Below are 139723 nucleotides of genomic sequence, written 5' to 3' on the forward strand. Positions count from 1 at the left end.
CCCTATGAAAAGCACGGACCAAATCGGCAGCATGAACATCAGAGGCAATCACCCAAGAATTATCCTCCTGACCATAACCCTTCCACTTGACCAAATACTGGAGTGTCCGTCTGGAAACACGAGAATCCAAGATCTTCTCCACAACATACTCCAATTCACCCTCCACCAGCACCGGAGCAGGAGGCTCAAGCGAAGGAACGACAGGTACCTCATACTTCCGCAACAACGACCGATGGAACACATTATGAATAGCAAACGATGCCGGGAGATCCAAACGAAACGACACAGGGTTAAGAATTTCCAAGATCCTATAGGGACCGATGAACCGAGGCTTGAACTTAGGAGAAGAGACCTTCATAGGAACAAAACGAGAAGACAACCACACCAAGTCCCCAACAAGAAGTCGAGGACCCACGCGGCGACGGCGATTAGCAAACTGCTGAGCCCTCTCCTGGGACAACTTCAAATTGTCCACCACATGACTCCAAATCCGATGCAACCTATCCACCACCATGTCCACTCCAGGACAATCAGAAGGCTCCACCTGACCAGAGGAAAAACGAGGATGAAACCCCGAATTACAAAAGAAAGGAGAAACCAAGGTAGCAGAACTAGCCCGATTATTAAGGGCAAACTCGGCAAGCGGCAAAAAGGAAACCCAGTCATCTTGATCAGCAGAAACAAAACACCTTAAATAAGTTTCTAAAGTCTGATTAGTTCGTTCCGTCTGGCCATTCGTCTGGGGATGGAATGCAGACGAAAAGGACAAATCAATGCCCATCTTAGCACAGAACGTCCGCCAAAATCTAGACACAAACTGGGATCCCCTGTCAGAAACAATGTTCTCCGGAATGCCATGCAAACGGACCACGTTTTGAAAAAACAGAGGGACCAACTCAGAGGAGGAAGGTAACTTAGGCAAGGGTACCAGATGAACCATCTTAGAAAAGCGGTCACACACAACCCATATGACGGACATTTTTTGAGAGACAGGGAGATCCGAAATAAAGTCCATGGAAATGTGCGTCCAAGGCCTCTTCGGGATAGGCAAAGGTAACAACAATCCACTGGCCCGAGAACAGCAAGGCTTAGCCCGAGCGCAAACTCCACAAGACTGCACGAAAGAACGCACATCCCTCGACAAGGAAGGCCACCAAAAAGACCTGGCCACCAAGTCTCTAGTACCAAATATTCCAGGATGACCTGCCAACACAGAAGAATGGACCTCGGAGATGACTCTACTGGTCCAATTATCCGGAACAAACAGTCTTTCCGGCGGACAACGATCAGGTTTATCTGCCTGAAACTCCTGCAAAGCACGTCGCAAGTCTGGGGAGACAGCCAACAAAATCACCCCATTCCTAAGGATACCAGTGGGCTCAGAATTTCCAGGGGAGTCAGGCACAAAACTCCTAGAAAGAGCATCCGCCTTCACATTCTTTGAACCTGGCAGGTATGAAACCACAAAATTGAAACGGGAGAAAAACAGTGACCAACGAGCCTGTCTAGGATTCAGAAGCTTGGCAGACTCAAGGTACATCAGATTTTTGTGATCAGTCAAGACCACCACACGATGTCTAGCACCCTCAAGCCAATGACGCCACTCCTCAAATGCCCACTTCATGGCCAAAAGCTCCCGATTACCAACATCATAATTCCGTTCAGCGGGCGAAAATTTTCTAGAAAAGAACGCACATGGCTTCATCACTGAGCCATCGGAGCTTCTCTGTGACAAAACCGCCCCCGCTCCGATCTCGGAAGCATCAACCTCAACCTGAAAAGGAAGCGACGTATCTGGCTGACGCAACACAGGAGTAGAAGAAAACCGGCGTTTAAGTTCCTGAAAGGCCTCCACAGCCGCAGGAGACCAATCAGTAACATCAGCACCCTTTTTAGTCAAATCCGTCAAAGGCTTAACAACACTAGAAAAATTAGTTATGAAGCGACGATAAAAAAGAACTTCTGTAGACTCTTAAGAGATGTAGGCTGCGTCCAGTCACAAATAGCCTGAACCTTGACGGGATCCATCTCAATAGTAGAAGGGGAAAAAATATACCCCAAAAAAGAAATCTTCTGGACTCCAAAGAGACATTTAGAACCCTTTACAAACAAAGAATTGGCCCACAGGACCTGAAACACCTTCCTGACCTGCTGAACATGAGACTCCCAGTCATCAGAAAAAAAACAAAACATCATCTAAATACACGATAATAAATTTATCCAGATATTCACGGAAAATATCGTGCATAAAAGACTGGAAGACAGAAGGAGCATTAGAAAGTCCAAAAGGCATCACCAAATACTCGAAATGGCCCTCAGGCGTATTAAATGCGGTTTTCCACTCATCACCCTGCCTTATCCGCACAAGATTATACGCACCCCGAAGATCAATCTTAGTGAACCATTTAGCCCCCTTAATGCGAGCGAACAAATCAGTCAACAATGGCAAAGGATACTGATATTTGACTGTTATCTTATTCAAAAGACGATAATCTATGCAAGGCCTCAAGGAACCATCTTTTTTGGCCACAAAAAAAAAACCTGCTCCCAAAGGGGACGAAGATGGACGGATATGTCCCTTTTCCAAGGACTCCTTAACATAATTCCGCATAGCAGTATGCTCTGGCACTGACAGATTGAACAAACGACCTTTAGGGAATTTACTGCCAGGAATCAAATCTATAGCACAATCGCAATCCCTGTGAGGAGGAAGCGAACTGAGCTTAGGCTCCTCAAAAACCTCCCGATAATCAGACAAAAATACCGGAACCTCAGAAGGAGTAGATGAAGCGATAGAAATCGGAGATGCATCATCATGAACCCCCTGACATCCCCAGCTTAACACAGACATTGTTTTCCAGTCCAGGACTGGGTTATGAGTTTGTAACCATGGCAGACCAAGCACTAAGACATCATGTAAATTATACAGTACCAGGAAGCGAATCACATCCTGATGAACGGGAGTCATACGCATGGTCACTTGTGTCCAGTACTGAGGTTTATTCATAGCCAAAGGTGTAGAGTCAATTCCCTTCAAAGGAATAGGAACTTCCAGAGGTTCCAGACTAAACCCACAGCGATTGGCAAATGACCAATCCATAAGACTCAGGGCAGCGCCTGAATCCACATAGGCATCGACGGAAATGGATGATAATGAACAAATCAGCGTCACAGACAGAATGAACTTAGACTGTAAAGTACCAATGGCAACAGACTTATCAACCTTTTTTGTGCGTTTAGAGCATGCTGATATAACATGAGCTGAATCACCACAATAAAAACACAATCCATTTTTCCGCCTATAATTTTGCCGTTCACTTCTGGACTGAATTCTATCACATTGCATTATCTCAGGTGCCTGTTCAGAAGACACCGCCAAATGGTGCACAGGTTTGCGCTCCCGTAAACGCCGATCAATCTGAATAGCCATAGTCATGGACTCATTCAGACCTGTAGGCGCCGGGAACCCCACCATAACATCTTTAATGGCCTCAGAAAGGCCATCTCTGAATTTTGCAGCCAGAGCGCACTCATTCCACTGAGTAAGCACCGACCATTTCCGAAATTTCTGACAATATATTTCTGCTTCATCTTGCCCCTGAGAGAGAGCCAATAAAGCTTTTTCAGCCTGAATCTCTAGGTTAGGTTCCTCATAGAGCAAACCCAATGCCAGAAAAAACGCATCCACATTGAGCAACGCAGGATCCCCTGGTGCCAATGCAAATGCCCAATTCTGAGGGTCACCCCGCAGGAAAGATATAACAATCTTGACCTGCTGAGCAGGGTCTCCAGAGGAGCGAGATTTCAAGGAAAGAAACAACTTGCAATTGTTCCTAAAATTCAGAAAACTAGATCTATCTCCAGAAAAAAACTCTGGGACAGGAATTCTAGGTTCAGACATAGGCGTATGTACAACAAAATCTTGTATATTTTGAACCTTAGCAGCAAGATTATTCAGGCTGGAAGCCAAACTCTGGACGTCCATGATAAACAGCTGAGGTCAGAGCCATTCAAGGATTAAGAGGAGGAAAGAAGCAGTCAAGCTGCAATTAAGGCTAGGCAGCAAACACTAAGGAGGGGAAAAAAAAAAAAAAAACTTCCTCAGACTACTTTTCCTCCTACTTCAGCCAAAACGATGACCAATTTTTTCTGGCCGGCTATACTGTCATGATCCCAATGGCAGGGGATCACAAAAGGACAAGCACAAAAACAAAACAAGCTCTAGGGTGATGGAACCTGAGCTGACCGCGATCCTGAACCTAAACACACAACTAGCAGTAGCCGGGGAACGTGCCTGTGATGATTCCTAGACGTCTCGCGCCAGCCGAAGGATTAACTTCCCCTATAAGAAGAAACACAGACCTCACTTGCCTCCAGAGAAACACCCCACAGAAATAGCAGCCCCCCACATGTAATAACGGTGAAATGAGAGGAAAGCACATACGTAGTTATGAAAATAGAATCAGCAAAAATGAGGCCCGCTAAAGCTAGATAGCAGAGGATACAAAAGTGAACTGCGCGGTCAGCGAAAAACCCTTCAAAAAACCATCCTGAAATTACTTGAACTCATGTGCCAACTCATGGAACATGAGGAGTAATTTCAGCCCACTAGAGCAACCACCAGCAAGGAATCACATATCTGCAAGCTGGACTAAGACAAAAGTTAAGCAAAACGTGGAACAGGAAAATCAAAACTTAGCTTGTCCTGAAGATAACAGACGCAGGGAGCAGAGGTAAAAAGACACGCTGATTACATTGATAGCCGGCGAGGAAATGACAAAAAAGCCAGGTTAAATAGGAAACTCCCATAACCTGATGGAACAGGTGGACACCAGAGACCGCAGAGAACACAAGTCACCCAGTACCATCAGTAACCACCAGAGGGAGCCCAAAAACAGAACTCACAACAGGTAATATGCCCCATACTGTGGCTTTACAAAGAAAAAAAATGTTTCCTTACCTGGCTGAGCTCCAGCAATGTCCTCACCTACGATTCGCCTGAGGCGCGCAGCGTTGTTCTGGCGTATGACAGTGACGTTATACGTTGGCGAAGTGAACGCTGACGTCAGCTGCCAGCCTGTGATAGGCTGGCAGCTGTTAACTGTTGCCGTGCGGGAGGAATCTCCTGCACGGCAACAGATTTTAACTGATCGTGCTTCGGAGGATGCGCGGTCAGTTACTGAAGAGGCAGGATCCTGCCGCTCGGGCCCTGTGAGCAGAACAGAGGGGGCCCGTTGCAGGGCCCCTCTGCTCATCGGGCCCCATACACCAGTAAGGGCAGTAATGCCCTGATGACGGCCCTGCACCTCTTACTATGATGTCTAGACCTGCCCGAACCAAAGATCTGCAGGAAACAGCATCTAAGGTTGACGGAGAATGCCAGTGAGAAGATCTGGAACAGCATGATCGTCTGCTACTCCTAGATATTTTAGATGGATGTCTAAGCCCAGGGAACAAGACCATGACTGAGATCTTGAAAAGGCACGTCTATGCCACCAGTGTGGTACATCATCACCTTGGTCCGCAGCCTGGACAACACTGGCAGGAGAGGGAAGCTCAGAGGCTTAAAAAAATTGTTTCACTGCCATGGCTTCCTCTCTATGTGGCTGGAGGGATGAAAGGTTCCTCCACAGAGGAGATACTAGGCTGATTTCCTACGCCTTCAGGTCTAAACAGTGATGGGGCAGCACTGAGGTCTAAGGACAACTCCGCACACATAAAATGGTGCCGGGAGAGGATGGTACAGAGCTAAAAATGCTGAGGAGAGCTCAGGAAAAGGCTGCGATGACACTTTCCTGCCATACACAGAGCGGTCAAACTGCCTAGTGGTGGAAGATGGGGCAATGGAACTAAAGGTACGTTTACAATTGGGTGTCAAGCTCATTCTCCCCGAAGGCCACATCTGCATTATAGTTGCCATGTAATTGTAAAGGCTCATGCAGACGTCTATGCATCACAGTGCGAGCACGGACTGAAATGCACGGACTGGTCAGACTCAGGGCCTATAAGAGAGCTGTCTCTGGATAGTAGGCCTATAAGAAAGCTGTGCCTGGGTAGTAGGGCTAAGAGCGCTGTCCCTGGGTAGTAGGGCTATAAGAGACCAGTCCCTGGGTAGTAGGGCTAAGAGAGCTGTCAGCTGTCCCTGGGTAGTAGGGCTAGGAGAGCTGTCCCAGGGTAGTAGGGCTAAGAGAGCTGTCCCTGGGTAGTAGGGCTAAGAGAGCTGTCCCTGGGTAGTAGGGCTAAGAGAGCTGTCCCTGGGTAGTAGGGCTAGGAGAGCTGTTCCTGGGTAGTAGGGCTAAGAGCGCTGTCCCTGTGTAGTAGGGCTAAGAGAGCTGTCCCTGGGTAGTAGGGCTAGGAGAGCTGTCCCTGGGTAGTAGGGCTAGGAGAGCTGTCCCTGGGTAGTAGGGCTAAGAGAGCTGTCCCTGGGTAGTAGGGCTAAGAGTGCTGGCCCTGGGTAGTAGGGCTAAGAGAGCTGTCCCTGGGTAGTAGGGCTAAGAGCGCTGTCCCTGGGTATTAGGGCTATAAGAGGCCTGTCCCTGGGTAGTAGGGCTAAGAGAGCTGTCCCTGGGTAGTAGGGCTAAGAGAGCTGTCCCTGGGTAGTAGGGCTAGGAGAGCTATCCCTGGGTAGTAGGGCTAAGAGCGCTGTCCCTGGGTAGTAGGGCTAAGAGCGCTGTCCCAAGGTAGTAGGGCTAAGAGCGCTGTCCCTGGGTAGTAGGGCTAAGAGAGCTGTCCCTGGGTAGTAGGGCTAGGAGAGCTGTCCCTGGGTAGTGGGGCTAAGAGCGCTGTCCCAAGGTAGTAGGGCTAAGAGCGCTGTCCCAAGGTAGTAGGACTAAGAGAGCTGTCCCAGGGTAGTAGGGCTATAAGAGCGCTGCCACTGTTTAGTAGGGCTAAGAGAGCTGTCCCAGGGTAGTGCAGCTGTGCCAGACCTCAGAGTCCAAGATGGTCTCTATGCCAAGTCCTGACTGGGTCTGCTCTGATTCAAAGATCAGAAGTGCTAGCTGACTGCATTCACTTGAATTCAATGGTGGTGGAGCCAGCACAGGGGGCGGGTGCCATCTTTAATTTTGAGCTCCAGCACACACTACACACTGCTAGGACCAGTTCTCCATACGGGGAGCCATCCCTTCTGTGTCCTGACCTTGCGGGCCACATAAAATGGCGTGGCATCCCACGAATCTTCAGTTTGGCACCTCTGATTTATGTGAACCGACTGACGGCACTATACTGGATCGCTCAGTGCACATAGGCTGCCATAGTTCTCGGCATCGCGAGTCTTGTTACACAGGACGATCCACTGATAAGAACGACGAGTTTTTCTGCCGCACTAAAAATCATTTTACCCAATGACAGAGCGCTTTGCTCCTCCTTTGGGTGATCAGAATCCTGTTTCTATTGCAAGATAATTGTGAAATAAGCATTTTTAACAAGCCTCGCTCACGATAATCTTGCAGTGTAAATGCCCCTTGAGTGTCTGTGGTAGGCAGGAGCACAGTGCTGACTGCCGGCCACCAACACTAACCTGCACTGCTGATGATGTGACCGGGAGGGCAGGAGCTGGGATGGGAGCACTGAGCCCAATCTCCAGGCAAGCGATGAAGCCTTCAACTTCTTCGGGTATGCATGCCCTCAGGGCCGCAAGGATCTCTTCAGGAGCCATGTACTGTTTGCGTTACATGTCACAGGTGCTGGAAAAGAGAAAACCAGGGGAAGAGGAACTTATTGAAAAGGAAAACCAAAACTTGTAAGTCAAAAGATGAACTGCTGAGGTGGACTACTTTGGTTCTGCCCACAGTGGGTACTAACCACTTCATAATCAAAGTAAAGGACAGAAAAAGAGCAAAGGGGCAGAAGGTAGCAGCATTGTGAAGAGGGGGGAATGCTAACCTAAATGTCTACTTCGGTCTAGTATTACTGCCTAAATTGGCTTGTGGTCCACCAATCCTGCCTTACATCAGTTCTCTAGTTCCTCCCAATGAAAGCCTTGGTGTAAAGCCTATGCACCACCATTTCAATGTTACTCAAGTTTTCCCTAGTGATAGATGGCTCCCACACCTCCATCACACCAGCAGTACCCCAGGGGGCCACCGGACAAATGCCACTGCTATATAGCTATGTTTTGCAAAATTCTACATCAAGTCTGCCAAAAACATGTGGAAAACGTGTTCTGGTATGACGAGACCAAGGGGGAACTTTTTCGCCATAATTTCAAAAGGTGCAAAGCCAACACTGCACACCTTCAAAAGAACACCATACCCACAGTGAAGCATGGTGAAAGCAGAATTATTTTAGGGTTGTTTTTTTGGTAGCTGGAACTGGGGCTTTAGTCAAGGTAGAGGGAATTATAGATAGTTACAAATATTAGTCAATTTTGCAACAAAATCTTCAGCCTTTGGCTAAAAAAAATTAAGATGAAGAGGAATTTCACCTTTCAGAATAGCTTTGCCAGATGAAGATCAGAGTTTTGAAAAGGCCCTGGCCGAGCCCAGACCTAAATCGAAGTGACAATCTGTGACCTGAAGAGGGCGCTGTACAGAGGAGATGCCCCCGCAATCTGACAGATGTGGAGCTACTGCAAGGAACAGCAGCAAAGACCGCCAATTCTTAATGTGCCATTTTGATAGACTACGACTCAAAAAATTTCAAAGGGGACTTCAACCAAGATTTATGCAACCACATTAATGTAGTTCTTTATTTTTCTTTTTTCCACCCAAAAAGATTTCAGTTTATTTATCAATGAATTTGTGCAGATTACGGGTGATATTAAAAGTGGAAAAAGTTGAGCATTGATGTGAATTTCGGAGCGATAACTGACTGCGGAATGAGTGTTCATCTTTAAGAACTTTTTTTCCGGACCATAAAGGGAGGCGGACTGGATAAGGAGAGAACTATGAAGAAACTCAATAAATAACAAGTGCTTCATCTGCAATCAGATGTGACTCAGGCGGCGCAGATTCTCGGCAGCTCAGTCGGTGACTCAGGCGCCATGATGTAGGATTCCGCAGTCTGTTATGGCTGAAGCCCTGATTATCCGCGGATGACTCAGTCATTTACAGCCTGCTGACTACAATATCCTCATGGCTGTGCAGAGGGAGCAGCATTCACTTACTCACTGGCGAGGGGGGCTAGGAACCATGTGCTTTAACTTAAAGGGGTTTTCTGGTTCTTTGTAAATAAAGCTTAATCATTGTAGAATAAAAAGTTCAGGAATTTTCTTGACCTTTTTTCTCACTCCCTTCTTAATTTCAAGATCTCTGCTTTCCAGAAGTGAATGGGAAAATACTTCTTTATTATTATTATTATTATTTATTTATATAGCACCATTGATTCCATGGTGCTGTACATGAGAAGGGGTTACATACAAATTACAGACATCACTTACAGTAAACAAACTAACAATGACAGACTGATACAGAGGGGCGAGGACCCTGCCCTTGCGGACGTACATTCTACAGGATGGTGGGGAAGGAGACAATAGGTTGAGGGTTGCTGCAGCTCCAGTGTGGGTGAGGCGGTATCTCCGGTAGTGATGAGGTTGGCACCCTAGCTGTAGACGTGATGGCACCCCTGCTGATAGTCGGTAGCCCTAGGGACCCTAATGCACCCTGAACATCCTACACACTATAATATACACAAAAAAACACACACATACAAAAACAATGAAAGGGAGTACGCAAGATATAAATATCTCGTAGGTATTGCTGTATGTTCCAGGAGGGATGCAGACAAGAGGTGTAGTCACATTAATACCCCAAGAAAGATGATATGGCCAGAGCATGCAATCACATTAATAGACATCTTTGGGGCTACAATTTAGACAAAGAAAATCTATGATCCATATCGCTAATACACAGTGCGTATAATATTTACATGGTCTAGAATATCACTAATGGAACGCCAATCAAATGGGTGCACAGTCAGATATCGCATGACAAGGTACTATTAGATAATTACGGTAGCTCCTTTCTGTTCACTTAATTCAAAAGTCTAATGCCCAATGTGATATCTTCTGTTTGCCCCTCCCCACAAAAAATGGGTGCATAACTGAACATAAATTCGCCATACAAAAATCCCTCACAATATAGGTATTAATCCACTCCTCTCCTAATTTCAGAAACCAGCACATAACTGGGTACATAATCCTGTATAAAAGACATGAGAAAGAAATTCCACACAGTCGTGGTACTTATCCGCCATTCTTAGCTCCCTCTTATCCCGACGCGTTTCCCCCTTAGGAAGTATAAGGCCGGGGTCACACAAGAGAGGAATACGGACGTATTCATAAAAACAACGCATTGCACACGGACCAATGATTCTCTATGGGGCAGCTCCCACCAGCCGTACATTTCTCTGCCATATTCAGGATCCGAGTGAAATCGCAGCGTTCTGCGTTTGTCACCGCATTGCGCAAAAAATTCCGCCAATGAAAGTCTATGGTGGCGAGAAAAATATGGATTACACACGGACTATGCATGTGACTTGCGAGAAATACGCAGCGGTGTTCTGTAGAAAAGCCGGTAAGGCTACGTTCAGATTAGCGTTTCCCGACGCTGCGTCGGGAAACGCAGCGGCGACGCACGCGTCATGCGCCCCTATGTTTAACATGGGGGACGCATGCGTTTTTCTTGTTGCGTTTTCCGACACGTGCGTTGTTTTTGACGCTAGCGTCGGACGCAAGAAAATGCAACAAGTTGCATTTTTCTTGCGTCCGATTTTCGTCAAAAAACGACGCACGCGTCGAAAAACGCAGCGTTTTTGCGTGCGTTTGCACGCGTTTTTGCGACGCAGCGGCGCGCAACGCTAGTGTGAACGTAGCCTAATTCAGTGCGGTGTACAGTAACATCACACTGATAGAATAGAGAAAATAAATGTCTACACGTAGTATAGGTATATATAGAAGAAAAATAGAGCAGCACAAAGAGAGTCCGGGTGCAGAGCCCCCCAGGCAAATACCAAACCTCAATATATAAATCCAGACAAATTGCAGGCAGCGCAGCGTCTACAGCGAAGAGGAGCTACCCAATCAGCCCAGAGGGCGACGCCCCGGTGCCACCAGGAACCCCTCTCAAGCAGTGAACTTTATAGCCAGAAGCAACAAAAAAAAGTACAGATGCAATAGTTCTTACAGCTGCGGGGTTTGGGGGGCTGTCCTGCTGTCCTTGAGGTCGGCGGTATAGGCTGTTTTCATTTGTATCTGGGTCTTTTGGAAGCAGATAGAGTTAAATACAATGGTGGGGCAGAAAGTCGTCCGCTCCCCCCTCCACCATTCACCTGTGCCGAGAGCTGTGAGATAGGGACTAAGACAGTAATTACTATTGTAATTAGCGACACCACACTTGAGGGGGGATCATACCTTGGGAAGGGCTGGAGGGTGCTATGGTGATATCATACTGTGTGGGGGCACTTTGGGGACATCCTATTGTGCGGGGGCATCATACTGTGTGGAGGATGCTGAAGAAGCATCATACTATGTGGGGACAATGTTAGGGCATTATATTGTGTGTGGTGTAGGGGCACTGGGACATTATACTATGGAAGGGCTGGGGTGCAATGGAGGCATCATATTATGTGTGTGTAGGACTATGGGAGCATCATAATGTGTGGGGGCATCATAATACCTGTGTGTGTGTGTGGGGGGGGGACTAGAACATCATTGTTTGGAGGGGAACTGTGTGAGGCATCATATTGTGTATGGGGACACTATACTGTGAGAGGGCTGGTGTGCTGAGAGGCATCTTACTATGTGCGTGTGGGACTAAGGGGGTATTATACTCTGTGGGGGCAACCTTGGGGCATCATACTGTGTGTGGGGGGGGGACAGGGGCATCATTTGGAGGGGATCTGTGGAGGCATCATATTGTAACATAGTAACATAGTTAGTAAGTAAGGCCGAAAAAAGACATTTGTCCATCCAGTTCAGCCTATATTCCATCATAATAAATCCCCAGATCTACGTCCTTCTACAGAACCTAATAATTGTATGATACAATATTGTTCTGCTCCAGGAAGACATCCAGGCCTCTCTTGACCCCCTCGACTGAGTTCGCCATCACCACCTCCTCAGGCAAGCAATTCCAGATTCTCACTGCCCTAACAGTAAAGAATCCTCTTCTATGTTGGTGGAAAAACCTTCTCTCCTCCAGACGCAAAGAATGCCCCCTTGTGCCCGTCACCTTCCTTGGTATAAACAGATCCTCAGCGAGATATTTGTATTGTCCCCTTATATACTTATACATGGTTATTAGATCGCCCCTCAGTCGTCTTTTTTCTAGACTAAATAATCCTAATTTCGCTAATCTATCTGGGTATTGTAGTTCTCCCATCCCCTTTATTAATTTTGTTGCCCTCCTTTGTACGCTCTCTAGTTCCATTATATCCTTCCTGAGCACCGGTGCCCAAAACTGGACACAGTACTCCATGTGCGGTCTAACTAGGGATTTGTACAGAGGCAGTATAATGCTCTCATCATGTGTATCCAGACCTCTTTTAATGCACCCCATGATCCTGTTTGCCTTGGCAGCTGCTGCCTGGCACTGGCTGCTCCAGGTAAGTTTATCATTAACTAGGATCCCCAAGTCCTTCTCCCTGTCAGATTTACCCAGTGGTTTCCCATTCAGTGTGTAATGGTGATATTGATTCCTTCTTCCCATGTGTATAACCTTACATTTATCATTGTTAAACCTCATCTGCCACCTTTCAGCCCAAGTTTCCAACTTATCCAGATCCATCTGTAGCAGAATACTATCTTCTCTTGTATTAACTGCTTTACATAGTTTTGTATCATCTGCAAATATCGATATTTTACTGTGTAAACCTTCTACCAGATCATTAATGAATATGTTGAAGAGAACAGGTCCCAATACTGACCCCTGCGGTACCCCACTGGTCACAGCGACCCAGTTAGAGACTATACCATTTATAACCACCCTCTGCTTTCTATCACTAAGCCAGTTACTAACCCATTTACACACATTTTCCCCCAGACCAAGCATTCTCATTTTGTATACCAACCTCTTGTGCGGCACGGTATCAAACGCTTTGGAAAAATCGAGATATACCACGTCCAATGACTCACCGTGGTCCAGCCTATAGCTTACCTCTTCATAAAAACTGATTAGATTGGTTTGACAGGAGCGATTTCTCATAAACCCATGCTGATATGGAGTTAAACAGTTATTCTCATTGAGATAATCCAGAATAACATCCCTCAGAAACCCTTCAAATATTTTACCAACAATAGAGGTTAGACTTACTGGCCTATAATTTCCAGGTTCACTTTTAGAGCCCTTTTTGAATATTGGCACCACATTTGCTATGCGCCAGTCCTGCGGAACAGACCCTGTCGCTATAGAGTCCCTAAAAATAAGAAATAATGGTTTATCTATTACATTACTTAGTTCTCTTAGTACTCGTGGGTGTATGCCATCCGGACCCGGAGATTTATCTATTTTAATCTTATTTAGCCGGTTTCGCACCTCTTCTTGGGTTAGATTGGTGACCCTTAATATAGGGTTTTCATTGTTTCTTGGGATTTCACCTAGCATTTCATTTTCCACCGTGAATACCGTGGAGAAGAAGGTGTTTAATATGTTAGCTTTTTCCTCGTCATCTACAACCATTCTTTCCTCACTATTTTTTAAGGGGCCTACATTTTCAGTTTTTATTCTTTTACTATTGATATAGTTGAAGAACAGTTTGGGATTAGTTTTACTCTCCTTAGCAATGTGCTTCTCTGTTTCCTTTTTGGCAGCTTTAATTAGTTTTTTAGATAAAGTATTTTTCTCCCTATAGTTTTTTAGAGCTTCAATGGTGCCATCCTGCTTTAGTAGTGCAAATGCTTTCTTTTTACTGTTAATTGCCTGTCTTACTTCTTCGTTTAGCCACATTGGGTTTTTCCTATTTCTAGTCCTTTTATTCCCACAAGGTATAAACCGCTTACACTGCCTATTTAGGATGTTCTTAAACATTTCCCATTTATTACCTGTATTCTCATTTCTGAGGATATTGTCCCAGTCTACCAGATTAAGGGCATCTCTAAGCTGGTCAAACTTTGCCTTCCTAAAGTTCAGTGTTTTTGTGACTCCCTGACAAGTCCCCCTAGTGAAAGACAGGTGAAACTGTACAATATTGTGGTCGCTATTTCCTAGATGCCCGACCACCTGCAGATTTGTTATTCTGTCAGGTCTATTAGATAGTATTAGGTCTAAAAGTGCTGCTCCTCTGGTTGGATTCTGCACCAATTGTGAAAGATAATTTTTCTTGGTTATTAGCAGAAACCTGTTGCCTTTATGGGTTTCACAGGTTTCTGTTTCCCAGTTAATATCCGGGTAGTTAAAGTCCCCCATAACCAGGACCTCATTATGGGTTGCAGCTTCATCTATCTGCTTTAGAAGTAGACTTTCCATGGTTTCTGTTATATTTGGGGGTTTGTAACAGACCCCAATGAGAATTTTGTTACCATTTTTCCCTCCATGAATTTCAACCCATATGGACTCGACATCCTCATTCCCTTCGCTAATATCCTCCCTTATTAGGGAATAATATTAATATTAAATTGTGTATGAGAGCACTATACTGTGAGAGGGCTGGCGTGCTGAGAGGCATCATACTATGTGCGTGTGGGACTAAGGGGGTATTATACTATGTGGGGGCACCGTGGGGGCATCATTCTGTGTGGGGAGCACTGGGGCATCGTTGTTTGGAGGGAAATTGAGGGGAAATCATATTGCGTATGGGGGAACCAAACTGAGAGTCTTGGCTTGCTGATAGGCATAATACTATGTGTGTGGGGGAATCATAATGTATGGGGGCATCATACTGTGTGGGGGACTATGGAGGCATCATACTGTGTTGGGGAAACTGGGGTATCATTGTTTGGAGGGGAACTGTGGGGGCATCATATTGCGTATGAGATCATCTTACTGTGAGAAGGGCACTTGGATGCATCCTGTGTAAGGGGGCAATGTAGAGGACAGCAATGTGTGTGAGGGACATCCATAAAAAGGATATTAAACTGTGTAGAAATACTAAGGCACGTCATTAGGGGCGCTAATTTTGTGTGGGTGCACAAAAAAGACTTGCAGGATTAGGGGTATGGTTTGGCTGTCATTAGGACTTGCCCCACGCTACAGAGGATATCCCTCTTTCTTGTCCTGCAGAGTTGGGAGGTATGGTTGTACTATACTCCAGAGCTGCATTCACAATTCTGCAGGCCTCAAAGCTAAAATCTCCCACAACTGCCTGCTTGTTCAGTGTCTGTACAGTGCTTGCTCTGGTGATGTATATTCTGGGACTTGTTGGTCTAAGTACCTGGCACTGTACAGACTTATGATATATGAAAACCTTATTGCCCCCATGCATTTCCCGCAGTCAGAGCATTCTGGAAGTTGTAGTTTTGCAGCAGCTGGAGAGCTACAGTTCATTGCCATAGCTCTTCAGTGTGAACGCCTGCGATCAGACACAGCGAACGACATCTACATCAGCCTTGCCTTGGCTTCTCCTGGTCTTCGTAGGTATCACATCGCATTTTCTCACCTCCGTGTCCCCGTCCTAAATCACTGCTGTATAGATACGCTCCCGCTCTGCTCACCACTAACCACCAACCTCAAGCCTAGGTGGCAACAAACACCCAGCGTGCCGCAAGCCGTGGGAACCTGCGGCAGCGTGGCAGTGCCAGGGAAGCAGGAATGTTCCACATGGTCTCACAAGGACGTTCATAGGAGCCCAACTCTACCAAAATAATCAACGCTAAACACTTGGGAAGCCCGAATCATGTACCAGACTATAATATATGCAGGGCTTTACAGCAGCCTCCTGACATTTCCACAACTTTCTAACATTCATACTCGAGTCTATATTACTCTTACAGGCTGAAAACCTGTCTTGTCCTAATCAAGCTCACAAAGCTGGAGAACATTAAAAAATCAAGCAGAAATCCATTGTCATCTTCCGCCGGGTGATGTAATCCTTACTGAAAGCCTGCAGAACATGACAGAAGAAAAAGCCCAACTATACTCCAGTCATAAGGAATAATGTTTCCCATCCACAGCTGCCATCACTCGATGTATGTGAACTGTGTGTAATGTCAGCGCTGAGGACCCCAGAATGTTTAACGATAAGTGATATAAAATATAAATTATATATAGAATATAACTACTATATAATACTGCCCCTATGTACAAGAATATAACTACTATAATACTACCCCCTATGTACAAGAATATAACTACTATAATACTGCCCCTATGTACAAGAATATAACTACTATATTAACGCACTATGTTCAAGAATATAACTACTATAATACTGCTCCTATGTGCAAGAATATAACTACTATAATACTGCTCCTATGTACAAGAATATAACTACTATAACACTGCCCCTATGTACAAGAATATAGCTACTATAATACTGCCCCTATGTACAAGAATATAACTACTATAATACTGCTCCTATGTACAATTATATAACTATTATAATACTGTCCCTATGTACAAGAATATAACTACTATAATACTGCCCGTATGTACAAGAATATAACTACTATAATACTGCTCCTATGTACAAGAATATAACTATTATAATACTGCTCCTATGTACAAGAATATAACTACTATAATACTGCCCCTATGTCCAAGAATATAGCTACTATAATACTGCCCCTATGTACAAGAATATAACTACTATATTACCGCACTATGTTCAAGAATATAACAACTATAATACTGCCCCTATGTACAAGAATATAACTACTATAATACTGCTCCTATGTACAATTATATAACTATTATAATACTGTCCCTATGTACAAGAATATAACTACTATAATACTGCTCCTATGTACAAGAATATAACTACTATAATACTGCTCCTATGTACAAGAATATAACTACTATAATACTGCCCCTATGTACAAGAATATAGCTACTATAATACTGCTCCTATGTACAAGAATATAACTATTATAATACTGTCCCTATGTACAAGAATATAACTACTATAATACTGCCCGTATGTACAAGAATATAACTACTATAATACTGCTCCTATGTACAAGAATATAACTACTATAATACTGCTCCCTATGTACAAGAATATAACTGCTATAATACTGTCCCTATATACAAGAATACAACTACTATAATACTGTTCCTATGTACAAGAATATAACTACTATAATACTGCTCCCTATGTACAAGAATATAACTACTATAATACTGCTCTCTATGTACAAGAATATAACTACTATAATACTGCCCCCTATGTACAGGAATATAACTACTATAATACTGCCCCCTATGTACAAGAATATAACTACTATAATACTGCTCCCTATGTACAAGAATATAACTACTATAATACTGCTCCTATGTACATGAATATAACTACTATAATACTGCTCCTATGTACAAGAATATAACTACTATAATACTGCTCCCTATGTACAAGAATATAACTACTATAATACTGCTCCCTATGTACAAGAATATAACTACTATAATACTGCTCCTATGTACAAGAATATAACTACTATAATACTGCTCCTATGTACAGGAATATAACTACTATAATACTGCCCCATGTACAAGAATATAACTACTATAATACTGCTCCCTATGTACAAGAATATAACTACTATAATACTGCTCCTATGTACAAGAATATAACTACTATAATACTGCTCCTATGTACAAGAATATAACTAACTAGATTGTGGCCCGATTCTAACGCATCGGGTATTCTAGAATATGCATGTCCCCGTAGTATATGGACAATGATGATTCCAGAATTCGCGGCAGACTGTGCCCGTCGCTGATTGGTCGAGGCAACCTTTATTACATCATCGTCGCCATGGCAACCATTATGACATCTACGTCGATACTGTGCCCGTCGCTGAATCAGAAACATGGGATTTCTACGTCCTTTATGACATCATCGTCGCTGTGTCCGTTGCTGATTGATTGGTCGAGGTCGCCAGGCCTCGACCAATCAGAGACGCGGGATGTCTACGTCCTTTATGACATCATCGTTGCTGTGCCCGTCGCTGATTGGTCGAGGCCGCCAGGCGGCCTCGACCAATCAGAGACGCGGGTTTCTACGTCGATACTGTACCCGTCACTGATTGATCGAGGCCTGGCGGCCTCGACCAATCAGAGACGCGGGATTTCCAGGACAGACAGACAGACAGACGGAAAAACCCTTAGACAATTATATATATAGATAATACTGCCTCTATGTACAAGAATATAACTACTATAATACTGCTCCTATGTACAAGAATATAACTACTATAATACTGCCCCTATGCACAAGAATATAACTGCTATAATACTGTCCCTATATACAAGAATACAACTACTATAATACTGTCGCTATATACAAGAATATAACTACTATAATACTGTTCCTATGTACAAGAATATAACTACTATAATACTGTCCCTATGTACAAGAATATAACTACTATAATACTGTTCCTATGTACAAGAATATAACTACTGTAATACTGCCCCTATGTACAAGAATATAACTACTATAATACTGCTCCTATGTACAAGAATATAGCTACTATAATACTGCCCCTATGTACAAGAATATAACTGCTATAATACTGTCCCTATATACAAGAATACAAGTACTATAATACTGTCCCTATATACAAGAATATAACTACTATAATACTGTTCCTATGTACAAGAATATAACTACTATAATACTGCCCCTATGTACAAGAATATAACTACTATAATACTGCTCCTATGTACAAGAATATAACTACTATAATACTGTCCCTATGTACAAGAATATAACTACTATATTACCGCAATATGTTCAAGAATATAACAACTATAATACTGCCCCTATGTACAAGAATATAACTACTATAATACTGCTCCTATGTACAATTATATAACTATTATAATACTGTCCCTATGTACAAGAATATAACTACTATAATACTGCTCCTCTGTACAAGAATATAACTACTATAATACTGCTCCTATGTACAAGAATATAACTACTATAATACTGCCCCTATGTACAAGAATATAGCTACTATAATACTGCTCCTATGTACAAGAATATAACTATTATAATACTGTCCCTATGTACAAGAATATAACTACTATAATACTGCCCGTATGTACAAGAATATAACTACTATAATACTGCTCCTATGTACAAGAATATAACTACTATAATACTGCTCCCTATGTACAAGAATATAACTGCTATAATACTGTCCCTATATACAAGAATACAACTACTATAATACTGTTCCTATGTACAAGAATATAACTACTATAATACTGCTCCCTATGTACAAGAATATAACTACTATAATACTGCTCTCTATGTACAAGAATATAACTACTATAATACTGCCCCCTATGTACAAGAATATAACTACTATAATACTGTTCCTATGTACAAGAATATAACTACTATAATACTGCCCCTATGTACAAGAATATAACTACTATAATACTGCTCCTATGTACAAGAATATAACTACTATAATACTGTCCCTATGTACAAGAATATAACTACTATAATACTGCTCCTATGTACAAGAATATAACTACTATAATACTGCTCCTATGTACAAGAATATAACTACTATAATACTGTCCCTATGTACAAGAATATAACTACTATAATACTGCTCCTATGCACAAGAATATAACTACTATAATACTGTCCCTATGTACAAGAATATAACTACTATAATACTGCCCCTATGTACAAGAATATAACTACTGTAATACTGTTCCTATGTACAAGAATATAACTACTGTAATACTGCCCCTATGTACAAGAATATAACTACTATAATACTGCTCCCTATGTACAATAATATAACTACTATAATACTGCTCCTATGTACAAGAATATAACTACTATAATACTGCTCCTATGTACAAGAATATAACTACTATAATACTGTCCCTATGTACAAGACTATAACTACTATAATACTGTTCCTATGTACAAGAATATAACTACTATAATACTGCTCCCTATGTACAAGAATATAACTACTATAAGGCCATGTTCACACAGTGCGTTTTTTACTGCGGAACCGCAGCGGTATCGCCGCTGCGGTTCCGCAGCAGTTTTCCATGCAGGGTACATAACAATGTAACCCTATGGAAAACAGTCACTGCTGTGCACATGGTCCGTAATTTCGTTTAAAAAGCCGCGCAGAATAGCTGCGGCAAAAAAGAAGGAGCATGTCACTTCTTTTTCCTGAACCGCAGCGGTTCTGCACCCATAGACCTCCATTGTGAGGTCAAAATCGCAGTAAAACCCGCAGATCAAAAATATATCTGCGGGTTTTACTGCGATTTGATGTGCAGAACCGCTGCAGCAGGAAGTGCGGGGGAGCGGGCGGAAGTGCGTGGGCGGAGTGTGGCTGCCCCCCCGTGCTCCGATCCCGCCCCCCCGTGCTCCGATGCCCCCCCCCCGTGCTCCGATGCCCCCTCCCAGTGCTCCGATGCCCCCCCGTGCCCTAATCTCCCCCCCTTATACTTACCCGGCGTCCCGGTGTCCGTCCGGCCGTCTTCTCCCTGGGCGCCGCCATCTTGCAAAATGGCGGGCGCATGCGCAGTGCGCCCGCCGAATCTGCCGGCCGGCAGATTCGCTCCAAAGTGCATTTTGATCACTGAGATATAACCTATCTCAGTGATCAAAATAAAAAAATAGTAAATGACACCCCCCCACTTTGTCACCCCCATTGGTAGGGACAATAAAAAAATTAAGAATTTTTTTTTTTTTTTCACTAAGGTTAGAATAGGGGTAGGGGTAGGGTTAGGGGTAGGGTTAGGGTTAGGGGTAGGGTTAGGGGTAGGGTTAGGGGTAGGGTTAGGGTTAGGGGTAGGGTTAGGGGTAGGGTTAGGGTTAGGGGTAGGGTTAGGGGTAGGGTTAGGGGTAGGGTTAGGGGTAGGGTTAGGGTATTTTCAGCCATTTTAGCCCTAAAAAGCTTCCTAGGAAACACACAGTCTCTGCATAGAAAACTGCATAAAAAAAGGATAAAAAAACGCATCAAAAAACGCATAAAAAAACGCATAAAAAAAGGACAAAAAAAGGACCAAAAAAAGGACCTGCGTTTTCTGCCAAGAGCTGCAGTTCTTAAAAAAAACTGTCCTGAAAAAAAAAGGATGGAAATCCTGAACGTGTGAACATACCCTAATACTGTCCCTATGTAGAAGAATATAACTACTGTAATACTGCCCCTATGTACAAGAATATAACTACTATAATACTGTTCCTATGTACAAGAATATAACTACTGTAATATTGCCCCTATGTACAAGAATATAACTACTATAATACTGCTCCTATGTACAAGAATATAACTACTATAATACTGTCCCTATGTACAAGAATATAACTACTATAATACTGCCCCCTATATACAAGACTATAACTACTATAATACTGCTCCTATATACAGGAATATAACTACTATAATACTGCTTCTATGTACAAGAATATAACTACTATAATACTGCTTCTATGTACAAGAATATAACGACTATAATACTGCCCCTACGTACAAGAATATAACTACTATAATACTGCCCCTATGTACAAGACTATAACTACTATAATACTGCTCCTATGTACAAGAATATAACTACTATAATACTGCTCCTATGTACAAGAATATAACGACTATAATACTGCCCCTACGTACAAGAATATAACTACTATAATACTGCCCCTATGTACAAGAATATAACTACTATAATACTGCTCCTATATACAAGAATATAACTAGTATAATACTGCCCCCTATGTACAAGAATATAACTACTATAATACTGCCCCTATGTACAAGAATATAACTGCTATAATACTGCCCCTATGTACAAGAATATAACTACTATAATACTGCTCCTATATACAAGAATATAACTAGTATAATACTGCCCCCTATGTACAAGAATATAACTACTATAATACTGCCCCTATGTACAAGAATATAACTACTATAATACTGCCCCTATGTACAAGAATATAACTACTGTAATACTGTTCCTATGTACAAAAATATAACTACTGTAATACTGCCCCTATGTACAAGAATATAACTACTATAATACTGCTCCTATGTACAAGAATATAACTACTATAATACTAATCCTATGTACAAGAATATAACTACTATAATACTGCTCCTATGTACAAGAATATAACTACTATAATACTGCTCCTATGTACAAGAATATAACTACTATAATACTGCTCCTATGTACAAGAATATAACTACTATAATACTGCTCCTATGTACAAGAATCTATATATATAATTGTCTAAGGGTTTTTCCGTCTGTCTGTCTGTCCTGGAAATCCCGCGTCTCTGATTGGTCGAGGCCGCCAGTCTGATTGACACTTCTATATTAATCAGTCCTCCTGACACTTCTGTATTGATCAGTCCTCCTGACACTTCTATATTGATCAGTCCTCCTGACACTTCTATATTGATCAGTCCTCCTGACACTTCTATATTAATCAGTCCTCCTGACATTCTATATTGATCAGTCCTCCTGACACTTCAATATTGATCAGTCCTCCTGACACTTCTATATTGATCAGTCCTCCTGACACTTCTATATTGATCAGTCCTCCTGACACTTCAATATTGATCAGTCCTCCTGACACTTCAATATTGATCAGTCCTCCTGACACTTCAATATTGATCAGTCCTCCTGACACTTCTATATTGATCAGTCCTCCTGACACTTCTATATTGATCAGTCCTCCTGACACTTCTATATTGATCAGTCCTCCTGACACTTCTATATTGATCAGTCCTCCTGATACCTCTATATTGATCAGTCCTCCTGATACCTCTATATTGATCAGTCCTCCTGACACTTCTATATTGATCAGTCCTCCTGACACTTCTATATTGATCAGTCCTCCTGACATTCTATATTGATCAGTCCTCCTGACACTTCTATATTGATCAGTCCTCCTGATATCTCTATATTGATCAGTCCTCCTGACACTTCTATATTGATCAGTCCTCCTGACACTTCTATATTGATCAGTCCTCCTGACACTTCTATATTGATCAGTCCTCCTGACACTTCAATATTGATCAGTCCTCCTGACACTTCAATATTGATCAGTCCTCCTGACACTTCTATATTGATCAGTCCTCCTGACACTTCTATATTGATCAGTCCTCCTGACACTTCAATATTGATCAGTCCTCCTGATACCTCTATATTGATCAGTCCTCCTGACATTCTATATTGATCAGTCCTCCTGACACTTCTATATTGATCAGTCCTCCTGACACCTCTATATTGATCAGTCCTCCTGACATTCTATATTGATCAGTCCTCCTGACACCTCTATATTGATCAGTCCTCCTGACACTTCTATATTGATCAGTCCTCCTGACACTTCTATATTGATCAGTCCTCCTGACACTTCTATATTGATCAGTCCTCCTGACACTTCTATATTGATCAGTCCTCCTGACACTTCTGTATTGATCAGTCCTCCTGACACTTCTATATTGATCAGTCCTCCTGACACTTCTATATTGATCAGTCCTCCTGACACTTCTGTATTGATCAGTCCTCCTGATACCTCTATATTGATCAGTCCTCCTGACACTTCTATATTGATCAGTCCTCCTGACACTTCAATATTGATCAGTCCTCCTGACACTTCTATATTGATCAGTCCTCCTGACACTTCTATATTGATCAGTCCTCCTGACACTTCTATATTGATCAGTCCTCCTGACACTTCTATATTGATCAGTCCTCCTGACACTTCTGTATTGATCAGTCCTCCTGATACCTCTATATTGATCAGTCCTCCTGACACTTCTATATTGATCAGTCCTCCTGACACTTCTATATTGATCATTCCTCCTGACACCTCTATATTGATCAGTCCTCCTGACTCTTCTATATTGATCAGTCCTCCTGACACTTCTATATTGATCAGTCCTCCTGACACCTCTATATTGATCAGTCCTCCTGACTCTTCTATATTGATCAGTCCTCCTGACACCTCTATATTGATCAGTCCTCCTGACACTTCTATATTGATCAGTCCTCCTGACACTTCTATATTGATCAGTCCTCCTGACACTTCTATATTGATCAGTCCTCCTGACATTCTATATTGATCAGTCCTCCTGACACTTCTATATTGATCAGTCCTCCTGACACCTCTATATTGATAAATCCTCCTGACACTTCTATATTGATCAGTCCTCCTGACACCTCTTTATTGATAAATCCTCCTGACACTTCTGTATTGATCAGTCCTCCTGATACCTCTATATTGATAAATCCTCCTGACACTTCTATATTGATCAGTCCTCCTGACACTTCTATATTGATCAGTCCTCCTGACACTTCTATATTGATCAGTCCTCCTGACATTCTATATTGATCAGTCCTCCTGACACTTCTATATTGATCAGTCCTCCTGACACCTCTATATTGATCAGTCCTCCTGACACTTCTATATTGATCAGTCCTCCTGATACTTCTATATTGATCGGTCCTCCTGACACTTCTATATTGATCGGTCCTCCTGATACCTCTATATTGATCAGTCCTCCTGACACTTCTATATTGATCAGTCCTCCTGACACTTCTATATTGATCAGTCCTCCTGACACTTCTATATTGATCAGTCCTCCTGACACTTCTATATTGATCAGTCCTCCTGACACTTCTATATTGATCAGTCCTCCTGATACTTCTATATTGATCAGTCCTCCTGACACTTCTATATTGATCAGTCCTCCTGATACCTCTATATTGATCAGTCCTCCTGACACTTCTATATTGATCAGTCCTCCTGACACTTCTATATTGATCAGTCCTCCTGACACTTCTATATTGATCAGTCCTCCTGACACTTCTATATTGATCAGTCCTCCTGACACTTCTATATTGATCAGTCCTCCTGACACTTCTATATTGATCAGTCCTCCTGACACTTCAATATTGATCTGTCCTCCTGACACTTCTAAATTGATCAGTCTTCCTGACATTCTATATTGATCAGTCCTCCTGACACTTCAATATTGATCAGTCCTCCTGACACTTCTATATTGATCAGTCCTCCTGACACTTCTGTATTGATCAGTCCTCCTGACACTTCTATATTGATCAGTCCTCCTGACACTTGTATATTGATCAGTCCTCCTGACATTCTATATTGATCAGTCCTCCTGACACTTCAATATTGATCAGTCCTCCTGACACTTCTATATTGATCAGTCCTCCTGACACTTCTATATTGATTAGTCTTCCTGACACTTCTATATTGATCAGTCCTCCTGACACTTGTATATTGATCAGTCCTCCTGACATTCTATATTGATCAGTCCTCCTGACACTTCAATATTGATCAGTCCTCCTGACACTTCTATATTGATCAGTCCTCCTGATACCTCTATATTGATCAGTCCTCCTGACATTCTATATTGATCAGTCCTCCTGACACTTCTATATTGATCAGTCCTCCTGACACCTCTATATTGATCAGTCCTCCTGACATTCTATATTGATCAGTCCTCCTGACACCTCTATATTGATCAGTCCTCCTGACATTCTATATTGATCAGTCCTCCTGACACTTCTATATTGATCAGTCCTCCTGACACTTCTATATTGATCAGTCCTCCTGACACTTCTGTATTGATCAGTCCTCCTGATACCTCTATATTGATCAGTCCTCCTGACACTTCTATATTGATCAGTCCTCCTGACACTTCTATATTGATCAGTCCTCCTGACACTTCTATATTGATCAGTCCTCCTGACACTTCTATATTGATCAGTCCTCCTGACACTTCTATATTGATCAGTCCTCCTGACACTTCTATATTGATCAGTCCTCCTGATACCTCTATATTGATCAGTCCTCCTGACACTTCTATATTGATCAGTCCTCCTGACACTTCTGTATTGATCAGTCCTCCTGACACCTCTATATTGATCAGTCCTCCTGACTCTTCTATATTGATCAGTCCTCCTGACACTTCTATATTGATCAGTCCTCCTGACACCTCTATATTGATCAGTCCTCCTGACTCTTCTATATTGATCAGTCCTCCTGACACCTCTATATTGATCAGTCCTCCTGACACTACTATATTGATCAGTCCTCCTGACACTTATATATTGATTAGTCCTCCTGACACTTCTATATTGATCAGTCCTCCTGACATTCTATATTGATCAGTCCTCCTGACACTTCTATATTGATCAGTCCTCCTGACACCTCTATATTGATAAATCCTCCTGACACTTCTATATTGATCAGTCCTCCTGACACCTCTTTATTGATAAATCCTCCTGACACTTCTGTATTGATCAGTCCTCCTGATACCTCTATATTGATAAATCCTCCTGACACTTCTATATTGATCAGTCCTCCTGACACTTCTATATTGATCAGTCCTCCTGACATTCTATATTGATCAGTCCTCCTGACACTTCTATATTGATCAGTCCTCCTGACACCTCTATATTGATCAGTCCTCCTGACACTTCTATATTGATCAGTCCTCCTGATACTTCTATATTGATCAGTCCTCCTGACACTTCTATATTGATCAGTCCTCCTGACACTTCTATATTGATCAGTCCTCCTGACACTTCTATATTGATCAGTCCTCCTGACACTTCTATATTGATCAGTCCTCCTGACACTTCTATATTGATCAGTCCTCCTGACACTTCTATATTGATCAGTCCTCCTGACACTTCTATATTGATCAGTCCTCCTGATACCTCTATATTGATCAGTCCTCCTGACACTTCTATATTGATCAGTCCTCCTGACACTTCTATATTGATCAGTCCTCCTGACACTTCTATATTGATCAGTCCTCCTGACACTTCTATATTGATCAGTCCTCCTGACACTTCTATATTGATCAGTCCTCCTGACACTTCTATATTGATCAGTCCTCCTGACACTTCTATATTGATCAGTCCTCCTGACACTTCTATATTGATCAGTCCTCCTGACACTTCAATATTGATCTGTCCTCCTGACACTTCTAAATTGATCAGTCCTCCTGACATTCTATATTGATCAGTCCTCCTGACACTTCAATATTGATCAGTCCTCCTGACACTTCTATATTGATCAGTCCTCCTGACACTTCTATATTGATCAGTCCTCCTGACATTCTATATTGATCAGTCCTCCTGACACTTCTATATTGATCAGTCCTCCTGATACCTCTATATTGATCAGTCCTCCTGACACTTCTATATTGATCAGTCCTCCTGACACTTTTATATTGATCAGTCCTCCTGACACTTCTGTATTGATCAGTCCTCCGGACACTTCAATATTGATCAGTCCTCCTGACACTTCAATATTGATCAGTCCTCCTGACACTTCTGTATTGATCAGTCCTCCTGATACCTCTATATTGATCAGTCCTCCTGACACTTCTATATTGATCAGTCCTCCTGATACCTCTATATTGATCAGTCCTCCTGACACTTCTATATTGATCAGTCCTCCTGACACTTCTACATTGATCAGTCCTCCTGACACTTCTATATTGATCAGTCCTCCTGACACTTCTATATTGATCAGTCCTCCTGACACTTCAATATTGATCAGTCCTCCTGACACTTCAATATTGATCAGTCCTCCTGACACTTCTATATTGATCAGTCCTCCTGACACTTCTATATTGATCAGTCCTCCTGACACTTCTATATTGATCAGTCCTCCTGACACTTCTATATTGATCAGTCCTCCTGATACCTCTATATTGATCAGTCCTCCTGATACCTCTATATTGATCAGTCCTCCTGACACTTCTATATTGATCAGTCCTCCTGACACTTCTATATTGATCAGTCCTCCTGACATTCTATATTGATCAGTCCTCCTGACACTTCTATATTGATCAGTCCTCCTGATATCTCTATATTGATCAGTCCTCCTGACACTTCTATATTGATCAGTCCTCCTGACACTTCTATATTGATCAGTCCTCCTGACACTTCTATATTGATCAGTCCTCCTGACACTTCTATATTGATCAGTCCTCTTGACACTTCAATATTGATCAGTCCTCCTGACACTTCTATATTGATCAGTCCTCCTGACACTTCTATATTGATCAGTCCTCCTGACACTTCTATATTGATCAGTCCTCCTGACACTTCTATATTGATCAGTCCTCCTGACACTTCAATATTGATCAGTCCTCCTGACACTTCTATATGGATCAGTCCTCCTGACACTTCTATATTGATCAGTCCTCCTTACACTTCTATATTGATCAGTCCTCCTGACACTTCTATATTGATCAGTCCTCCTGACACTTGACGATGATGTCATAAAGGACGTAGATATCCCGCGTCTCTGATTCAGCGACGGGCACAGTATCGACGTAGATGTCATAATGGTTGCCATGGCGACGATGATGTCATAAAGGTTGCCTTGACCAATCAGCGACGGGCACAGTCTGCCGCGAATTCTGGAATCATCATTGTCCATATACTACGGGGACATGCATATTCTAGAATACCCGATGCGTTAGAATCGGGCCACAATCTAGTAACTACTATAATACTGCCCCCTATATACAAGACTATAACTACTACTAGATTGTGGCTAACGCATCGGGTATTCTAGAATATGCATGTCCCCGTAGTATATGGACAATGATGATTCCAGAATTCGCGGCAGACTGTGCCCGTCGCTGATTGTTCGAGGCAACCTATGACATCATCGTCGCCATGGCAACCATTATGACATCTATGTCGATACTGTGCCCGTCGCTGAATCAGAAACGTGAGATGTCTACGTCCTTTATGACATCATCGTCGCTGTGCCCGTTGCTGATTGGTCGAGGCCTGGCGGCCTCGACCAATCAGACGCTGGATTTCTACGTCCTTTATGACATCATCATAGCTGTGCCCGTTGCTGATTGGTCGAGGCCTGGCGGCCTCGACCAATCAGAGACGCGGGATTTCTACGTCGATGCTGTGCCGGTCTCTGATTGGTCGAGGCCTGGCGGCCTCGACCAATCAGAGAGCCGGGATTTCCAGGACAGACAGACAGACGGAAAAACCCTTAGGCAATTATATATATAGATAATACTGCTCCCTATGTACAAGAATATAACTACTATAATACTGCTTCTATGTACAAGAATATAACTACTATAATACTGCCCCTATGTACAAGAATATAACTGCTATAATACAGCCCCTATGTACAAGAATATAACTACTATAATACTGCTTCTATGTACAAGAATATATCTACTATAATACTGCTCCTATGTACAAGAATATAACTGCTATAATACTGCTCCTATGTACAAGAATATAACTACTATAATACTGCTCCTATGTAGAAGACTATAACTACTATAACACTGCTCTTATGTAGAAAGATACAATTTCTCTAGTGCTCTTTGTATATCTCTGTGTGTTGTTATTCTGTGGTTTGTTGCTTTTCAATTGATGTATTGATCACATGATGACGCTTCTTCTCATCTTCATTTTTCTTTATCTCATTTGTGACTCCCAGTCCAGCTGTCCTCTATAAATCTCTATGTATCCAGGGTCCCCGAAATCCATCCTCGCCCCTCTCCATTCCACGCTGTGGGGCTTCTTAACACAATAATTTGCCAGCTGCTTCACTGTTTGTATTTATCTGTGCTCTGATGAAAAATGTTCCCTGGAGACCTGTGAACTGTGTAGGTTTAATAGTGACTTAGATACAAGACCTCAGCAGAAATTATCACATATGAGAGGCTTAGATACACAGCTCAGCAGTCAGTATAAAGTATGAGAGGCTTAGATACACAGCCAGGGCCGTTTTTGCCACTAGGCACTTGAGGGCACGTGCCTAGGGCGGGACGATGCGGGGGTCGGCACCTGAGCAAGTTTTTTTCATTTTTTTTTTAATTTAAGTACTGGGTCACCTCCCGACTGACCGCCCCCCAGCCCCCCCCTTCGGCTGCCCGCCCACCCGCCTGCTTGCCTGCCTCCCTCCCACCCTCCTTGAAGACGTCATACTCACCCTGCTCCAACGATGCCTGGTCAGCGCCTGCAGCTCGTCCTGAATGAGCAGTCACGTGGTACCGCTCATTAAGGTCATGAATATGGGCATATTCAAATGAGCGGTACCACGTGACCGCTCACGCAGGAAGAAGGTGCTGCTCCGGGAGTCAGGACAGAGGAGCTGGAGGGATGTTCGGCGCAGCTGCGCGGTGTGGGAAAGGTGAGTATGAGGGACGGGGGGGACAGGGGACAGGGGGATGAAGGAGGACGGGGAGCCAAGCCATGCAAGATGGGAGCGGGAGCAGGAGCAGGGGGGCTGAGAGATGAGCCATGCATACAGGGGGGGGGGAATATGAGCCATGCATATGGGATGGGAGGGAGATGAGCCATGCATACAGGAGGGGGGGATGGGGATATGAGCCATGCATATGGGATGGGAGGGAGATGAGCCATGCATACAGGAGGGGGGGGATGGGGATATGAGCCATGCATATGGGATGGGAGGGAGATGAGCCATGCATACAGGAGGGGGGGGATGGGGATATGAGCCATGCATATGGGATGGTATGGAGATGAGCCATGCATACAGGTAGGGGATATGAGCCATGCATATGGGATGGGAGGGAGAGGAGCCATGCATACAGGAGGGGGGATGGGGATATGAGCCATGCATATGGGATGGGATGGAGATCAGCCATGCATACAGGTAGGGGATATGAGCCATGCATATGGGATGGGAGGGAGATGAGCCATGCATACAGGAGGGGGGGAAATGAGCCATGCATACAGGAGGGGGGGAAATGAGCCATGCATACAGGATGGGGGGAGATGAGCCATGCATACAAGATGGGAGGGGGGCATTATACAGTATTGAGCATCATGTGCGGTCATTATACAGTACTAGATTGTGGCCCGATTCTAACGCATCGGGTATTCTAGAATATGCATGTCCCCGTAGTATATGGACAATGATGATTCCAGAATTCGCGGCAGACTGTGCCCGTCGCTGATTGGTCGAGGCAACCTTTATGACATCATCGTCGCCATGGCAACCATTATGACATCTACGTCGATACTGTGCCCGTCGCTGAATCAGAGACGCGGGATATCTAAGTCCTTTATGACATCATCGTCAAGTGTCAGGAGGACTGATCAATATAGAAGTGTCAGGAGGACTGATCAATATAGAAGTGTCAGGAGGACTGATCAATATAGAAGTGTCAGGAGGACTGATCAATATTGAAGTGTCAGGAGGACTGATCAATATAGAAGTGTCAGGAGGACTGATCAATATAGAAGTGTCAGGAGGACTGATCAATATAGAAGTGTCAGGAGGACTGATCAATATAGAAGTGTCAGGAGGACTGATCAATAAAGAAGTGTCAGGAGGACTGATCAATATAGAAGTGTCAGGAGGACTGATCAATATAGAAGTGTCAGGAGGACTGATCAATATAGAAGTGTCAGGAGGACTGATCAATATTGAAGTGTCAGGAGGACTGATCAATATAGAAGTGTCAGGAGGACTGATCAATATAGAAGTGTCAGGAGGACTGATCAATATAGAAGTGTCAGGAGGACTGATCAATATAGAAGTGTCAGGAGGACTGATCAATATTGAAGTGTCAGGAGGACTGATCAATATAGAAGTGTCAGGAGGACTGATCAATATAGAAGTGTCAGGAGGATTGATCAATATAGAGGTATCAGGAGGACTGATCAATATAGAGGTGTCAGGAGGACTGATCAATATAGAAGTGTCAGGAGGACTGATCAATATAGAAGTGTCAGGAGGACTGATCAATATAGAAGTGTCAGGAGGACTGATCAATATAGAAGTGTCAGGAGGACTGATCAATACAGAAGTGTCAGGAGGACTGATCAATATAGAATGTCAGGAGGACTGATCAATATAGAAGTGTCAGGAGGACTGATCAATATAGAAGTGTCAGGAGGACTGATCAATATAGAAGTGTCAGGAGGACTGATCAATATTGAAGTGTCAGGAGGACTGATCAATATAGAAGTGTCAGGAGGACTGATCAATATAGAAGTGTCAGGAGGACTGATCAATATTGAAGTGTCAGGAGGACTGATCAATATTGAAGTGTCAGGAGGACTGATCAATATAGAAGTGTCAGGAGGACTGATCAATATAGAAGTGTCAGGAGGACTGATCAATATAGAAGTGTCAGGAGGACTGATCAATATAGAGATATCAGGAGGACTGATCAATATAGAAGTGTCAGGAGGACTGATCAATATAGAATGTCAGGAGGACTGATCAATATAGAAGTGTCAGGAGGACTGATCAATATAGAGGTATCAGGAGGACTGATCAATATAGAGGTATCAGGAGGACTGATCAATATAGAAGTGTCAGGAGGACTGATCAATATAGAAGTGTCAGGAGGACTGATCAATATAGAAGTGTCAGGAGGACTGATCAATATAGAAGTGTCAGGAGGACTGATCAATATAGAGGTATCAGGAGGACTGATCAATACAGAAGTGTCAGGAGGACTGATCAATATAGAAGTGTCAGGAGGACTGATCAATATAGAAGTGTCAGGAGGACTGATCAATATTGAAGTGTCAGGAGGACTGATCAATATTGAAGTGTCAGGAGGACTGATCAATATAGAGGTGTCAGGAGGACTGATCAATATAGAAGTGTCAGGAGGAATGATCAATATAGAAGTGTCAGGAGGACTGATCAATATAGAAGTGTCAGGAGGACTGATCAATATAGAAGTGTCAGGAGGACTGATCAATATAGAATGTCAGGAGGACTGATCAATATAGAAGTGTCAGGAGGACTGATCAATATAGAAGTGTCAGGAGGACTGATCAATATAGAGGTGTCAGGAGGACTGATCAATATAGAAGTGTCAGGAGGAATGATCAATATAGAAGTGTCAGGAGGACTGATCAATATAGAAGTGTCAGGAGGACTGATCAATATAGAAGTGTCAGGAGGACTGATCAATATAGAGGTGTCAGGAGGACTGATCAATATTGAAGTGTCAGGAGGAATGATCAATATAGAAGTGTCAGGAGGAATGATCAATATAAAAGTGTCAGGAGGACTGATCAATATAGAAGTGTCAGGAGGACTGATCAATATAGAAGTGTCAGGAGGACTGATCAATATAGAAGTGTCAGGAGGACTGATCAATATAGAGGTGTCAGGAGGACTGATCAATATAGAAGTGTCAGGAGGAATGATCAATATAGAAGTGTCAGGAGGACTGATCAATATAGAAGTGTCAGGAGGACTGATCAATATAGAGGTGTCAGGAGGACTGATCAATATAGAAGTGTCAGGAGGACTGATCAATATAGAAGTGTCAGGAGGACTGATCAATATAGAAGTGTCAGGAGGACTGATCAATATAGAAGTGTCAGGAGGACTGATCAATATAGAGGTATCAGGAGGACTGATCAATATAGAGGTATCAGGAGGACTGATCAATATAGAAGTGTCAGGAGGACTGATCAATATAGAAGTGTCAGGAGGACTGATCAATATAGAAGTGTCAGGAGGACTGATCAATATAGAAGTGTCAGGAGGACTGATCAATATAGAGGTATCAGGAGGACTGATCAATACAGAAGTGTCAGGAGGACTGATCAATATAGAAGTGTCAGGAGGACTGATCAATATAGAAGTGTCAGGAGGACTGATCAATATTGAAGTGTCAGGAGGACTGATCAATATTGAAGTGTCAGGAGGACTGATCAATATAGAGGTGTCAGGAGGACTGATCAATATAGAAGTGTCAGGAGGAATGATCAATATAGAAGTGTCAGGAGGACTGATCAATATAGAAGTGTCAGGAGGACTGATCAATATAGAAGTGTCAGGAGGACTGATCAATATAGAATGTCAGGAGGACTGATCAATATAGAAGTGTCAGGAGGACTGATCAATATAGAAGTGTCAGGAGGACTGATCAATATAGAGGTGTCAGGAGGACTGATCAATATAGAAGTGTCAGGAGGAATGATCAATATAGAAGTGTCAGGAGGACTGATCAATATAGAAGTGTCAGGAGGACTGATCAATATAGAAGTGTCAGGAGGACTGATCAATATAGAGGTGTCAGGAGGACTGATCAATATTGAAGTGTCAGGAGGAATGATCAATATAGAAGTGTCAGGAGGAATGATCAATATAAAAGTGTCAGGAGGACTGATCAATATAGAAGTGTCAGGAGGACTGATCAATATAGAAGTGTCAGGAGGACTGATCAATATAGAAGTGTCAGGAGGACTGATCAATATAGAGGTGTCAGGAGGACTGATCAATATAGAAGTGTCAGGAGGAATGATCAATATAGAAGTGTCAGGAGGACTGATCAATATAGAAGTGTCAGGAGGACTGATCAATATAGAGGTGTCAGGAGGACTGATCAATATAGAAGTGTCAGGAGGACTGATCAATATAGAAGTGTCAGGAGGACTGATCAATATAGAAGTGTCAGGAGGACTGATCAATATAGAAGTGTCAGGAGGACTGATCAATATAGAGGTATCAGGAGGACTGATCAATATAGAGGTATCAGGAGGACTGATCAATATAGAAGTGTCAATCAGACTGGCGGCCTCGACCAGACAGTATAGTCTATGAGATGATTAGATACACGATTCAGTAGTCAGTATCACACAGGATAGGATTAGATACACAGCTCAGCAAACTTTATCACACAGGAGAGGATTAGATACACGGCTCAGTCAGTATCACACATGATAGGATTCGATACACGGCTCAGCAGATAGTATCACACAGGATGGGATTAGATACACAGCTCAGCAGCCAGTATCACACAGGATAGGATTAGATACACAGCTCAGCAGACAGTATCACACAGGATAGGATTAGATACACAGCTCAGCAGACAGTATCACACAGGATAGGATTATATACACAGCTCAGCAGACAGTATCACACAGGAGAGGATTAGATACACGGCTCAGCAGTCAGTATCACACAGGATAGGATTAGATACACAGCTCAGCAGACAGTATCACACAGGATAGGATTAGATACACAGCTCAGCAGCCAGTATCACACAGGATAGGATTAGATACACAGCTCAGCAGTCAGTATCACACAGGATAGGATTATATACACAGCTCAGCAGACAGTATCACACAGGAGAGGATTAGATACACGGCTCAGCAGTCAGTATCACACAGGATAGGATTAGATACACAGCTCAGCAGACAGTATCACACAGGATAGGATTAGATACACAGCTCAGCAGCCAGTATCACACAGGATAGGATTAGATACACAGCTCAGCAGACAGTATCACACAGGATGGGATTAGATACACAGCTCAGCAGCCAGTATCACACAGGATAGGATTATATACACAGCTCAGCAGACAGTATCACACAGGAGAGGATTAGATACACAGCTCAGCAGACAGTATCACACAGGAGAGGATTAGATACACGGCTCAGCAGACAGTATCACACAGGATAGGATTAGATACACGGCTGAGCAGATAGTATCACACAGGATAGGATTAGATACACAGCTCAGCAGATAGTATCACACAGGATAGGATTAGATACACAGCTCAGCAGATAGTATCACACAGGATAGGATTAGATACAAGGCTCAGCAGACAGTATCACACAGGATAGGATTAGATACACAGCTCAGCAGCCAGTATCACACAGGATAGGATTAGATACACAGCTCAGCAGACAGTATCACACAGGATAGGATTAGATACACAGCTCAGCAGATAGTATCACACAGGAGAGGATTAGATACACGGCTCAGCAGACAGTATAATGTATGAGAGGATTAGATACACAGCTCAGCAGTCTGGCCTGCATGCTGCCTCAGATGATGCGTCTCCTCTTTGCCCTCGGCTCTGCCGTCCTTCTCTTTCTAATTTATTCTCTTTCTGAACATTTCTGTCTAATCTGAATTTCGGTCAGCGAAGTTCTGATTGTCTCTAGACTAGGAACCCGACAGGAGGAAATCTCAAACCCGTCTCTTGTGGGTTTTTTGTACCATTTCTTGGAGACGTTTCTTCCTGTAAAAAGCTGAGTGACGACCAATCTGGCCCAGGTTACCGCTCCGGCGGGTTGTCAGCCGGCCTCTCTTGGGTCGTACATGAGAGATATCAGCTGCGGGGCCCGGTAATATCTGCCATAGAGACTCCCAAAGCACCTTGTGGCCCAGTGCTAGGCGAGTTTTCCTTCACAGTCATGTGCAAAAGTTTGTGATCCCCTGTCAAATTAAACATTCTGCTGAGGAAGTTCAGTGCGGGGACAAGCTCAAATGGAAGATTCTGCTGATGCTAAAGGAGAACACCTTCCTGAATCCGGAACATCTAAGTTACTTGCATTCTTGCATAAAATTGGGCCAGTGGCGTAACTAAAGTCTGATGGGCCCCGGGGCAAAATTTGGGCCTGGGACTCCACCTCCATATTCAGATGTGTGGGCCCTTGTAGCGTTCTAGATCCTATAATGACATGCATGTTCGCCCCCCATGTAATACTTTCACCCATTTTGGTGCCTTCCTGTAATAATATCCCCGTTCCGGACCACATGTAACAATGTACACCATCCTGGGACCCTTTTTGGTATAATGTCCCCTATCCTGGTATAATGTCCTCCATTCTGGGCTCCTTCCTGGTATAATGTCCCCCATCATGGCCCCTTCCTCTAATAATGTCCCCCATTCTGGGCCCCTTCATGGTATAATGTCACCCCATCATGGCTCCTTCCTCTAATGTCCCCCATTCTGGGCCCCTTCATGGTATAATGTCACCCCATCCTGGCCCCTTCCTACTATAATGTCCTCTATCCTGGTATAATGTCCCCCATTCTGGGCCCCTTCATGGTATAATGTCACCCCATCATGGCTCCTTCCTCTAATAATGTCCCCCATTCTGGGCCCCTTCATGGTATAATGTCACACCATCCTGGCTCCTTCCTATAATAATGTCCTCTATCCTAAGCCCCTTCTTGGTATAAAGTTCCCCATTCTAGGCTGGGACCTTTCCTACTATAATGTCCCCCATCCTGGTTCCCTTCCTGGTATAATGTCCCCAATCCTGGTCCCCTTCCTGCTATAATGTCTTTCCTCCTGGGACCCCTTCCTGGTATAATGTCCCCTCTTCCTGGACACCTTCCTGGTATAATGTCCCCTCTTCCTGGGCACCTTCCTGGTATAATGTCCCCTATCCTGGGACCCTTACTTGTATAATGTCCCCCATCCTGGACCTCTTCCTGCTATAATATCTCCCATCCTGGAACCCTTCCTGCTAGGTCCCCCATCCTGGTCCCCTTCCTGCTTTAATGTCTCTCATCCTGGGCACAATGCTTGAAAAAGGTCCACGGACCGAAACGTTGCAGATGGCAGAATAAACTTTGGAGCTGTCTTTTCACAATTGCTGTGGTGCTGTCCTTTTCTTCATGTGATCCTGGGCACAATGTCTCACATCCTGGGCACCTTCCTGGTATAATGTCCCCTCTTCCTGGGACCCTTCCTGCTATAATGTCCCTCATCCTGGACCCCTTCAAGCTATAATGTCTCTCATCCTTGGACTCCTTCCTGGTATAATGTCCCCTCTTCCTTGGCATCTTCCTGGTATAATGTCCCCTATCCTGGGACCCTAACTGGTATAATATCCCCAAACCTGGACCCCTTTGTGGAATAATGTCCCCCCATCCTGGACTTCTCCCTGCTATAATGTCCCGCATCCTGGACCCCTTCCTAGAATAATATTCCCCCTCCTGGTCCCCTTCCTACTATAATGTCTCCCATCATGGGACCTGTTGTGAGTTCTGTTTTTGGGCTCCCTCTGGTGGTTACTGATGGTACTGGGTGACTTGTCTTTCCTGGGTTTCTGGTGTCCACCTGTTCCATCAGCATATGGGAGTTTCCTATTTAACCTGGCTTTGCTGGCATTTCCTCGCCGGTTATCAATGTATCCAGTGTGTCTTGTTACCTCTGCTCCCTGCTCCTAGAACCTTCTGGACAAGCTAAGTTTGGATTTTCCTGTTTTGTGTTTTGCTTAATTTGGTTTTTAGTCCAGCCTGCAGATATGTGTTTCTCTGCTGCTGGTTGCTCTAGTGGGCTGAAATTGCTTTTCATGTACCATGAGTTGGCACATGAGTTCAAGTAATTTCAGGATGGTTTTTTGAAGGGTTTTTCGCTGGCCGCGCAGTTCACTTTTGTATCCTCTGCTATCTAGCTTTAGCGGGCCTCATTTTGCTGAAACTGTTTTCATACTACGTATGTGCTTTCCTCTCATTTCACCGTCATTATATGTGGGGGGCTGCTATTTGCTGTGGGGTATTTCTCTGGAGGCAAGAGAGGTCTGTGTTTCTTCTGATAGGGGAAGTTAGATCTTCGGCTGGAGCGAGACGTCTAGGATCATCGTAGGCACGTTCCCCGGCTACTTTTATTTGTGTGTTAGGTTCAGGGTCGCGGTCAGCTCAGGTTCCATCGCCCTAGAGCTTGTTTGTATCTGTGCTTGTCCTTTTTGTGATCCCCTGCCATTGGGATCATGACAGTATAACCGGCCCACAAAGTGTTAATTGTATTGGCTGAAGTAGGAGGATAAGTAGTCTGAGGAAGTTTTTTTTTTTTTTTCCCCTCAGAGTTTGCTGCCTAGCCTTATTGCAGCCTGGCTACTTCCTCCTCCTCTTAATCTTTGAATGGCTCTGATCTCAGCTGTTTATCATGGACGTCCAGAGTTTGGCTTCCAGCCTGAATAATCTTGCCACTAAGGTTCATCGGTCCCTATAGGATCTTGGAAATTCTTAACCCTGTGTCGTTTCGTTTGGATCTCCCGGCATCGTTTGCTATTCATAATGTGTTTCATCGGTCGTTGTTGCGGAAGTATGAGGTACCTGTTGTTCCTTCTCTTGAGCCTCCTGCTCCAGTGCTGGTGGAGGGAGAATTGGAGTATGTTGTGGAGAAGATCTTGGATTCTCGTGTTTCCAGACGGAAACTCCAGTATTTGGTCAAGTGGAAGGGTTATGGTCAGGAGGATAATTCTTGGGTGGTTGCCTCGGATGTTCATGCTGATGATTTGGTTCGCGCTTTTCATAGGGCTCATCCTGGTCGCCCTGGTGGTTCTCGTGAGGGTTCGGTGACCCCTCCTCAAGGGGGGGGGTACTGTTGTGAGTTCTGTTTTTGGGCTCCCTCTGGTGGTTACTGATGGTACTGGGTGACTTGTCTTTCCTGGGTTTCTGGGTTCCACCTGTTCCATCAGCATATGGGAGTTTCCTATTTAACCTGGCTTTGCTGGCATTTCCTCGCCGGTTATCAATGTATCCAGTGTGTCTTGTTACCTCTGCTCCCTGCTCCTAGAACCTTCTGGACAAGCTAAGTTTGGATTTTCCTGTTTTGTGTTTTGCTTAATTTGGTTTTTAGTCCAGCCTGCAGATATGTGTTTCTCTGCTGCTGGTTGCTCTAGTGGGCTGAAATTGCTTTTCATGTACCATGAGTTGGCACATGAGTTCAAGTAATTTCAGGATGGTTTTTTGAAGGGTTTTTCGCTGGCCGCGCAGTTCACTTTTGTATCCTCTGCTATCTAGCTTTAGCGGGCCTCATTTTGCTGAAACTGTTTTCATACTGCGTATGTGCTTTCCTCTCATTTCACCGTCATTATATGTGGGGGGCTGCTATTTGCTGTGGGGTATTTCTCTGGAGGCAAGAGAGGTCTGTGTTTCTTCTGATAGGGGAAGTTAGATCTTCGGCTGGAGCGAGACGTCTAGGATCATCGTAGGCACGTTCCCCGGCTACTTTTATTTGTGTGTTAGGTTCAGGGTCGCGGTCAGCTCAGGTTCCATCGCCCTAGAGCTTGTTTGTATCTGTGCTTGTCCTTTTTGTGATCCCCTGCCATTGGGATCATGACAGGGACCCCTTCTTGGTATAATGTCTCCTCTTCCTGGGCACCTTCCTGGTATAATGTTCCCTATGCTGGGATCCTTACTGGTATAATGTCCACCCCCATTCCTGGGACCCTTCCTGCTATAAAGTCCCCCATCCTGGACCCCTTCCTGGAATAATGGCCCCCCCATCCTGGACCCTTTCCTGATATAATATCTCCCATCCTGGGACCCTTCCTGCTGTCACCCATCCTGGGACCTTTCCTGGTATAATGTCCCCCCATCCTGGGCTCCTTCCTGGTATAATGTCCCCCTCATCCTGGGCCGCTTCCTGGTATAATGTCCCCCCTGTTATGATTTGGTAATTCAGTACCACAATGGACATAGAAGTCAGAGCACATACAGTGACCTGACTATAACCCAAAAACATAGAACGAGCTCTGAGACGTGGGAACTCTGCTGACCGCAATCCCTAATCCTCTCCAACCACACTAGAGGTAGCCGTGGATTGCGCCTAACGCTCCCTATGCAACTCGGCACAGCCTGAGAAACTAACTAGCCTGAAGATAGAAAATAAGCCTACCTTGCCTCAGAGAAATACCCCAAAGGAAAAGGCAGCCCCCACATATAATGACTGTGAGTTAAGATGAAAAGACAAACGTAGAGATGAAATAGATTTAGCAAAGTGAGGCCCGACTTTCTAAACAGAGGGAGGATAGGAAAGGTAACTTTGCGGTCAACACAAAACCCTACAAACAACCACGCAAAGGGGGCAAAAAGACCCTCCGTACCGAACTAACGGCACGGAGGTACACCCTCTGTGTCCCAGAGCTTCCAGCAAGCAAGAAAAAACAAATAAGCAAGCTGGACAGAAAAAAGCAGCAAACAAAATAACAAAAGCGGAACTTAGCTATGCAGAGCAGCAGGCCACAGGAACGATCCAGGAGGAAACAGATCCAATACTAGAACATTGACTGGAGGCCAGGATCAAAGCACTAGGTGGAGATAAATAGAGCAGCACCTAACGACTTCACCACATCACCTGAGGAAGGAAACTCAGAAGCCGCAGTACCACTCTCCTCCACCAACGGAAGCTCATAGAGAGAATCAGCCGAAGCACCACTTGTGACCACAGGAGGGAGCTCTGCCACAGAATTCACAACACCCCCCATCCTGGGCCCCTTCCTGTATAATGTCCCCCCCATCCTGGGCCCCTTCCTGGTATAATGTCCCCCCCATCCTGGGCCCCTTCCTGGCATAATGTTCCCCCATCCTGGGACCCTTCCAGTTATGTCCCCCTTCCTGGGACCCTTCCTGCTATGTCACCCATCCTGGGACCTTTCCTGTTATAATGTTCCCCCATTCTGGGCCCCTTCCTGGTATAATGTCCCCCCCATCCTGAGCCCCTTCCTGGTATAATGTCCCCCCCATCCTGGGCTCCATCCTGGTATAATGTCCCCCCCATCCTGGGCCCCTTCCTGGTATAATGTCCCCCCATCCTGGGCCCCTTCCTGATATAATGTTCCCCCATCCTGGGCCCCTTCCTGGTATAATGTTCCCCATCCTGGGACCCTTCCAGCTATGTCCCCCTTCCTGGGACCCTTCCAGCTATGTCACCCATCCTGGGACCTTTCCTGCTATAATGTTTCCCCATTCTGGGCCCTTCCTGGTATAATGTCCCCCTCATCCTGGGCCCCTTCCTGGTATAATGTCCCCACATCCTGGGCCCCTTCCTGGTATAATGTCCCCCCCAACCTGGGCCCCTTCCAGGTATAATGTCCCCCATCCTGGGCCCCTTCCTGGTATAATGTCCCCCTCATCCTGGGCCGCTTCCTGGTATAATGTCCCCCCATCCTGGGCCCCTTCCTGGTATAATGTCCCCCCAACCTGGGCCCCTTCCTGGTATAATGTCCCCCCATCCTGGGCCCCTTCCTGGCATAATATTCCCCCATCCTGGGACCCTTCCAGTTATGTCCCCCTTCCTGGGACCCTTCCTGCTATGTCACCCATCCTGGGACCTTTCCTGTTATAATGTTCCCCCATTCTGGGCCCCTTCCTGGTATAATGTCCCCCCATCCTGAGCCCCTTCCTGGTATAATGTTCCCCCCATCCTGGGCTCCATCCTGGTATAATGTCCCCCCCATCCTGGGCTCCTTCCTGGTATAATGTCCCCCCATCCTGGGCCCCCTCCTGATATAATGTTCCCCCATCCTGGGCCCCTTCCTGGTATAATGTTCCCCCATCCTGGGACCCTTCCAGCTATGTCACCCATCCTGGGACCTTTCCTGCTATAATGTTTCCCCATTCTGGGCCCTTCCTGGTATAATGTCCCCCTCATCCTGGGCCCCTTCCTGGTATAATGTCCCCCTCATCCTGAGCCCCTTCCTGGTATAATGTCCCCCCCATCCTGGGCCCCTTCCTGGTATAATGTCCCCCCCAACCTGGGCCCCTTCCTGGTATAATGTCCCCCCATCCTGGGCCCCTTCCTGATATAATGTTCCCCCATCCTGGTATAATGTTCCCCATTATGTAATAATGTTCCCTGTTCTGCGCCCTTTAGTTAATGTCTTCCATTCTAGGCAACTTCCAGTAATAATGTTTCATCCTGGCCCCTTCCAGTAATAATGCCCCCATCCTATAACAATGTCGCCCATACTGGGACCCTTCCTATTATAATGTCCCCCATCCTGGGCCCCTTCCTGCAATAATGTCCCCCATCCTGAGACCTCCTGCTATGTCACCCATCCTGGGACCTCCTGCTATGTCACCCATCCTGGGACATTTCCAGCTATAATGTCCCCCATCCTGGACCCCTTCCTGGTATAATGTTCCCCATTATGTAATAATCTTCCCCGTTTTGGGTCCTTTAGTTAATAATGTCTTCCATCCTGGCCCCTTCCAGTAATAATGCTCCCCATCCTATAACAATGTCGCCCATACTGGGACCCTTCCTATTATAATGTCCCCCATCCTGGGCCCTTTCCTGGTATAATATCCCCCATCTTGGTACAATGCTTCCCATCCTAGGCCCCTTATATTTTTCTCCAGATTATTCTTCCTTTTTCCCGACCCCACGACATGTGGCGTCCTCCTCTGTAGCCGGCACCTTCCCGCACTGGCCCAGTCGCTGTGGTACCCTCTAAGACCTCGATCGGTACCCCCTCTGCTGGGACCCTTCAGGTGCCTTTCATCAGCTACCAGACCTGGGACCCTATACCTCGTCTCTCCGCACCCACACAACTTTTATAGGAGGGACACGGTGAGTAGGGGCTTCTCCATACAGTAACTCAACGACGTACATAGTGGACGAGCATGGCCCATGGGGCCCTTTGTGAGACAGGGCCCATCCCCTTTCTTTACAGCACTCCCTTCTAAATATAATGTGCTGGTGAGGAAGACTGGGGATGGATAGGGGCGCACTGCTAGCAGATGGAATTATTCTATTGCTCCCTGTTATCAGCCATTTGAAAGGAGATGCTGAAAACTCCCTGCCTTCCACAATCTTCTCATGAAATGCTGCTTACTTTTGGGGGCACTGGCCCTTTAAAGTGTATAGATGTATATTTATGAGGTGTACTGGCCCGGAGGACAGCTGTGCGGAGGACGCTCCTCACTCACAGAGAAAACCTCCAGTCTGTTCCCTGCAGCTAAATTTACCTTGGATTTATCGCCATTCTCCTCGCAGAAATATGGAGTAAATCACATGTAGAGCGATGTGAAGAAGATGATGATGAGGATGATGATGAGGATGATGATGAGGATAATGAGGATGATGATGAGGATGATGATGATGATAATGAGGATGATGATGAGGATGATGATGATGATAATGAGGATGATGATGAGGATGATGATGATAATGAGGATGATGATGAGGATAATGAGGATGATGATGATGATGAGGATGATAATGAGGATGATGATGATGAGGATGATGATGATAATGAGGATGAGGATGAGGATAATGAGGATGATGATGATGATGATGATGTACCTTAGACCATTAGTGAACCGACAATGTGGGGAAGAATTATGTATACCCCTCCTCACATTTAAAGCGCCATGGAATAAATGGCGCTATAATAAATAATAATAATAATTAACTTTAGTGACCAATGCCAGGCGGTTTTGCCTGTATACCAGTAAGGTCACTGTATACCAGTAAAAGTCACCAGTAAGGTGAAATTTAGAATATTGGGGACAATTTTGGGCTGCGGTATAAAAGGAGGACATAGCTGAGGTAGAGCGAAGGCTTAGGGGCGATCTCATTACAATGTACCAATAAATCAGGGGACAGGACACAGATCTGCATAATTAGCTTTTTACACTTAATCCTGCAATAGTGACAAGGCGGCATCGTCTACATCTAGAGGAAAGAAGGATTCATCATAATCACAGACGCGGATTCTTTACTGTAAGAGCAGTGAGACTATGGAACTCTCTGCCGTATGATGTTGCAATGGTCGATTCACTACAAAGGTTCTAAAACGGCCTGGATCACTTTCCAGAAAAATAGAATATTACACTTCATGGGTACTAGATCCTGTTATGAGATGTGGATCCAGGGAGCAAGTCTGATTACTTGATGGAATCCGGAAGGAAATTTCTTTTCCTAATATGGATTTATTATTATTTTTATCCTCATAGGATTTTTGTCTTCTACTGGATTAACGTGTTAGGCTGTGTGCACACGTTCTGGATTTTTCTCGTTTTTTCGCTATAAAAGCATGATAAAAACGCTTAAAATACGCACACGTATGCATGCCATCATTTAGAATGCGTTCTGCAATTTTCGTGAATGTTCCTTAATTTTGCAGATTTTTTTTTGCGGATTTCCCACTATATTATTGCATCCCAGAACCTCCGGAATAAAACCCGCCAAAAATCCGCAAAAAAAGCGCAAAAAATGTGAGAAATACGCGGAAAAAAACGCAAAAAATCTGCATGTGGATTTCTTGCAGAAAATGTCCAGTTCTTTTTCTGCAAGAAATCCTAACGTGTGCACATAGCCTCAGGCTATTATTGAACTCGATGGACTTATGTATACCTTCAACGGCAAAAACTGTGAAGCTCTTATCTATATACATAATTGTCTAAGGGTCACTTCCGTCTGTCTGTCTGTCCTTCTGTCACGGTTATTCATTCGCTGATTGGTCTCGGCAGCTGCCTGTCATGGCTGCCGCGACCAATCAGCGACGGCCACAGTCCGATTAGTCCCTCCCCTACTCCCCTGCACTCACTGCCCGACGCCCGCTCTGTAATCCCCTCCACTCACCGCTCACACAGGGTTAATGGCAGCGGTAACGGCCCGCAGTGTAACGCACTCCGTTACCGCCGCTATTAACCCTGTGTGAACCCAACTATTTACTATTGATGCAGCATCAATAGTAAAAATATGTCATGTTAAAAATAATAAACAAAACAAAAAACCTGCTATACTCACCCTCCACCGCCTTTCTCGCTCCTCGCCACGCTCCCGGGACCGCTCCGTTGCAAGCGGCAGCTTCCGGTCCCGTCCCAGGGCTGGTGTGCGACAAGGACCTGCCGTGACGTCATGGTCATGTGACCGCGACGTCATCATAGGTCCTGCTCACACCAGCCCTGGGACGGGACCGGAAGCTGCCGCTTGCAATGGAGCAGTCCCGGGAGCGTGGCGAGGAGCGGGAAAGGCGGTGGAGGGTGAGTATAGCAGGACCTCAACGGGCCTTTGGAAGGTGAGTATATGTTTATTTATTTTTTTAAGTCTCTATACTACGTGGCTCTGTGCTGGGCAATATACTACATGGCTCTGCAATATACTATGTCGCTGGGCAATATACTACGTGGCTGGACAATATACTACGTCGCTGGCCAATATACTACGTGACTGGACAATATACTACGTCGCTGGCCAATATACTACGTCGCTGGCCAATATACTACGTGACTGGCCAATATACTACGTGACTGGACAATATACTACGTCGCTGGCCAATATACTACGTGGCTGGGCAATATACTATGTAGCTGGGCAATATACTACGTGACTGGGCAATATACTACGTGGCTGGGCAATATACTACGTGACTGGGCAATATACTACGTGACTGGGCAATATACTACGTGGCTGGGCAATATACTACGTGGCTGGGCAATATACTACGTGGCTGGACAATATACTACGTGACTGGGCAATATACTACGTGGCTGGGCAATATACTACGTGACTGGGCAATATACTACGTGGCTGGGCAATATACTACGTGGCTGGGCAATATACTATGTGGCTGGGCAATATACTATGTAGCTGGGCAATATACTACGTGACTGGGCAATATACTATGTGACTGGGCAATATACTATGTAGCTGGGCAATATACTACGTGACTGGACAATATACTACGTGACTGGGCAATATACTACGTGGCTGGGCAATATACTATGTAGCTGGACAATATACTACGTCGCTGGCCAATATACTACGTGACTGGACAATATACTACGTCGCTGGCCAATATACTACGTGGCTGGGCAATATACTATGTAGCTGGGCAATATACTACGTGACTGGGCAATATACTACGTGGCTGGGCAATATACTACGTGACTGGGCAATATACTACGTGACTGGGCAATATACTACGTGGCTGGGCAATATACTACGTGACTGGGCAATATACTACGTGACTGGGCAATATACTACGTGGCTGGACAATATACTACGTGACTGGGCAATATACTACGTGGCTGGGCAATATGCAACGTGACTGGACAAGATACTACGTGGCTGGGCAATATACTACGTGGACATGCATATTCTAGAATACCCGATGCATTAGAATCGGGCCACCATCTAGTATTATATTCTTCTACACAGGGGACAGTATTATAGTAGTTATATTCTTATACATAGGGGCAGTATTATAGTAGTTATATTCTTGTACATAGGAGCAGTATTATAGTAGTTATATTCCTGTACATAGGAGCAGTATTATAGTATATTCTTGTACATAGGAGCAGTATTATAGTATATTCTTGTACATAGGAGCAGTATTATAGTAGTTATATTCTTGTACATAGGGGCAGTATTATAGTAGTTATACTCTTGTACATAGGAGCAGTATTATAGTAGTTATATTCTTGTACATAGGAGCAGTATTATAGTAGTTACATTCTTGTACATAGGAGCAGTATTATAGTAGTTATATTCTTATACATTGGGGGCATTATTATGGTAGTTATATTCTTGTACATAGAGGCAGTATTATAGTAGTTATATTCTTGTACATAGGGACAGTATTATAGTAGTTATATTCTTGTAGTTAGGGGCAGTATTATAGTAGTTATATTCTTGTACATAAGGACAGTATTATAGTAGTTATATTCTTGTATATAGGAGCAGTATTATAGTAGTTATGTTCTTGTACATAGGGGCAGTATTATAGTAGTTATATTCTTGTACAAAGGAGCAGTATTATAGTAGTTATATTCTTGTACATAGGGGGCAGTATTATAGTAGTTATATTCCTGTACATAGGAGCAGTATTATTGTAGTTATATTCTTGTACATAGGAGCAGTATTATAGTAGTTACATTGTTGTACATAGGAGCAGTATTATAGTAGTTATATTCTTATACATTGGGGGCAGTATTATAGTAGTTATATTCTTGTACATAGGGACAGTATTATAGTAGTTATATTCTTGTAGTTAGGGGCAGTATTATAGTAGTTATAGTCTTGTATATAGGGGGCAGTATTATAGTAGTTATGTTCTTGTACATAGAGGCAGTATTATAGTAGTTATATTCTTGTACATAGGGGGCAGTATTATAGTAGTTATATTCTTGTACATAGGGGCAGTATTATAGTAGTTATATTCTTGTACATAGGGACAGTATTATAGTAGTTATATTCTTGTACATAGGAGGCAGTATTATAGTAGTTATATTCTTGTACATAGGGGCAGTATTATAGTAGTTATATTCTTGTACATAGGGGCAGTATTATAATAGTTATATTCTTGTACATAGGAGCAGTATTATAGTAGTTATATTCTTGTACATAGGGGCAGTATTATAGTAGTTATATTCTTGTACATAGGAGCAGTATTATAGTAGTTATAGTCTTGTATATAGGGGGCAGTATTATAGTAGTTATATTCTTGTACATAGAGGCAGTATTATAGTAGTTATATTCTTGTACATAGAGGCAGTATTATAGTAGTTATATTCTTGTACATAGGGCAGTATTATAGTAGTTATATTCTTGTACATAGGGGCAGTATTATAGTAGTTATATTCTTGCACATAGGGGCAGTATTATAGTAGTTATATTCTTGTATATAGGAGCAGTATTATAGTAGTTATATTCTTGTACATAGGGGCAGTATTATAGTAGTTATATTCTTGTATATAGGAGCAGTATTATAGTAGTTATATTCTTGTACATAGGGGCAGTATTATAGTAGTTATATTCTTGTACATAGGGGCAGTATTATAGTAGTTATATTCTTGTACATAGGAGCAGTATTATAGTAGTTATATTCTTGCACATAGGAGCAGTATTATAGTAGTTATATTCTTGCACATAGGAGCAGTATTATAGTAGTTATATTCTTGCACATAGGAGCAGTATTATAGTAGTTATATTCTTGCACATAGGAGCAGTATTATAGTAGTTATATTCTTGCACATAGGAGCAGTATTATAGTAGTTATATTCTTGCACATAGGAGCAGTATTATAGTAGTTATATTCTTGCACATAGGAGCAGTATTATAGTAGTTATATTCTTGTACATAGGAGCAGTATTATAGTAGTTATATTCTTGTACATAGGAGCAGTATTATAGTAGTTATATTCTTGTACATAGGGGCAGTATTATAGTAGTTAAATTCTTGCACATAGGGGCAGTATTATAGTAGTTATATTCTTGTACATAGGGGCAGTATTATAGTAGTTATATTCTTGTAGTTAGGGGCAGTATTATAGTATATACATTGTATTAGCTGTATTATTACCATATAGTGCACCATGTGTGGTCAGTCACATATTTGGGACATCACTGTGTGACTGTGGATTAGTCAATGATGAAGGCTCGGTGCCGGTGGCGTTATACTGAGGAGCGTTTTCTGAGCTGTGGTTTGCTAGTTGGGAAGGAGGAGTGATACATTGTGTCTTGTGGTGAAGAAGCTGCGGATTGGTTGCAGCTTGTGGTGGGTGTGGAGGATCGTGGAGCGGCTGTGGACACTGAGCAGTCGGGGTGAGCGGTGAGGACCGGCGGCGGTGGTGTATGGAGACAGTCGGTGCGGACGGAGCTGCTCCCGGGACCGTGTGTCGGGCTTTGCCGCCGCTGTGAGGAGAGCGGTGCGGGCCGGGTCGGAGGAGCTGGACACCTGGACAGGTGAAGTCACGTGACCTCCACAGCTTGTTACATTGTATCACTGAGCCCAGAATGGAGCGTTCTATCCGGGGAGCCGGCGGGTTCTATAGAGTGGCGGCCCTGTGTGCGGCTGTAGGGTGACCTGTGCTGGGAGAAGCCGCTGTATATGGTCTCTGGTGGTTTTATTGAGCAAGAATTATTTCCTTCCTGCGCTCTATATACTCTACAAACAGTGTATACTGTGTGACTGCGCATACTCTATATATAGCCTGTAGGGACTGTATATACTCCAGTATATACTGTGTGACTGCGCATACTCTATATATAGCCTGTAGGGACTGTATGTACTCCACAGTGTATACTGTGTGACTGCACATACTCTATATATAGCCTGTAGGGACTGTATATACTCCACAGTGTATACTGTGTGACTGCGCATACTCTATATATAGCCTGTAGGGACTGTATATACTCCAGTATATACTGTGTGACTGCGCATACTCTATATATAGCCTGTAGGGACTGTATGTACTCCACAGTGTATACTGTGTGACTGCACATACTCTATATATAGCCTGTAGGGACTGTATATACTCCACAGTGTATACTGTGTGACTGCGCATACTCTATATATAGCCTGTAGGGACTGTATGTACTCCACAGTGTATACTGTGTGACTGCGCATACTCTATATATAGCCTGTAGGGACTGTATATACTCCAGTGTATACTGTGTGACTGCGCATACTCTATATATATATATATATATAGCCTGTAGGGACTGTATATACTCCGCAGTGTATACTGTGTGACTGCGCATACTCTATATATATATAGCCTGTAGGGACTGTATATACTCCAGTGTATACTGTGTGACTGCCCATACTCTATATATGGCCAGTAGGGACTGTATATACTCCAGTATATACTGTGTGACTGCGCATACTCTATATATAGCCTGTAGGGACTGTATATACTGCACAGTGTATACTGTGTGACTGCCCATACTCTATATATAGCCTGTAGGGACTGTATATACTCCACAGTGTATACTGTGTGACTGCGCATACTCTATATATAGCCTGTAGGGACTGTATATACTCCACAGTGTATACTGTGTGACTGCGCATACTCTATATATAGCCTGTAGGGACTGTATATACTGCACAGTGTATACTGTGTGACTGCACATACTCTATATATAGCCAGTAGGGACTGTATATACTCCACAGTGTATACTGTGTGACTGCACATACTCTATATATAGCCTGTAGGGACTGTATATACTCCACAGTGTATACTGTGTGACTGCGCATACTCTATATATAGCCTGTAGGGACTGTATATACTCCACAGTGTATACTGTGTGACTGCACATACTCTATATATAGCCTGTAGGGACTGTATATACTCCACAGTGTATACTGTGTGACTGCACATACTCTATATATAGCCTGTAGGGACTGTATATACTGCACAGTGTATACTGTGTGACTGCCCATACTCTATATATAGCCTGTAGGGACTGTATATACTCCACAGTGTATACTGCGTGACTGCACATACTCTATATATAGCCTGTAGGGACTGTATATACTCCAGTATATACTGTGTGACTGCACATACTCTATATATAGCCTGTAGGGACTGTATATACTCAACAGTGTATACTGTGTGACTGCACATACTCTATATATAGCCTGTAGGGACTGTATATACTCCACAGTGTATACTGTGTGACTGCGCATACTCTATATATAGCCTGTAGGGACTGTATATACTCCACAGTGTATACTGTGTGACTGCACATACTCTATATATAGCCTGTAGGGACTGTATATACTCCACAGTGTATACTGTGTGACTGCACATACTCTATATATAGCCTGTAGGGACTGTATATACTGCACAGTGTATACTGTGTGACTGCCCATACTCTATATATAGCCTGTAGGGACTGTATATACTCCACAGTGTATACTGCGTGACTGCACATACTCTATATATAGCCTGTAGGGACTGTATATACTCCAGTATATACTGTGTGACTGCACATACTCTATATATAGCCTGTAGGGACTGTATATACTCAACAGTGTATACTGTGTGACTGCACATACTCTATATATAGCCTGTAGGGACTGTATATACTCCACAGTGTATACTGTGTGACTGCACATACTCTATATATAGCCTGTAGGGACTGTATATACTCCACGGTGTATACTGTGTGACTGCACATACTCTATATATAGCCAGTAGGGACTGTATATACTCCACAGTGTACAGTCATAGCCAAACGTTTTGAGAATGACACCTAAATTATATTTTCACATGATCTGCTGGCCTCTGGTTTTTATTAGTGTTTGTCTGATGTTTATATCACATACAGAAATATAATTGCAATCATATTATGAGTACCAATAGGTTATATTGACAGTTAGAATGAGTTAATGCAGCAAGTCAATATTTGCAGTGTTGACCCTTCTTCTTCAAGATCTCTGCAATTCTCCCTGGCATGCTCTCAATCAACTTCTGGACCAAATCCTGACTGATAGCAGTCCATTTTTGCATAATCAATGCTTGCATTTTGCCAGAATTTGTTGGTTTTTGTTTGTCCACCCGTCTCTTGATGATTGACCACAAGTTCTCAATGGGATTAAGATCTGGGGAGTTTCCAGGCCATGGACCCAAAATCTCTATGTTTTGTTCCATGAGCCATTTAGTGATCACCTTTGCTTTATGGCAAGGTGCTCCATCATGCTGGAAAAGGCATTGTTGGGCGCCAAACTGCTCTTGGACGGTTGGGAGAAGTTGCTCTTGGAGGACATTCTGGTACCATTCTTTATTCATGGCTGTGTTTTTAGGCAAGACTGTGAGTGAGCCGATTCCCTTGGCTGAGAAGCAACCCCACACATGAATGGTTTCAGGATGCATTACAGTTGGCATGAGACAAGACTGGTGGGAGCGCTCACCTCTTCTACTCCGAATAAGCTGTTTTCCAGATGTCCCAAACAATCGAAAAGGGGATTCATCAGAGAAAATGACTTTGCCCCAGTCCTCAGCAGTCCACTCCCTGTACCTTTTGCAGAATATCCGTCGGTCCCTGATGTTTTTTTCTGGAGAGAAGTGGCTTCTTTGCTGCCCTCCTTGAAACCAGGCCTTGCTCAAAGAGTCTCGGCCTCACAGTGCATGCAGAAGCACTCACACCAGCCTGCTGCCATTCCTGAGCAAGCTCGGCACTGCTGGTAGTCCGATCCCGCAGCTGAAACAGTTTTAAGATACGGTCCTGGCGCTTGCTGGTCTTTCCTGGGCGCGCTGGAGCCTTTTTGACAACAATGGAAGCTCTCTCCTTGAAGTTCTTGATGATGCGATAGATTGTTGACTGAGGTGCAATCTTTGTAGCTGCGATACTCTTCCCTGTTAGGCCATTTTTGTGCAGTGCAATGATGGCTGCACGTGTTTCTTTAGAGATAACCATGGTTAACTGAAGAGAGACAATGATACCAAGCACCAGCCTCCTTTTAAAGTGTCCAGTGATGTCATTCTTACTTAATCATGACTGATTGATCACCAGCCCTGTCCTCATCAACACCCACACCTGTGTTAAGGTACCGTCACACTTTAGCGACGCTGCAGCGATACCGACAACGATCCGGATCGCTGCAGCGTCGCTGTTTGGTCGCTGGAGAGCTGTCACACAGACCGCTCTCCAGCGACCAACGATCAGGGGAAAAACTTCGGCATCGTTGAAACTGTCTTCAACGATGCCGAAGTCCCCGGGTAACCAGGGTAAACATCGGGTTACTAAGCGCAGGGCCGCTGGGCTTCTCTGCTCTTACTGTGAGCACAGCGGCCGGAAAGCAGAGCGGTGACGTCACCGCTCTGCTTTCCGGCTGCCCGCCGCTCACAGCCAGAGCAGAGAAGCCCAGCGCCGGGGACAGACAGCGATAGGTAAGTATGTAGCGTTTGTTTTTTTTACTTTAACGATGGTAACCAGGGTAAACATCGGGTTACTAAGCGCGGCCCTGCGCTTAGTAACCCGATGTTTACCCTGGTTACCAGCGAAGACATCGCTGAATCGGCGTCACACACGCCGATTCAGCGATGTCAGCGGGACCTCAACGATCAAAAAATGGCCCAGGCCATTCCGACACGACCAGCGATCTCACAGCAGGGGCCTGATCGCTGGTACGTGTCACACATAGCGAGATCGCTACTGAGATCGCTGTTGCGTCACAAAACTTGTGACTCAGCAGCGATCTCGCTAGCGATCTCGCTATGTGTGACGGGGCCTTTAATGGATCAATCACTAAAAGGGTGTTAGCTGCTCCTTTTAAGGCAGGACCGCAATGATGTTGAAATGTGTTTTGGGGGTTAAAGTTCATTTTCTGGGCAAATATTGACTTTGCAAGTACAGTAATTGCTGTTAAGCTGATCACTCTGACATTCAGGAGTATATGCAAATTGCCATTAGAAAAAATGAAGCAGTAGACTTTGGAAAAATTAATATTTGTCTCATTCTCAAAACTTTTGGCCATGACTGTATACTGTGACTGCGCATACTCTATATATAGCTAGTAGGGACTGTATATACTGCACAGTGGACATGCTGTATGTATGAACTATAAGCTGTCTATACTGTGTGTCTGGTGGTCTATATACTTAAAGGGGCAATCCACTATTTGGGTAACCGGCTGGGGCTTACCTTGAAAATCTTCCCTCGTTTCCCACATTGGGGCTGTCCCAGTGATTCTGGTATTCTCATGACTTTATCATGTCATGTGACCACTGCAGCTAATCATCTGCTGCTGTTCATCAATATTCCGTCAGAATGGTCTTCCTTTCTAACCAGTATCGTCGCAGTGATGCCCGGTGCCCACCAGTAACATTGATCCGCTACATGAATTGATTGTATTGACCTCATTCCTAGACGCAGCTTTCTTCTGTTTAATGTCGATCTGGTTGGTTTCTTACATGAATGATCTCTGTACATAGAGAATCTGCTGGTATAGGGGGGGTGGGGACCACCGGAGAATCATCTCTTCCCTTGTGGCCAAATCCGATCCTGGATCTAATAAAATAGTGAAGGCTGCAGCTGCTGATTAGCTGCAGCGGTCACGTGACATAACGATGTCAAACGATCGCCGGGAGACCTGGAGCCGATACAATTGAACCAGCGCCTGTGTGTACGTGCGCAGCATTCAAGGGGCTTTCCAATTTGTGGACCATCCCTTTAGCAGAGCATGCCATCCCACAGCAGGATGGTATGGGAAAGAGGGGGTACACCGTGACCCTCTGCTCTGAAGCACTGACCTTCCTGCCCCATTCACCGTATTGATAAGCGATTGTTTCCTGTCCGGCTGACGTCAGATTTCTAAATATTAAACGGAGCAGACGTCTGAGCGAAGTTCTCACCTCCGCTGATCCTGCGCTGATACACCAGACCATTGACTCATAGCAGTTACACAACGTAGAATCCTTCCCTTTAAAGTGAATCTCTGTGATTATTTTTTATCATTGTATTGTTTTCAGATTCAAAGTCCAGCTTCTCCTTTTCTTAATAAATCTTTCTAGCTCCATTTTTCTTGCTTATTGCTCCAACTCCCCCCTACAGAACCAAAGATCAAAAGTATGAGATTCTGCAGCCACCACTAGAGGGCGCACACTGTGTACTAATATAATCCGTATACAGGCAGAGGTTTTATCCTTCACCTTTATCTTTGCAGAGGATTTGGAGCTTTGATCCGGTGTAGGTTAATCCTATTTTGCTTTCTAAGAGGAGTCGTCCACTACTGGCACTTTTTTTTTTTTTTTCTTCAACGCATGTATTTGAGGTTAAAAGTAATTTTTACAATTTGGTTTCAGTAAAAATGTTTTGCTTTTATAGGCTCTTTGTTTCTCTGCACATTCAATGTTGATGGTTAAATCAGCTCAGAGCATCTCGGTGGATAAGTTATGAACTTTCTCCTTTGATTATCAGAAGAAGCTCACTGACAGATTCTTTGTTAACTCGTTATGCCGCCAGTAATAGTACATTACGTGAGGTTATAGAAGGCCAACAGTGAAATGTGTTAATATATCCAATGCTGGGTGATAACTTCACTCCCATTGAGTCGATCAATAATTAATGAAGTGAATGAGGAAACCGTTCAGGCAGTGGAGTAAAAAACGACCTGTTTATTAGCAGAGTAATGGCAGACTGAGAGCTTTCAAGGCCTCTTAAGTCCCCAAGGCCATAAAAAAATGGCCACTCTGCATCTTAAGTGGTTATTACCCTGTGCTCTCCTTCACCAGATATCTGCTCTTGATAAATGAGAGCCTTAAAGGGATTCTCCAGACATGATCCTTAAATGTTCACATACCTTTATTAACATGAAAGCATTATGGTATGTACAGTCATGGCCAAAAGAGTTGGCACCCTTTAGTATTTCTCCCAGAAAATTATTGCAGTTACACATGTCTTGTTATACACATGATTAACAGAGGAGAAAAAAAAAAAAGGAAAATTGGACATAATTTTACATAAAACTCCAAAACTGGTAAGGACAAAATTGTTGGCTACTTTCCAAAACTGTGGGTCAACAACTTTGTTTCGAGCATGTGATGCTTGTACAAACTCACCCGTGGCAAGCAACAGGTGTGGACAATATGAAAATCACACCTGAAAGCAGATAAAAAGGGGAGAAGTTGACTCAAACTTCGCATTATATGTCTGTGTGTGCCACTAAGCAAAGAGAACAGAAAGAGAAGAGAACGGTCTGAGGACTTGAGAGCCAAAATTGTTGAAAGATATCAATAATCTCAAGGTTACAAGTCCATCTCCAGAGATCTTGATGTTCCTTTGTCTATGGTGCGCAACATAATCAAGAAGTTTACAACCCATGGCACTATAGCTAATCTCCCTGGACGTGGACGGCAGAGAAAAATTGATGAAAGGTTGTAATGCAGGATAGTTCAGACGTTGGATAAGCAATCCCAATCAAGGTCCAAAGAAATTCAAGCTTCCTGCAGGGTCAGGGTGCATCAGCGTTGGTGAGAACGATTCGGTGACTTTTGAATGAAATGCAACACTATGCCAAAATATTAGTGAGTTTGCCAAAAATCTTTCTGGGAAAGCGTCTTGTGTACAGATGAGACCAAGATAGAGCTTTTTGGTAAAGCACATCATTCTACTGTTTACTGAAAATGGATTGAGGCCTACAAAGAAAAGAACACAGTACCTACAATCAAATATGGTGGAGGCTGAAAGATGTTTTGATTCTTCAGGCACTGGGTTCCTTGACTGTGTGCAAAGCATCATGAAATCTGAAGATCGTCAAAGGATTTTGGGTGGTAATATAGTGCCCCGTGTCAGAAAGCTGGGTGTGTGTCGTAGGTCATGGGTCTTCCAGCAGGACAGTGACACCAAACATACTTCAGAAAGCCTTAGAAATGGATGGAAACAAAGCGCTGGAGGATTCTGAAGTGTCAGCAATGAGTCCGCATCTAAATCCCATTGATCACCTGTGGAGAGATCTTACAAAAGCTGTTGGGGGAAGACGAAATATGAGACCGGGAGCAGATTGTGATAGAAGAGTCGTCCAGGATCCCAGCTGAGAGGAGTCAGAAGCTTGTGGATGGTTAATTGCAGATATTTATTCCAAAGGGGGTGAACTAAATATTAAGTTGAGGGTGCCAACAATATTTTCCTACCCATTTTTTGGGTTTTCTGTGAAATTTTGTCCAATTTACCTTTTCTTCTGTTTTTTTTTTTTTTTTTTCCAATACACACAAAGGAACTAAACCTGTGAATAAAACTTGTGTAACAGCAATAATTTTCTGGGGAAAATACTTCTTCATTTTCTGGAACCATTTCAAGGGTGCCAACACTTTCGGCCATGACTGTGAGCCATTCAGGGCTTTTGGAAAGCTGAGTGGCGCTTCCTATGGGAGAGTTAATGACGGCCATATTGGTTGGCCCTTTCCTCACTTGGGAGTTCCCTGTACAGAATCTTCCTGGTTTATAAACATTTCCACAAACCAAACCACAGTGTCCCTTGGAGACTATACTGGGGTCCAGTAGGGGCGACGGTCACTCTTATGAGGGGTATCGTTGATGACAGGGCCGCTTTTCCTGTGCGCTGGCATGTAGATACCTGGCGGTTGCCGTGTGACGCCGGCTCAGACACCTTTTTTATAATCAGCTCAGCAGCTGATATATTTAGCACGACGGCTTGTTGTGAGGGGGAACAAAATGTTTCCTGTGACGCTCTATCTGTGGCGGCCATGTTAGGTGTCCTGAAGGAATTAACCCTGTTCTTGTTGGTTGCTATGGGCAACATGGTCCAGTGTTCTGCATTAAGGAAATACAAGATGGAGTCGTTGCCCCCGGCAACCAAGTGGAATGCTGCTTATTTGATATGGAATCTAGTTGCTATGGGCGATGCTCCATTTTTTTTTTTTTTTTGCCTTTTGATCAAAATGTGGTTGGACCCCCGATATATGTATATTTGCTTTGTAGCGTTTCCAGAGACTTCTGTGTGTGAACGGACAACAGGGAGTGGTTTATTTGTCGATCAGGCGACTATCGATCACCTGCGACCTGCACTCCTGTTTGTTCCTATCAAACGCCGACCTGTCACCTACTTGTATCCCAGGTGACAGGTCAAAGCGAGATGTTGTTTTCTCAGCTTCTGTTTGCTGTCGGTGAATAGGAACCTGTCCACACTTACATTGTGACAGCGGAATTTGGGAGTGGGGTGGAAATGGAGCGGTCATGGCAGCCGAGGGTCTGCTGGAGGCCGCCATGTCTGCCGTGTAAAATATTACTATGTGTTGGGAAAGGGAAATAATTAAAAATCCAAAAAAGAACGTTGGAAAAAAATAAAAATAATATATATATATATATATAATTATTCAATATAATATAATATGTGCTTGTATATGTGTACATCAGTGTTGGTAAGCCAAAACGAGGAATTTCTATGACTTTTCCTCTGATTCCCCACATCACCCTGCAGTCAGCCCTGTTCAGGAGACTTTAGCTGGTGTCTAGGGGTAATGTCTGCACCCCGGAATATTTCCAGAATTTTTAAAATATTGCAAATTTAAATAGATTTTTCCCAATATTTAAAGAATTCTAAAGTTTGACTCCGGGTTTCTACTTTCACATATGTCTCATCTGTCTGTCTGTCCTGTGACATTGTAGATTGTGAGCCCTCGCGGGCAGGGTCCTCTCTCCTCCTGTACCAGTTATGACTTGTATTGTTCAAGATTATTGTACCTGTTTTTATTATGTATACCCCTCCTTACATGTAAAGCGCCATGGAACAAATGGCGCTATAATAATAAATGTAATAATAATAATATATGGCTGGGACATAGTTGTTCCCCCTTATCATCGGTGCAGGGACCACATGTTTTGATTTATTTTAGCTATGTAGCAGAGCCGAGTTTGTCATTTGCTGCCTCTCCTAAGACTGTATATAATTTGCATTGTTACAGGTGGCTACGGCTAAGCCCACATTAACCTATTACACACTGATGTCTTATAGGGCCGGTAATCCCACTCTGCGCGGCGTCATACGAGGAGCTGCTGACATGTAGCAGAGCTGAATTTGCGACTGATCTGTTCTGGTTTGTTTTTTACCTGTTTTTCCGTAGGAAAACCACATATCTAGAACTGTGCCAAATGCTCTGCATCATCTACATGTAAATCTGCACTTTGTCAGATCTGGATATCGGGTGGAAGAACTGGGATTTTCCTGGACTTCCAGTAATTGCCCTGAAGAATGCCGCCGTTGTGCTACGCTGGCTGCTAACAGAGAACACCACATGGCCTCTCTGACAGATCTAAGTTTCCCCCATATAGGAGGTTTCTATAAATTGGTGTATAATATATCTGGTCTGCAACTTTATTTTTCCAATTTCACCAAGTTTCAAGCTCTCTGCATTCTGTCAGTGAATAGAAGCCTCCATATCTACATCCAGAGGCTGCCATAGTTCTCATCGCTGAGAGTTTATTAAACATCTGTCCGGTCCAGACCATCCTCTGCGAGCTAAACAGACCGGATGATACATTGTAGCACATCATCAATCCAGGAGATGCTTAGCTCACAGAGGATTTCCTGGACTGGATACAATTGTAACAAGCAATCAGCTGTGAGCAGACCGCATCTATACAGGAACGTTCCCAGTCACTGACAGCAAGCACAGGTTTTGATACTTTTCTATCAGTTGCTGACAATTATCTTAATAGGCTGCATTACATGCTGTAATTAGATTGCTATATAACTGGACAACCCCTTTAAGTGTGCACTGCTTGTGTATCGCTCTGCGCAGTCTGATGCTCTGGGGCTGTAACGTTCTGCATCATTTGACACTCTGGTGGAGTAATGCTCTGCAGGTTGCTGATACTCTGGTGGAGTAATGCTCTGCAGGTTGCTGATACTCTGGTGGAGTAATGCTCTGCAGGTTGCTGATACTCTGGTGGAGTAATGCTCTGCAGGTTGCTGATACTCTGTCCCTGTAATGCTCTGCAGACTGCTGGTGCTCTGTTCTATGAGATGCTCTGGTTGTGTAATGCTCTGCAGGTTGCTGATACTCTGGTGGAGTAATGCTCTGCAGGTTGCTGATACTCTGGTGGAGTAATGCTCTGCAGGTTGCTGATACTCTGGTGGAGTAATGCTCTGCAGGTTGCTGATACTCTGGTGGAGTAATGCTCTGCAGGTTGCTGATACTCTGGTGGAGTAATGCTCTGCAGGTTGCTGATACTCTGGTGGAGTAATGCTCTGCAGGTTGCTGATACTCTGGTGGAGTAATGCTCTGCAGACTGCTGGTGCTCTGTTCTATGAGATGCTCTGGTTGTGTAATGCTCTGCAGGTTGCTGATACTCTGGTGGAGTAATGCTCTGCAGGTTGCTGATACTCTGGTGGAGTAATGCTCTGCAGGTTGCTGATACTCTGTCCCTGTAATGCTCTGCAGACTGCTGGTGCTCTGTTCTATGAGATGCTCTGGTTGTGTAATGCTCTGCAGGTTGCTGATACTCTGGTGGAGTAATGCTCTGCAGACTACTGATGCTCTGTGCCTGTAATGCTCTGCACATTGCTGATACTCTGTCCCTGTAATGCTCTGCAGACTGCTGGTGCTCTGTTCTATGAGATGCTCTGGTTGTGTAATGCTCTGCAGGTTGCTGAAGCTTTGTGTAATGCTTTGGGCAGTCTCATGCTCTGGTGCAATGCTCTGCAGACTGCTGCTACTCTAGCGTAACGCTCTTGAGGCAGCTTATGCGCTGTCCTCTAGGATGCTCTGGTGGAGTAATGCTCTGCACAGACTTCTGATGCTCTGGTGGTGTAGTGCTCTGCACAAACTGCTGATCAGGTGGTGTAATGCTCTGTGCAGACTGTTGATGCTCTGGTGGAGTAACGCTCTGCACAGACTGCTGCTCTGGTGGAGTAACGCTCTGCAGACTGCCAATGCTTTGGTGGAGTAACGCTCTACAGACTGCCGATGCTTTGGTGGAGTAATGCTCTGCAGACTGCCGATGCTTTGGTGGAGTAATGCTCTGCAGTCTGCCAATGCATTGGTGGAGTAATGCTCTACAGACTGCCGATGCTTTGGTGGAGTAATGCTCTGCAGACTGCCGATGCTTTGGTGGAGTAATGCTCTGCAGACTGCCGATGCTTTGGTGGAGTAATGCTCTGCAGACTGCTGATGCTCTGGTGGAGTAATGCTCTGCAGACTGCCGATGCTTTGGTGGAGTAATGCTCTGCAGACTGCCGATGCTTTGGTGGAGTAATGCTCTGCAGACGGCCGATGCTCTGGTGGAGTAATGCTCTGCAGACTGTTGATGATCTGGTGGAGTAATGCTCTGCAGACTGATCTGGTGGAGTAATGCTCTGCAGACTGCCGATGCTTTGGTGGAGTAATGCTCTGCAGACTGCCAATGCTTTGGTGGAGTAACGCTCTGCAGTCTGCCGATGCTTTGGTGGAGTAATGCTCTGCAGTCTGCCAATGCATTGGTGGAGTAATGCTCTACAGACTGCCGATGCTTTGGTGGAGTAATGCTCTGCAGACTGCCGATGCTTTGGTGGAGTAATGCTCTGCAGACTGCCGATGCTTTGGTGGAGTAATGCTCTGCAGACTGCCGATGCTTTGGTGGAGTAATGCTCTGCAGACGGCCGATGCTCTGGTGGAGTAATGCTCTGCAGACTGTTGATGATCTGGTGGAGTAATGCTCTGCAGACTGATCTGGTGGAGTAATGCTCTGCAGACTGCCGATGCTCTGTCCTCTGGGATTAGGGAGCAGGTGATTTCGCTGCCGCTTGGTCACCTTTTTAGATGCAAATTGGTGTCTTCTGTGGCGTCTCCCCCACCCTCCATGTGCCATCTGGTGTCTCCTGGGCAGCAGCACAAAACGCTGACCTGCAGGCGATGCGTCCGCCTGGGGTCCCCGGGGGCCCTTCATCTTTACGGACATTCAGTGCTAAATATTTTATAAGCTGTAAATCGCCCCCGGCCTGGGTTATTAGACTTGTCCCGAATATCGTGTGGTGCCCGGGCACAGCCTGGTGTGAGCGCCGGTGTCGCCTCCAGATTCTCATCGGAATAAAGTCTGCAACCTCCTGAGTGCGGCCATGGCCTCCTCTCCATGAGATGGAAACCAATTACTCTTATGGAAGGGAATGGGGGGGCGGGGGGGTGCAATAAATGATGCCCCTCTTGTCTATAGGCTACATCTAGCATTGCACCTTATCACCTTCGAAGCAAATTCTTCAGCCATTTCAGAAATTACCCCTGGAAAATGGGGGGGGGGGGGGGGGCTCTATTTAGTCTAAAAATGCATCACCCTCTTAAAGGGGAAAGGGGTGGTCGAAGTCAGATCAGCCCTCCCCTTTGTGAATTTGCATTGAGGGGGTCTTCTTTCTCAGATCTGAGCCCACCTGTGAATATTCTGATATTGGGGTTCTCATGCCCCCCTTCTGCCTAGGGGGGGGGGGCGCTCCGATTAAAGTCAAGGGCACTTTACTGTTCAGGGTTTTTACGGTTTCTGGAGATCTAAAATATGTGATGAGAGAGAAATCCACTTCAGGAAACACTTTTTAGACTTTTTGGCTTTAGGCACAGCGACCTGTCCATCAAATGGAGTGAAGGGGTTAAAAGAGCACTCCAGGCAGAACTACTATTCCGGCTCGTGCGGCAAAATCCGCAGGTGTTATAGAATCTAAGCAGATTTCACACTTTGCCTACAAGGAATCGTGCAAAAAATAATTGACGAGTTGATTTAATTTACACGCGGCTGATGTCTGCAATCTGTGTGTAAACCCGGTGGAAACGCCGCTGTTCTCCTGAGTCCAACGGGGGTGGATCAATCATGCTTTGGGGTTGTGTTTCAGCCAATGGCATGGGGAACATTTCTCGGGTAGAGGGAAGAATGGATTCAATGACATTTCAACAAATTCTTGATGCAAACATAACACCATCTATAAAAAAAAAAAAAAAAAAAAAAAAAAGCTAAAGAGGAAGAAGATGGCTTCTTCAAATGGATAATGATCCTAAACTCGCGTCACAATTCACAATAGACCTCAAAAGGCGCAAGCTGAAGGTTTTCCAATGGCCCTCACAGTCCCCTGATCTGAACATCATTGAAAGTCTGTGGCTAGACCTCAAAATAGTAGAGGAAGCAAGACAAAGGAGTCGCACAGAACTGGAGGAATTCTCCAAGGAAGAATTAAGGAAAATGTCATCTGTAACTTTAGGCCTTTTAGAGATCATTTCATCCTCAACTTGCTTAACTGTTCACAATGACAGTAATTTTGACCAGGGGTGCCCAAACTTTTACATGCCACTGTATGCAGGAGACAGACTATGGGCACTTTGTAGGTCAATGTTAGTTTGAATTGGATACATTGAGAACTAGGGAAAAAATTAAGGGATTTGCAGAGGAGGAGAGAGGTGGATTAGTCCTAAAGCAGAGTTAAGGGCAGACTGGAGAGATGCGAGAGTGTTGGTGTGGCACCCCATGGGGTCCGGTTGCCACAGTGGCATTGCCTCCCTTACAGGGGGTGATGTCATGCCTGGAAGCAGAGAGGGATCCCCTTGGCAGGTAACACTAGCATGGAACACTTTTGTGACTCCAGACCAGAAGGGGGCGCTCTGAACCCAGTTCCAGGGTAGCTTCCCTATAAGTTCTGGTCTGGAGGCGGGGTTAGTTAGTCAGTCAGAGACAGTGAAGGAAGAGGAGGTAAGTGAGGAGAGCCTGGGAGTGGAGCTGCGACTGAGCTCACCCCAGGACTGAGCGTAAAAGACCGGACAGCGGAGTCCGTGGTTGTGTGGGAACTGCATGCCCAGCAACTGAATCCAGAGGACAAGAGATGGCAGGTCGCCTGGCACAACTGACACACGACGGCACAGCAGCAAACTAGAGCCTGGAGTCACCATGAGGAAGTGACACCTGGAAAAGGCTCGAGCTGCCTGCCATGCGGGTAGTGTTCCACTTAAGGGACTAACTCAGAGAGGGACCTGAATAGAGCATAAGGCATCAAGGACCTAGGGAGCAGCGCAAAGGTAAGGCCTCCAAACCCACCTGGCTAGGGGGACCCTGAAATGCTTCCAGGCTGCCCGGTCCTCCAAGATCACCTGTCATCATTGCCCCGGACTGCATCTGCAATTAAAGGTAAAGAAACTACAGTCATGGTGTCCTCTAATTATTCCAGCACCCAAACATCCACAACCCCTCATAGACTGTCCTGGTAGCCCTGGGACCCCCGCTCCGCCTATGGGGAGCAGAACCATCCCAGCTGCAACACCATCAGCCCCAGCCATATCCTTAAGCAACGTTGACCATTTATAGCCGAATTCCACAGGTGGCGTCACGAACAATTAACCTTTTCCCCTACAAACTTCATTTCCATCATCCATCCCTTTTATTTCATTGCACGCCCAGGGCCACGGACCAAGTCACTGCTGCCGTGACCAACCCTTTAAGAACCCCATGGCCCTAGCGGGCGTCGCATTAGCAGTGGAGGATATTGCAGTAATCGAGGTGGGAGATGATGAGGGCACTAACAGTTTAAGGTTCAAGGTTGAGGAAAGAAGGGATTCTGGAGCATTCTTGAGTTGGAGGCGGCAGGAGGTCGTAAAGGATTAGATATGCAGTTTGAAGGACAGGGCAGAGTCGAGGGTTACTCGAATGCCAAGAGTGTGCAAAGCAGTCATCAAAGCAAAAGGTGGCTACTTTGAAGAACCTAGAATATAAGACATAATTTCAGTTGTTTCACACTTTTTTGTTAAGTTGTTAATTCATAGTTTTGATGCCTTCAACGTGAATGTACAATTTTCATAGTTATGAGAATGCAGAAAAATATGTAAATGAGGTATGTCCTAACTTTTGGTCTGCACTGTATGTATGTGTGTGTGTGTATATATATATATATATATATATATATATATATATATATATATATATATATATATATATATATATATATATATATATATATATATATATATATATATATATAAATAATATTATTATTATTATTATATATTGTATTTTATTTTATATATATATATTTCTCTGATCGCCCATGACGGCACCACGGAGAGAGGGGATCCGCCCACCAAGGACAGGAAACCTACGGATAAAAAGGCGGTACCACTCTCCTGCATCAGTTGGTTTCCTGTCCTTGATGGGAGACCTACGGACTTACCAGTCGTCGTTGGAATTCCGGGGCCAACCAGTCCGATTCAGGCAGCTGGGGTCCCTCTGCCTCGGCTAGGGTGGTGATCCGAAGCGCCACCGCTGGGAGCCAGTGGGCCGACAGGGTGTGCGGGGGAGGTGACAAGGAGTTCGCGGTCACCTCCCCAGGTAAGATGCAGCAGCGGCAACATCCAGGGGGGTCCCTCTGTGGTTGCGGGAGGTGCGGCGTGGCCCTCCCCTAGCACGCGTCAGCCTGCACACTGCACGCCATCGGGTATGCAGAGCCACGCAGTAGGGTCTGCATAGGACCGGGGGTGCCGGTCAGCAGCGCCATATCTGCACTCCGGGCGGCCATCTTGTGAGTACGGCGCATGCCAGGAGTTGCGCTGGTCTCGAGGCGTCGGCGTTCGGCGCTCCTCGCCGTCGGCTGAGCGCTACTGCGCAGGCGTCGCCAAAAGATAGGTCGCTTGGGCGTTCCAAAGAAGCGTCTGCGCAGGCGCTCCTCGCCGTCGGTTAAGCGCTACTGCGCAGACGCCGGGGAAAGCGGCGGGAGCTTTAAAAATGGGGGATTTACTTCCTCTCAGCGGCTCTGCAGTTTATCAGCAAGAGCCTTAGGAGCTACTAAGCGTCGCAGCATCAGGCGCAGCCAGCGTTATTAGCAGCAGACCAGCAGCAGTATGAGCGACCCGGCGTCTCCCCTGCCTGGATCACCTCCACCTACAGCATCGCCTCAGCAGCAGCAAAAAAGGCGACAGCAGAAAAGTTACCAGGACACCGGCAAAGAACGCCAAAGGTCTCAACACAGCAAGGAGTCCAGCACGGCGTCGGGGAAAAAGCCAGAGGCTGAGAATCCCCAACCGGTATTTATGGGTCCTGGAGGTGGTAAGTTGATCTTCGTGAAAGTAGAGACAGTAAGATTATTATTTGTCTCTTTTAGGGGAGGAAAAGCGTAGGTAAAACAAAGCACAAAGCCTGTGCCATCTGTAAAGAGGATCTTCCACCCGCATGGGAAAAGCAGCTATGCAATTCCTGCATACAGCAAACAGTATCTGAAAGCCTGCCTGGGTTTGCAACAGATCTTAAAAACCTGATTAAAGAACAGGTGGAAGACACCTTTAGATCCCTTAAAAGGGGAAAAAAACGGAGAAGGACCAGACACAGGTCCCCGTCCCCAGTCTCTAAATCTGACAGCGATAGTGCGAGTTCAGCATCCTCCGACTCCTCCTCCTTATCCTCCTCATCCACTTCTTCCTCAGGAGGTCACAATTGTTTCCCGCTAGAGGACACTGATGGCCTCATAAAGGCAGTGAGGAGTACTATGGGAATAGTAGACCCCCACCCCAAAAAGTCAGCACAAGACATCATGTTTGGGGGATTAGAACAAAAAAAGAGGAGAGCTTTTCCGCTTAACGAAGCAATTGCAGCGTTAATTAAAAAGGAATGGAAAAAACCCATGAAAAAGACTCTCCTAACCCCGAAAAGGAAATACCCCTTCGAGGATGAATCCTGTTCCTTCTGGGAAAAAGCCCCCAAATTAGATGTAGCAATAGCCAAAGCATCAAAGAAATTCGCTCTCCCGTTTGAGGACATGGGGGTCCTAAAAGACCCTATGGACAAGAAGGCGGACGCCTTCCTCAAGGGCTCTTGGGAGTCAGCGGGAGGAGGCCTGAAACCAGCAGTGGCAGCAGCTTGCACATCCCGCTCCCTAATGATCTGGTTAAATCAACTAGAGGGTCAATTAAAAGGGAAAACCTCCCGAGACTCGATGCTGAAAACATTACCTGTAATAAGGGGAGCGGCGGCTTTTCTGGCTGACGCCTCAGCAGACTCTATCAGGTTAGCCGCCAGGTCAGCAGTGTTCGCCAATGCGGCCAGGCGTGCCCTCTGGCTTAAAAATTGGCCTGGCGATCTGCAAACAAAAACAAAACTATGTACTATCCCCTGCGAAGGGGAGTTTTTGTTCGGTTCCACATTAGATGACATCCTGGAAAAAGCCGGGGACAAGAAAAAGTCTTTTCCCTCCCTTGGTCTCCCCTCTTACCGGAAGCCCTTTCGGAACAAGAGGTTTTTCCGCAAGAACCCTGGGAGAGGCCAGGGAAAGTGGGAGGATAAGAGGAACAAAAACAAGGGGTTCATCTTTAACAAAAACCCCACTGATAACAAAAAACCTTCTCAATGAAGGTTCGCCCCAGGTGGGAGGGAGGTTATCTCTCTTTCTTCCAGCCTGGAAAAAGATTACCTCCAGTCAATGGATTCTGAACATTATAGAATCAGGCCTGAGGCTGACATTCAAAAGATGCCCCCGTCCCTCTTTTATGATGACATCCATAAGATCTTCGGCAGAAGAACAGCTGGCTCTGGAAAACGAGGTCATCGAGTTAGTAAAAAAGGGTGTACTCCTGGAGGTTCCCCCACAAGAAAGAGGGCAAGGGTACTATTCCCCTCTATTCCTGAGGAAGAAACCAGACGGTTCCTTCAGGACTATTATAAATCTAAAGAAACTAAACGATTACCTGGAGATTCAAGCATTCAAGATGGAAACGATAAAGTCATCTATCAAGATGTTGTTTCCCCAATGCTTCATGGTGGTCCTGGACTTAAAGGACGCATATTATCACGTCCCAATACACAAAGATCACCAGAGATTCCTCAGGATGGCAGTTCACATCAGGGGAGTCCTAAAACACTTCCAGTTTTCAGCTCTACCATTTGGTCTTGCCATAGCTCCGAGGATTTTCACAAAGCTGATAGCGGAGGTAATGGCTCACCTCAGAGAAGAAAATACCCTAATCGTTCCATATCTGGACGATTTCTTGGTGATAGGCTCCTCCCCGCAACATTGCGAGGATCAACTGGCAATAGTGATGCATTCTCTGAAGGAATTGGGCTGGCTAATAAACATGGGAAAGTCCAGACTAATGCCTTCTCAGGTCCAGGAGTACCTGGGTCTCACTCTAGATTCCAAAAAGATGGAATGTCGTCTCCCGGAGTACAAGATACAAAAACTAAAAAGTTTAGTATCGAGAACCCAATCTCTCCCCTCCATAACACTCCGTCAGGCCATGTCCCTCTTAGGCTCTATGACCTCTTGCATCCCTGCAGTCCAGTGGGCCCAATTACATTCAAGAGAACTTCAATGGCAGATATTATCGGAGCAAATCCATCTAGGAGGGCATTTAGACGGGCAGTTGACTTTATCTCCTCGCACCAATCACTCTCTAACATGGTGGAAATCGCAGGAAAATCTTTCCCAGGGAGTCCCGTGGGTAATTCAGATCTCGAAAGTCCTGACTACGGATGCAAGCCCTTCAGGGTGGGGGGCTCATCTGGGCGACCTAGTAACCCAGGGCACTTGGTCTCCATCCACAGTCAACAAATCCTCCAACATGAAGGAGCTCCTTGCAGTAAAATTTGCCCTTCAGGAATTCTTGGGGGTCCTTCACTCTCACCATGTAAGAGTAATGTCGGACAATCGGGTGGTAGTATCTTACCTAAATCACCAGGGGGGCACCCGTTCCAAAAATCTAATGGAGGTGACCAATTCAATCCTGCAAATAGCCGAGAGCAACCTCTTATCCCTAACAAGCTTACACATAAGGGGAGTGGACAACTACAAAGCAGACTTCCTCAGCCGGTCCAGTCTAAAACAGGGGGAATGGGAACTAAATCAGGCGATATTCACCCAGATCACAGAAAGATGGGGCGTTCCCAAATTAGATCTCTTTGCGAGTCATCTAAACAAAAAAGTAACCTCTTTTTGCTCCCTATCTCCCCTGGGGAACCCAGTAGCTGTGGACGCCTTCCTGATATCTTGGGGTCACCATCTGGTATATGCCTTCCCTCCTCTTATTCTGATTCCAGCGGTGCTGAGGAAGATTCGGGAGGACGGGGCGCTGGTCATCTTAATTGCCCCGTTCTGGCCGAAGAGGCCTTGGTTCTCATGGATGAGGAAGTTATCAATATCAGTCCCTTGGGTATTACCAGACCTCCAAGATCTGTTGTCACAGGGCCCAGTCTGTCATCCGCAGGTCAAGAACTTGCACTTGACAGCTTGGCTCTTGAAAGGAAATTACTAGAAAGCAGGGGGTTCTCTCCGGGCTTGATTTCAACTCTGTTACAAAGTAGGAAGCCTGTTACAACAAGACAGTATGGCAAGATATGGAAAAAGTTTCTGTCATCATCAGGTGCAAAAATAGGGAAAGAAATTCCCCTTAATTCCATATTAGAGTTCCTACAAAACGGGTTGGAGATGGGTTTAGCCACTAACACCCTAAAAGTTCACGTGGCAGCTTTGGGAGCCCTATTCAATTTTGATTTAGCCTCAAATAGGTGGGTCGTTAGATTCATCAGGGCGGCAGGAAGATCAAGGCCTCTTCCAGTAAAAGTTGTTCCTCAATGGGACTTAAACTTGGTCCTTAAAGCCCTGACTAATTCTCCATTTGAGCCATTACACGAATCTACAATAAAAAATCTATCCCTCAAAACAGCTCTATTAGTCGCCCTCACTTCGGCCCGTAGGGTTAGCGATTTACAGGCTCTCTCAGCTAACCCTCCCTACACACAATTCCTAGAGGATAGGGTCATTTTAAAAACAGACCCAGCATATCTCCCAAAAGTGGCTTCAAAATTTCACAGGTCTCAAGAGATATCTCTCCCCTCCTTCTGTCCCAATCCTAAAAATAAGGAGGAACAAACATTACATACACTAGATGTAAGAAGATGTCTCTTACACTACCTAGAAGTCACTAGAGAGAGTAGGGAGGATTCCTCTCTGTTTGTGTGTTTCCAGGGTCCCCGGAAGGGGAAAAAAGCATCTAAAGCCACCATAGCAAGATGGATCACGGACGCCATCAGCCTATCATACTCAGCAAGTGGGATGTCTGTTCCCGGGGAGATTAAGGCTCACTCAACAAGAGCAGTAGCGACTTCCTGGGCGGAGAAGGCCGGAGCTTCCATAGACCAGATATGTAGAGCTGCTACCTGGTCCTCACCATCCACATTCTATAGGCACTATAGATTGGACCTAATCTCCTCTTCAGACCTTACTTTTGGTAAAAGGGTTCTGGAGGCGGTTGTCCCTCCCTGAATGTACTATCTATGCAATTCTCTCCGTGGTGCCGTCATGGGCGATCAGAGAAAAATATAGTTCTTACCGATAACGGTATTTCTCTGAGCCCATGACGGCACCCGTACATTCCCTCCCTTCACTTATGGGTGCACACATCAAATTAGTGCCATAGTCTATTTATAGTCTTTAAACACGCGGTATCTCGTTATGATAAACAGTTAAAATTTAACAAATGTTTAGTAGTCTCCCATCGTTCTCTATGTAAAACAACTGATGCAGGAGAGTGGTACCGCCTTTTTATCCGTAGGTTTCCTGTCCTTGGTGGGCGGATCCCCTCTCTCCGTGGTGCCGTCATGGGCTCAGAGAAATACCGTTATCGGTAAGAACTATATTTTTTTTTTTCATTGTGCCCATTAATGAGAGGTTGTCCATAGCTGGTCAACTCCTTTTTAAAGCTCGATCCTTTAGATTTTACCCTTTAAAGGGTCCTCCACAGTGGATCATCCCTTCAATATAATATGCTGTGCTGATATTGGTTACTATAATGGTTGAATTTTCTCATCTAATCTTTCATTTGACACAGGAGCCGCTCTGCGATCTCAGAAAAATGTCTGACAATGGTATAGAGGTCAATGATAAACCTCCAGCCCCGCCCCTGAGGATCACCAGTACGTTTATTGGGGCCAATGCGAAGGACAATATAAACCATGGCTCGAGGCCTCTTCCCCCTAACCCAGAAAAGAAGAAGAAGGCGGACAGGCTTCTGAACATGTTACCCAGGACCGGAGATAAAAGTACAGTATTGCTCAAAACCTATAGACTGTGTAATAATTGTAGAGCGCCCCCTATGTGTATAAATGTAGAATTCATTATTGACCATTTATTAATTGGGACTTCTGAACTCTGATTTACCCAGAAACCCAGATTGGTCTTATTTCTTGAAGAAGAAAAAAAACATTTCACTATTTTAACACTTTACAGGCCATGTGAAGCCTTTATGGGAAGATTTAAAGGGATGAGCGTGGACGGCACTCATTATTTGCACCTTAAGTGCAAGCAACCACATAGAACGAAAGGAAAAAGAACAGGGAAAAAATTGATCATCTGAGAGAAGGCGGCCAATCAGATCACTGCTGCTGACAGTTTCTTAACCGCCCTGGAGTATTGGAATCTTTGTTTGCTTTGTCAATTACAAGTATTTGTTTTCTTATACCAAGTCGTGTTGTTTTTTTTTGTTTTATTTTTTCAGCCAGCAAAAAAAGGGATAAGGAGAGAGAGAAGGACAGGCCAGAGATCTCCCTGCCATCGGACTTTGAACACACCCTTCATGTCGGCTTCGATCCCGTGACGGGGAAATTCACTGTAAGTTGAAAATAATTCAACTTTTAGCTATTAACATCAACATGAATCTGCATAAAATTATTTTTTTTAATATTCCATTCACATCCAAAGCAGTTTTCAAAATTAAGTTCATTGTATGGACTAGCAGAGCAGATTTGCTCACAGCATCCAGCTGGATAGGACAAATGGGCAGAACACTTTAAGGCTATGTGCACACGTTCAGGAATTCATGCAGAAAATTCCTGACAATTCCGGACATTTTCTGCATGAAATCCGCAAGAAAACCGCGTGCGTTTTTGCCGCGGTTTTGACGCGTTTTTGCCGCAGTTTTGCCGCGTTTTTTTCCGGACACTTCCCAATGCATTTTGGAGTGGGAAATCCGCCAAAAAACCGCAAAAAGATAGAGCATGTCCGGATTTTGTGCCTGATGCATTTTTTTTTGCGGAAAAAAACGCATCATGTGCACAAAACATGCGGAATTCATTCTAAATGATGGGATGCTTATTGTATGCGTTTTTTTTGCGGTTTTATAGCGTTTTTATCGGGAAAAACCGCGAAAAAACCGCGAAATAACCGGAACGTGTGAACACAGCCTTACACCTAGCATCCAGCTGGAAAGGACAGGTGGGCGAAGCATTATCACGTGCACATGTAAAAGCAGTAGTATCTTGTATCTGCACACGTGCTGAATGCTATTAGCACCTGCATACAAGAGGATTGAGCCTTGAAAGCGCTCACTTTGCTAGTGATGCAGGATTGCCATATTTTTTACGTACACTAAATGTTGAAATATACAAATCTGAAAAAAAAAAAAAAAGCTAAATTGGTGAACCCTGCAGCTTTACTATATAGCTGCCTTAAATCGGACTTCAAGTTGCTGAATATTGCATCTAGCATCCGTCTGGAAAGGACATGTGGGTGTGGCATTATTGGACCTAGCATCTGGCTGGAGAATACGTGGGTATAGCATTATTGCAACCAGCATCCTGCTGAAAGCACATGTGGGTGTAGTGTTATTGCGCCGAGCATCAGGCTGGAAAGGACATGTGAGTGTAACTTTATTGTACCTAGCATCCGGCTGGAAAGGACATGTAAGTGTTACTGTATTGTGCCTAGCATCCAGCTGGAAACGACATGTAAGTGTAACTGTATTGTGCCTAGCATCCGGCTGGAAAGGACATGTGAGTGTAACTTTATTGTACCTAGCATCCGGCTGGAAAGGACATGTGAGTGTAACTTTATTGTACCTAGCATCCGGCTGGAAAGGACATGTGGGTGTACCTTTATTGTACCTAGCATCCGGCTGGAAAGGACATGTGAGTGTAACTTTATTGTACCTAGCATCCGGCTGGAAAGGACATGTGAGCGTAACTGTATTGTGCCTAGCATCTGGCTGGAAAGGACATGTGGGTGTACCTTTATTGTACCTAGCATCCGGCTGGAAAGGACATGTGAGCGTAACTGTATTGTGCCTAGCATCTGGCTGGAAAGGACATGTGAGTGTAACTTTATTGTACCTAGCATCCGGCTGGAAAGGACATGTGAGCGTAACTGTATTGTGCCTAGCATCTGGCTGGAAAGGACATGTGGGTGTACCTTTATTGTACCTAGCATCCGGCTGGAAAGGACATGTGAGCGTAACTGTATTGTGCCTAGCATCTGGCTGGAAAGGACATGTGGGTGTACCTTTATTGTACCTAGCATCCGGCTGGAAAGGACATGTGGGTGTTAGATTGTTGCTCCATGGGCAGATAAGGAACTCTGTTTATCCGTCCTCTTGTCTGTTCAATGTCCCAGTGCTTATGTTTAATAAAAGCTTATTGTGCTTATTAGTAAAGTGGCCACTAAGAAAAACACAAAATCCATGTGCCATTTATAGTACTGGTTTTTAATTATGACACTGGTTTTTTTTGGAGCCCTTTTTGATACCAGTGACTAGGTGCAACTGCAGATTAGGACAAATCCTTAGTTTGTTTTACTTTGGGAGTGGATTATAAATTATTCAGATTATAGAAGCGTCACCAACTGTTTAACTGAAATGATAAAAGAGAAACTGCAGCTGCATCTCCCTCCTCCCACTCCTCCAAGTCCTGTTAATTGTAGTAATATAGATGGGTCTTTAGGAAGGCAACTTGGAACAATTCTGTATGTTTACATGATGGGGATTTGGGTTACAGCCTACATCAGGTTAAGGATGTGTTAGTAATCTATTGAATCTTATAATGGTGCAGGGAATGCCGGAACAGTGGGCATGTCTGCTGCAGACCTCCAAAATTTCAGAAGAAGAACAGAAGAAGAATCCTCAAGCTGTGCTGGACGTGCTGAAGTTTTATGACTCCAAGAAAACCACCAACAGCCAGAAGTACATGAGCTTCACAGGTAACGTGGACAAGAAGTTCCTTTCTACAGAGGTAGCTGCTCTAGTTACATTCCTAAACATAGGGGCAGTATTATAGTAGTTATATTCCTAAACATAGGGAGCAGTATTATAGTAGTTATATTCCTGTACATAGGGGCAGTATTATAGTAGTTATATTCTTGTACATAGGGGCAGTATTATAGTAGTTATATTCTTGTACATAGGGGTAGTATTATAGTAGTTATATTCTTGTACATAGGAGCAGTATTATAGTAGTTATATTCTTGTACATAGGAGCAGTATTATAGTAGTTATATTCCTGTACATAGGGGCAGTATTATAGTAGTTATATTATTGTACATAGGAGCAGTATTATAGTAGTTATATTCTTGTACATAGGAGCAGTATTATAGTGGTTATATTCTTGTACATAGGAGCAGTATTATAGTAGTTATATTCTTGTACATAGGAGCAGTATTATAGTAGTTATATTCTTGTACATAGGAGCAGTATTATAGTAGTTATATTCTTGTACATAGGAGCAGTATTATAGTAGTTATATTCTTGTACATAGGGGCAGTATTATAGTAGTTATATTCCTGTACATAGGGGCAGTATTATAGTAGTTATATTCTTGTACATAGGGGTAGTATTATAGTAGTTATATTCTTGTACATAGGAGCAGTATTATAGTAGTTATATTCTTGTACATAGGAGCAGTATTATAGTAGTTATATTCCTGTACATAGGGAGCAGTATTATAGTAGTTATATTCTTGTACATAGGAGCAGTATTATAGTAGTTATATTCTTGTACATAGGGGCAGTATTATAGTAGTTATATTCCTGTACATAGGGGCAGTATTATAGTAGTTATATTCTTGTACATAGGGGCAGTATTATAGTAGTTATATTCTTGTACATAGGAGCAGTATTATAGTAGTTATATTCTTGTACATAGGGGCAGTATTATAGTAGTTATATTCTTGTACATAGGGAGTAGTATTATAGTAGTTATATTCCTGTACATAGGAGCAGTATTATAGTAGTCATATTCTTGTACATAGGGAGTAGTATTATAGTAGTTATATTCCTGTACATAGGGAGCAGTATTATAGTAGTTATATTCTTGTACATAGGGGCTGTATTATAGTAGTTATATTCCTGTACATAGGGAGCAGTATTATAGTAGTTATATTCTTGTATATATGGGGCAGTATTATAGTAGTTATATTCTTGTACATAGGGGCAGTATTATAGTAGTTATATTCCTGTACATAGGGGGCAGTATTATAGTAGTTATATTCTTGTATATATGGGGCAGTATTATAGTAGTTATATTCTTGTACATAGGGGCAGTATTATAGTAGTTATATTCTTGTACATAGGGAGCAGTATTATAGTAGTTATATTCTTATATATATGGGGCAGTATTATAGTAGTTATATTCTTGATAAGAAGCAGGACAAAATGCAGTCTCAGAATCCAATAAAAAATTACTTTTATTATAAATCAATCTAAAAGTTTTACATATAAGAAACCAGACAGATGGTGTACAATGAAACTAGCAGGTGATACAAAAAATGCCACAGGCAACATGAAAAAAAGCAGTCGCCCAAGGTATAGTAACCCCGGCAATGGCCCAGACACAGCCAACAGGCGTATATAAGCAAACCACATGTCAAATACTCACTGCTCAAAAGGATAACAAGCAGCGCTGCCATACAAGACTAGAGAATATCCAGGGTAATTACCAGTACTATGGCCATAGACATGTAAGAAGGAGCAATCCACTATGCATAGTACCTGCCGCAGTAGATCTGGACCAGCGCGGGGGACACCGGACCACCCCGACGCGTGTTTCGGTAAGTGTACCTTCCTCAGGGGGCGCATAACATCTTATGGGCATAGCACAGCTATTTATAGCGGACTGTTTGTATAAAAGAAGCGCTCAACCATATAGCGCAACTTCCGTCCGACCTAACCGCCTGATCAGTAATAACTGGAAATACGTGGGGCCCCACGCAATCCGGAAATGCATGACCAGTGGCCAGGGCTGGCAGGAGGCGGCGCATGCGCATGTGCACACTGAATGTACGGCGGCCATATTTAAAGTGGGCAAAGAAGAGGGCAGGAGCGTAAATAATGTAAATAAACGAGCGGACACCAGATAATGTGCGGCAGCATAAATAGAACGGCCCAAATGACTCAAGGACAAAGGACAAAATAGCCCAAGGAGCATATAAAAGTACAATTAAGGTGTACAAAACTAAATGTATTAGTGATGATAAACAGTTTTTACATTGCTGCATAACAGTATATAAAGGGCCACCGTATAGAGGGGCATAAAAATGTTAGCTCTAAAAGGTTCATATCTATTCCTAATTGCACTATCCGAAATCCCAAATGTAACCATATAGCATAAACATGTTGCATCTAATAGAACACCTAGTGGTCAAAACATGGTAGTAACAGCATGGTCACAAAGGGGTAAACACAGGAATATGTGCAAATGAAGGATATACTACATGGGACATATTACAGACATCAAGATGAATATGTATATAGAATATAGAGAAATAGAAGTTCCCACAGAATTTTCATGTCCGCCTGCAGCTCCGCACTTCTTCCTTCATTAACTTGCCCATTCCATACGAACAACCAACATACAGAATATTAATGTATGGGAGTACAGGTCTTAAATAGCAAAAGAATAAAACAAAAATTAAAATCTAATAAAATATCATGATGCGGAGAGGCACAAACAGGCACAGCAGTGTGACGACTACAGAAAAGGAGCATAACTTATGTTCTCATTTAATCCCAATGGATGCACTGTGTTCAATGACCAAATCCAGTGCGTCTTGACCGAGACGCTTAAATAGATCCCCCCCCCCCCCCCGGATATTGACATTCAACATGTCAATACCGCGGACCCTGAGCAACGAACTATCACTGTGATGTAGGGCTAAAAAATGCCTTGGAATAGTTTTCAATAGGGATGTATCGTTCTGGGTAGCAGCCGCCTCAATCCCCAGGACGTGCTCCCTAATCCTGACCTTAAATTGCCTAGATGTCATCCCGACGTAGATCAATCCGCACGGGCAAGTAGCATAATAAATTACATACGTATTATAGTATTTATATTCTTGTACATAGGAGCAGTATTATAGTAGTTATATTCTTGTACATAGGAGCAGTATTATAGTAGTTATATTCTTGTACATAGGGGCAGTATTATAGTATTTATATTCTTGTACATAGGGGCAGTATTATAGTAGTTATATTCTTGTACATAGGGGCAGTATTATAGTAGTTATATTCTTGTACATAGGAGCAGTATTATAGTATTTATATTCTTGTACACATGGGGCAGTATTATAGTAGTTATATTCTTGTACATAGGGGGCAGTATTATAGTAGTTATATTCTTGTACATAGGGGCAGTATTATAGTAGTTATATTCTTGTACATAGGAGCAGTATTATAGTAGTTATATTCTTGTACATATGGGGCAGTATTATAGTAGTTATATTCTTGTACATATGGGGCAGTATTATAGTAGTTATATTCTTGTACATAGGAGCAGTATTATAGTAGTTATATTCTTGTACATAGGGGCAGTATTATAGTAGTTATATTCTTGTACATAGGGGCAGTATTATAGTAGTTATATTCTTGTACATAGGGGCAGTATTATAGTAGTTATATTCTTGTACATAGGGGGCAGTATTATAGTAGTTATATTCTTGTACATAGGAGCAGTATTATAGTATTTATATTCTTGTACACATGGGGCAGTATTATAGTAGTTATATTCTTGTACATAGGGGGCAGTATTATAGTAGTTATATTCTTGTACATAGGGGCAGTATTATAGTAGTTATATTCTTGTACATAGGAGCAGTATTATAGTAGTTATATTCTTGTACATATGGGGCAGTATTATAGTAGTTATATTCTTGTACATATGGGGCAGTATTATAGTAGTTATATTCTTGTACATAGGAGCAGTATTATAGTAGTTATATTCTTGTACATAGGGGCAGTATTATAGTAGTTATATTCTTGTACATAGGGGGCAGTATTATAGTAGTTATATTCTTGTACATAGGGGGCAGTATTATAATAGTTATATTCTTGTACATAGGGCAGTATTATAGTAGTTATATTTTTTTTACACCTGACAGAGGATGTTGGCTCTAGAATCATTACCAGATACCTATTTATATTTTCCCTTTATATTCTGCACATTACCTTCGCGTTGTCAGCACATCTGATATTCGCCCTGACAGTTCTGATTAGCTGTCTTGTGTTATTTCTTTGCACTGGGATTTTTACAAGTGGAGCAATAGATTGTAATTGTTTCCGATATGAGTCATGAGCGCTCCCCCTCCTCGTCTTCCTCGCTCTGTGGCCGGCCTCAGACGTGTCCGCATTATTTGTGTTGGAAGCTTTCCTGCAGCTGATGCCGCTACCGGGATGACTCTGAAGGGTCATGTTTGCAGAATGATGCCATCCAGCCATGCTGACCACAGTCGTAGAAGACGGAGACAAGATTTTCTTCGATTTGTGTCAGGAATAGGCAGATAATGTTAATGTATCACTTCGTTGTATTAATGAAGTGTGATCGAAAGATCTTCTCTGCGAAATGTGCTTGGCCAATGGGGGAGGGGAAGTGTCAACTATGGCGGTAAAAACAATTTAAAAGAGCAAAGTAGAGAAATGTATCTGTGACTTTTTAGATTCTCATCATCCACTTTCCATTTCGATGTGCGGCCTGGCATCTTGATACTTTGTAACAGCGACTTGTCTTATTTCCCTGCAGATAACGAACTTGAGGTTTACAAGGCTTCTGTCAGTACGGTAAGTTTTCAGGCATGGAAATCTAATCTGAAAACGAAGTACGCCCTCTTTGAATTCTGCGTATCCGCTATTTACAACCTCAGACGACACATTACGTCGTGTCATTATTAATTTACCAAAAAAATTATCCTAAAAATGCAGAAGCTGTGTGTGAAAAAGTAAGTACACCCCATGGCTCCATAACTTGTAAAACCACTTTCAGCAGCCAATGGTTTCCCGTATGGTTTTTATCACTCCCATCGTTCTCTTTTATGGCGTTTGTTTTTTGGATCGACGGCCACACTTTTGACACTAGAACACTTGTCTATACAGAGAAGTTCATGGTTTACTCAATAACTGCAAGGTGGCCAGGTCCTATGGCGGCAAATCGAGCCCAAATCATCACTAATTTACCATCGTGCTCATAGGATGAGTTTGATTTTCACCAAACATGGCTCAGGGTATTATGGTCCAACCTCGAGTCTCCAAAGGACATTGTTCCAGAAGTCTTGTGGTTTGTTCACATGCAACTTTGCAAACTTTAGCCAAGATGCCATAATCTTCTCAAAATAAGAAATCTTTCCAGATAAACAATATATGTTTAAGTTCATGACCGTACAGTTAGAAAAAGACCTGAATATATAACTTGCTAACCGAGCTCTTTAGAGTCTGAGCTGTAGCTCTTGGGTTCTTTGTAATTTCTGCGGTGTTCAGAATTTAGGAGCTTTTTTGTCTCAGGCAATATAAGTTTTAAAAAAAAAAAAGAAAGATTTAACTGACTCTGAAAAGTAAAAAATTGTTAAACGTCTCACAGAGGAAATTGCAGCCTCTGAAACTGCAGAGATATTGGGGCGATCACAGACCCAGCAAAAGTTTTGATGCAAACAGTCAACAGTGTGCAAAAAAATGTTGAGAAAAAAAGAACCCCGCGGATTAACTGGTAAAGAAAGATACAAGAAGAATCAGATGTGAAGTGACCAGAAGCCTTTATCCTCCAGAGCTGTCATATTCCAGAACTGCAGCCTCCCTAGAAGGCCCTGAGGTCCAAGGTGTTCACTGCTCAGAGACACGGCCGAGGTGAGGAGGCTGAACTCGACCACCACTGAACAAAACACAGAAGTGGAAACGTAAAGACTGGTCCAAGAAGAACCTCGTACAGATTGTTCACAGGTTTTATGGACTGATGAGATGAGTGACTCTGGACGAACCGCATGGATGGGCCGTGGCTGGATCAGTAACGAGCACAGACCTCCACTTCCCCTCACACGCCAGCGAGGTGGAGGTGGGCACTTTTATGGGCTGGGATTATTGAGGAGCTAGGTGGACCTTTTTGGGTTCAAGATGGACTCCATATCACCTCCCAAACCTCTTGACGGTGTTTAAAAGACACTTTCTTCCTGCAGTGCAGCAGGAAAAAGTCTTCATCTCTCCAGAAATACAGGATTGTTCTACAGGACAAGTCTCCATCACAGCATCGAAGTCTCCACTGCTCGGGGGCCAGGAAAGGCCTTAAAGATGAAAAGAAATAATGACCCGGTCCTGTCCTCACCGGGCCTAAACCCTAGTGAGAACTCGTGGACTTTCTTATACAGAAGATTTACGGTGAAGGAGAACCGTCTCCTCTCTGATCTGTGTCTGGGGTTTGGGCTGGTGCTGCCCAAAAAGATGAAGAACCTGACAGACTCCATGGATGGAGCTTATGATGGCGGTTCCTGAGAAGGGCGGCCGGAAATTGGTTTTGTACATTGAGCTGTTTGGTTCCTGTTCTCACTGTAACAGATGGAAATAAACAATTGAGATGGAAAACTTATGTTTTTCATTCAGTTGCCTGGATGAAAAATGTCTTGTGCTCTCACTTTCTTCGGCTCTCACGGTCTCAGGGGCCCCCCACTGTCTCGGACCCCCACTTTCTGTCTTGTCTATGTGTCGACTGCCTCATTGTTACAGTCATGGCCAAAAGTATTGACACCCCTGCAATTCTGTCAGATAATACTCAGTTTCTTCCTGAAAATGATTGCAAACACAAATTCTTTGGTATTATTATCTTCATTTAATTTGTCTTAAATGAAAAAAACACAAAAGAGAAGCAAAACATTGATCATTTCACACAAAACTCCAAAAATGGGCCAGACAAAAGTATTGGCACCCTCAGCCTAATACTTGGCTGCACAACCTTTAGCCAAAATAACTGCGACCAACCGCTTCCGGTAACCATCAATGAGTTTCTTACAATGCTCTGCTGGAATTTTAGACCATTCTTCTTTGGCAAACTGCTCCAGGTCCCTGATATTTGAAGGCTGCCTTCTCCAAACTGCCATTTTTAGATCTCTCCACAGGTGTTCTATGGGATTCAGGTCTGGACTCGTTGCTGGCCACCTTAGAAGTCTCCAGTGCTTTCTCTCAAACCATTTTCTAGTGCTTTTTGAAGTGTGTTTTGGGTCATTGTCCTGCTGGAAGACCCATGACCTCTGAGGGAGACCCAGCTTTCTCACACTGGGCCCTACATTATGCTGCAATATTTGTTGGCAGTCTTCAGACTTCATAATGCCATGCACACGGTCAAGCAGTCCAGTGCCAGAGGCAGCAAAGCAACCCCAAAACATCAGGGAACCTCCCCCATGTTTGACTGTAGGGACCGTGTTCTTTTCTTTGAATGCCCCCTTTTTTTTTTCTCCCGTAAACTCTATGTTGATGCCTTTGCCCAAAAAGCTCTACTTTTCTTATCTGACAAGAGAACATTCTTCCAAAACGTTTTAGGCTTTTTCAGGTAAGTTTTGGCAAACTCAAGCCTGGCTTTTTTATGTCTCGGGGTAAGAAGTGGGGTCGTCCTGGGTCTCCTACCATACAGTCCCTTTTCATTCAGATGCCGACGGATAGTACGGGTTGACACTGTTGTACCCTCGGACTGCAGGGCAGCTTGAACTTGTTTGGATGTTAGTCGAGGTTCTTTATCCAACATCCGCACAATCTTGCGTTGAAATCTCTTGTCAATTTTTCTTTTCCGTCCACATCTAGGGAGGTTAGCCACAGTGCCATGGGCTTTACACTTCTTGATGACACTGCGCACGGCAGACACAGGAACATTCAGGTCTTTGGAGATGGACTTGTAGCCTTGAGATTGCTCATGCTTCCTCACAATTTGGTTTTTCAAGTCCTCAGACAGTTCTTTGGTCTTCTTTCTTTTCTCCATGCTCAATGTGGTTCACACAAGGACCCAGGACAGAGGTTGAGTCAACTTTAATCCATGTCAACTGGCTGCAAGTGTGATTTATTTATTGCCAACACCTGTTAGGTGCCACAGGTAAGTTACATGTGCTGTTAATTACACAAATTAGAGAAGCATCACATGATTTTTCGAACAGTGCCAATACTTTTGTCCACCCCCTTTTTATGTTTGGTGTGGAATTATATCCAATTTGGCTTTAGGACAATTCTTTTTGTGTTTTTTCATTTAAGACAAATTAAATGAAGATAATAATAACAAAGAATTTGTGATTGCAATCATTTTCAGGAAGAAACTGAGTATTATCTGACAGAATTGCAGGGGTGTCAATACTTTTTGCCATGACTGTATGTGCCCACCTGATGAGTGGGATTCTCTAAGCGAGGCGTCACTGTGAGTAAGGCGGACATAAGCTGATGGCAGAGTGGGCTGACTTGGTGACCATATGGATGAGCAAGGACCGGGACAGCAGTGTATGCAGGCAGGAAACACTAGAAGACACAGAGACAGGAGGGTTGGATATTCATAGGAATTGTAGAGGTATAGTCAAGACAACAATCCAAGGCAGCAAACAAATGGCAGAGTTGCAGACAGATCATCAATGGTAGCGACATATACAACCGATGACTAAGCACACTGGATAGTAGATTGCAGAATATATTACACACACTTGCAGCAGTATTGTAATGTGAATAACACCAGTATAGCAAAGAAAAGTTTTTTGTTTTAGTTGCAGCAAACAAATGTTTAACTGCAGGTCTGAGCCGGACCATAACTGCAGATATACGATAAACAAGCAGAAGAGATAATTTGCCAGATGAGAGAAATGATTGGCAAGGCAAACGCTAGAAGAACACGTGGAACTGAGTGCAAAGCTCACATAGTTGTCTGAGTTGGCTTTATAGGGCACTGGGTGATGTCCAAGCTACTTTCTGGATCACAGCAGGAACATGGTGCAGACTTACACAAATGGAGCTAGCCCTAGAGGACGGAGCCAAGGGTCCGGACAGGAGAGTAGTATTCATGGATGTGAGAGGCTGAGCTACAGTCAGGAGACCTGCGGCCAGTCCATGTACGGATGTATGAACCTGGCCTAAGGGTGTACTTAATTTTGGTCATACTGCTTCTGCATTTTGTGTTTTTTTGGTAAATAATTAATGACACGATGTAATTTCTCATTTTGTTATTGTTCATCTCAGATTGGATTTACCTAATTTTAAGACTTTCTACTAGTCCGATGTTCTTTGTGTTGTGTCCCGATACATAAAGCCGTAGACTACAATGAGTTGGTTTTTTTTTTTTTTTTAAAGTTTTTCCCATGACTATAAGTGTCCATTTTTGACCACCCTCTTAAGATAACAATATTTAATGTAAGAACCTGAAGGAGGATTATCCAAGTGTTAATCCTGCCAAAGCCACAGGAACTTGGCAGCCATCGCCTTGGGTGTTTTTAATTCCTTTGTGTTTGGGGATTTCCATTTTCATGAAGTATTTCTAGTGGAATCTTTTAGAATGAAGTTTGGGGTTTAATTTCTGCTTTTGATCAGGTGGGAGGAGGATCCATAGTGGGATGTCATTGCCCCCTGTGTTTAACATCTGGCCCCATTGCCCCTAGTATATAGCCTCCGGCCCCATTGCCCCTAGTATATAGCCTCCGGCCCCATTGCCCCTAGTATATAGCCTCCGGCCCCATTGCCCCTAGTATATAGCCTCCGGCCCCATTGCCCCTAGTATATAGCCTCCGGCCCCATTGCCCCTAGTATATAGCCTCCGGCCCCATCGCCCCTAGTATATAACCTCCGGCCCCATCGCCCCTAGTATATAGCCTCCGGCCCCATTGCCCCTAGTATATAGCCTCCGGCCCCATTGCCCCTAGTATATAGCCTCCGGCCCCATTGCCCCTAGTATATAGCCTCCGGCCCCATTGCCCCTAGTATATAGCCTCCGGCCCCATTGCCCCTAGTATATAGCCTCCGGCCCCATCGCCCCTAGTATATAGCCTCCGGCCCCATTGCCCCTAGTATATAGCCTCCGGCCCCATTGCCCCTAGTATATAGCCTCCGGCCCCATTGCCCCTAGTATAAAGCCTCCGGCCCCATTGCCACTAGTATATAGTTTCCGGCCCCATTGCCACTAGTATATAGTCTCCGGCCCCATTGCCACTAGTATATAACCTCTGGCCCCATTGCCACTAGTATATAGTTTCCGGCCCCATTGCCACTAGTATATAGCCTCCGGCCCCATTGCCCCTAGTATATAACCTCCGGCCCCATCGCCCCTAGTATAAAGCCTCCGGCCCCATTGCCACTAGTATATAGTTTCCGGCCCCATTGCCACTAGTATATAGTCTCCGGCCCCATTGCCACTAGTATATAACCTCCGGCCCCATCGCCCCTAGTATAAAGCCTCCGGCCCCATTGCCACTAGTATATAGTCTCCGGCCCCATTGCCACTAGTATATAACCTCTGGCCCCATTGCCACTAGTATATAACCTCCGGCCCCATCGCCCCTAGTATAAAGCCTCCGGCCCCATTGCCACTAGTATATAGTCTCCGGCCCCATCGCCACTAGTATATAACCTCTGGCCCCATCGCCCCTAGTATATAACCTCCGGTCCCATTGCCCCTAGTATATAACCTCCGGCCCCATCGCCCCTAGTATATTGTCTCCGGCCCCATTGCCACTAGTATAAAGCCTCCGGCCCCATTGCCACTAGTATATAGTCTCCGGCCCCATCGCCACTAGTATATAACCTCTGGCCCCATCGCCCCTAGTATATAACCTCCGGTCCCATTGCCCCTAGTATATAACCTCCGGCCCCATCGCCCCTAGTATATAACCTCCGGCCCCATTGCCCCTAGTATATAACCTCCGGCCCCATTGCCCCTAGTGTATAACCTCCGGCCTCATTGCCCCCAGTATATAACGTCCGGCCCCCCGCCATGCCGTCTCCCTTTACTACCATGTGACAGGTCAGCCGGTGGTGCAGAGCTCCTGATCCCAGCGCGGTCCTGTAATAGGAGCCAGCGAGGGAACAAGTCCGTCCATTACATTTCTTCCTCCTGGATCTTCCCCCATCACCTGTGAGTGATATTATTGATAACTGGAAGGAACCGCAGCAACTCAGCAACAAAGGTCAGAAAAGCTCCTGGAGGCAGATGTGCTGTTCTAGGGAACTCTGCGCTGCTATAGGAATGTTGGGAGTGATGACACTGCGATGTGAGGCCAACTGGGAACCCTACAAAGTGAATCTGATATCTATGACCACAAAATGTTAGAAGTTCACTGGTCAAATTAATAACCAATGAGGTAATTTCTCCAACTCACAACTATATGTCATAATATCAGTGTAAATGTAACTGCAGCATTCAAGAGCCGTCTCTGAAGTCCCTGATGTACCTCCAGTATGTGAAGATGATGATGAAGAAGAAGAAGAGCCCACTGCCCCTCCAGCTGTCGCACCACGTCCTGTGTATACAATGTCGGTGGGTGCAACAATAACATATATTCTATTCTATACAACTATTATAGTAGTTATATCCTTGTACATAGGAGCAGTATTATAGTAGTTATATTCCTCTACATAGGGGCAGTATTATAGTAGTTATATCCTTGTACATAGGAGCAGTATTATAGTAGTTATATTCCTCTACATAGGAGCAGTATTATAGTAGTTATATTCTTGTACATAGGGGCACTATTATAGTAGTTATATTCTTGTACATAGGGGCAGTATTATAGTAGTTATATTCTTATACATAGGGGCAGTATTATAGTAGTTATATTCTTGTACATAGGGGCAGTATTATAGTAGTTATATCCTTGTACATAGGGGCAGTATTATAGTAGTTATATTCTTGTACATAGGAGCAGTATTATAGTAGTTATATTCTTGTATATAGGGGCAGTATTATAGTAGTTATATCCTTGTACATAGGAGCAGTATTATAGTAGTTATATTCCTCTACATAGGAGCAGTATTATAGTAGTTATATTCTTGTACATAGGGGCACTATTATAGTAGTTATATTCTTGTACATAGGGGCAGTATTATAGTAGTTATATTCTTATACATAGGGGCAGTATTATAGTAGTTATATTCTTGTACATAGGGGCAGTATTATAGTAGTTATATCCTTGTACATAGGGGCAGTATTATAGTAGTTATATTCTTGTACATAGGAGCAGTATTATAGTAGTTATATTCTTGTATATAGGGGCAGTATTATAGTAGTTATATCCTTGTACATAGGGGCAGTATTATAGTAGTTATATCCTTGTACATAGAGGCAGGATTATAGTAGTTATATTCTTGTACATAGGGGCAGTATTATAGTAGTTATATTCTTGTACATAGGGGCAGTATTATAGTAGTTATATTCTTGTACATAGGGGCAGTATTATAGTAGTTATATTCTTGTACATAGGGGCAGTATTATAGTAGTTATATTCTTGTACATAGGGGCGGTATTATAGTAGTTATATTCTTGTACATAGGAGCAGTATTATAGTAGTTATATTCTTGTACATAGGGGCAGTATTATAGTAGTTATATTCTTGTACATAGGGGCAGTATTATAGTAGTTATATTCTTGTACATAGGGGCAGTATTATAGTAGTTATATTCTTGTACATAGGGGCAGTATTATAGTAGTTATATTCTTGTACATAGGGGCGGTATTATAGTAGTTATATTCTTGTACATAGGGAGCAGTATTATACTAGTTATATTCTTGTACATAGGGGCAGTATTATAGTAGTTATATTCCTGTACATAGGAGCAGTATTATAGTAGTTATATTCTTGTACATAGGGGCAGTATTATAGTAGTTATATTCTTGTACATAGGGGCAGTATTATAGTAGTTATATTCTTGTACATAGGGGCAGTATTATAGTAGTTATATTATTGTACATAGAGGCAGTATTATAGTATATTCTTGTACATAGGAGCAGTATTATAGTAGTTATATTCTTGTACATAGGAGCAGTATTATAGTAGTTATATTCTTGTACATAGGGCCAGTATTATAGTAGTTATATTCTTGTACATAGGGGCAGTATTATAGTAGTTATATTCTTGTACATAGGGAGCAGTATTATAGTAGTTATATTCTTGTACATAGGGCCAGTATTATAGTAGTTATATTCTTGTACATAGGGGCAGTATTATAGTAGTTATATTCTTGTACATAGGAGCAGTATTATAGTAGTTATATTCTTGTACATAGGGGCAGTATTATAGTAGTTATCTATAGTCTTGTACATAGGGGCAGTATTATAGTAGTTATATTCTTGTACATAGGGAGCAGTATTATAGTAGTTATATTCTTGTACATAGGGGCAGTATTATAGTAGTTATCTATAGTCTTGTACATAGGGGCAGTATTATAGTAGTTATATTCTTGTACATAGGGGCAGTATTATAGTAGTTATCTATAGTCTTGTACATAGGGGCAGTATTATAGTAGTTATATTCTTGTACATAGGGCCAGTATTATAGTAGTTATATTCTTGTACATAGGGAGCAGTATTATAGTAGTTATATTCTTGTACATAGGGGCAGTATTATAGTAGTTATATCCTTGTACATAGGAGCAGTATTATAGCAGTTATATTCTTGTACATAGGGGCAGTATTATAGTAGTTATCTATAGTCTTGTACATAGGGAGCAGTATTATAGTAGTTATATTCTTGTACATAGGGGCAGTATTATAGTAGTTATATTCTTGTACATAGGGAACAGTATTATAGTAGTTATATTCTTGTACATAGGGGCAGTATTATAGTAGTTATATCCTTGTACATAGGAGCAGTATTATAGCAGTTATATTCTTGTACATAGAGGCAGTATTATAGTAGTTATATTCTTGTACATAGGGGCAGTATTATAGTAGTTATATTCTTGTACATAGGAGCAGTATTATAGTAGTTATATTCTTGTACATAGGGGCAGTATTATAGTAGTTATATTCTTGTACATAGGGCCAGTATTATAGTAGTTATATTCTTGTACATAGGGGCAGTATTATAGTAGTTATATTCTTGTACATAGGGAGCAGTATTATAGTAGTTATATTCTTGTACATAGGGCCAGTATTATAGTAGTTATATTCTTGTACATAGGGGCAGTATTATAGTAGTTATATTCTTGTACATAGGAGCAGTATTATAGTAGTTATATCCTTGTACATAGGAGCAGTATTATAGCAGTTATATTCTTGTACATAGAGGCAGTATTATAGTAGTTATATTCTTGTACATAGGGGCAGTATTATAGTAGTTATATTCTTGTACATAGGGAGCAGTATTATAGTAGTTATATTATTGTACATAGGGCCAGTATTATAGTAGTTATATTCTTGTACATAGGGGCAGTATTATAGTAGTTATATTCTTGTACATAGGGGCAGTATTATAGTAGTTATATCCTTGTACATAGGAGCAGTATTATAGCAGTTATATTCTTGTACATAGGGGCAGTATTATAGTAGTTATCTATAGTCTTGTACATAGGGAGCAGTATTATAGTAGTTATATTCTTGTACATAGGGGCAGTATTATAGTAGTTATATTCTTGTACATAGGGAACAGTATTATAGTAGTTATATTCTTGTACATAGGGGCAGTATTATAGTAGTTATATCCTTGTACATAGGAGCAGTATTATAGCAGTTATATTCTTGTACATAGAGGCAGAATTATAGTAGTTATATTCTTGTACATAGGGGCAGTATTATAGTAGTTATATTCTTGTACATAGGAGCAGTATTATAGTAGTTATATTCTTGTACATAGGGCCAGTATTATAGTAGTTATATTCTTGTACATAGGGGCAGTATTATAGTAGTTATATTCTTGTACATAGGGAGCAGTATTATAGTAGTTATATTCTTGTACATAGGGCCAGTATTATAGTAGTTATATTCTTGTACATAGGGGCAGTATTATAGTAGTTATATTCTTGTACATAGGAGCAGTATTATAGTAGTTATATTCTTGTACATAGGGGCAGTATTATAGTAGTTATCTATAGTCTTGTACATAGGGGCAGTATTATAGTAGTTATATTCTTGTACATAGGGAGCAGTATTATAGTAGTTATATTCTTGTACATAGGGGCAGTATTATAGTAGTTATCTATACTCTTGTACATAGGAGCAGTATTATAGTAGTTATATTCTTGTACATAGGGGCAGTATTATAGTAGTTATCTATAGTCTTGTACATAGGGGCAGTATTATAGTAGTTATATTCTTGTACATAGGGCCAGTTATATTCTTGTACATAGGGCCAGTATTATAGTAGTTATATTCTTGTACATAGGGAGCAGTATTATAGTAGTTATATTCTTGTACATAGGGGCAGTATTATAGTAGTTATATCCTTGTACATAGGAGCAGTATTATAGCAGTTATATTCTTGTACATAGGGGCAGTATTATAGTAGTTATCTATAGTCTTGTACATAGGGAGCAGTATTATAGTAGTTATATTCTTGTACATAGGGGCAGTATTATAGTAGTTATATTCTTGTACATAGGGAACAGTATTATAGTAGTTATATTCTTGTACATAGGGGCAGTATTATAGTAGTTATATCCTTGTACATAGGAGCAGTATTATAGCAGTTATATTCTTGTACATAGAGGCAGTATTATAGTAGTTATATTCTTGTACATAGGGGCAGTATTATAGTAGTTATATTCTTGTACATAGGGGCAGTATTATAGTAGTTATATTCTTGTATATAGGGGCAGTATTATAGTAGTTATATTCTTGTACATAGGGGCAGTATTATAGTAGTTATATTCTTGTACATAGAGGCAGTATTATAGTAGTTATATTCTTGTACTTAGGGGCAGTATTATAGTAGTTATATTCTTGTACATAGAGGCAGTATTATAGTAGTTATATTCTTGTACATAGAGGCAGTATTATAGTAGTTATATTCTTGTATATAGGGGCAGTATTATAGTAGTTATATTCTTGTACATAGGGGAAGTATTATAGTAGTTATATCCTTGTACATAGGAGCAGTATTATAGTAGTTATCTATAGTCTTGTACATAGGAGCAGTATTATAGTAGTTATATTCTTGTACATGGGAGCAGTATTATAGTAGTTATATTCTTGTACATAGGGCCAGTATTATAGTAGTTATATTCTTGTACATAGAGGCAGTATTATAGTAGTTATATTCTTGTACATAGGGGCAGTATTATAGTAGTTATATTCTTGTATATAGGGGCAGTATTATAGTAGTTATATTCTTGTACATAGGAACAGTATTATAGTAGTAATATTCTTGTACATAGGAGCAGTATTATAGTAGTTATATTCTTGTACATAGGACCAGTATTATAGTAGTTATATTCTTGTATATAGGGGCAGTATTATAGTAGTTATATTCTTGTACATAGGGGCAGTATTACAGTAGTTATATTCTTGTATATAGGGGCAGTATTATAGTAGTTATATTCTTGTACATAGGGCCAGTATTATAGTAGTTATATTCTTGTACATAGGGCCAGTATTATAGTAGTTATATTCTTGTACATAGGGACAGTATTATAGTAGTTATATTCTTGTACATAGGGGCAGTATTATAGTAGTTATATTCTTGTACATAGGAGCAGTATTATAGTAGTTATATTCTTATACATAGGGGCAGTATTATAGTAGTTATATTCTTGTACATAGGGGCAGTATTATAGTAGTTATATTCTTGTATATAGGAGCAGTATTATAGTAGTTATATTCTTGTACATAGGAGCAGGATTATAGTAGTTATATTCTTATACATAGGGGCAGTATTATAGTAGTTATATTCTTGTACATAGGGGCAGTATTATAGTAGTTATATTCTTGTACATGGGGCAGTATTATAGTAGTTATATTCTTGTACATGGGGCAGTATTATAGTAGTTATATTCTTGTACATAGAGGCAGTATTATAGTAGTTATATTCTTGTACATAGGGGCAGTATTATAGTAGTTATATTCTTGTACATAGGGGCAGTATTATAGTAGTTATATTCTTGTACATAGGAGCAGTATTATAGTAGTTATATTCTTATACATAGGGGCAGTATTATAGTAGTTATATTCTTGTACATAGGGGCAGTATTATAGTAGTTATATTCTTGTACATAGGGGCAGTATTATAGTAGTTATATTCTTGTACATAGGGACAGTATTATAGTAGTGATGTTCTTGTACATAGGAGGAGTATTACCATATATCAGTTATATTCTTGTAGATGGGGAGCAGTATGAATTATGTCAGCACTTTACGTCTCCCCTATGTAATATGCAGACTGTGAACCTTGCAGTAATTAGGATGATACTGGGAAATGACGGTTTGTGGAGTTTCATGTAGGGCCGATAATGGGATTTGGGTTTCTCTGTCTGGAGCAGTTGGACAGGATGAAACCTAAAGCCTCTGATCCCTTCTCCTGTTGCATGTAAAGTTTCTCTATTCACATTACCCTGCATTGATTGAAAGTGATGCGGTGCTCACCATATTTGCGTGCTGTAAATTACGTAGGAGGGTCCACAGTGCTTCTATTGGATCGCTTTCACCCCTGGCTTCAGCCCCTTTTTTAATAGTTTGACACGGAGGTCGAGCCAAAGATGCACAGGGTTCCTCTGGTAGTGCCGGGGGTCTTTCCTCGAAATACTCATCGTATGAATAGTTTGTTTATAATGTCCAGATGACGATATAAATGTAAGGCTTTACCTGCTGCCTCTAGACATTGAGCTCTCGCCTGTGATGTCAATTCTTCCCTGGTCTTGTACTTCAGGTACACACTCGCTCCGTCATTCTGCCTGTACCACCCCCAGTCGAGACGCCTCCACCACCCTCCGGACCCCAGGAAAACAGCGAGACGCAGGCAGATGCCTCCTCCGCAAAAGCAACAGACAAAAACAAGAAAAAGCCCAAGATGTCGGATGAGGAAATCCTAGAGAAATTAAGTACGTGTCTGGTTATTACAGGCTGTAATGTGTACTGTTTAGAGGGCAGACTTGATAAAGGGACGGTGTTATGATGTGAGGACACAGTTCAGTCTGGAAAGCAGCATGGTCTACCAGCAGCACAGAGGATTTCAGGAGATGCCATTTTATTTGAATTATTATTGCGTTAACATGTTAAAGGGGCGGTGTCAGGATGTAAAGGGGGAATGGAAACGAGTGCGAGGTCACATTTGTGGAAAGAGCGGGGGACTCCACAGCAGCACAGAGTATTTCAGAAGATGCCTTTTCATGAGAATTGTTAGAGAGGAAACCTGTAATGGGTCGACTTCATGGTCTGAGGAGGGGTATGCTAACAAGTGGGGGGAGGTCAAAGATTGGTTTTGGGGGGAGGACGGTTCGCCAGCAGCACAGAGTATTTTAGGAAATAACTTTACCGATATGGGAGGAAGAGTGAATATCGGTAAGAAATATCCCATTGTGTTATGTCTGGAGGCTGAGGTTGATTATGAAGGGTTAAAGGGGTTTTCCAGGGGCCCCGAGTGCTATTAGTTCTTGTAATTTCAGCTTCTTATTAATGCGGGATCCCTTTAATCCTCTAGAACGCGGATTACCATGCCTTTTAAAGGGGAAGTATCTCATAAGTGATCCGTAATGTGGGGTCGGATGACGGAGGTTAATCAATGAGATAGGAGTAATGGTGATAGATGAAGGGGTTAGTACGCGGAGGTACGTGAATATCTTCTGCTGTGTCTGCAGGAAGCATCGTCAGCGTCGGGGACCCCAAGAAAAAGTACACCAGGTTCGAGAAGATTGGGCAGGGGTGAGTACGTCAGGAGAGGGGTGCCTGTGTGCTCTGGGTGCCCTCCTCCATATTGGTGCCCCTGTAATCAACCTGGAGGATTACACAGGAAGATCGTATGTCGGGGGGCAAAGGCGGCCCCTCATTCCCAGCAGCACCTATAATTACCACCGGCTTTACAGCAGCCTCCTGACACTAATATTGGGGAGAGTGGCATAAATGGCCTCCTGATGTAGTGACGTTCCCACAATGTGGCATCCATCCATCGCTGCTGCCTCATGCAGCTCTTACCCACAGGTTTTGCCTTTCAGGGCTCTAGGAAAGCTGGGTATGAGCTGGGATAGGGACTATTTTGAGTGTCATAGATCTTTCTCAGTCCCGTGAATGACAGCCCCTGACTACAATATTTCTATATGATGAGGTCGATTTTTGCCTTTCAGGGTTCCAGGAAAGCTTAGTAATTAAATGTTTTCCCTATTTTAATTAGCACACAAATTTCTCAGACCCCCGAGTGGCAAATGTGCCAGCTTATGAACACTTTATCCTTAAATTTAATTTTCACTGCATAATGAGATAGGATTGTATTTCAGGACAGCTGGGTAGATGCCGCATTCACAACTAATTTGTCATTCAACTTTGTCAACCTCCTTCCCCCAATTACAACCCCTGAACCCTGATCACAATATTGCTTTATAGCTAGCCAGGTTTAACATTCAGGACTCCGGGAAAGCTGGGTAAATAACTTAAGGAATGTTTAGGTATGACACAGCTTCCTCAGATCCCTGAGTGGCAAATTTGCTTGCTTTTACATACTTTACCCTTAGATTGAATTTTTGCTGCACAAAGAGAGAGGTTTGCTTTTCAGGACTTTAGGAAAGCTGGGTACAAGCTGTAATTGCAACTTGTTTATGATTCAACTTTTTCAGAGCCCACCTACCCCTGATTATAAGCTCTGGTTTAAAGCTGGGTAGGTTTGCTGTTCAGGACTCCTGGAAAGCTGGGTCATAACTAACATGGGGACTGTTTAGTTATCACACAGCTTTCTCAGACCCCAGAGTGGCAGATATATCCACTCATGCCACTCCATAATGAGTGAGGTGTGACCATCAGGACTCTTGGAAAGCTGGATATGAGCGGTAACCACAAACAATTTGTCGTTCAGTTTTGTCAACCTCCCTCCCTGATTACAACTCCTGCAATATTGCTTTATAACTAGGTATGTTTACAATTCAGGACTCCTGGAAAGCTGAGTATCTGCTGAAATGGCGACTATTTGGTTGTTGCACAGCTTTCTCAGACAGCTGTCAACCTTTTTATTACATTTTTGCTGCTTAACCGTTTACTTTTGCCTTTCTGGCCTCCAGGACAGCTGTGTAGATTCCACAATGATAACTATTTAAATGGCCATTCAGCTTTCTCAGACCTCTGAATGACAATCCTTGCACCCCTGATTACAATATTGCTATGTAACACAGTAGGCTTGCCATACAGGGCTCTGGGAAAGCTGGATAATGACTAAAATGGGGCCTCTTTCTAAGCCCCCCACTACCCCCTACTTGTGCAGGCTTTGCCCTCCTATTACACTATTGCTGTCTCTCAAGCTGGGTTTGCCATTCAGGCCTCTAGGAAAGTTGAAATGGGAACTACTTTATCTTCACTCAACTTTCTCAGACCACTCAATACTTCATATTTGTGTAGCATTTACCCTTACGTGCATTAACTCTGCATATCAAGACCGGTTTGCCTTTCAGGGCTTTGGAAAAGCTGGATAGGAACTCCAGTGACAGGGCAGCCATTAGTCTTTCTTTGTTCCCTGAATGACATCCCACGACTCTGGGAAAGCTGAGTGGGAGCAGAAATTATGCCACTTTGGTTTCCACCCAGCTTTCCCAGATATTTAGTTGACATGAATATTGAGGGCATTGACCATTCCTGGTGGGATGGAGGGGGACGGAATGTGAGTTTTGAGGTGGTTTTTAACCCTTGAACGATATATTGGTGGACCGCCGCCGTATCTCGTCAGTCGCGGTGTCGGTGGGTGATGTCTGACTATGCAGCGCGGTGCATTTAGCAGTTGTCCTGGCAGATGGTGGCAATAGTATAACATTCCTGCACACGGTGCCAGCGCGGCTAATGATGCCTGTGTATGCGCTGGCCGCGGGCCAGTGGGCATTCTACATTTGCTCACAGTCGGGGAATGCCCTGCGTGAGATTATCCACATGAATGTTCTCTTTGTGTTCCTGACGGCCCGGTGGAACCTGGCAGGAGAAGCGAGGCCGTCCGCATGGCAGCACTATCTGTGCCCTCTGACATAACTGGGTCATGGGATGCGAGGACGGGAAATCTACACGAATCCAACTCGTGAAATGTGTGAGCCATCAAATCTGCCCACCATACATCCTGCCTGCACAATACCATGCCATGCAGGGCTACGGGAAAGCTGGGTGAATGGTTCTCTGTATGATAAAGGGAGACCGGGCCCAGTTTTGTCTTTTGAGGAGCAGGAGATACTATATATTTTTTGCTCCTCTTTGCATGTCTGTTTTTGTAAAATGGTTCACAGTAGCTAACGTGCATAACGTCATAAGGGGCGGGAGGTGCGCTGAGCGTGACTGGAGAACATTTGCTCTGGATGAAACATCCAAAGTTATTTTAGAAATCCCAAATCACGCCCACGATGGCATACAAAGTAAAGAGATAAATAAAAAATAAATAAACAATAAAGGTGTTTTTATTTGTTTGTTTGTTTTTTTATTCACAAATAATGCAGACGAAAAAGAAGCAGCAGAAGAAATGTAAAACAAATATAGGTTTTAAAAAGGTGTGAATTAAAAACAGGAGAAAAATACCATAAAATAAAGGGCCCCGTGCATTGCATGTGTGCATTAAAAAACAAGTTTGTGTTTATTGCTATTATCTGTAATACAGTTCTTTTCCTGCTGCTTTTCCTGCTGCTTCTTTTTCTATTTTTTTTGCTTCTTTTTATTCTCCTTGTTTTACTGCTTTTTTTCTGCGGTTTCTTTTTTTGCTTCTTTTTCTGCTTCTGCTTTTATGCTTTTTTTTGCCTGCTTTTTCTGTTTTTTTTTGTCTGCTTTTTCTGCTGCTGCTCCTTTTTCTGCTTTTGCTTTTATGCTCCTTGTTTTGCTGCTTTTTTTTCTGCGGCTTCTTTTTTTGCTTCTTTTTCTGCTTCTGCTTTTCTGCTTTTTTTTCTGCTTTTTCTGTTTTTTTTTGTCTGCTTTTTCTGCTGCTTCTTTTTCTGCTTTAGCTTTTATGCTCCTTGTTTTACTGCTTTTTTTTCTGCGGCTTCTTTTTCTGCTTTTGCTTTTCTGCTTTTTTTTCTGCTTTTTCTGTTTTTTTTGTCTGCTTTTTCTGCTTTTATGCCCTTGTTTTACTGCTTTTTTTTTTCTGCGGCTTCTTTTTTTGCTTTTTCTGCTTTTCTGCTTTTTTTTCCTGCTTTTTCTGTTTTTTTTTTTTTTATCTGCTTTTTCTGCTGCTTTTTTCTTGTTTTCCAATAGGGCACGTTTTAGGTTTTATCTACAATGTACAGGCTGATAACTATATACTAGTATTCCACAGGTATCTGTGTAGACATCACTTTGTCGGACATCCCTGGCTTCCTTCAATGGACTCCAGGCTGTCGGGTCACATTCACTTCACAGTGATTTTTGATCAAAGGGGAAATGGATTCCCCTCTCTACTTAATTCAAAGGGTTAAAGCTGAGGACAGAGTCATAAGAGGGGCAGTGGGTGATTGCACAGGTCCATTAGCTGTGCACACCTGATGTTTGTCCCAATGCAGAAAACGCTGGGTTCTCGTCCTGGGCTGGTAGCTAAAGGTAACGACCGCTGCTAAGCTGAATTGTGATTAATGTGTGTCCTGTTAGCAATATTAGAACAAACCTCTATGACAAAGAAATGACTGAAAAGAAGGAATGAAGATGAGTCAAGGTAGTCTTCTCTATGATTTAAAGATACTGGAAGTTTTTGATTCCAGGTGCACATGTCCTTTAAGCACTTGGTATTTGACCTTTAGTTTCTTGATCCTCGCAGGGCATCAGGAACGGTTTACATTGCATTGGATGTGGCAACAGGACAAGAGGTAAAGAATCCATCTCGATCCTATGGGGTGTAGTTGGGAGTGGAGTGTTTCATTTTTGTGACACCCTCCAACCCCCAAACCTGTACCACCCCATCTCCCACTGCTCATCTGTTCATCTAGTCACTTGTGGGGTCCCATTATTTGTTTTCTGAGGTTCAGAACCCTCATGGGGCTGGGAATAACCTGCACCAAGGTCCACTATTAACCACAAGGTTCTGATCCGTGTCCCTATTTACTTATCGAATTCCTTAAAATTATTTTGTGTTTTCCTCGTACAGGTGGCAATTAAGCAAATGAATTTACAACAGCAGCCAAAGAAAGAGTTAATTATTAACGAGATCCTGGTAATGAGGGAAAACAAGAATCCAAACATTGTCAACTATCTTGACAGGTGCGGTTATATTGGGGGGAGGAAGTGTCAGATTTGGGGGTTACTTGCATTTCATGTAACAAAGAAGAGGGGAAAGTATTCACCATTCACAATAGGCGACGTCACAGCTCACCTCCTCCTGTACAATGACTGATAACACCTCTATATACAGTAGATAACACAGGATCCACCATTCACAATAGGTGATGTCACAGCTCACCACCTCCTCCTGTACAATGACTGATAACACCTCTATATACAGTAGATAACACAGAATCCTCCATTCACAATAGGTGATGTCACAGCTCACCACCTCCTCCTGTACAATGACTGATAACACCTCTATATACAGTAGATAACACAGGATCCACCATTCACAATAGGTGATATCACAGCTCACCTCCTCCTGTACAATGACTGATCACACCTCTATATACAGTAGATACACAGGATCCACCATTCACAATAGGTGATGTCACAGCTCACCTCCTCCTCCTCCTGTACAATGACTGATAACACCTCTATATACAGTAGATAACACAGGATCCACCATTCACAATAGGTGATATCACAGCTCACCTCCTCCTGTACAATGACTGATCACACCTCTATATACAGTAGATAACACAGGATCCACCATTCACAATAGGTGATATCACAGCTCACCTCCTCCTGTACAATGACTGATCACACCTCTATATACAGTAGATAACACAGGATCCACCATTCACAATAGGTGATATCACAGCTCACCTCCTCCTCCTGTACAATGACTGATAACACCTCTATATACAGTAGATAACACAGGATCCACCATTCACAATAGGTGATGTCACAGCTCACCTACTCCTCCTGTACAATGACTGATAACCTCTATATACAGTAGATAACACAGGATCCACCATTCACAATAGATGTCACAGCTCACCTCCTCCTCCTCCTCCTCCTGTACAATGACTGATAACACCTCTATATACAGTAGATAACACAGGATCCACCATTCACAATAGGTGATGTCACAGCTCACCTCCTCCTGTACAATGACTGATCACACCTCTATATACAGTAGATAACACAGGATCCACCATTCACAATAGGTGATGTCACAACTCACCTCCTCCTCCTGTACAATGACTGATAACATCTCTATATACAGTAGATAACACAGGATCCACCATTCACAATAGGTGATGTCACAGCTCACCTCCTCCTCCTGTACAATGACTGATAACACCTCTGTATACAGTAGATAACACAGGATCCACCATTCACAATAGGTGATGTCACAGCTCACCTCCTCCTCCTGTACAATGACTGATAACCTCTATATACAGTAGATAACACAGGATCCACCATTCACAATAGATGTCACAGCTCACCTCCTCCTCCTCCTGTACAATGACTGATAACACCTCTATATACAGTAGATAACACAGGATCCACCATTCACAATAGGTGATGTCACAGCGCACCTCCTCCTGTACAATGACTGATAACACCTCTATATACAGTAGATAACACAGGATCCACCATTCACAATAGGTGATGTCACAGCTCACCTCCTCCTCCTGTACAATGACTGATAACCTCTATATACAGTAGATAACACAGGATCCACCATTCACAATAGATGTCACAGCTCACCTCCTCCTCCTCCTTTACAATGACTGATAACACCTCTATATACAGTAGATAACACAGGATCCACCATTCACAATAGGTGATGTCACAGCTCACCTCCTCCTGTACAATGACTGATAACACCTCTATATACAGTAGATAACACAGGATCCACCATTCACAATAGGTGATGTCACAGCTCACCTCCTCCTGTACAATGACTGATAACACCTCTATATACAGTAGATAACACAGGATCCACCATTCACAATAGGTGATGTCACAGCTCACCTCCTCCTGTACAATGACTGATAACACCTCTATATACAGTAGATAACACAGGATCCACCATTCACAATAGGTGATGTCACAGCTCACCTCCTCCTGTACAATGACTGATAACACCTCTATATACAGTAGATAACACAGGATCCACCATTCACAATAGGTGATGTCACAGCTCACCTCCTCCTGTACAATGACTGATAACACCTCTATATACAGTAGATAACACAGGATCCACCATTCACAATAGGTGATGTCACAGCTCACCTCCTCCTCCTGTACAATGACTGATAACATCTCTATATACAACAGATAACACAGGATCCACCATTCACAATAGGTGATGTCACAGCTCACCTCCTCCTGTACAATAACTGATGACAGTAATCTGCTGATTATTAAAGGGGTTTTCTCTTCTCGATAAATAATCTATACTGTTGATATTTGCACAATGTGAACGGCCGCACTCTTCCACGATCGCTGTGATTGCAGTTACCTGGTCGGGGAGGAGCTGTGGGTGGTGATGGAGTACCTGGCGGGAGGGTCGCTCACGGACGTCGTCACCGAAACCTGCATGGTGGAAGGACAGATAGCAGCGGTGTGCAGAGAGGTGAACCATTTTATTTCCATCTTTTATAGTGTGTGTATATGTATTTATCTAATGTATCTCACATCTCTGTTCTCCGTGATGATGCTAGATCTTTGTGTATTGATATTTATCTCTCCAGCTGGTTTACGATCTGAGCAATTAGGGGGGCACATACTTTACCTTTTAAATATACAAGCTGTAAACAAATGGTAATGGGTCATCAGAAAATGATCCGTTATTTAACTCCTTAGCGCAAATTTACTTAACGGTCTACACGTATGGAGGGGGTTCAGGAGCCGAGCAAATGCCGGCTGTGTTCTACGCATGCGTCTGTAAATGCAGCAGTGACCGCTGCTGCTGATCAGGGAGCGTCCTTGGGTGGCTCATCATGGCAGCCCTGGGGTGTAATGAAGGTCACAATAGCTGCCATCTTGGTACTCCTGAGAAGGGCCGGTTTTAGACAAAGTGGAGCCCTGGCCAAAAATTTAAAGTGTGGCCCCAAATGCTCACATATTGCACATCACACAGAAACATTTCGGTTGTATTTACATGCGCTAAGTTCAGGCCGTTAAATGAGTGGTCGACAATATTGAAGTAGTATGGCGCTTGTTTCCCGGCCTCTTTCCACCGGCTGAGGAACAATGATGGGGACAGAATTATCACTAGTAGATCAATCTGTCCCCATACAGGACCATGTTATCAGCAGCACATCTGTAGTTTTCACTGGGCGATGTGCTGCTGAGAACACGAATTTCTGTTCCGGTATAAAAAATCCAATCACTCGATGAATAGGCAGCATTTAGCTTGGTTAAAGACAAAAACCTGAGCCGGAGTATGACTTGAAAACATGCATGATGTAAAGGCATGTTCACACTGGCCATAGAAGCAAGCAAAACCAAAGAACAAACAATGTGTGCAGATACCCTAATGAAAATAAAGAAGTAAAAATTTTTGCTTGTTTACAATAATACACCCCATAGTCCTACAGATAGCATAATGTATCCCATAGCCCTCAATATAGTATAATGCACTCCCCATAGTCCTCCATATAGTATAATGCACTCCTCATAGTCCTCCATATAGTATAATACACTCCTCATAGTCCTCCATCTATATATATAATTGTCTAAGGGTTTTTCCGTCTGTCTGTCTTTCTGTCTGTCTGTCCTGGAAATCCCGTGTCTCTGATTGGTCGAGGCCTCGACCAATCAGCGACGGGCACAGTGACGATGATGTCATAAAGGACATAGACATCCCGCGTCTCTGATTCAGCGACGGGCACAGTATCGACGTAGATGTCATAATGGTTGCCATGGCGACGATGATGTCATAAAGGTTGCCTCGACCAATCAGCGACGGGCACAGTCTGCCGCGAATTCTGGAATCATCATTGTCCATATACTACGGGGACATGCATATTCTAGAATACCCGATGTGTTAGAATCGGGCCACAATCTAGTCTATATATATAATTGCCTAAGGGTTTTTCCGTCTGTCTGTCTGTCTGTCCTGGAAATCCCGGCTCTCTGATTGGTCGAGGCCGCCCGGCACAGCATCGACGTAGAAATCCCGCGTCTCTGATTGGTCGAGGCCGCCAGGCCTCGACCAATCAGCAACGGGCACAGCGACGATGATGTCATAAAGGACGTAGAAATCCCGCGTCTGGTTGCCTCGACCAATCAGCGACGGGCACAGTCTGCCGCGAATTCTGGAATCATCATTGTCCATATACTACGGGGACATGCATATTCTAGAATACCCGATGCGTTAGAATCGGGCCACAATCTAGTCTATCTATATATATATATAATTGTCTAAGGGTTTTTCCGTCTGTCTGTCTGTCTGTCTGTCCTGGAAATCCCACGTCTCTGATTGGTCGAGGCCGCCAGGCCTCGACCAATCAGCGACGGGCACAGCGACGATGATGTCATAAAGGACGTAGATATCCCGCGTCTGATTGGTCGAGGCCGCCAGGCCTCGACCAATCAGAGACGGGCACAGCGACGATGATGTCATAAAGGACGTAGAAATCCCACGTTTCTGATTCAGCGACGGGCACAGTATCGACGTAGATGTCATAATGGTTGCCATGGCGACTATGATGTCATAAAGGTTGCCTCGACCAATCAGCGACGGGCACAGTCTGCCACGAATTCTGGAATCATCATTGTCCATATACTACGGGGACATGCATATTCTAGAATACCCGATGCGTTAGAATCGGGCCACAATCTAGTATATATATATATTGTTTAAGGGTTTTTCCATCTGTCTGTCTGTCTGTCTGTCTGTCCTGGAAATCCCGCGTCCCTGATTGGTCGATGCCGCCAGGCCTCGACCAATCAGCGACGGGCACAGTATCGACGTAGAAATCCCGCGTCTCTGATTGGTCGAGGCCGCCAGGCCTCGACCAATCAGCAACGGGCACAGCGACGATGATGTCATAATGGTTGCCATGGCGACGATGATGTCATAAAGGTTGCCTCGATCAGTCAGCGACGGACACAGTCTGCCGCGAATTCTGGAATCATCATTGTCCATATACTACGGGGACATGCATATTCTAGAATACCCGGGATTCAAGCTTGAGGAGGCTAATTTGCATATTCCAGGTGCCTTCTGGGAAAAGCGAAGTCTCCCTAAGCTAGAAGATCGAATTTTTGCCTGTAGGATATTATTGCAAGAGAGCTTGGCTGAGTAGATTACACAAGAAGGAAAACACACAGCAAGTCAGCAGGATCTAGGAGCAACATGGCAGATGTGACAACCTACATGGTGAGCTGCAGCATGTGCTACATGTTCACAGATCGACCAGAAGAAGAATCCAATTTCACCTGTCAGAAGTGTAGACTAGTGGCCCTTTTAGAAGAAAAGGTGCGGGGTCTAGAAGAAAGAATAGCAACTTTGAAACTCATCAAAGAGAATGAAGACTTTCTAGACAGAACAGAAGCATCTCTACTGGTCACAGAAGGTGCAAAAAGTGTCAGAGAACCTCCAAAAGCAGATGAGTGGAAGCATGTGACCAAAAGAAGCAGGAAGACCATGGAGAAATCACCAACCACACAACTGAAGAACCGATATCAAATCTTTGTAGAGGATGAAGATGGCACACCTAAGGATGAAGCAATACCAGCAAGCAAAAAAGAAAAGGGCACACAGCAACAAGTGACAGCAAAAAGTACAGCCAAGAAGCAACGAAGAGTGGTGGTGGTGGGAGACTCACTACTGAGAGGCACAGAAGCAGCCATCTGCAGACCGGACATAACTGCAAGAGAAGTATGCTGCCTTCCAGGTGCGATGATCAAGGATGTGACCGATAGGATACCAAAGCTCTTCAGCTCCAAGGATGTCCACCCATTTCTTCTGATACATGTTGGCACCAATGACACGGCAAGGAAGGACCTACCGACAATCTGCAAAGACTTTGAAGAGTTGGGGAAGAAAGTAAAGGAACTGGATGCACAGGTAGTTTTTTCTTCTATCCTTCCAGTAGACGGGCATGGCACCAGGAGATGGAACAGGATCGTTGATGCAAACAACTGGCTAAGACGATGGTGCAGACAACAAGGATTCGGATTCCTGGACCACGGTGTGAATTACTGGTACGATGGACTCCTCGCCAGAGACGGACTACACCTCAACAAACCTGGGAAACACACATTCGCCAGAAGACTCGCTACACTCATCAGGAGGGCGTTAAACTAGAAGAAGAGGGGACGGGAAGAAAAACATTAGACTTGAACAAAGAAGATCCAGGAAAACATACTCAGATGGGAGGTATGAACATTTCTAAAACAATCCACAGCGAGGAGATTGGAACAAAACAAAATCCTCTAAACTGCATGCTCGCAAACGCCAGAAGCCTGACAAACAAGATGGAAGAACTAGAAGCAGAAATATCTACAGGTAACTTTGACATAGTGGGAATAACCGAGACATGGTTAGATGAAAGCTATGACTGGGCAGTTAACTTACAGGGTTACAGTCTGTTTAGAAAGGATCGTAAAAATCGGAGAGGAGGAGGGGTTTGTCTCTATGTAAAGTCTTGTCTAAAGTCCACTTTAAGGGAGGATATTAGCGAAGGAAATGAGGATGTCGAGTCCATATGGGTCGAAATTCATGGAGGGAAAAATGGTAACAAAATTCTCATTGGGGTCTGTTACAAACCCCCAAATATAACAGAAACCATGGAAAGTCTACTTCTAAAGCAGATAGATGAAGCTGCAACCCATAATGAGGTCCTGGTTATGGGGGACTTTAACTACCCGGATATTAACTGGGAAACAGAAACCTGTGAAACCCATAAAGGCAACAGGTTTCTGCTAATAACCAAGAAAAATTATCTTTCACAATTGGTGCAGAATCCAACCAGAGGAGCAGCACTTTTAGACCTAATACTATCTAATAGACCTGACAGAATAACAAATCTGCAGGTGGTCGGGCATCTAGGAAATAGCGACCACAATATTGTGCAGTTTCACCTGTCTTTCACTAGGGGGACTGTCAGGGAGTCACAAAAACATTGAACTTTAGGAAGGCAAAGTTTGACCAGCTTAGAGATGCCCTTAATCTGGTAGACTGGGACAATATCCTCAGAAATAAGAATACAGATAATAAATGGGAAATGTTTAAGAACATCCTAAATAGGCAGTGTAAGCGGTTTATACCTTGTGGGAATAAAAGGACTAGAAATAGGAAAAACCCAATGTGGCTAAACAAAGAAGTAAGACAGGCAATTAACAGTAAAAACAAAGCATTTGTACTACTAAAGCAGGATGGCACCATTGAAGCTCTAAAAAACTATAGGGAGAAAAATACTTTATCTAAAAAACTAATTAAAGCTGCCAAAAAGGAAACAGAGAAGCACATTGCTAAGGAGAGTAAAACTAATCCCAAACTGTTCTTCAACTATATCAATAGTAAAAGAATAAAAACTGAAAATGTAGGCCCCTTAAAAAATAGTGAGGAAAGAATGGTTGTAGATGACGAGGAAAAAGCTAACATATTAAACACCTTCTTCTCCACGGTATTCACGGTGGAAAATGAAATGCTAGGTGAAATCCCAAGAAACAATGAAAACCCTATATTAAGGGTCACCAATCTAACCCAAGAAGAGGTGCGAAACCGGCTAAATAAGATTAAAATAGATAAATCTCCGGGTCCGGATGGCATACACCCACGAGTACTAAGAGAACTAAGTAATGTAATAGATAAACCATTATTTCTTATTTTTAGGGACTCTATAGTGACAGGGTCTGTTCCGCAGGACTGGCGCATAGCAAATGTGGTGCCAATATTCAAAAAGGGCTCTAAAAGTGAACCTGGAAATTATAGGCCAGTAAGTCTAACCTCTATTGTTGGTAAAATATTTGAAGGGTTTCTGAGGGATGTTATTCTGGATTATCTCAATGAGAATAACTGTTTAACTCCATATCAGCATGGGTTTATGAGAAATCGCTCCTGTCAAACCAATCTAATCAGTTTTTATGAAGAGGTAAGCTATAGGCTGGACCACGGTGAGTCATTGGACGTGGTATATCTCGATTTTTCCAAAGCGTTTGATACCGTGCCGCACAAGAGGTTGGTACACAAAATGAGAATGCTTGGTCTGGGGGAAAATGTGTGTAAATGGGTTAGTAACTGGCTTAGTGATAGAAAGCAGAGGGTGGTTATAAATGGTATAGTCTCTAACTGGGTCGCTGTGACCAGTGGGGTACCGCAGGGGTCAGTATTGGGACCTGTTCTCTTCAACATATTCATTAATTATCTGGTAGAAGGTTTACACAGTAAAATATCGATATTTGCAGATGATACAAAACTATGTAAAGCAGTTAATACAAGAGAAGATAGTATTCTGCTACAGATGGATCTGGATAAGTTGGAAACTTGGGCTGAAAGGTGGCAGATGAGGTTTAACAATGATAAATGTAAGGTTATACACATGGGAAGAAGGAATCAATATCACCATTACACACTGAACGGGAAACCACTGGGTAAATCTGACAGGGAGAAGGACTTGGGGATCCTAGTTAATGATAAACTTACCTGGAGCAGCCAGTGCCAGGCAGCAGCTGCCAAGGCAAACAGGATCATGGGGTGCATTAAAAGAGGTCTGGATACACATGATGAGAGCATTATACTGCCTCTGTACAAATCCCTAGTTAGACCGCACATGGAGTACTGTGTCCAGTTTTGGGCACCGGTGCTCAGGAAGGATATAATGGAACTAGAGAGAGTACAAAGGAGGGCAACAAAATTAATAAAGGGGATGGGAGAACTACAATACCCAGATAGATTAGCGAAATTAGGATTATTTAGTCTAGAAAAAAGATGACTGAGGGGCGATCTAATAACCATGTATAAGTATATAAGGGGACAATACAAATATCTCGCTGAGGATCTGTTTATACCAAGGAAGGAGACGTGCACAAGGGGGCATTCTTTGCGTCTGGAGGAGAGAAGGTTTTTCCACCAACATAGAAGAGGATTCTTTACTGTTAGGGCAGTGAGAATCTGGAATTGCTTGCCTGAGGAGGTGGTGATGGCGAACTCAGTCGAGGGGGTCAAGAGAGGCCTGGATGTCTTCCTGGAGCAGAACAAAATTGTATCATACAATTATTAGGTTCTGTAGAAGAACGTAGATCTGGGGATTTATTATGATGGAATATAGGCTGAACTGGATGGACAAATGTCTTTTTTCGGCCTTACTAACTATGTTACTATGATAGAATCGGGCCACAATCTAGTATAGTATAATGCACTCCTCATAGTCCTCCATATAGTATATATAATACATTCCTCATAGTCCTCTATATAGCATACACCCCATAGTCCTCCATATATAGTATAAAGTCCCTATAGTCCTCCATATATAGTATACACCCCTTAGTCCTCCATATAGCATAATGCATCCTATAGCCCTCCATATAATATAATGCACTCCCCATAGTCCTCCATATAGTATAATACACTCCTCATAGTCCTCCATATAGTATATATACTACACACCCCATAGTCCTCCATATATAGTATACACTCCCCATAGTCCTCCATATATAGTATACATATAGTATATACATATAGTACTATACACACTCCCATATAGTACATACAGTATAATACACTGCCCATAGTCATATACAGCATAATGCAGTCACCCCCATAGCGCATAATGCAGCCACCCCCATAGCGCATAATGCAACCGCCCCCATAGCGCATAATGCAGCCACCCCCATAGCGCATAATGCAGCCACCCCCATAGCGCATAATGTAGCCACCCCCATAGCGCATAATGTAGCCACCCCCATAGCGCATAATGTAGCCACCCCCATAGCGCATAATGCAGCCACCCCCATAGCGCATAATGTACCCCCCCATAGCATATAATGTAGCCCTCTCATGTGGTGTAATGCAGCTGTCCTATAGAATATATTTTAGCCCCCTCATAGGGTATAATCAGCCCTCATAATATAATGTAACCTCTCTATAGAAAATACTATAGAATTGCGGGGCTGGATTATAATGGCCACCAGGACCCACTTGCTGATTATATGAAAAAAAAAAAAACCACAACACAATACTCGCCTCCCCTCCTCATTCCCCGCTGCTCTTGGCTCTGCTCCAATGTCAGGAGCTGCGCTGCCTTGCACAAGGCAGGTACATGATGAAGTAACGTCATAGCTCATCGGCTGTATCAGAGGCAGAGGTGAATGATGGGGGAGGGAGCATCAGCCGATGTTCTCTCCTCCATTTTTGCTTTCAACTGTATCGGCATCTATGTGACCGTTAAAATGAGGCAGACAGGTAGGGTTAGTGTAACCTTTCTGTTGCCTGTATGCCCATATTAATAGGTCAAATATTTCCCAGGGGGGGGGACAGATTACCTTTAATACTAGACTTAAACTTCTTGTACAGAAGACTTTTCAGCAGTCTCATTATCAATACAGACATATCACAATGACTGAGAACACCTGGTCAGGGAGTCTGATTTAAAGGGAATTTTTTTTTCAATTAAAATTGTGCATGTCCCCATCTATATGAGAAAAATGTTTATTCTATATTGTATATTTATTGTAGATTTCACTCTGACAACTGAGCATGACAACAACAGCCTGGCATGTGTTTCTCTGCAGTCTCATTATCAGAATAGTAACACAGGATCCATCATTCACAATAGGTGATGTCACAGCTCACCTCCTCCACCTGTACACTGACTGATAACACCTCTATATACAGTAGATAACACAGGATCCACCATTCACAATACGAGATGTCACAGCTCACCTCCTCCTCCTGTACAATGGCTGATAGCACCTGTAAATACAGAGGATAACACAGGATTCACCATTCACAATAGGTGATATCACAGCTCACCTCCTCCTCCTGTACAATGACTGATAACACCTCTATATACAGTAGATAACACAGGATTCACCATTCACAATAGGTGATGTCACAACTCACCTCCTCCTCCTGTACAATGACTGATAGCACCTCTATATACAGTAGATAACACAGGATCCACCATTCACAATACGAGATGTCACAGCTCACCTCCTCCTCCTGTACAATGGCTGATAGCACCTGTAAATAGAGGATAACACAGGATTCACCATTCACAATAGGTGATATCACAGCTCACCTCCTCCTCCTGTACAATGACTGATAACACCTCTATATACAGTAGATAACACAGGATCCACCATTCACAATAGGTGATGTCACAACTCACCTCCTCCTCCTGTACAATGACTGATAGCACCTGTAAATACAGAGGATAACACAGGATCCACCATTCACAATAGGTGATATCACAGCTCACCTCCTCCTCCTGTACAATGACTGATAACACCTTTATATACAGTAGATAACACAGAATTATTATTTTCATGGTGCAGATTTGAAAATCTTAGGTTTTATGTTGAATTTAAAAAAATTATTTAAACAATGGTCATTTTCTGATGTCAAGCTCCGTTAAACTATATGTGCTCGGAGATTTAGTTTTTCTTGCCGCAGCTGAATGATTTACATCTGTTACCTAGGCTAAGTACATGTGGGGGTTGCCTGGTTGCTAGGGAACCCCCACATGTACTTATGCTGGCTAACAGATGTAAATCATTCAGCTGCGGCAATAAAAACTAAATCTCCGAGCACTAATAAATACTCTGAGGACCCCAGAGCGTGCTCAAGAAATCTCGACTAAGGAGTATATTCGCTCATCACTAGTCCTGATTTGACCACAATCCCCCCCCCCCCGGAGTTCTCTCCGCAGTGTATGTCGCCATCTATGGGCCACTGATGGGATTACCGGGGGCTTTGCTGGTTATCGAGCGTTCATATGTCTTGTGCTGTATTTCTGTCTCGGCTGCACAGTGTGAACTGTCCTCTCTTTTCTGCAGTGTCTTCAGGCTTTAGAATTCCTGCACTCGAACCAAGTCATCCACCGGGATATAAAGAGCGACAACATCCTTCTGGGCATGGACGGGTCCGTGAAGTTAAGTATGTGACCGCAGGCTGCCCCCATAGTGTTAGGAGAGGGACGGCCCTTCGCGCTAGGAGCTAATAGACTAATTTTCCCACCACCATTAAACACATTTTAGCTGCAGCCATAAGTACAATGCAATAGGAAGTCAGGACTTATTGTTCTAGTGTTTACCCACAGGAGCCGCGGTATAACAGGCGGCATTATTATATCACTACTGTGTCATCTTCTTCTAGCGGACTTTGGGTTTTGTGCCCAGATCACCCCGGAACAAAGTAAACGCAGCACAATGGTCGGCACTCCATACTGGATGGCGCCTGAAGTGGTAACACGCAAAGCTTACGGCCCGAAAGTGGATATCTGGTCTCTGGGGATCATGGCCATAGAGATGGTGGAAGGGGAGCCGCCATACCTAAATGAGAATCCTCTCAGAGTAAGTGATGCCATGTATTATAGTAGTTATATTCTTATATATTGGGGGCAGTATTATAGTAGTTATATTCCTGTACATAGGAGCAGTATTATAGTAGTTATATTCTTGTACATAGGAGCAGTATTATAGTAGTTATATTCTTGTACATAGGAGCAGTATTATAGTAGTTATATTCTTGTACATAGGGGCAGTATTATAGTAGTTATATTCCTGTACATAGGAGCAGTATTATAGTAGTTATATGCTTGTACATAGGGGCAGTATTATAGTAGTTATATTCTTGTACATAGGAGCAGTATTATAATAGTTATATTCTTGTACATAGGGGGCAGTATTATAGTAGTTATATTCTTGTACATAGGGGCAGTATTATAGTAGTTATATTCTTGTATATAGGGAGCAGTATTATAGTAGTTATAATCATGTATATAGGGGCAATTTTTATTATAAAAATCAAACATAAATACAATTATAATAAAAACAAAAATCACCCAGAATTACAAGAATTACAAAACACAATTCACTTTGGTCATATATACACAAGTACTAAATAATCAGATCATATTGATACATAAATTAAAGTGTCCACACCTGGAGGTAGAAGAAAATTAAATAAAAAAAAAACAAACAAAAAAAAAAGAAAAGTCATATCATATTTTCTAACTGAATTTAACATTCCTCCATAACTTAATATTTCTCGGACTCCTTCCAACTTCTAGCGATTTTATCCACCGGAGTTCTGACATAACCTGACCAGCCGCAGCGGTGTGATCGAACAGCTCATTGTGCAGTGACACCCGGGTTCTCATGTGCCAATGATAGTATTTGACGACGCTTATTATGATGTACATCGTCTCTCTGTCGATGTTACTAACAGTGGAGGGGACACCATAGATTATGTCAGGATACTTTAGAGTCCGCAGTCTGGGGATTTTTAGATTATCTGACACTTCCTCACAGATCTTCCTCCCTCCCCAGCAATCACATATAAAGTGCTCCATAGTCTCCTGCTGACAGCCAAGGGGACAATTCCGATCGGAGACACTCAGATGTTTCAGGTTCCCCCTGACAAAGAGCCGACTATGCAGCGAAAGCCAAGTGACATCAAACAGTTTAGGAGGAAGTCTTTTCCCGTTTAGGAACCTAAGGCTTTCCTGCAGGGTGGTGGTGACACAATCTCTCAGGGCCAGTGGAGAGTAGAAGAAAGTCCTACATACATGAGCATATAGGTCTCTTCTCGTACTGCTCTCAATGTAAGACTTCTCCAGTCCCCACCTCCTAACACACTTCAGACCATAGTCCAGATACTGGGGGAGGTGGTCACCTGTCCATCTCCTCCTCTTGAGACTGCCGCCTCGCACCCAAGATTCTGCAAAAGGCAATATCCAGTACCTGATACTATTTACCCACAGAGAACTACTGTTTGAGTCCATGTTCCCAAAATTTACCTTTAGAAACAAGGAGTCAAAGAAAACCCTTGGATTCAACATATCCAGCCCACCCTCTCTCCGCCGTAGGTAGGTTATTCCCCTCTTTATTAGGTTCAACCTATTCCCCCACAAGAGCTGGAAGAACAGGCTGAAGAGCCTCGCTGAGAAAGATTCTGGCTAAGGGAAAATGACAGAGACATACAAGAAAACAGGGACCAGATAAGTCTTCAACATTGCGACCCTTTCTCTGTAGGTCAGCCTCCAGTTCTTCCATCGCTGAACCTTTGCATTTCCGGCTTCCAATTTCTCCTCCCAATTTAGCGTGGCATTATCATCCCTCCCAAATTTAACCCCTAGGATCTTAATATGGGTGGAGGCTTTGGTAAACTGCCGCAGATCAAAGCTGGGATCAGTATCTAATGTCCACAGAGCTTGACTCTTCTCAAGGTTGACCAGAGACCCGGAGGCCTCTGAGTAACTTCTGATAGACGCAGATAACATCTGCGCCTCTCGAGGATTAGAGATCACCAACGTCACATCATCCGCATAGGCAACAACATTCAGAGGCTGGCAATGGGGGACCGGCACCCCCTGAAAATCACACTCCTGCAGTGACCTCAGAAATGGGTCTAGGGCAAAAACATACAGGAGAGGACTCAGTGGGCAACCCTGTCTCACCCCTGCCCCAACTCCAAAAGTGTCACCCTGCCAACCATTAATCAGAGGAAAGCTCACCGTCTCTCTGTACAATGTCTTCAGCCAATCCACAAATTGTCCAGGAATACCGTACTTTGACAAAGTGGCCCACAGATAGTCATGATCAACCCTGTCAAAGGCTTTAGCTTTGTCCAGACTAACAATATATTTCCCACACCGCAGGGCTTTACATCTCTCAAACATCTCCCGTATCGAGATGACTGCTCCAGAGATGTTCCGCCCTTTTACTGTGCCAAACTGAGAGCCTGCCAACAGTGCTGGGGACAAACAGACTAATCTAGAAAACAGGATCTTTGCTAGAATCTTCCTGTCCACATTCAAGAGGGCAATCGGCCTCCAGTTCTTGATGTCGCTTGGCTCTTTACCTTTAGACAGCAGAATCAACGAAGACACTCTCATGGATGGAGGCATCAGGTGATTTTCTAGACAACTTCTATACACATCCACGAGGATTGGAGCCAGGAGGTCTCTGAATTTCCTATAAAATTCTGCTGTTATGCCATCTGGACCTGGTGCCTTCTTCAGATGTAATTTATCAATAGCCTCCTTAACTTCCTCCACCGTTAACTCCGCTGTCAAAGGAGAAAAGTCCAGATCATTAGTATCAGGCCCAGGAGTTGCCTCCAAGAATTGAGCCATCTTATCTTTATCCAAAACTTTCCTCTGAAACAAGTCAGCATAGTAAGATCTCACCACCTCCAGGATACCCTCCCGTGAATCCTGCAATACACCCTGGAAGTCAGTGAGACCCGTGACCATTTTTTTGACTACCCTCTCCCTGCAATTCTCAAAGGGATCAGGGGCCCCCAAGGACCCATAATCCCGTTCAAGAACCAGGGAGGTATACCTGCTGTACTGATACTGCCTTATCTCAGATTTCAGTCGGTCGATCTTCACTTTGTCATCCCCGCCCGCCGAATATAGTGACTCCAATTCTTTACGCAGCTTTAGGTACTGGCTGTACTTATTCCTCCCTTTATTAACTGACAGTCTCTTTAAGAGGGATCTGATATCCTCCTTGACGTCCTCCCACCAGTCGGTCATGTTGTCATAGAAGTCAACCCTGTCTAGATGAAGCTGGATAAGGGAGTAGACACGACTCTGAACATAAGCATCATCCAGGAGACTGGAATTGAGCTTCCACAACCCTCTACCGATGTCTGGACGGTTAGAGGTCCCCAGACAGAAACACAAGGCGAGGTGATCAGAGTAAGGGACGACCTTCTCACTCAGGGTGTCAACAGCCTCAGTAGGACTCACAAAAACAAAATCTATCCTACTGCTCCTGTTGGAACATGAATATGTGAATTTTGGCTGTCGACCTCCCTGTGCGAAAACATCAGTCAGTCCAGCCTGCATTATAATGTTATGTAGGACCTTACCGTCCCTGGTCACTGTCCTGCCCGAGGAACTGTCACCCGATGTCAGTATGGCATTAAAGTCCCCTGCCATCACCACCGGAAGAGAAGTGAAGAGGTAAGGCTTAACGTTATTAAACAGCTGGATCCTGTCAGTCACTGTCTGTGGCCCATAGATGTTAATAAGCCGGAGTCGCCTCCCATGAATAGTGACTTCCAGGACCAAACATCTTCCCATGACCACCTCCGTCATCCTATGCACAGTCACATCATTGGTGTTAAACAGGACAGCGACTCCAGCGTAAGGCTCCACAGCCAGTGACCAGAAAGAAGGACCGCACCGCCATTCCCTCTCAGCCTCTCTCATAAGCCCCAGAGATGTCAGTCGTGTCTCCTGCAGGAAAATGACATCGGTGTCCAGATGTGTGAGATGTTCATACACCACATGTCTCGTCCTCCTTGCCTTAATACTGTTGACATTACTTGAGGTTAGTGTTAATGAGAACCCCGCCATCACAACACAATAGAGAAGGAGCACAGTAACTGCCATCATCATGAGTCAGGGATGTTCTGTCCACCTCCGGTGTCCATGTCAGACTCTACCTGAGGGTCCACAGATAAAGGATTCCGCTTTGACGGAGGGTGGTCCTCTATGTCCCTGTCACACTCTGCATCAACTTTCCTCAACTCTGTCTCATAATCGTCATCATTAGACTCAGATAAAACCCCATACTTGTTGGACACAACCATCACACCTGCAGAATTCTGAACCTTCCTGGTAGCACTCTGACCGGTGTCATATTCTGCCTCAGGTTTACGGGAGGACGTGCTCTTTTTCTTCCTTTTATTGTGATTAACGCTCCAGTCATCAGATTCAGACAGTGATGCTGAAGGGGGGGCTACCTGAGGCCGCTGGACCTCCATGTTCCCCTCTGCACCCTCTATACCCTGCTTCTCTGGTGTTACATGAATGGACTCCTGGTGGGCATCTGGGCTGGTCACCATCTCTCCTGAAATTAAATCCTCCCCCTCATGCGCCCCTGCCACCACATCCTCATCCTCCTGAGCCTCTGCCCCTGCCAGTACAGCCTCATCAGGGAAGACTCTGCAGATATTATGCCAGGCGTCTGGACAGTCCCTGTGAGGGTGGCCCATCTTACCGCAGAGGTTGCATCTAACATCCCGGCAATCCGCAGCGACATGGCCGATATCCCCACACAGGCTGCATTTCACCACAGTACAGGCGTTGGCCAGATGACCTTTCTCACCACATTTGAAGCACTTTCTGGGCTGCCCGGGGTAATAACATCTTCCCTTCTCCCTCCCAATGAAGAAGGAGTTGGGTAAATGGGCAGTAATGTTATTGAGTTGCCGCAGTTTCACCACAGCTTTCCAGCCCATTGTCCAGATACCATCCTCATCTCTGACCTTGGAGAGTCCAGAGGCGAGGTCACAGTGTCTCCGGAGCCAAACCTCGATGTCCTGTGGGGGAACGGCCTCATTCCAGAAGGTGATATTTACCGTGACAGTGTCCGGCCTGGAGATAGGAACCAATATAAACTTATTCCAGCCTTCAGCGTCTCTGAACCTGGGGTAATTGGCCCAGAACCTGTCCAGGTCACACTGCAGCTTGAAGCTGACCTCATAGCCCTGTCTGTCCAGAAGATTGGACACCGCCAGTATCTCATTTACGGCAAACCCCATCTGGCCGCAGAGCAGCTCTCTCACCACATACCTGCGCTGTGGCAGATCCTCCTTGGCACCTATGTACTTAAACCGCACCACATTAATGCGCTTAAATGTCTGGCCGGTATACCTGGCGCTGGAAGTGAAGGATGGGGCGCCGCGGCTCCAGGCATTCCTGGGGGGCACCTGCCGGGTCACACTGGGCCGACTGACAGGGAGAGGGTCTGCAGCAGGGAGAGGGTCTGCAGCAGGGGGGGCTGTCACACCTTGTGGACTAGATGGTAACGGGGGATAGTCACACATATCATGCATATTATTATTAGCAGCATCATTATCATCAGACAGTGCCACGTTCATGACAGAATGTGAAGCCTCCCCAACCCCCGACCCCATGGGCACAACATCACCAGCCCCGGTCTGTGCCTCAGCCTCAGCCTCGGCCTTATCAGCACAAACAGTCTCACAAATACTGTCCTGCTCCTGCATGGGGCATTCTGGGACCTGTGGTGCCTCTGCTGGAGTCTGACGTGCAAGCTCCTGTTCACACTCAGCTGCTTGCTGCTGCACTTTTTTTCCTTCTTGGAAGCAGAAGCGGGCAGCCTGTAACACTGGCCGTGTCCGCTGCTGGGGGGTCCCAGTCTCTACAGCACAGTCCTGCTTATAGGAGGCGAACCGCTCCCGGTTCCTGTAGGTCTCCGCCAGGGGCCCCATGCCCTCCAGCACAGATTCAATGTCCTGCACCACACTTGCCAGCTGCACCCCCAGTGTGTTCAATCTCAGGTCATACACATCATTACTGGCAGGATTAGTGGTCTTTAGGCTATAGATAAAGTCTACTTCCATTTGCAGCGCTTTTTTTTGCTGCTGTAACTCACCCAGTTTCCTGACCAGTCCCGGTATCTCGTCCGCTAGCTGCAGCTCGGGTGCATGCGCCGGCTGCACAGGTTTTGCCTTCACCACGGGTACAGGGGCTTTGAACACTGTCTTGTGCGGTTCCACCACAGATGGCTTTGTGGCTCCTCGGGTGGATGCCGGCTCCGCAGCAGGTTTATCGCTGCCACCTGACTGTGACCGGGTGCGTCCTGACAGCGCCACACTGCCATGTTGCTGCAAGTTCTCCTGGATAGTTTGTCTTTCCAAAGACGTCCGTCTCTGCCTGGATGCAGGAGAGGTGATCTGCACACCTGAGAGTGATTTCACCTGTGCCTCAGGCAGGGGCGGCTGACTGACCGGGGAGTTACAGGACTTCATACTGTGCTGTGGAACATCACTCACCAACACTTTACCTTCTGGCTTCTTTGCTGGACTTGGAGTAGATTTTCCTCCCAAAACTTTACTCACTTTTTTTTTCCTCCTTCACAGAACTGCTGCAGCTTTGGCCGCTGCATTCACTGGTCTCACAGAGGCTTTGGGATTAATATTCCCATTCAGAGAGGTCTGGGAGCCTTGTCCCAGTGTAGGCTAGGAGGCAGTATTATAGTAGTTATATTCTTGTACATAGGAGCAGTATTATAGTAGTTATATTCTTGTACATAGGGGACAGTATTATAGTAGTTATAATCATGTATATAGGGGGCAGTATTATAGTAGTTATATTCTTGTACATAGGAGCAGTATTATAGTAGTTATATTCTTGTACATAGGGGACAGTATTATAGTAGTTATATTCTTGTACATAGGGGTAGTATTATAGTAGTTATATTCTTGTACATAGGAGCAGTATTATAGTAGTTATATTCTTGTACATAGGAGCAGTATTATAGTAGTTATATTCTTGTACATAGGGGTAGTATTATAGTAGTTATATTCTTGTACATAGGGGCAGTATTATAGTAGTTATATTCTTGTACATAGGAGCAGTATTATAGTAGTTATATTCTTGTACATAGGAGCAGTATTATAGTAGTTATATTCTTGTACATAGGAGCAGTATTATAGTAGTTATATTCTTGTACATAGGAGCAGTATTATAGTAGTTATATTCTTGTACATAGGGGCAGTATTATAGTAGTTATATTCTTGTACTTAGAGGTAGTATTATAGTAGTTATATTCTTGTACATAGGAGCAGTATTATAGTAGTTATATTCTTGTACATAGAGGTAGTATTATAGTAGTTATATTCTTGTACATAGGAGCAGTATTATAGTAGTTATATTCTTGTACATAGGAGCAGTATTATAGTAGTTATATTCTTGTACATAGGGGCAGTATTATAGTAGTTATATTCTTGTACATAGGGAGCAGTATTATAGTAGTTATATTCTTGTACATAGGAGCAGTATTATAGTAGTTATATTCTTGTACATAGGAGCAGTATTATAGTAGTTATATTCTTGTACATAGAGGTAGTATTATAGTAGTTATATTCTTGTACATAGGGAGCAGTATTATAGTAGTTATATTCTTGTACATAGGGGGCAGTATTATAGTAGTTATATTCTTGTACATAGGGGCAGTATTATAGTAGTTATATTCTTGTACATAGGAGCAGTATTATAGTAGTTATATTCTTGTACATAGGAGCAGTATTATAGTAGTTATATTCTTGTACATAGGGGCAGTATTATAGTAGTTATATTCTTGTACGTAGGGTAGTATTTGTTAGGACACCTGGTGGCAGATCATGATTGTGCCTTGACCTGTGACTTTGTACACAGGCACTTTACCTTATTGCCACTAATGGGACCCCAGAACTGCAGGAACCAGAGAAGTTGTCTGTTACTTTCAAGGACTTTCTGAATCAATGCCTGGAGATGGATGTGGAGAAGAGAGGATCAGCCGGAGATCTCCTGCAGGTTAGCCTTTGTACTGTTGATAATATAGTGTATTTTGCAGGGGTTCTCCGCCTGGTACAGCCGCCTGCATTGTGGATGAGGCTGTGTGCTGCTTTGCAGCGGGGGAGGTTGGGTTAGATCGCTGTGTGGTGCAGGATGCTTGGCTTTCCTTCCTCCGACCATATTGCATTGAGCAGGTGGCTTCTCCTGCAGAACGGCTTGTGTTCTGGTGACTGACGGGGGGCGCTGAGCTCATCATGTATTAATAGATCCTCCATAGTGGAGATACAGAACCCGGCGCACTCCACACGGTGCTGATCCACAACCTGCCTATAGGGGGCAGAGGTGTTGGATAGAGAGGCACAGGGGGGGACAGACCCTAAGCTGAGATCTTATTCATTGCATCCATCACCATGCAGTATCACAGCACATTCTCGGCCCTATCATCGTTTAGTCGTACAGCTACTGATTTATTGTTGCAGCTTTGGTTGTGAATGGAGTATAGGGTGATGTTCTATGGCTATATCCGTCCTGTCCATTTTAATGTCCGCCATTTTTTCTCGGACAGCACTCGTTCCTGAAGACCGCCGAACCCCTCTCCAGCCTAACACATCTCATCATCGCAAGTAAAGAGGCGGCCAAGAAGAACCACTAAGTAATGGGCCTCGTTGATTCTTGGGCTCCCCGGCGGGGGTTATAGTGATCGGACGACTTTTCAGCGCGTTCTTGTCCGGAGCCGCGAGCGCAGAACCTGCGGCCGATCCCTGCACTGTAACAGACTGAACTGTGAGCGACGTTTATATGTGATGATCAGAACAAGTTTATAGAAGTTTTTTTCCTTATTTTTTTTTTTTTTTTGTAATTTGGAGTATTGGCAATTTTATTAATGTGAATAAATGAAAGTTCTTGTTCTTTAAACGAGTCGTCGTGCGCGTTTTCTGCCTTAAATGTCAGGTATACAGGGTGTCGTGGAGACTTAAGGAGGAGGAGCGGCCGATATCCGTTTTCACATATGGATGTCGATGTCTCTGCAGGTTATATGTGACTTAAAGGGATTTTCCTGGATTTTTCAGAAGCGAACGGAATGTACTTATTAGTACAACAGTGGTATTAACAGCTTCACTCTGGTCCTTAAAATTAAATTTCCCAGATTATTTTTGTGCATTATTGATCCGACACTTCACATGGTCTTGGGCTGGGCAAGAAAAATTATCAAAACCAGGCCCCTTGTGACATCACTTCCTGCCAGGCTGAAGCTCTATGTCGCTGGTTCCCGTTGTTGCCGCCCCCTGTACACATTCTCTACTCCATGTTGGCTGTTTCCTTCTTCATTTGGAGCTGAAATCGGAGAAAACGACCTGAAATTGTGCTGAAGGATCCCGGTATTACCAAATCTTATAGACACGGGGCGGCAAACCCAGGAAGCCTGCAAGCTGAAGCTTCATCCAATGGCTGCAGAGCAGGAAGTGATGTCAGCGTGAGAAAGGGGCCTGGCTTGGGGACTTTCTTTCTTCCAGAAGAGGAAGAGGGTTTAGTACTTTCAGTCTGTGGACTTGCAAGGACAGTGCTGAGAGATGGCTAGGATCTGCAGCACGTGTTGGGGACAGGCTGCCTGGGGCTAAAAAAAAAAAAAAAAAAGAAGTGGGGAACAAAGGAAGAGCGCTAGGGTTCAGAGTGGAGAGCGAACCTGAACCTGACCAAGGACCTCAGAAGTGAAGAGCGTGGAGATGAAAGGTGCTGGCGTTCCAGAAATGGCCAATGGCAGGGGCACCCGGTGTACCGAACGGGTAGATGGAATTGTATTCCAACCCATTTATCAGGTCGGCCATGGTTAAGATCCAGTGACCGTGAGCGCTCCTTCTGTTCTCTAACAAGACAAGTCGATTGTTTTATTGTGTTTCTCTTTGTAGAAACTGCAAAAACTAAACCAGAAAATAAATAGTGTCACCATCTCCCGCATGTTACAGGACCTCTCTTTCTGGGTTGTTGCCTAGAACAAAGGGGAAACACGGGGGAAAGTCGATGTAGAAGCAAACAGCCAAAAATATCTGGTCCGCAAACTTTGCAAGGATGATTTGTGAGTAGCAGAAGTGTGTGTGGTGGTCTGAGTTGGATAGAGAAGATAAGGGAATTTAGAACTACAGTCATGGCTGAAAGTGTTGTGTGCCTGACAAAATTGTTGGCACCTTTCCAAAACTGTGGGTAAACCACTTAATTTCAAGCATGTGATTTAATATCAAATAAAATGCAGTTTGGTCACTCCTTATTTTTAATAACCAGCTAAGGGAAAGCAGACAGTTGGAGGCTGTCTTAATAGTTTGCTTTGCCTTTACTGGTTATTAAAAAGGGGGAGACCCACACTATTTTTTATGGTCCCCACTTTTTAATAACCAGTAAAGGCTAAGCAGACAGCTGGGGGCTGATATTAATGGGCTGGAAAGATTCTTGGTTATTGGTCCCTTCCCAGACTATATTAATAACAGACTCCTGCTGTCTGCTTTCCCTTAGCTGTTTATTAAAAACTAGATGGTGGCCCGATTCTAACGCATTGGGTATTCTAGAATATGCAAGTCCACATAGTATATTGCTCAGCCACGTAGTATATTGCTCAGCCACGTAGTATATTGCCCAGCCACGTAGCATATTGCCCAGCCACGTAGTATATTGCCCAGCCACGTAGTATATTGCCCAGCCACGTAGCATATTGCCCAGCCACGTAGCATATTGCCCAGCCACGTAGCATATTGCCCAGTCATGTAGTATATTGCCCAGCTACGTAGTGTATTTCCCAGCCCCGCAGTTTATTACCCAGCCACGTAGTATATTGCCCAGCCACGTAGTATATTGCCCAGTCACGTAGTATATTGCCCAGTCACGTAGTATATTGCCAAGCCACGTAGTATATTGCCCAGTCACGTAGTATATTGCCCAGCCACGTAGTATATTGCCCAGTCACGTAGTATATTGGCCAGCCCCGTAGTATATTGGCCAGCCCCGTAGTATATTGGCCAGCCCCGTAGTATATTGCCCAGCCCCGTAGTATATTGCCCAGCCCCGTAGTATATTGCCCAGCCCCGTAGTATATTGCCCAGCCACGTAGTATATTGCCCAGCCCCGTAGTATATTGGCCAGTCACGTAGTATATTGCCCAGCCACGTAGTATATTGCCCAGCCACGTAGTATATTGCCCAGCCACGTAGTATATTGCCCAGCCACGTAGTATATTGCCCAGTCACGTAGTATATTGGCCAGCCCCGTAGTATATTGCCCAGCCCCGTAGTATATTGCCCAGCCCCGTAGTATATTGGCCAGTCACGTAGTATATTGCCCAGCCACGTATGTCACAGGTTAAAAAATAAACATATACTCACCTTCCAAGGGCCCCTTGTAGATCGGTCACATGACCGTGACGTTATGGCAGGTCCTTCTCCCATACCATCCTTGCCACCGGAACCTGCCGCTTGAATGGAGCGGTCACCGGAGCATAGCCAGGAGCAGGAAAGGCACCCGGAGGGTGAGTATATAATGATTTTTTTAGGTTTTTTTTTGTTATTTTTAACATTAGATGTTTTTACTATTGACGCTGCATAGGCAGCATCAATAGTAAAAACTTGGTCACACGGGGTTAATAGCGGCGGTAACGGAGTGAGTTACCCGCGGCATAATGCGGTCCGTTACCGCTGGCATTAACCCTGTGTGAGCGGTGACTGCGGGGAGTATGGAGCGGGCGCCGGGCGCTGACTGCAGGGGAGTAGGGAGGGACTAATTGGACTGTGGCCGTCGCTGATTGGTCGCGGCAGCCATGACAGGTAGCTGGCGAGACCAATCAGCGACTTGGATTCCATGACAGACAGAGGCCGCGACCAATGAATATCCGTGACAGACAGAAAGACGGAAGTGACCCTTAGACAATTATATATAGTAGATAGGGGGGGACCCAACTGCGTTTTTTAAATTTACATATTTATTATCTGTCAGACACCCTGATTACTAACCCTGTTGTCAACAGAAATAAACCCACATACAGAAAAATCCTTTATTTGTAAAAAATCACTCCCTATTTCCCTCTTTTACCCATTTATTTTACAAAAAAACACAATAATCCACACCGGTCCTCCGTAATCTAAAAACTAGAGGTCCCGCGAAGATCCGCGTCTTTTTATTCGTCCAGTGTTTGGAGCCCCCTTCATAGATGAAGCTCTATAGACAGAAGCAGGAGCCACTGCTGGTTCTCACGCTGCGCTCCATGAGTAGCCGGCTGCCGTGATGAGCTGTGATGTCAGTAATGTTACCGCAGTTCACAGCTGCTGGGTCTTACGCTGCGCTCCACGAGTAGCCGGCTGCCCTGATGAGCTGTGATGTCAGTAATGTTACCGCAGTTCACAGCTGCTGGGTCTCGCGCTCCGCTCCACGAGTAGCCGGCTGCCGTGATGAGCTGTGATGTCAGTAATGTTACCGCAGTTCACAGCTGCTGGGTATCACACTGCGCTCCACGAGTAGCCGGCTGCCGTGATGAGCTGTGATGTCAGTAATGTTACTGCAGTTCACAGCTGCTGGGTATCACGCTGCGCTCCACGAGTAGCCGGCTGCTGTGATGTCAGTAATGTTACCGCAGTTCACAGCTGCTGGGTCTCGCGCTGCGCTCCACGAGTAGCCGGCTGCTGTGATGTCAGTAATGTTACCGCAGTTCACAGCTGCTGGGTCTCGCGCTCCGCTCCACGAGTAGCCGGCTGCCGTGATGAGCTGTGATGTCAGTAATGTTACCGCAGTTCACAGCTGCTGGGTATCACGCTGCGCTCCACGAGTAGCCGGCTGCCGTGATGAGCTGTGATGTCAGTAATGTTACCGCAGTTCACAGCTGCTGGGTATCACGCTGCGCTCCACGAGTAGCCGGCTGCTGTGATGAGCTGTGATGTCAGTAATGTTACTGCAGTTCACAGCTGCTGGGTATCACGCTGCGCTCCACGAGTAGCCGGCTGCTGTGATGTCAGTAATGTTACTGCAGTTCACAGCTGCTGGGTCTCACGCTGCGCTCCATGAGTAGCCGGCTGCTGTGATGTCAGTAATGTTACCGCAGTTCACAGCTGCTGGGTCTCGCGCTGCGCTCCACGAGTAGCCGGCTGCTGTGATGTCAGTAATGTTACCGCAGTTTACAGCTGCTGGGTCTCACGCTGCGCTCCACGAGTAGCCGGCTGCCGTGATGAGCTGTGATGTCAGTAATGTTACCGCAGTTCACAGCTGCTGGGTATCACGCTGCGCTCCACGAGTAGCCGGCTGCAGTGATGTCAGTAATGTTACTGCAGTTCACAGCTGCTGGGTCTCACGCTGCGCTCCATGAGTAGCCGGCTGCTGTGATGTCAGTAATGTTACCGCAGTTCACAGCTGCTGGGTCTCACGCTGCGCTCCACGAGTAGCCGGCTGCTGTGATGTCAGTAATGTTACCGCAGTTCACAGCTGCTGGGTATCACGCTGCGCTCCACGAGTAGCCGGCTGCTGTGATGTCAGTAATGTTACTGCAGTTCACAGCTGCTGGGTATCACGCTGCGCTCCACGAGTAGCCGGCTGCTGTGATGTCAGTAATGTTACTGCAATTCACAGCTGCTGGGTCTCACGCTGCGCTCCACGAGTAGCCGGCTGCTGTGATGTCAGTAATGTTACTGCAGTTCACAGCTGCTGGGTATCACGCTGCGCTCCACGAGTAGCCGGCTGCTGTGATGTCAGTAATGTTACCGCAGTTCACAGCTGCTGGGTCTCGCGCTCCGCTCCACGAGTAGCCGGCTGCCGTGATGAGCTGTGATGTCAGTAATGTTACCGCAGTTCACAGCTGCTGGGTATCACGCTGCGCTCCACGAGTAGCCGGCTGCTGTGATGTCAGTAATGTTACTGCAGTTCACAGCTGCTGAGTCTCACGCTGCGCTCCATGAGTAGCCGGCTGCTGTGATGTCAGTAATGTTACTGCAGTTCACAGCTGCTGGGTATCACGCTGCGCTCCACGAGTAGCCGTCTGCTGTGATGTCAGTAATGTTACTGCAGTTCACAGCTGCTGGGTCTCACGCTGCGCTCCACGAGTAGCCGGCTGCTGTGATGTCAGTAATGTTACCGCAGTTCACAGCTGCTGGGTCTCGCGCTCCGCTCCACGAGTAGCCGGCTGCCGTGATGAGCTGTGATGTCAGTAATGTTACCGCAGTTCACAGCTGCTGGGTATCACGCTGCGCTCCACGAGTAGCCGGCTGCTGTGATGTCAGTAATGTTACTGCAGTTCACAGCTGCTGGGTCTCACGCTGCGCTCCATGAGTAGCCGGCTGCTGTGATGTCAGTAATGTTACTGCAGTTCACAGCTGCTGGGTATCACGCTGCGCTCCACGAGTAGCCGGCTGCTGTGATGTCAGTAATGTTACTGCAGTTCACAGCTGCTGGGTCTCACGCTGCGCTCCACGAGTAGCCGGCTGCTGTGATGTCAGTAATGTTACCGCAGTTCACAGCTGCTGGGTCTCGCGCTGCGCTCCACGAGTAGCCGACTGCTGTGATGTCAGTAATGTTACCGCAGTTCACAGCTGCTGGGTCTCACGCTGCGCTCCACGAGTAGCCGGCTGCCGTGATGAGCTGTGATGTCAGTAATGTTACCGCAGTTCACAGCTGCTGGGTCTCGCGCTCCGCTCCACGAGTAGCCGGCTGCCGTGATGAGCTGTGATGTCAGTAATGTTACCGCAGTTCACAGCTGCTGGGTCACACGGAGGGCAGCGCAAGAGCCAGAATCGTGAGCGGTGGCGTTACGGCTCGTCAGTCCACTCTCGCACTGCGCAGCGTGAGACTCTGTAGCTGTGCACTGCGGTAGCATATCAGAAACACGTGTATTCCTTTTGACTACTGGTTTAGCAATGTGGATGTCTGACAGATGTCTCTCCATTACTAACCCGTGGGTTTGATATTATCGCCAGCTGCTGCCATTCATGCCACAATACCATTAACTTGATTGCCAACACACCAGGGCAATCAAGAAGAGCTAAGGCAAAGCGCCAAAATTGGCGCATCTAATGTATGTGCCAATTCTGGGGCAGCTGAGGACTGGTGTTTTTAGACTGGGAGGGGGCCAATATCCCTGGACCTTCCCAGCCTATTAATATCAGCCCTCAGCTGCCTGCTTAGCCTTTGCTGATTATTAAAAATCGGGGGATCCCATTTCATTATTTTTTTGTAATTATTTAATAGTTGAACTAAGGTTAAACACCCTTTAGTGCCACATGGAAAGGGGGCTTGTGACATTAAATTGCAACATTGCATCTATGTCTTCTATATATCTATTCTGATGGTTTGGGCTGTGATTTACTCTACCGGGCTGATAAAATGTCGGGTTTCCTTTTGAGATAGGTGTGTAAAAATGGGACGGCACATGGTCCGTTTACTGTGCAATTTTTTTTCTTGCACCCATTGACTTGCATTGGCGAGTGTGATCCGATTCTTACAGAATGCAATTTTTTTTCCCCGTCCGATCACAGAAAAAACTCAGATGAGCTGTGACTCATGTAATAACATTGGTCAGAGTGCGATGCTTTCTTGCATTGCCCTCCTTTATTATACGCCATTGTGAGCCCTATGAGCCATGAAGCGCAAGGAGGGATTTACTGCTGGCCCAGAGCACCACCTAGTGGAAGGAACTGTGCATTGCATTGGTATCTGGTCCCTGCTGGGCTTTGTGGTTCTAATACTAGGAGCTACTGATCTCTTAGCAAAGAGTAACTACACTTTCATCTTTTTTTCATTATTATTTCCATCACTGAAAGTAATGAAAGTTTTTAGAATTGATCATATTTTTGAATAGGAAAGAAGCCAAATCTTCTCAATAACAGACTTTCATTATTTTCCATTCTGGACATGATGGTAAAAAAAAATGTTTAGTTGCAGTGTGAACGTAAAATTAGCAGAGATAATTGGTTTACACTCAGATATGATAGGAGGTGCTGGTAAGGTGGGGAATTATCCCAAAATATCATGAAGGACGTATTCTCCGCACGCTTAACGCTTCGGTGGGATTTTATTATGAAGCAAATACAGAAGAGCGCGGTCACGTGTGACATGTCAGGACATAAAGCCATGGAATAAATAAGGTCCAAATGACGCATGCGGAGGCATCCGCATACATCCGCATGGCCTGCGTACCCAATGTTAAAGATGGGGTACGCAGGACGCATGCAGACGTAGGCAGAGCTGACGTAAGAGGCGCAGCAGTGGCTAACAGAGGAAGAAGGCTGCCATCCGCAGCCCTGCCAAACGCAAGTCTGAAACCAGCCTAAGGAGTGTGTGTGCATACATGTGTGCGCCCATACGTGAAGTGAGTGTGAATATAGAGTGTGTGTCCCTATATTGAGTAATTGTGCATACAGTATGTGTACCCATATATGGAGGACTAAGGGGAGTGCATTATACTATTTAGATGTCTTTGGGGAGTGCAACATACTGTATGGAGGCCTATGGGGAGTGAATTATACTATATAGAGGCCTATGGGGTATGCATTATACTACTTGAAGGACTATGGAGAGTGCATTATACTGTATAGAGGCCTATTGGGAGTGCATTATGAATAATATATGGAGGCTAATCTGGAGTGCATTTTACTATATGCAGGCCTAGAGAGTGTGCATTATACTATACAGAGGCCTATGTGGAGTGAATTATACTTTATAGAGGCCTATGGGGCGTGCATTATACTATACAGAGGATTATGGGGTGCATTATACTATATGGAGGCCTATGGGGAGTGAATTATACTATATGGAGGACTATGGGGTGCATTATACTATATGGAGACCTATGGGGAGTGCATTATACTGTATAGAGGATTATGGGATGCATTATACTATATGGAGACCCATGGGGAGTGCATTATACTATATGGAGGACTATGTGGTGTGCATTATACTATACAGAGGCCTATAGGAAGTGCATTATACTATATGGAGGACTATGGGGAGTGCATTATACTATATGAACACCTATGGGAAGTAGATTATATTGTATTGAGGCCTATAGGGAATGCATTATACTATACTGAGGACTATGGGGAGTGCATTATACTGTATAGAGGATTATGGGATGCATTATACTATATGGAGACCCATGGGGAGTGCATTATACTATATGGAGGATTATAGGGTGCATTATTCTATATGAAGACCTATGGGGAATACATTATACTGTATGGAGGCCTATGAGGAGTGCATCATACTGCATACAGGCCTATAAGAAATGCATTATACGATATTCAGGACTGTGGAGAGTGCATTATACTGTATGGAGGACTATGGGGAGTGCATTCTACTATATAGAGGCCTTTGGGAGTACATGATACCGTATAGAGGCCTCTGGGGAGTGCATTATACTATATGGAGACCTTTGGGGAGTGCATTATATTATATGGAGGCCTATGGGGAATGCATTTTACTATGTGAAGGCTTATAGGGAGTACATTATACTATATAGAGGCCTATGGGGAGTGCATTATACTATATGGAGGACTATGGGCAGTGCATTATATTATATGGAGGACTATGGGGAGTGCATTACATTATATGGAGGACTATGGGGAGTGCATTCTACTATATAGAGGCTATTGGGCGTACATGATACTGTATAAAGGCCTATGGGGAGTGCATTATATTATATGGAGACCTATGGGGAGTGCATTATTTTATGTGGAGACCTATGGGGAATGCATTTTACTATATGGAGTGCATTATACTATATAGAGGCCTATTGGGAGTGCATTATACTATATAGAGCCCTTTGGGGCCTGCATTATACTATACAGAGGCCTTTGTGGACTGCAGTATGCTATATAGAGGCCTATTGGGAGTGCATTATACTATATGGAGGCCTATGGATTCTGCATTATACTATATGGAGATCTATAGGGAATGCATTTTACTATACGGAGGCCTATGTGGTGTGCATTATACTATACAGAGGTCTATAGGAAGTGCATTATACTATATGGAGGACTATGGGGAGTGCATAATACTATATGAACACCTATGGGAAGTAGATTATATTGTATTGAGGCCTATAGGGAATGCATTATATTATATTGAGGACTATGGGGAGTGCATTATATTATATGGAGGACTATGGGGAGTGCATTCTACTATATAGAGGACTATGGGGAATGCATTGTATTATATGGAGGACTATGGGGAGTGCATTATACTACATGGAGGCTTATAGAGAGTTAATTATACAATACAGAGGCCTATGGGGATTATATTATACTACATAGAGGCCTATGAGAAGTGCATTATACTATACAGAGGCATATTTACAGTGCATTATACTATATGGAGGACTATGGGATGCATTATACTATATGGAGGCCTATGGGGTGCAGTATACTATATGGAGGCCTATGGGGTGTGCATTATTCTGTATGGAGGTCAACGGGGAGTGCATCATACTGTATAGAGGCCAATGGGGAGTGCATTATACTGTATGAAGGCCAATGGGGGGTTGCATTCTACTATATAGAGGCCTATGAGGAGTGCAGTATACTATATGGAGGACTATGGGGGGTACATTATACTACATGGAGGACTATATAAAGAAAGATTAGGGAACAGGAGAAGTCAGCTCACCATTTGCAGTCTCTTGTGAACGTGCATACACTATTTGCACCCCATATATGGTGTGAGTGTGCATACAGTGTGTGTGCCCCTATATGGAACGAGTGTGCATACAGTGTGTGCCCCCATAAATGGAGTGAGCTTGCATAAAATGTGTGCCCCGAGTATGGCATGAGCATGCATACAGTATGTGTGCCCCATAAATGAAGTGAGCATGCATAGTGTGTGTGCCCCTATCTGGAGCGAGCGTGCATACAGTATGTGCCCCCATAAATGGAGCGAGCGTGCATACAGTGTGTGTGCTCCTATAAATGGAGTGAGCATGCATATAGCATGTGTGTCTCATATATGGAGTGAGCGTGCATACAGTATGTGCCCCCATAAATGGAGGGAGCATGCATACAGTGTGTGTGACCTGAGTATGGAGTGAGCATGCATACAGTGTGTGCCCATATATGGAGTGAGCGTGCATACACTGTGTGCCCCATGTAAGGAGTGAGCGTGCATACACTGTGCCCCATGTAAGGAGTGAGCATGCATACACTGTGTGCCCCATGTAAGGAGTGAGCATGCATACACTGTGTGCCCCATATATGGAGTGAGCGTGCATACACTATTTGTGATCATATATGGAATGAGTGTGCATACAGTGTGTGCCCCAAATATGGAGTGAGTACATACAGTATGTGCCCACATATGGAGTGAGCGTGCATACACTATTTGTACCCCATATATGGAGTGAGTGAGTCGCCCGCCAGGGGCGTGGGGTACTCGGTATCGGGTCCGGTGTTCACAGGGGGATGTCACGGTGGCGACCCTGTCCGTGGCCCTGGGCGCCCATGTAAAAGGGGAAATTGAATAAAGTTTATGTTCGTGACGCCACCTGTGGTATTCGGTCAGTGGGGACTGACTCTGCTTTAAGGGGTCCTCTGGGGCGATGTTATGGCAGCTAGATGGTGTACCTTCCCACAGGTGAAGTGTATCCCCAGGGCTTGCCGGTGTGTAGATAGTGGATGGTGAGAGGCGCAGTGAAGAACGAGGACACAAGTTTACAGACTCTTTACCTGTTTACTGAAGACTTCAGGCAGCCACAGTCCAGGGCACCAGATCACGGGGCAGGCAGAGCCTGGTCAGCTTGGAAGCGAATCCAGAGTCCCCTTTATCAGGTGGAGATGACAGCCTTCCTCTAGCGCGGTGGTGTTGTAGTCCCTTACTGCCTGTGGCTTCAGATAAGGTCCTCACAGTTCTTCTCTCTGTCCCCCGTATAGGATAGGACAATACCTGCATGACAGGTAACTCGAGCCTTTTTACAGGGACTCTATCACGCCCCCGGCTCTATGTGTTACGGTGTCTTCAGGTGTGCATGGCAGACAGGTAATTTGCAATTGAGCTGTCCTGCCGGTCTCTGCTGTAAGTCTTAGGCCAGGATCACACACAGCGAGTTATGGCCGAGTCTCGCAGGTTAAAACCAAGCTCTGGCACCGGCACTCCGGAGCGAAGCGTGCGGCCGCATAGCAATACATGAAGCCGCATGCTCCGCTCCGGAGTGCCGGTGCCAGAGCTTGGTTTTAACCTGCGTGACTCGGCCGTATCTCGCTGTAGTGTGACTCCGGCCTTAGAGTCCCTTACAACTTCGGTGTTCCGGCCACCGGTTATCTGTGCTTTGCCAGGGAGACAGTCTGCTCACTGCTGTCCTCCCCCTGTGTCACTGTCCTGTGCCTCGCTCTCCTTCACGCTCACTGAATGATGTTGTTTCCTTCTGTATCTCTGTCCAGGAGCTGCAGCACTTTCTCGTGGCTGCACGGCTCCTCATACATTCTTCCTGCCTCAGACTGCTTCAGTCTGCTTCCTGGCACCTTCTGACTGAAACTCTCCTCACTTTCCCTCCAAACCACAATATATAGGGGAGCCACCTAGAAATATGATCAAAAGCTCCCCCTTGTGGCCTGGAGTGTGAACATGTTGTGTGTATGGTGATTACCTAATAAAAGATATCCTTCATCGCTTCCAAACGTAGCATCACTCTCCCCGTGAGGAAAGCAATGCTACTGTGACGACTAGGGGCTCCACATGAGCGCACATTCTCTCCATCTACTGTATGGAGTGAGTGTGCATACACTGTGTGCCCCATATAAGGATTGAGCGTGCATACACTGTGCCCCATATGTGGAGTGAGCGTGCATACACTATTTGTGCCCCATATATGGAGTGAGCGTGCATTCACCATGTGCCCCATGTATGGAGTGAGCGTGCATACACCATGTGCCCCATGCATGGAGTGAGCGTGCATACACAGTGTGCCCCATGTATGGAGTGAGCGTCCATACACCGTGTGCCTCATGCATGGAGTGAGCGTGCATACACCGTGTGCCCCATGCATGGAGTGAGCGTGCATACACCGTGTGCCCCATGTATGGAGTGAGCGTGCATACACCATGTGCCCCATGCATGGAGTGAGCGTGCATACACAGTGTGCCCCATGTATGGAGTGAGCGTCCATACACCATGTGCCCCATGCATGGAGTGAGCGTGCATACACCGTGTGCCCCATGCATGGAGTGAGCGTGCATACACAGTGTGCCCCATGTATGGAGTGAGCGTCCATACACCGTGTGCCTCATGCATGGAGTGAGCGTGCATACACCGTGTGCCCCATGCATGGAGTGAGCGTGCATACACCGTGTGCCCCATGCATGGAGTGAGCGTGCATACACTGTGTGCCCCATGCATGGAGTGAGCGTGCATACACCGTGTGCCCCATGCATGGAGTGAGCGTGCATACACCGTGTGCCCCATGCATGGAGTGAGCGTGCATACACTGTGTGCCCCATGCATGGAGTGAGCGTGCATACACCGTGTGCCCCATGCATGGAGTGAGCGTGCATACACCGTGTGCCCCATGCATGGAGTGAGCGTGCATACACCGTGTGCCCCATGCATGGAGTGAGCGTGCATACACCGTGTGCCCCATGCATGGAGTGAGCGTGCATACACCGTGTGCCCCATGCATGGAGTGAGCGTGCATACACCGTGTGCCCCATGCATGGAGTGAGCGTGCATACACCGTGTGCCCCATGCATGGAGTGAGCGTGCATACACCGTGTGCCCCATGCATGGAGTGAGCGTGCATACACCGTGTGCCCCATGCATGGAGTGAGCGTGCATACACCATGTGCCCCATATATGGAGCGACTGCACACATTTGCAAATAAACGTAGTGAAGAAGAAATGAGTGCACCCCTGCTGCATCAGATGCTTCTTTATGGGGGACTAATTGAGGACTAGAAATCTTTTGGAGGAAATCTCATATTTGTTCTCTAGTTGTGAACAATTCCCTATTTCAGAACAAGAATGACAAACATTTCACTATTTACTAAATAAAGGACGTCCCAAGATGTCGCCACCACTGTTAAAGCCGCATTAACACAATTTCCCGTTAGTGGTACGCAGCACTCCTGCTCCAGAGAACACAAGTGTCTGTTAGAGAAGTGGCTCCTCCTTGTTCAATGGGACAGATAATTGTCATGATTCCAATGGCAGGGAATCACAAAAGGACAAGCACCAACGAGCTCTAGGGTGATGGAACCTGAGCTGACCGCGACCCTAAACCTGAACACACAAATAACAATAGCTGGGGAACGTGCCTACGTTGATCCTAGACGTCTCGCACCAGCCGAAGATCTAACTTCCCCTATTAGAAGAAACACAGACCTCTCTTGCCTCCAGAGAAATACCCCACAGAAATAGCAGCCCCCCACATATAATGACGGTGAAATGAGAGGAAGGCACATACACAGTATGAAAACAGATTCAGCAAAATGAGGCCCGCTAAAACTAGATAGCAGAGGATACAAAAGTAAACTGCGCGGTCAGCAAAAAACCCTTCAAAAAACCATCCTGTAATTACTTGAACTCATGTTCCAACTCATGGAACATGAGGAGCAATTACAGCCTGCTAGAGCAACCAGCAGCAAAGAAACAATTACATGCAAGCTGGACAAGACAAAAATAAAGCAAAACGTGGAACAAGAAAATCAAAAACTTAGCTTGTCCTGAAGATTACTGAAGCCAGAAGCTGAGGTAACAAAACACTCTGATAACCTTGATAGCCGGCGGGGAAATGACAAGAAAGCCCGGTTAAATAGGAAACTCCCAAATCCTAATAGAACAGGTGGACACCAGAGACAGCAGAACACAAATCACCCAGTACCATCAGTAACCACCAGAGGGAGCCCAAAAACAGAACTCACAACAGTACCCCCCCCCTTGAGGAGGGGTCACCGAACCCTCACGAGAACCACCAGGGCGACCAGGATGAGCCCTATGAAAAGCGCGGACCAAATCATCAGCATGAACATCAGAGGCAACCACCCAAGAATTATCCTCCTGACCATAACCCTTCCACTTGACCAAATATTGGAGTTTCCGTCTGGACACACGAGAATCCAAGATCTTCTCCACAACATACTCCAATTCTCCCTCCACCAGCACCGGAGCAGGAGGCTCAAGCGAAGGAACAACAGGTACCTCATACCTCCGCAACAACGACCGATGGAACACATTATGAATAGCAAACGATGTCGGGAGATCCAAACGAAACGACACAGGGTTAAGAATTTCCAAGATCCTATAAGGACCGATGAACCGAGGCTTGAACTTAGGAGAAGAGACCTTCATAGGAACAAAACGAGAAGACAACCACACCAAGTCCCCAACACGAAGTCGAGGACCCACGCAGCGACGGCGATTAGCAAACTGCTGAGCCTTCTCCTGGGACAACTTCAAATTGTCCACCACATGACTCCAAATCCGATGCAACCCATCCACCACCATGTCCACTCCAGGACAATCAGAAGGCTCCACCTGACCAGAGGAAAAACGAGGATGAAACCCCGAATTACAAAAGAAAGGAGAAACCAAGGTAGCAGAACTAGCCCGATTATTAAGGGCAAACTCGGCCAGCGGCAAAAAGGTAACCCAGTCATCCTGATCAGCAGAAACAAAACACCTCAAATAAGTTTCCAAGGTCTGATTAGTTCGCTCCGTCTGGCCATTCGTCTGAGGGTGGAATGCAGACGAAAAGGACAAATCAATGCCCATCTTAGCACAGAACGTCCGCCAAAATCTAGACACAAACTGGGATCCCCTGTCAGAAACGATGTTCTCCGGAATCCCATGCAAACGAACCACGTTATGGAAAAACAGAGGGACCAACTCAGAGGAGGAAGGCAACTTAGGCAAGGGTACAAGATGAACCATTTTAGAAAAGCGGTCACACACAACCCAGATGACGGACATTTTTTGAGAGACAGGGACATCCGAAATAAAGTCCATGGAAATGTGCGTCCAAGGCCTCTTCGGAATAGGCAAAGGTGACAACAATCCACTGGCTCGAGAACAGCAAGGCTTAGCCCGAGCACAAACCTCACAAGACTGCACAAAAGAACGCACATCCCTCGACAAGGAAGGCCACCAAAAAGACCTGGCCACCAAGTCTCTAGTACCAAATATTCCAGGATGACCTGCCAACGCAGAAGAATGGACCTCGGAGATGACTCTACTGGTCCAACTATCCGGAACAAACAGTCTCTCAGGCGGACAACGATCAGGTTTACCCGCCGGAAACTCCTGCAAAGCACGTCGCAAGTCTGGGAAGACGGCCGACAAAATCAACCCCTCCCTAAGGATACCAGTGGGCTCAGAATTTCCAGGGGAGTCAGGCACAAAACTCCTAGAAAGAGCATCCGCCTTCACATTCTTTGAACCTGGCAGGTATGAAACCACAAAATTGAAACGAGAGAAAAACAGTGACCAACGAGCCTGTCTAGGATTCAGACGCCTGGCAGACTCAAGGTAAATCAGATTTTTGTGATCAGTCAAGACCACCACACGATGTCTAGCACCCTCCAGCCAATGACGCCACTCCTCAAATGCCCACTTCATGGCCAAAAGTTCCCGATTACCCACATCATAATTCCGCTCAGCGGGCGAAAATTTTCTAGAAAAGAACGCACATGGCTTCATCACCGAGCAATCGGAGCTTCTCTGTGACAAAACCGCCCCCGCTCCAATCTCGGAAGCATCAACCTCAACTTGGAAAGGAAGCGAAACATCAGGCTGACGCAACACAGGAGCAGAAGAAAACCGGCGTTTAAGTTCCTGAAAGGCCTCCACAGCCGCAGGAGACCAATCAGCAACATCAGCACCCTTCTTAGTCAAATCCGTCAAAGGCTTAACAACACTAGAAAAATTAGTTATAAAACGACGATAGAAATTAGCAAAGCCCAAGAACTTCTGCAGACTCTTAAGAGATGCAGGCTGCGTCCAGTCACAAATAGCCCGAACCTTGACGGGATCCATCTCAATAGTAGAAGGGGAAAAAATATACCCCAAGAAAGAAATCTTCTGGACTCCAAAGAGACACTTTGAGCCCTTTACAAACAAGGAATTAGCCCGCAGGACCTGAAACACCTTCCTGACCTGCTGAACATGAGACTCCCAGTCATCAGAAAAAAACAAAATATCATCCAAATACACAATCATAAATTTATCCAGATATTCACGGAAAATATCGTGCATAAAGGACTGGAAGACTGAAGGAGCATTAGAAAGTCCGAAAGGCATTACCAAATACTCAAAATGGCCCTCAGGCGTATTAAATGCGGTTTTCCACTCATCACCTTGCTTTATTCGTATAAGATTATACGCACCCCGAAGATCAATCTTAGTGAACCATTTAGCCCCCTTAATGCGAGCAAACAAATCAGTCAACAAAGGCAAAGGATACTGATATTTTACGGTAATCTTATTCAAAAGACGATAATCTATACAAGGCCTCAAGGACCCATCTTTTTTGGCCACGAAAAAAAAACCTGCTCCCAAAGGGGACGAAGATGGACGGATATGTCCCTTTTCCAAGGACTCCTTAACATAATCCCGCATAGCAGTATGCTCTGGCACTGACAGATTGAACAAACGACCTTTAGGAAATTTACTACCAGGAATTAAATCTATAGCACAATCGCAATCCCTGTGAGGAGGAAGCGAACTGAGCTTAGGCTCCTCAAAAACATCCCGATATATAATCAGATTATAATCAGACAAAAATACAGGAACCTCAGAAGGAGTAGATGAAGCGATAGAAATCGGAGGTGCATCATCATGAACCCCCTGACATCCCCAGCTTAACACAGACATTGCTTTCCAGTCAAGGACTGGATTATGAGTTTGTAACCATGGCAGACCAAGTACTAGAACATCATGTAAATTATACAATACCAGGAAGCGAATCACCTCCTGATGAACGGGAGTCATACGCATGGTCACTTGTGTCCAGTACTGAGGTTTATTCATAGCCAAAGGTGTAGAGTCAATTCCTTTCAAAGGAATAGGGACTTCCAGAGGCTCCAGACTAAACCCACAGCGGTTGGCAAATGACCAATCCATAAGACTCAGGGCAGCGCCTGAATCTACATAGGCATCGACGGAAATGGATGATAATGAGCAAATCAGAGTCACAGACAGAATGAACTTAGACTGTAACGTACTAATGGCAACAGACTTATCAACCTTTTTTGTGCGTTTAGAGCATGCTGATATAACATGAGCTGAATCACCACAATAAAAACACAACCCATTTTTCCGCCTATAGTTTTGCCGTTCACTTCTAGACTGAACTCTATCACATTGCATTGTCTCAAGTGCCTGTTCAGAAGATACCGCCAAATGGTGCACAGGTTTGCGCTCCCGTAAACGCCGATCAATCTGAATAGCCATAGTCATAGACTCATTCAGACCCGTAGGCGCAGGGAACCCCACCATAACATCTTTAATGGCCTCAGAAAGGCCATCTCTGAACTTTGCAGCCAGGGCGCACTCATTCCACTGAGTAAGCACTGACCATTTCCGAAATTTTTGACAATATATTTCTGCTTCATCTTGCCCCTGAGAGAGAGCTAATAAAGCTTTTTCAGCCTGAATCTCCTGGTTAGGTTCCTCATAGAGCAAACCCAATGCCAGAAAAAACGCATCCACATTAAGCAACGCAGGATCCCCTGGTGCCAATGCAAATGCCCAATTTTGAGGGTCACCCCGCAGGAAAGATATAATAATCTTAACCTGCTGAGCAGGGTCTCCAGAAGAGTGAGATTTCAAAGAAAGGAACAGCTTGCAATTGTTCCTAAAATTCAGAAAACTAGATCTATCTCCAGCAAAGAACTCTGGAATAGGAATTCTAGGTTCAGACATAGGAGCATGTACAACAAAATCTTGTATATTTTGAACCTTAGCAGCAAGATTATTCAAGCTGGAAGCTAAACTCTGGACGTCCATGATAAACAGCTAAGGTCAGAGCCATTCAAGGATTAAGAGGAGGAAAAAAAAAAATCAGCCAGGCTGCAATTAAGGCTAGGCAGCAACCTCAGAGGAGAGGAAAAAAAAAAAAAAAAACTTCCTCAGACTACTTATCCTCCTACTTCAGCCCAAACATTTTTGGCCGGCTATACTGTCATGATTCCAATGGCAGGGAATCACAAAAGGACAAGCACCAACGAGCTCTAGGGTGATGGAACCTGAGCTGACCGCGACCCTAAACCTGAACACACAAATAACAATAGCTGGGGAACGTGCCTACGTTGATCCTAGACGTCTCGCACCAGCCGAAGATCTAACTTCCCCTATTAGAAGAAACACAGACCTCTCTTGCCTCCAGAGAAATACCCCACAGAAATAGCAGCCCCCCACATATAATGACGGTGAAATGAGAGGAAGGCACATACACAGTATGAAAACAGATTCAGCAAAATGAGGCCCGCTAAAACTAGATAGCAGAGGATACAAAAGTAAACTGCGCGGTCAGCAAAAAACCCTTCAAAAAACCATCCTGTAATTACTTGAAGTCATGTTCCAACTCATGGAACATGAGGAGCAATTACAGCCCACTAGAGCAACCAGCAGCAAAGAAACAATTACATGCAAGCTGGACAAGACAAAAATAAAGCAAAACGTGGAACAAGAAAATCAAAAACTTAGCTTGTCCTGAAGATTACTGAAGCCAGAAGCTGAGGTAACAAAACACTCTGATAACCTTGATAGCCGGCGGGGAAATGACAAGAAAGCCCGGTTAAATAGGAAACTCCCAAATCCTAATAGAACAGGTGGACACCAGAGACAGCAGAACACAAATCACCCAGTACCATCAGTAACCACCAGAGGGAGCCCAAAAACAGAACTCACAACAGATAATATTACATCACATGGAGCAACCCCCACACTGATACATTGTAACACAGGAGATATGGGAAATGTCTTTGTAGCAATCGGTATTGCAGAATTGTAGCAATCTTCTCTGGTGAGACAGGGTCACAGCCTTTGGATCTCAGCACAATTTTTTCTTCCCCAGTCAGTGACATGAAGCAGAGATCTTAAAAATTGTAAATAAATTTTTAAAAAAAAAAGGTTTTTTTTCTTCTTTCTCTGGTCTAGTCCAGCTGTATTTCAGATTTGTTCACTACTCCTCTTCGCCACCAGGGGGAGATGTTTGCTAAGAAGAAAGAAAGTCCAGTGGAAATCACTGCTGGACCCAGAACTGGAGCCCTATAATCACTTCTGGCTGTTCTCTTCAGGACCTTCTGCCCTTTCCTGTCCCCCTATAATCACTTCTGGCTGTTCTCTTCAGGACCTTCTGCCCTTTCCTGTCCCCCTATAATCACTTCTGGCTGTTCTCTTCAGTCCTTCTGCACTTTCCTTTCCCCCTATAATCACTTCTGGCTGTTCTCTTCAGGTCTTTCTGCACTTTCCCGTCCCCCTATAATCACTTCTGGCTGTTCTCTTCAGGTCCTTCTGCACTTTCCTGTCCCCCTATAATCACTTCTGGCTGTTCTCTTCAGGTCTTTCTGCACTTTCCTGTCCCCCTATAATCACTTCTGGCTGTTCTCTTCAGGTCCTTCTGCACTTTCCTGTCCCCCTATAATCACTTCTGGCTGTTCTCTTCAGGTCTTTCTGCACTTTCCTGTCCCCCTATAATCACTTCTGGCTGTTCTCTTCAGGACCTTCTGCCCTTTCCTGTCCCCCTATAATCACTTCTGGCTGTTCTCTTCAGGACCTTCTGCCCTTTCCTGTCCCCCTATAATCACTTCTGGCTGTTCTCTTCAGTCCTTCTGCACTTTCCTTTCCCCCTATAATCACTTCTGGCTGTTCTCTTCAGGTCTTTCTGCACTTTCCCGTCCCCCTATAATCACTTCTGGCTGTTCTCTTCAGGTCCTTCTGCACTTTCCTGTCCCCCTATAATCACTTCTGGCTGTTCTCTTCAGGACCTTCTGCACTTTCCCGTCCCCCTATAATCACTTCTGGCTGTTCTCTTCAGGACCTTCTGCACTTTCCCGTCCCCCTATAATCACTTCTGGCTGTTCTCTTCAGGTCCTTCTGCACTTTCCTGTCCCCCAATAAACACTTCTGGCTGTTCTCTTCAGGTCCTTCTGCACTTTCCTGTCCCCCTATAATCACTTCTGGCTGTTCTCTTCAGGACCTTCTGCACTTTCCTGTCCCCCTATAATCACTTCTGGCTGTTCTCTTCAGGTCCTTCTGCACTTTCCTGTCCCCCTATAATCACTTCTGGCTGTTCTCTTCAGGTCCTTCTGCACTTTCCTGTCCCCCTATAATCACTTCTGGCTGTTCTCTTCAGGTCCTTCTGCACTTTCCAGTAGGAAGAGCAGCTCTGAAGTACAAACTGCTGCTATGAGAAGTTATACTGTGCAGAGAACATGAAGATCTGTGACCTGAGGATTGTGGAGCAGTGCGGATATAGCTCACAGTTAGCCTTCAAGATGTTAGGTGCGAACCCCCATAATTACTGCCAGTAAGAGTGCACCCATAATCAGTGTAGTCCATAGACCCCCAGATATTGGTGGTGGTCCAGCCACGCGGCCTCGGTGACCTCCAGGTATGGTGGTGATGTGTAATCAGACCTAACACTTCATAGCAACAGTTTGGAAACAACCCACCCCCCCCTCATGTCCGCTCCCCTGACGTTTCCCATAAATCAAAGGAAAATATTTGTCCTCCCACATCCTTGTCTCTACTGCTGCCCACACAGCTATAACCAGCGCTACCATCTGTCACTGGGCACCAGACATGTGCAGAAAGATGAGATCACTCAGAAATTAGCATTGTTCATCCTGTTCCTCCTGGTTCATGAACAGAACACCAGGGTGTGATGTTTAGGAACTTTGCAGTCGTGTTTTCCAGGAGCAGAGGTCCTCTCTTTCCCCCTTCATCTAATGGTCTAACTTTCTTTATTGTATATGGATCCAGGAGAAGGTTTGAGCTTTCTGATACAAAGCTGCAGAACCCCTGCACAACATTCTTCCTGCCTTCATCCACCACTAGAGGGCGCACACTGCATAGGGATTCATAGGACTCCCGCTGAGCTCAATAATAAAGGTGTCTGCGGGGAGCTCCCTCTAGTGGTGACAGGAGGATTTCATTGGCTTTCATTGCACAGAACAGCAGCCAGTGTAAGGTCAGCCTTCTGCGGAGGTGTTATAAACCCACCACATGCTAAAATGCTGCCCCTGCAGTCTGGGAGGGGTACAGCATGGATAAAAGTGTTTATCTGACTCCTTAGATGCCGTTTCTTTCTATTCCTGATTGTCAGGTGACAATTCTGCGGAAAACGTGACACAATTGATTTCCATGGGGAGAAAAA

At 44.2% G+C, this 139723-nt stretch overlaps 1 protein-coding gene across 2 annotated transcripts; it reads left to right on the forward strand.

Moving 5' to 3' along the window:
- The first annotated feature begins 49101 nt into the window (after positions 1-49101).
- PAK1 (p21 (RAC1) activated kinase 1) lies at positions 49102-118326 on the forward strand. Of its 2 annotated transcripts, XM_069759367.1 has the most exons (16): positions 49102-49292; positions 58807-58888; positions 70604-70814; positions 71270-71382; positions 73593-73740; positions 78548-78585; positions 85154-85273; positions 91593-91764; positions 92521-92584; positions 96615-96663; positions 96942-97054; positions 99431-99548; positions 108926-109025; positions 109245-109441; positions 117292-117429; positions 117977-118326. In XM_069759367.1, exons 3-16 carry the CDS (start codon positions 70628-70630, stop codon positions 118061-118063), a joined length of 1644 nt encoding a protein of 547 aa, XP_069615468.1. In that variant the 5' UTR covers positions 49102-49292; positions 58807-58888; positions 70604-70627; the 3' UTR covers positions 118064-118326. The 2 variants fall into 2 exon arrangements, with proteins under 2 accessions (XP_069615468.1, XP_069615467.1); XM_069759366.1 differs by lacking the exon at positions 58807-58888.
- Positions 118327-139723: the final 21397 nt, after the last annotated feature.

The sequence above is a fragment of the Ranitomeya imitator genome, chromosome 3, assembly GCF_032444005.1.
Source record: "Ranitomeya imitator isolate aRanImi1 chromosome 3, aRanImi1.pri, whole genome shotgun sequence".
Taxonomy (NCBI): domain Eukaryota; kingdom Metazoa; phylum Chordata; class Amphibia; order Anura; family Dendrobatidae; genus Ranitomeya; species Ranitomeya imitator.

Coding starts and splice junctions, on each gene's coding strand:
- PAK1 (XM_069759367.1), top strand. CDS start 70,628: ATGTCTGACAATGGTATAGAGGTCAATGATAAACCTCCAGCCCCGCCC. Junction 71,383..73,592: donor CCGTGACGGGGAAATTCACT/GTAAGTTGAAAA, acceptor ATAATGGTGCAG/GGAATGCCGGAACAGTGGGC. Junction 91,765..92,520: donor GGAAATCCTAGAGAAATTAA/GTACGTGTCTGG, acceptor CTGTGTCTGCAG/GAAGCATCGTCAGCGTCGGG.